General features: G+C 40.0%; 1 protein-coding gene across 1 annotated transcript; it reads left to right on the top strand.

Moving 5' to 3' along the window:
• The first annotated feature begins 53,921 nt into the window (after positions 1 to 53,921).
• LOC149207059 (KH domain-containing protein At4g18375-like) lies at positions 53,922 to 82,876 on the top strand. The gene is made up of 3 exons (XM_089397908.1): positions 53,922 to 54,271; positions 62,945 to 62,997; positions 81,678 to 82,876. Exons 1-3 carry the CDS (start codon positions 53,922 to 53,924, stop codon positions 82,874 to 82,876), a joined length of 1,602 nt encoding a protein of 533 aa, XP_089254034.1.
• The last annotated feature ends 61,303 nt before the right edge of the window (positions 82,877 to 144,179 follow it).

Raw genomic sequence — 144,179 nt, 5'->3', positions numbered from 1 at the left:
GAGGAATCACCCAACCTTCAATGAAAATGATAATTACTAGTTTTTACGACGCTGGAACACGTCTCTAGCCTAGACCTCTAGATGTGTTGCGTTAGGTTCCAAAGCATTGTTAGATTCATTGAGATTTATTTTAGAGTTGATCTTGTTTAAAGTTTTCCTTTTAATGGTTCACTACGTGATGTAGATTTGAAAATTCCTAAAGATGCAGTCTACAATGATAAACAATCTTTGTTTATTTTGAGCAATGAAAATCCTAGCTACTAAGGAAAGAAAATTACAATTCTTTCAAACAAAGAGTGAAGAGCACACACTAAATGCACTTTCCTAAATCATTTTTCGCACACAGTCTAAATTCAAATGCAAATGCATGTATTTGTTTTTCGTTGCCCTTAATGTGAAAAATGCCAAAGAGGAATACTAAGTATAGCAAATATATGAAATATTTTACTCAAAGCAACATTTCGACAATTTCTTTTTCAAAATAGAAAGGAAGACTAATCGACACTTTTCAATTTTGAAAAGAAAATGCTTTTGACACTTCAAATATCAACAAATCAAATCAAGTACATGACAAAAAGTTCAATCGACTATCCAGGGAAGGAAGACTCAATGACACTTCTCTTTTTGACAGAAAACGATAGTTACGACACTTTTTGTACCAAAACAATAGATCAATTTAAGAAAATTTTCGACAAAGGATTGCAAATGATGGACAAATACATAAAAGAATTTACTAATCCTAATAAATGGAGGTTGATCTATGTGATGCAAGTAGGTTTCAGTAATGATGTACTGTTCATAAGCGGCAAAAACAACTAAACAGAACTGAAAACAATGACAAAACCCCCAAATTTCAAGGAGACAAATAGGCCTAGTCAGTCATCGCACCTAGGCTTCACAGAAACAGGGATGCATCACACTTTCCAGGCTCGGGAGCTGCGATGCATACTGGTCGACAGTGATAGACAGTGTGAATGGCCAGGGAGCACAATTGAGATGGGTTTTGGCTCAAATTTGCATCTTCTTTTAGTGATCTAAGCTGAGCTATTATGGACAGTAAAGAGAAAAGTACGGAGGCAAGATCTTGAGAGGTTACTGAGCTACCAAAAGGGCATCTAGAATGCTGGTAATTCAATTGTTCAATTCATAAACTAAACTGTAAATTGACTGAAGCAGCATTCATCTACTATGCAATTGCAGAGCAAGAGTAGTTTGAAGGCTATCTAGCTAACTTCAGGCTCGATCTATAGTTTATAAAACAAACAACAACAACAAACAACAACAACAAACAAAACAACTATTTGGTCCCCAGCGGATTCGCCGTTTTGTTACAGGGAAAATTAGTGTCTTTTCGATCGACTAGCCCTCTAGGATTAGCAACTATCCTATAAACAAACAATTCAAAGCAATTTGTGATTTCCCCTATGTATGATAGATAAGAGAGAGGCAAAGGAACCAACCTGGATCTTCGGCTTAACTCCTTGCTTGATCTCTCTCCCCTTTGACAGATCTTGCAACTCCTTTCCTACTTATCCCACTTAGAGAATACATGTAGAAACACAGTAACAAAACACTGTCAAAGCACGTTGATCTATTATATCATAAGCATTGCAGAATCAGAAGTACAATGAACATACAATGGCATTCACAAATAATAACATTCACAATTGCACAGTTGTATGGAATAAAACTCAAACAACTTTATTAAATATAAGGGAGAATTATAACCCAGCTATCTGATCCAACATCATCCTCCCAGCATCAAAGCCCTCTTCACCTCATGAAAAGAAAGATCACACCAACAATACAATGCTCTTTCTCAAATACAATCTATGAGCACTTCCTTGCAATTACAATATTCTAGCCTCCAGATCTCTCAGATGACGTATCCATTTATAGATGTGTGCAAGGGTGTGAGTCATCTATGGGTTTTTTATTAGTGCCATTCCACTTGTTTCATTTGGTTCCACTTGGAGATTTCTTGGATCTCTTACTCATCCTTGGGCGAATTTAGAGAGGTAAGTGTCATAGGAGAAGTTTCTAGAAGATTCCATGGGCATCCACTTAGTAAATTGTCTCAGAGATTTGTCCATCCTTGGTCATCGCACCCTATAGAATGCCTCATCAGTATGTGTCGCACGTGGCTAGTGTAGCAGTCAGTATGGTCCAGATTTGGCTAGTTCTGGATGGTTTTTCAGGTGGAACTTTTGGGGAATGATGTAATCAGTTGACCATGATCCTTTACGGTATGAAACAACACTTTTAGGGGTTAAAGAGCCCTAGTTTATTGATATATAAGATTGGGGTTGCAGTGCCCAAATATGTCTATAACATTGAGACACCCAGTGCAAGTAGATAGGATGAAAACCTCTTGGAGGCAGACTAGTTGTTTTCAATAAAAATAGATAAAAATAAAAAAGGGAAAAGAGAAATTACGAAAATATTGGTTGCTGGTCAATAGGAGGATTATCAAAGCAACAAAAGAGAATCAAAAGGGACCTATTCAGCTCATATTTTTATTTCTCCATTAATTATCCTTCATCATTCCATCATTCCTTCCATTTTTCCACTCATTTGCCTCAGTTTGGAAGGGCTCTGTGTTTTCTACAGGATTCCCTGTAAACCTACCAGATTCCCTGAAAACCTACAGGATGATCCTGTAGGAATTACAGTGGCTTGGGAAACGTAAAGGAAGTAACCCTAGAGTAAGGGGATGAGTTTCCCATGTCAAAGAAATAAATTCCTACTTCACCATCTTATCACCATACCTCTCTCCACCATGATCACCCCTGTATTCATAAAAAAAAAACCAGTTTCAAAAAAATTACAGTTTTCAAAGAAAAAACACAGAGATAAGAGGATGAAGACAGAGAGCAAGGGGACAACACCTGAAGGCTATTTTTCCTCATGCACAAATACCTAGACCCATTCTCTTCCAATGCTAATCATCCTCAAGTTCCAACAGTGGAAAATGATTAAAAATTTTGAGGGAGAAGCAGCTACTGGAAATCCTGTAGTAGCCTATCCCATGAAACAAAAATCATAGGTTGTAGTCAGCTTCAAGCATGGAGATCCAAAGGTAGAAGAACCTCCCCCAGAGCCTAGCAGCAACATCAATATCATCATCATCAACACTAGGTACCTGCACATCAAATAAAATCATCAAAGGATAATAAAAAAGAAGAAGAGAAAATCACATGCATCCAACACACAACAAAGACTTCAATTCTTCAACAAACTACATCAAGGTATCATTACCACAGTTAAGTATCTCACTTCCACTCTCTCATTCACATAATGTGATCAAAATATGTAAAATTTGTGAAAGAGTTGGTTTATAAGCGAAAGGTGGCTAGTTAACTTGGCCACCTTCGTTCAAACAATGAGGACAAAGCAGTTAGTCCTTCCAAACATGGCAGCAGTCAAGTGAAGGAAAAGAAGGATGAAGTTGAAATTATTTAAGCTACGGATGCGCAAAGTGGGAGTTGATTATGAGGTGAGGAGAATGATGATGTGGTAGTGGGACCAACGGTCCAAAAAACAATATTCGTACCTCGACTGCCAGCACACCACCTCACACAAATCACCCATAAGAGGAAATAAACATTGATCCCCATTCATAGAATCATTCACATTCTCGAGGCTCACACTAGAAAAATCACTCTCAGCTCTCAAGTATTCTACAAGAAAGGAAAATTTCATTTTCTTCTTGTGCAGGACCACCTATAGGATCCTACAAGAAATCCTATAGGATCCTACAAGATATAATCAAGTGGTCTATAGGGTTGGCAGTGAACAGTTTTAGAAGGGAAAAATAGAGGGTGGCTTCATCAAGCAGTGTTAAGGAGGTAGGCTCTACATTTCCCCACATTTTTCCAAGTGAAAGGAACATAAAATAATCTTCTAGTTGGTTGAAATTGATCGCAATATAGGGTAATTGTATACAAAGAAATTTCAGTTAAATTTACTCATTTAAATTTTACATCAGAAACCTACCCTCCTCCATCCATCAGAGAAAATAACAGAGGGTTTAATTCAAGGGAGCCCATCAACACCGTGAGGATTCATCATCACCCTCATGTGCTAGAGATACAAGGCATAATTAGGTGGGTTTCTTTGAGAAATTGAGGGGGTATGATGATGAAGTAGCCAAAGATTTTGCTCTCTCCCTCATTCCATTGACTAGGACCCATGCTACTATTGTGGTGAGAACCCTCTCCATAGAAATCACCACTGAACTCATAGGCAGAATCACCACACTTCCCTTAGGAGTGCCTTGCAGAAAGGAGGATAAGGGAAATAGTCAAACTACAAAGAAGAAATTCTTTTTAGAAGGAGAGGAGGCCATTGAAGAAAAAAAAGGAGTTAGGAGAGCAAGCCTACTCTATCCTTGGAATGAAATTAGCTACCACCTTATAAAGTATATCTCATGTGAAGGTAGGTACAGTGTGGTATATGGATACCACTTTAGGCTTCTTGAAGAATTGAGGTTTGGGGCAGACACACCTCCTCAACACAGACTCAGCATACCCTACTTCCTTCTTCAATCAATGATAGATATGAGCATGAAGGTGCAGGAAGGAAACCATCAACAGCTAGCCCATCATGGGTTAATTAGACTCATCATAGAAGATTCCCTCCAAAACCTCAGAATTCCTATCACATGGGAAACTTTCAGAGACATGCAAATAGAGGGAGATATAAAAGCCCTTGAATATGACAAGAGCCCCACTACCAGTGAAAAAGATGAAGAAGAAATAGAGGAGGATGAAGGAGAAACTGGAAAATAGGAAGAAGAAACAGAGAGGGATGAAGAGGAAATAGATGAGGAAGAAGAGGAAGAAAAAGAGAAGGAAAGTGGTGAAGAGATAGAAGAAGATGCCAAGGAGGAAACTGATGAACAAAGTGAGGAACTAGAGGGAGAAGAAGAGGAGAAAGACAAAGATGAAAAGGGGAATGGAAAAGAGGAGGCAGAAGATAAGGAGGAGTCTCCCAGGGTGTCTCTAGAACCCACTGAGAAAGAGGTAGTAGCTACCCTCACTTCCCTTAGCACACCTATCAAATAAAAAGGAAAAAGGTAGCTACAAACTCCATTGTACTTTAGGACAAGAAAAAGTACAAGAATAAGGTAGGGAAAACCTCAAACTCCCACCAAGGTTCCTATTGTTATTGAAGATTGACATAAAGAATAGGAGAATATGGATCCTATTATGAAAACCCAAGGAGAAGGATCCTTAGTACAAGCCTCCCCTAAGTCTCTTATCACTTATGTCAGAAGTCCTATGACTAGATCTGCCTCATCTAAAGAAAAGGGCATCCTACAGGATACACAGCATGACCTACCTCAAGTAGAGGAAATCCTACTAGAATCTCAGAAATTGGATAAATAAGGGAGTATGCAGCAAGAAACAAAGAAGGAGGATCCAGAGCTAAGGGAACCTAGTCCTCAACCTAACCTTGACTCCTACTACAGGTTTATTGAAGGGGTTAGGGCCATTCCACAAAAAAATTCCATCCCATTATTCTTTGAGCTTGAGAAATAAAGAGCAAGAACACATAGATAGATGCATATTTCCATGTCCAAGGGAGTGGAGGACATAGGTCACATGGAGGAAAAGCTCAAAGAGATGGATAGAGAACTGAGTAGCCTGAGGGATAGAGAGGCCATAATGAAAGCTCAGTTGGAGGTAGAAAATGCATGGTTGAAAGGACAACTACAAGAAAGAGAGAATCAATTGGCATCCATGGCTAGTCTATCCTTAGAGGCAATCCAGTGCAGGATGCTAGCTAAGTCCTATGCATCATACCTTAAGGAGAAGTGGTTGCAGTTCCAAATCAATACCATAGCATAGAGAGGAACTATGCCATTCCAGGATTATAGACATTTCATTGATCTTTGTGATCAAAGCACATTGGAGGATAGGGCTAGGATGTCTGAGTTATACCTACATAACTTAGCCTTGACAGATCTAAATGTATGGAAACCTAATGGAAAACTAGGTGATTTACTGTTGATGCCTTTGACATCATGGATGAACCATGAGGAAGCAAGGGCTACATAAATGAAGAAGATAATGGCAAGGGAACAAACAGAGCCTCTCATGATAAGAGCTGAGCAGTCAAATCTAATGGTTGTCATCGGCACTCATAACTTAATTGCAAATGACCCTAAACTTGGACTAGATGGGCGGAATATGGTTTTCATGCATGCTTGTAGGTTTTATACTCACTTGATGTGTGTGCATGGTGATGGTCATTGTTGCAGTTGTGTTTCCATGAAGAAGTTGAAGGTGTTGTTGTTGGGATGTGTTGTCGTGAATGCATGTTGGTCGAATATGCATTTGTTGTGTATGATTGTAATCTATGTGGATGTATGCATGCATTTTCATGGTTATAGTTTTCATGCATAAGGTCGTGGTATGCAGTTGGTATATTCATGCATCGTATCTAGATCATGATTGAGATGATGTTTATATGTTGCTATGGTTATGTTTATACATATATTGAGCTAATCTGGTTGATCTTGCAGAAAAGCAATCCTCCCTTGAACTATACTATGGTATGTTGATTATGTTTATATTTTGGTTTAGATGACATGGTATACTTGTAGGAAGAAGATCAAATATGACTAGCAAGATGGTAGAATAAATTTCCCGAGAATCTCCCGATAGATCAAGTGAGAAACATGGTGATGGGAACTCTTCCAACATAATAGACATATTGAGAATTTTGAAGGAAAAAGTAAGAAGTTGCAAAGTAGATAATGACATAATCATTTAGGCACAGGAGAAACAAGTGAGGTTAATGTAGTTATCATTAAGAGTTTCTCAGATCTGTAGAGACATGGACCGCTTATGGTCAACCATTGGCAGGAGGATAGGAGTAATGGGCCATATGATAGTAGGTCTCATGGTGGAAACAGGTCAGATAGAGATGACACTTTAAGATATGTCAGGTTCTTGGATACACAATATAGGAGAGGTGATGGACACATACTCTATTCTATTTTTGGTTCAGACAGGTATAATCGTCATCATCGTTATCATCCTTATAGGAAGAGTGATAGGGGATACTTTCCAGATGAGTTCAAAAAAGCCAAGCCACCTACCTTTGATGGAGATTTGAAGAAACTAGAATATGGTTCTTTGAGCTGGATGATTACACAAAGAACATCAAGGAAATAATATCCATATTCAGCCTCAAAGTGAAAGCAGACATCTGATGGGAAGATGTAAATCCGGTTAGAGACATCAAGACAGAAGAGTTGATTTCGCATGAATTCAAGAGACTTTTCAGGAAGAATTACTTGTTAGAGAGGCACTATGACAATAAACCTGAGTTCTATGAGCTAAATATGGGATCAATGATGGATGACGAGCATACGACCAAGTTCCTAGAATTATTGAGGTATGTCAAGTACCTTAAGAATGAGAAAGCCAAAGTTCATATATTTGTCAGTGGATTACCATTAAAATTTAGAGATCAGATTGAGTATGATGAGCCTTATTCACTTGAAGAAGTCATTAGTAAGTTGAAGCATTGTTATGAGCAATCAAACCTGAAGACAAAGTCTCAACAATGTTATAAAGGGAAAGACAAGGCTAAAGTTAAATGGTAGCCAAAGCGAAAAATACCTTAGGATGCAGGTGAGAAAGAAAGTGTTGCACCTTACAAGAAGTTAAACGGAACTTAGCCTAGAGAATAGTAGGATAAAGTTGATGGTAAAGGGTAGTTTCAGTATTGGACATGTGGTAAGGAGCATCTCAAGAGAGATTTTCCATAGAATTAGGGTGGTAGACATCATATCTACGGTGCATAGAATGCAAAAAATGTTAGGGATGTTGGGAAGAGAATTCCTTGTATCTATGTAGCATTGGATAATAGGTATACAAATCAACAAGCATCTATTATTGAGACACATGGTAAGATTTTTAATCAATTTTTTTCTATTTTGATTGACCCTGGATCTAATTATAGCTATGTTAATCTTGACTTTGTGTATAAGTGTGGTTTGAAAAAAGTAGTGCATGTAGAATCTTGGTTAGTGTAGTTGGATATAGGTACATAGAAAAGAGGTCATCATTGGGTAAGATCTTGTGAATGTGATTTGAATAGTATTCCTACATAAGCACATTTGAATGTGCTTTGATTGGGATCGTATAGTATGATTTTGGGTATGGATTGGTTATATCTTCATAGGACCAAGGTGGATTGTTATGACAAGGCCATTGAATTCTTGGATGAAAATGGAGAACAAAGAATATTGTGAGGTAAAAAGAAGGCAGCATCAGTTATAATGGTCACAACTATGCAGGCAAAGCATAGTCGTAGGAAATGGTGTGTGTTATTTGTAGTACATATTTCTAGTGATAAAGGTAAGGATGTTGAGGATGTAGAGGTATTGAACAGGTACCTAGTTTTACAATAGTTTCATGATGTGTTCCCCGCAAAGCTGTTAGAGTTGTCACCTCATTGAGAAGTGGAATTTTCTTTTAAGTTGGTACCATGGGCAGCACCAGCATCAAAGGCACTATACATGATGAGCACACCAGAGTTAGTAGATCTGAAGTTGGAGTTGAAGGAAATGCTTGAAAAGGGATACATTAGGCCCAAGTGTATCACCTTGGGGCGTACCAGTGTTGTTTTTGGAGAAGAAGGATGGTACTCTCAGGTTGTGCATTGATTACAGGTAGTTGAAAAAGGTAACCATCAAGAACATGCATCCATTGCCGAGGATTAATGACTTGTTTGATCAGTTGAAGACAGCAACAATATTCTCAAAGATTTATCTGAGATCAAGATATCATCAGGTACACATGAAAGAAGAGGACATATATAAGACTTCTTTCAGGACCAGGTATGGACATTATGAGTTTCTTTTAGTTCCTTTTGGTTTGAATAATGCTCCAACTAATTTTATGTGCTTGATGAATAGTGTGTTGCATCCTTATTTGGACAATTTTGATATTGTGTGCATTGATGATATATTGATATATTCTAAGAATGAGGAAGAGAAATATGTTGAACAATTAGTAGCAGTGTTCAGATTGCTAAGAGAGCATTAGTTGTATGCCAATTTTAGCTAATGCAACTTCTTTTAGATAGAGGTGCATTACTTGGGGCATGTTGTTTCCAAGGAAGGCATGGTAGTAGATCTAGAAAAGATAAGAGTTATCATGGAATGGGAAGCTCCTACAAATGTGGACGAGGTAAGATAATTTATGGGGTTAGTAGGTTATTACAGGAGGTTCATCAAGAATTTCTCATAGATTACTTTTCCTATTACATAATTACAAATAAAATATAAGAAATTTGAATGGGAAGAGGAATGTGAAGCTAGTTTTATACAGTTGAAGTAGTTGTTGACAAATATTCCAGTTCTTAAGACTTCATATCTGGATAAAGAGTTAGTGGTGTGCACTAATGCTTATAAGACAAGGCTTGGTGGAGTCCTTATGGAGGAGGGATAGGTGGTATGTTACGAATCAAGGAAACTGAATGAGCACAAGCAGAATTATGTGACACGTGATCTTTAGTTGGTAACAATCATCCATGCTTTGAAGATGTGGAGGTACTATATTTTTGGCAGGAGGTTTGTAGTGATGAGTGATCATAGTGGATTGAGATACTCGTCTGACCAACCAAATTTGAATTTCACGCAAGCTAGATGGTCGGCCATGATCAGTGATTTTGACTTGAGATCATTTACATTAAGGGAGGAAAATAGGGTTGCAGATGATCTTAGCAGAAGAGTGTAGGTGACTCATATAGAAGCTATGATCTCTTATGGGATAGATATACAGGATCAGATCTTGCAGGTAAGACAACAGGATGACAAATATAGGGAAATTATGCATAGGTTACAACAGGGTATAGGTGATCAGGATGTGGACTATCATCTCAGAGCAGATGGTTTGGTCAAATTTAGGGATAGGATATATGTACGAGACAAAAATGAGTTCAAGAAGCTTATCCTGAGGTAATTTCATGCTAATCCTTATTTAGGTCACCTAGTATATCAGAAGACATTGATAGTACTGAAGAAGTTTTATTATTGGACGAATCTAAATAAGGAAGTGGTAGAGTTTGTGGGTATATTCTTGGATTATCAACATGTAAAGTAGAGTGTAAACATCGATATGGTCTACTAAAACCCATTTTGATTCCAGAGAGGAAATGGGAAGTCATTTCCATCAATTTCATTACAGGTTTGCAGAGGACATCTAGACAACATGATTCCATCATGGTTGTGGTGGACAGGTTGACAAATATAACACACTTCATTCAAGTGAATTCCACTTATTCAGCTAGTGATGTATCATAAGTATTAATCAGAGATATAGTGAAGTTGCATGGTGTTATGAAGAACATTGTATCATACAAGGATGCTAAGTTCACTTCCAAGTTTTGGAAGGAGTTGTTTGCAGATTTTGGGATAAAGTTGGCCTTCAGCACAACTTAGCATTCACAAATAGATGGATAGACAGAGAGGGTTAAGAGGGTCTTGGAAGACGTGTTGAGGATGTATATGATGCATTAGAAGAGGAGATGAGAGGAGTACCTTCCATTATTTAGTTTAATTACAATAATGGGTATATGGAGTCACTCAGGATGAGTACATTTGAGGCACTTTATGAGTGGAGTTGTAATACTCCCATCAGTTGGAGTGACATAGCGAACGAGGTGTTGATAGTGCCAAACATGTTGGCAGAGATGGAACAAGAAATGTAGGTAATAAAGAAGAATCTAAAGGAAGCATAGAACAAGAAGAAAAGATATGCAGATCAGCACAAGTTGTTTAATGAGTTTTAGGTTGGGAAGATGTGCACTTGCGCATCAAGCCCAAGAAGCGTTCCTTGAGGATCAGGTAAGGTGCAAAGTTATCACCTCTATATTGCGGGCCTTTCCAGATCCTTGAGAGGATTGGACTAGTGGCCTACAAACTTGCACTACCTCCGACAGTGAAATTCCATGATTTTTGCCATCTTTCATTGCTTAAAAGATATGTAAAGGATGTTGATCATGTTATTGATTGATCTATATTGTACGTGGAACCAGAAAGAGAATTCAATCTGAACCTTAATGTATTTTGAAGAGAAATATTCTCATGCTATGGAATGGAGCAATTGAGCAGGTTAAAGTTCAGTGGAAACACTTTGGGCCCGATGAAGCTAAATGGGAGATGGTTGATTAGATGCAGGCTACGTATCCGTCCTTGTTTTCCAGTTGAGGCAAAGAAATGTTGGTATATTTTTATATGCATATGGATGTAAATACCACCATGAGATGTGTTATAAAGCTCCAATAAGAGGTATGGTTGTCCTATTGTTATGTTGTCATGTTGCTTTGATTTTGAACAGGTTAATCATTGTAAATACTACATCGAGCTAAGTTATAAAGCCCCATGGGAAGTATGTTTTTATTTTCAACGGTCTTGTTTGTTGTAGGTGTCATTTAACATCGAGGATGGTGTTCCCCTAAGGGGGAGGGGTCTGTAACAACCCTGGGTTAAAAATCCATGTAATAAAGTTAATAAAGGCAAAACAAAAACTAAGCTCATGAGACACTTATTCCAAGATGAATGTTGGAGAAAACATCATAATGGGTGTTCATTTGGTTTAATATGGCTAAGGGAAATTGGCAAAGGAAACAACAAAGGCTTTGAAAAGGAAAGAAGAATTAATTGGAATTTTATTTATGAAAATAAAGGAAATTAGGAGAAAAGGAAGGTGAGAGGTCACAGGTTGCATGTAAGGACGAAAAATGAAGGAAAATAATGTAAAATGAAGAGAACAGAGGTGTCATTAATAAAAAGGATTTTGAGGATCAGTTCATAACCTTTTTTCAGTTTTAGCTTGAAGCTCTCTCTCTACTCTCTCTCTCTCACATGCTCTTGGACACTTAGAGCATTCTTGGAGCGCTCTAGCATTGGAGAAAGAAAAGCCAAGGAAGGATAAATAAAGCAAAGGGAAGAAAAGATCAAGCAAGGAAGAGTAATATCTAGTGGCTACAATGGGATTACTTATAGATATCGAGTTTCATGTATGATTTCCTTGTTAGTTTTTGGCATGCATGTGTGTATTTGGTTCTCTTTCTATCATTGGCATGGGATTTTCTAGATGTGACAATGGTTCTCAGCCTTTCCTTGCCATTTTTAGATAGCCATGGTGTGATGGCGTTTCTCTTACTTGGTTTAGCTTGATTACTAGATGGTTTTTAAACTGAGTGGGGTGGTGTCAGGAGGAAACACAATGCCTAGGAATCCCTGGACCGATGAAGGTGGGATTACGGTAAACCCTGATTATGTATACCCTCATTGGGCCTAGAAATCCTCGACAGATGAATGGAGGGATATACAATAAATCATAGAGGGTGGAGCCTCATTGGGCCTAGGAATCCTTGAATGGTTGACGGAGGGATATATGGTAAAGCCTAGAGGTGGAGACAAACAAATTCCTTATAATTTAGGTGGAGACATCTAGAGGCATCCATGCTTGTATAGGCCTAGTGATCCCTGTACCGGTATATGGTGGGATTGGAGTAAATGCTGGTAGTGTATGTTTCTTGTTTGGGCCTAGGAATCGCTTATTGGATTGCGGTAAAGCCTGAGGAAGCCCTAGTTGTTTGGTTGCAAGTCCCACATTCATGCTTTGAATAGGGCATGGGGGTGATTGGCTGAAAGAAATATTTGTTTCAGCCAAATCTATGGTCGGATGGTACATGGAAGTCCCTAGCTTGGTTGGATTTTTCATATGTTAATAAGAGCTATTTTCCTCGTGTGTTCTATGTGTAAATGTACTTGTTATTATGTGGCTTTAATGGTTATTCTATCATTGTTATTCTGGTGGTTATAAACATGTTTTATGACAGATCTTATTCATGTCTCTCATCATGTTTTGATTAGTAAATGAATGAATAATTAATGTATGACCTAATAGTTGATAATGCAACTATTGTAGTATGATATTAGAACTTCTTGACTATTCTCAGATAAGTATAAAGTGCCTATACTCTGATGTGTTTATATGAACTATAGATTACATGTTCATGATGTGTTTGACAGAATGTCTATCATGGTTAGGCCTTGTCGGGTCAGGTCCTTATGCAAGGTTTTATTTAGAGGCCTTTTCATCATGTTATTTATGATTTCTGGAATTTTCATGAAGTTTTCGGTAGAGGCCTGAATCCTAACCCTAAAAAGTGGCTTAGAATCTGGGGTCACTAGCATAGAACTGCTTGAAAAAGGCCACAATCGCATGGAGGCTTTGCTGTGGGAGTGAATAGATAGTCTCAGTTGCATGAAAGGCTTGTCATGGGAGTGACTGGTGACCTAGTTCAGCTAAAACATCAAGTTATCTCAGGGGCTGAACACTTGGAGGGGTTGGTTGGCTCCTGAAGGTTCTGTGGCTCTTGAGGAAGATCAGTTTGGTTTTTGTGTACTTGATTCCACTTCCTTAACTGTACTTGGGGAGTTGAACCATATCTAGTAACTCTTCATCCCATGTTTACCCTGGTTGAACAGTTAGCTTGCACAAATGTGGGAGAAGGGTGTTAAAAGAGCCTACTAGGCTCCTTTCATGCACACATCATCTCGACAACAACTCCATCCAACAAATCATAAGTTAAATAATCTTGTAGGTTCCCCTCCATGCATAAGTCATCCCAACCATTGGTCCTTTCAACTATACTCCACTTCAATTCTACTTGGGGAATTTGGGGCCATAGGCTCCCAAAACATATGAAGCTACAATTTACCAGCAATAGAGTACAAAGGGGTTACCACTTTGAAATACTATTCTTTGATTTTCTGGTATTAGGGACCTAGGTCAAAATCCCATTGATGGTGAGAAATTAATAATAACAATAACTAATGCCTCTAAACACTAGAAAACAATAATTTTCGAGATGAGAAACAGGTCAAGTTTCCAACACCAATTCATACAACATGCATGACTTAGCAAGAAAAATATACTAATCTACTCAAACCATAATGGTTTATTGTTACATTCATTCATAGAACCGCGATCAACAATTAACTAAGATAATATAGAGCTATAAGTCATTCGTGACAAAATACTGAACAGCACATTCCAAAACAACTAATCAGAATCACATAGATTCATGTCCCAATCATGAGCAACGTAGACTAGACATATATTACTTCCATAGACATACAAAACATCTCATTATCCATGAACATAACTTTGAACAATAATGAGATCTAATTATCTGTGTATTTTAGGATGGTTGGAAACTGAAGGAGGGACTTCAACTCTCCTCCCAACCATAAGCTAACTACATTGCTGGCATTCTTATTGTTTGTGACCATGAGCCAAATTCAAAGTCCGGGGAGTTAGTTTCTTAAGGGAATTTCACACCAATATCAAGTCAACTAGACTAGAGAGGGAGTGCACTTTCTAGGTGGTTTATCAATTGCCTCATGTAGTAAGCACCATAGTGGCTATTTTCCTCTCTAAAGTCAATCACAAGGATTCATTTAAGGATCAATGAATTTATGGTGGGTCCATGAGAGTGATCTCACTCTAAGGGTGGTTTATCAGCTGGATTTTCAAGGAAAACACTATAGGAGTCTAGAACCCATTATCTAGGTTGTTTATCGGCTTATTTGGAAAGAACTTAAGTGGTTTATCAACCTCCTAGTCAATCACACGGTGGTTTATTAGCACATTTCAGCAATCACCTAAGCGTCTCAACATTCCAACAAGTACCCTACTGGTTTTTTAGCCCATTAACCAATATATAAGTGGTTTATCATCTCTCTAGCAAGGACACAGAGGTTTATCAACTTACTCAATAAGAAGTGAGTCATTGTCTCCATGGAATCATCACTGGCCAATCCAACACATTCATACAACAATTAAACACACAAAATTTTACAAGGAACAATGTCCCAACACAGAGTTTTGGCTCAAAGCTGCTTATTCTCCAATGCAACACTCCAAATTATCCTTCTCCTTAGTTGTATCCTCTCATGTTCTATGTGCCTTGCTTGCTCCTCTGCATTTCATTTTTCTCATTCTACCTCTTTTCCTCTCGACTACCTAGTCCACTGTCTTTGTTTTTGCATGATTTCTTTTCTACCAACATGTCCTATAAGAAGGGAAGCCACATGGGTTGTTCCCTTCACTTTCGAAGGTGTTATAGACATATTTAGGCATTGCAATGCAATCACATATGTGGATAAAATAAGGGCTCTTAAACCCCTAAAAGTGTTTTTTCACACCCTAAAGAATTATGGTCAACTGATTACATCATTTCCCAGAGGTTCCACCTGAAAAAACCACTCAGAACCTGCCAAAACTGGACCATAATGACTACTCCTTGGTCAATGTGCAATGCATCTCACCTGCTACACACAGGAGGCATGATGCATACTAAAAAGGCCTTCTGTAGGGTGCGATGAGCGAGAGTAGACAAATGGCAGAGACAGTTTGCTAAGTGGATGCCTAAGGAATCTTCTAGAAACTTCTCATATGACACTTGTATCTCAAAATTCGCATAGGATGAGTAAGAGATCATGAAATCTCCAAGCGGCACCAAGAACTATCAGTGAAATGACACTAATAAAAAACCCAAAAGCTGACTCACCCCTTTGTAAATATCTATAAATGGATCCCTCATTTGAGAGATCTAAAGGCTGGAATTTTGTAATTTGTAAGGAAGTGTTGTTGGCTTCTCTGTGAGAATAAACATTGTATTATTGGGTGATCTTGTTTTTCATGAGGTGAAGATGGCTTTCATGCTAGGAGGATGATGCTGGATTAGACAGCTGGGTTGTAATCCTCTCTTCTATTTATACTATTAATAAAGTTCTTTGAGTTTTCCTCCATATAATCATGTATCTGTGAATATTGTTATTTGTAGATGCAATTGTATGGTTAATGTATTTCTGATTCTGCATTGTTTATGATATCATAGATTGAGATGCTTTGATAGTGTTTTGTTGCTTTGCCTCTACAGATATTCTCTAAAGCGGGACAAGTAGGAGAAGAGTGGCAAGCTCTATCAGGGGAGACAGGAAACAAGCAAGGAGCCAAACGGAAGATACAAGTTGGTCCTCTTTGCTTCTCTCTTATATATCATACATAAAGGAAATATTGAAGCACTTTGAATTGTTTGTTTCTAAGATAGCTACCCATCTTAGTGGGACTAGTAGATCGAAAAGACACTAGTTTTCCGAAAAACAAAATGGTGACTCCACTGGGGAGCGAATAGTTTGTTTGTTTGTTGATGTTGTTTTGTTTACAAACTACAGATGGAGCCTGAAGTTAAGCCAGCTAGCCTTCGAACTTCTCTTGCTATGCAAGTGCAAAGTAGATCAACGCTGCTTCAGTCAATCTCTGGGTTGGTTTATGAACTGAACATCTGACTTGCAAACATCCTAACTACCCTTATGGTAGCTCATCAACCACATAAGATCATACCCCTATACTTTGTTTTTACTGTGTATCAGAGCTCAGCCTAAATCACTAAACTTAGCTACAAATTTTGAGCAAAAACCAAGCCCAGTTTCATTCCCTGGTCCATTGCACTATTTTTAACTGGCAACCTAGATGCATCGCACCTCCCGTGTGTTGCAGGTGAGATGCATCCATGTTTCCCTTAAGGATAGGTGCGATGACTGAATGATACTATTTCACTCTCGAGAATTTGGTTTTTTCTTCCTTGTTTTCAGCTCTATTCAGTAGTTTTGTTGCTTATGATGAGTATATCCTTGTTGAAGCCATCTTCCTTCACATTATTCAGCCTCCATTGATCAGGATTTGTGAATGTTTTTTATGTATTTTTCATCATTTACAGTCCTCCTTTGTCAAAGCTAGTCTAATCGAATTGTCGTTTTTGATGAAAAGAAGTGTCATAATTGTCATTTTGAGTCGAAAAGAAGAGTGTCGTAAAGTCTTCCTCTTTTAGATAGTTGATTGAACTTTTTCCATTGTATTCGATTTGAACTGTCAATATTTGAAGTGTCGAAAGCAGTTTTCCATTCGAAATTGAAAGTTTCATCTTAGTCTTCCTTTCGTTTTGAAGAGAAATCGTTGAAGTGTCGCTTTGAATAAAATAGTTCAGATCTGTACTTAGTTTTCTTTTTGGAATTCTCACATTAAGGAAATGGAAAAACAAATACATGCATGTGCATTTGTATTTAGACTGCATGCAGAAAATGATTTAGGAAAAGTGCATTTAGTGTGTGCTCTCTGCTCTCTATTGAAAGAATTGTACTCTTCTTTCCTTAGTAGCTAGGATTTTCATTGCTAAAAGAAAACAAATGACTGCTTATCATTTTAGATTGCATATTTAGGAATTGTACATCTACATCATGTGGTGAACCTTGAAAGACAAACTTCTAAAAAATATCAACTCTGAAATAAACCTCAATGAACATAAAAACGCTTTGGAACCTAACGCACAACATCTAGAAGTCTAGGCTAGAGACGTATTCCGGCGTCGTAAAACTTGGCAACTATCGTTTTCATCAAAGGTTGGGTGATTCCTCCTCTTTGATACGACAAACGCTAGTACAAACTTGTGTGTTGGGTTGTGTTATATTCTTTCCACGTAGTTAACAGGGGGTTTGAAGGGCACCTGTAACCCCACTTTATGGGGTCCGGGGCAGCGCCCCAGAATTTTTTTGTTTTGGAACCTATGTTAGGTTGGGCGGATCCACCTATGGTTTTGTACATGATTTTTGCACATGTTTTTTGGACGTGATGGTTTTCAGTCCATGGTATTGGACGCGATGGTTTTTCGGTCCATGGTATTGGACGTGTGGTTTTTGGTCCATGGTATTGGATGCTTCGACATGTATAAATATGTATTGTAATATTGAAAGGAACATAATGAAAAAAATCAAGCTGGTAGTCCCGGTTTTGGGATCCAATGGAAAATCTCTGTGTATATGTGTTTTATGTGTTATGATATCGCATTGTTTATTTTCTGTGTTTTAGAATTCATATGCAGGTAATTTCTGTACAAGGTTAAAACCTACATTTGGTATTGGAGTTGTTTTGGCTTCAAGGGGATGCCTTTGTTGCTAAGGGGTTTCGCTTGGGCCTGTGGTAGACCCTCTTTAGTAGGAGATCTGCAAGATCGAATCTGGTGGTGAAAGAAGATGGAAAGCAGTTGAAAGATAGAGCTCGAGAAATTTAATGGTCAGAGTTTTGAGCTATGGAAACTCAAGATGGAGGATCTATTGGTAGATAAAGACCAGTGGTTCGTGGTAGATCCGGGTACTAAACGAATGAGAGTGTTCGATGAAGAATGGAATAAGTTGGATCAAAAGGAAAAGAGCACAATACAATTGTGTGTCTCAGATTCAGTATTGTTGAATGTATCAGGGGAAGCTATAGCGAAGGCTTTATGGGACAAGTTAGGGACTTTGTAGCAATCTAAGTCTCTAGTGAATAAATTGTTCTTGCGGAAAAAGCTGTATAACCTGAGGGTGAAAGATGGAGACTTGGTGACAGAGCATTTGAATGCATTTAATATTGTGTAAGTCAGTTAGCATCTATTGATATTAAAATTTTAGATGAATATAAGTACATCAGTTTGTTGTGTTCTCTAAAAGATTCGTGGGATAGTATGGTGATTACAACAGGTAGCAATGCAACTACCTTTCATTTTGATGAAATAGTCTCATCCTTGCTGACGGAGGAGATGAGACGGAAAAATATGGAGAGCCAAAATGATGATGCCTTGTCTGTACGAGGGCAGACCTAGAAAAGAGACAAAAATAAGTCATCGAGTGGGAGAACTAAATCTAAAGGGAGATCTAAATCTTCAGGAAAACCTGTAAAGGTGGTGTGCTGGAAATGTGGAAAGGAAGGGCACTACAAAAGGGACTGTAAATCTAAAGCTCCTGAGAAAGGAAAGGAATCTGATGAGGCTCCTTCTGCAGAGGCGAAAACCACCTCAGATGAAGGTGGGGATATGTACTTGGCTTCTTCAAGTACACATGTAGATCATGAGGTATGGTTGATTGACTCATGTGCATCATTTTACTTCACTCCCCATAGAGAGTGGTTCAGCGAGTATGAGAAATATGATGGTGGTGATGTCTTCCTGGGGGATGACAGGAAGGCTAGAATTGTTGGTCACGGAAAAGTAATGTTGAAGTTGCAAGGTGGAAGGGTTAGAACGCTTCCAGGTGTTCTACATATTCCTGCATTACCCAGAAATCAGATTTCTTCTAGCAAGCTGGATGATGCAGGTGTAAAAACAGTGTTCGAGAAGGATGCCTGCAAGATGGTTTAGGGAGCACTGGTATTGATGCAGGGAGTTTGGATTGGAACTCTGTACAAGCTATAAGGTAGCACTGTTATTGATGGGTACAATAGTTATGTGGTTCCTGAAAGTGGAGCAGAAAATCTAGTGGTCTTTGGAGAGAAGACCATGATGTGGCATCAAAGGCTTGGACATATTGGAGAAAAGGGCCTTCGGATACTTCATGGTAAAGGTATGGTAGAAGGTATGAGTAATAGCTCTCTGGATTTTGATTTCTATGAAAATTGTGTATATGGGAAGTAGAATTGGGTGAGTTTCCCATCTGGTAGTAAGAGGGCGAAACATATATTAGAACTTGTGCATAGTGATGTGTTTGGACCTATGAAGGTTCCATCACTGGGTAAGTCTGTGTATTATGTATCATTTATAGATGACTTCTCAAGGAATACATGGATATATTTCCTTAAGAAGAAATCTAAAGTCTTTGATAGGTTTAAAGAATTTAAGGCTCTGGTGGAAAACCAGACAAAGAAGAAGATAAAGGTGCTGAAGACAGATAACGATGGACAGTTTTGCAGTAAGGAATTTGAAGAATTCTATCAGAAGTGTGGTATAGCACAACAGAAGACTACTCCATATACACCTCAGAAAAATGGAGTTGCAGAAAGAATGAATAAGACGTTGATGGAAAGGGCAAGAAGCATGCTCAGTGGTGCTGAGTTAGGAGAGGAATTCTGGGCAGAGGCAGTGGATACTACATGTTACCTGGTCAACAGGTCACCTTCATCAGTGTTGGAGGATAAGAATCCACAAGAGGTATGGACTGGTAAGAAACCCTCTCTTTCACATCTGAGGTATTTGGATGTGATGCATATATACATGTTCCGAAGGAGAAACGAACCAAGTTGGATAGTAAATCTGAAAAGTGCATCTTTATTTGGTATAAGGATGGTTTAAAGGGTTATAAGCTTTGGAACCCAGTCACACATAAGGTTGTGTACAACCGAGATGTGGTGTTCAGAGAGGTGAAAGATGTTATTAAACATGAAGTCCAATGAAAGGAACCTAAGAAGATAGAGTTTGAACTAAAGGAGGAAGAATCAGACTCTATAGTAGAGGAGGAATCAGAAGATGAAGAGCCACAAACTCCGGCTGTGAGAAGATCAGTTCAAGAAAGAAGGCAACCTGAAAGGTATAGTCCATCTGCTTTCTATTCAAATTTTGCTTTATCTATTACTAACAATGATTCCAGAACTGTGAAGGAAGTAGTAGATTCAGAGGATGAAAATCTCTGGAAAGAGGCCATGGTTGACGAAATGGCATCTTTGTACAAAAATGAGGCTTGGGATCTGGTGGAGTTGTTATCTAGAAGGAAACCCATTGGCAACAAATGGGTGTTCAAAAAGAAGAAAAATGCAGAAGGAAAGGTGGAGAAATACAAAGCTCGGTTGGTAGCAAAAGGTTATTCCTAGGTGTCGGGAATTGATTTGGTGATATTTTTTCTCCTGTTTCCAAGATAACTTCTATTAGATTACTTTTATCTGTTACTGCTACTTTTGATTTTGAGGTGGAATAGATGGATGTGAAGACAAAATTTCTTCATGGGGATCTGGAAGAGGAAATCTACATGAAGCAACCTGAAGGCTTTGTAGTGAAAGTTAAGAAAGAACTGGTATGCAAGTTAAAGAAGTCTCTGTATGGGTTAAAAAGGTCACCAAGGATGTGGTATCATAAATTTGATACATTTATATGGGGACTTGGCTTCACCAGAAGCAAAGAAGATCACTGTGCGTATTTTAAATTAATTGGTGACCGTGTTATTTATCTAGTCTTGTATGTGGATGATATGTTGCTGGTTGGAAATGATAAAGAAATTATCCAGGATCTGAAGACCCAATTGTCCTCCAAATTCGACATGAAAGATCTTGGTGCTGAAAACTATATTTTGTGCATGGAAATTAAAAGAGATCTAGCAAAGAGGAAGCTCTGGTTAAACCAGAGGAAGTATGTCGAGACAATACTGCAGAGGTTTAATATGCAGGATAGTAAACTGGTGAAGGTTCCTATTCTCGTAGGTGTGAGGTTATTTGTTGAACAATGTCCCAAGACACAAGAAGAGGAAGAGGACATGTCCCATGTTCCATATGCAAGTGCAGTCAGTAGCATGATGTATGCAATGGTCTATACTAGACTAGAAATTGCACATGCAGTGGGAGTATTGAGCAGGTTTATGTCAAAACCAGTAAAGGAGCATTGGACAACAATGAAGCGGGTTTTTAGGTATTTGCGTGGCACTAGTGATTATGGCTTGTGTTACCAAGGAAGACTAGGATTGTATAGAGTGTTGGATATTCATGGCTTTGTTGATGTAGACTGGGCTGTAGATCTGGATCAGAGAAGATCTACAAGTGGGTATGTGTTTAACCTATTTGGAGGTGCAGTCAGTTGGATGAGTAAGAAACAATCTGTAGTGGCACTATCAACTACAGAGGTAGAATACATGGCAGCCACTCATGCAAGCAAGGAAGTAGTTTGGTTACAGAGATTGTGTTCAAGTATGGGGTTAGTACAGGAAGCTATAAGGATAGACTGTGATAGCCATAGTGCAATTTTCTTGGCAAAGAACCTTGCATATCATTCAAAGACAAAGCACATTGATGTTCAGTATCACTTTGTGAGGGATATGATAGCAGACAAAAAGGTGTTGCTAGTAAAGGTGGACACTTTGAAGAATATTGCAGATGCATTGACAAAATCTGTGAGCTCTGAGAAGTTCTCTAGGTGTAGAGAGACAGTGGGCATTTCATGGCTGGGAAAATGACTAAGCTCTCTTGTGGCCACCTGTGGAAAGAAAACAACAAGTGGGATAATTTTGGGTTGTGTTATATTATTTCCACGTAATTAATAGGGGGTTTTAAGGGCACCCGTAACCCCACTTTATTGGGTCCGGGGTAGCGTCTTGGAAAATTTTGGTTTTGGACCCTATGTTAAGTTGGGCAGACCCACCTATGGTTTTGTGGATGATTTTTGCACATGTTTTTTGGACGCAATGGTTTTTCGGTCCATGGTATTGGACACAATGGTTTTTCGGTCCATAGTATTGGACACGATGGTGTTCAGTCCATGGTATTGGATGCTTCGGCATGTATAAATATGTATTTTAATATTGAAAGGAACATAATGAAAAAAATCAAGTTGGTAGTCCCGGTTTTGGGATCCAGGGGAAATCTCTGTGTCTATGTGTTTTATGTGTTTTATTTTTTGTGTTTTAAAATTCGTATGCAGGTAATTTCTGTATGGGGTTAAAACCTACATTGTGCTCCCCGTACCGTCGAGTATATATTAGGAGTCCATAATAGGCTGATATCCTTTATCTTTAGGAAGTCATGTCTACCGCCCTATCGACCGCAATGCACTGAACACAACATTTCGGAAGACTGATTTCCATACGTAAAGTCCATGGTAATTTCTCTTTAATTTACCACCAAGGTGTATATTGCAGTTTTTCGATTGGTTTGGTAATCTCTCTATCTAGATTTCCAGAGCAGTCACTTTCGTTCCTTTTTGACTCCTTAAAATAAAAGGTCCATCTGAGCACTTGTCACTTCAGGCTCATTAAAAATCGAAGGCGACTAGAGTCATCTTTAGCTTTTTCTCAACTCTTAAAAATTGAAAAAGCAAAGTTGTGTCAAAGCGTCATAAAACTTATTTAATTCGGAATAACATCCCTGTTCCTTCGTTGATCTTAGGTTGAGGTAATGGAGTCCACCAAACAAGGATTTACCCTTGGGGGGAATCCTAGTCCTTTCTCTTCTTAGGGAGATATTGGTGCTCCATATATGGCTACATTATCCCTTCCAGGAATCATAATTGGCCTGCCAGTATGGCTATTCTCAACCTCTGTCATTCAAAACACCGTAATTCCTCAGCGATCGAATCAACAACTTGATGATACTAGAGTTGCTCCCTCACCTTCTACTTCATTTGTTTCTCCCTCTCCTTCTTCTTCCTCACTTGGTGAAACTAGTGACACTAAAAACCAAGTAACTGAGAAGAAGAAGTCAGTCAAGCAAGGGGGCAACCATGCATCATCCGGCGAGAATCTGCACACTGAACCTTCTAAACCCAAATCTCCATGCATAATTTGCAAAGGAAACCACTTTCATCGAGATTGTCCTTGAATTCCGCAGATCTTGAGAGACTGGTCTCCCCACTTGCACCATCCGATGTCATCAACCTCTATCGATCATGTTGAGAACTCACCATCAACTAGCGAAAATGAAGTCAATGGACAAAAAGGAAGATTCAGATTTCCTTGTAGGTTGTGTGAAGGCAATCATGCCCTCCACTATTTTCCTTTTCTAGATGAATCTAAAAGTGTCTTGGATAACTGTCTTGCTTCACCGCAGTGACTTCTACCTAGATACAAGAAACTCTTGCCAAGTCCATCACTAGTTGAAAATTTGACTTACATACCTCAGTTGTCAGTCGAAATGCCTATCATTGAAGATAAACCCTCTGAGTCCATACTGGACCAAAGTCAATAGGTCGAGACGGTAGCCGACCTAGTCTTGCCTTCACAAGGTCCACCTTCAGATGATACAATTTCCAAAGAGAATGAGAACGACACCATTCAGATTCATTTTGTTAACACAGAGTCTGATGAACATGGGGGCAATCTACCCATTCCTTTTCGACAAGAGGGAAGTTCCCCATTTCAAGAGATTCACCCAGCCATTTATTCAGTCCCCCCCAAGCATTCTAGTCATTTCCTTCGATTGGAATCTACTAGCGGGTCCCCACCTTCCATCTAACATACCATTCTGAATCATAGTAAAAGTTTACAAAATGATCATGTCTAGCACTATCATAGATGAAAGGGCTTCCGTGAATATCCTTTCCTCAACTGCTTGGAAAGCGCTTGGTTCACCATCGCTTCTGCCTGAGAATCGAAATTTGTCAGGCTTCAATAAAGGAACCAGTCAACTGTTAAGGATCCTTCCAAATTTTCCTGTAACTCTGAGAAGGAAAAATGTACACTTGAACATGATGGTAGTCCAAGGGCCACTAGATTACAATCTACTCCTTGGGCATGACTACGTTTACAGCATGGGAGCTATTGTTTCCACACTCTTTCGAGTGATGTGTTTCTTGCATGAAGGCAAAATGGTGCAGCTTGTCCACCATCTTTCATTTCCAGGTTTGAACAAAGCTACGAGTCAAACGCCATCCCTAAATGGCCTCTTTGCGTCAAGAATGTCTCTTCAACCTCCAGTTCATCCACCTAATTACCGCGAGTAATTTGGTGAATGCAACAAAGCTCAGGGGGCATGCACCCTGGTCTGCTTCGGCAGGTGAACCCAGCTGAAAAAACAAATTTCCTTGTAGGTTATATGACCGATCTAAAACGCCATCTCTGTGTAGGATATGGGATCAGTGTGAAACATTTATCACCTCACACGTTATGTGACTGGAAGCTCACACCATTAACCTTTGTCTATTTCGATGGACAGAGCCACGGAAGTGTTTTGTCTACTGCGCAGATGGTACAATCCTATTTAAATGCAGGAACTTCCATAAGGTAACATGGAAATTCTCGTTTTCTCAACACCTGGGGGCATGCAAACCTTTTTTATGCAAGTGAAAAGCTACCAGTTTAACTCTAACCTCATAGTTTTTTAACCTAACTTTTAGTTCAGCTGCTTAGGTTAGGTGAACGGTCTGATCCATCATTCACCTTTGTTGGTGGTGTTAGACTCCGTCTTATGTCTGTGTGAGATTGATTCTTCTTCAAAACCCTGTTTTGAAGAAGAAATCATTCAATGTGGTGTTTTAGAATATGAAATTTATTCTCCAGCTCTTCAAATGGCGGCGACTTCAAGCTCCTATCCCTGCAAAAGCACAAACAAAACATCATCAACAATCATATCCATTTGTTTAATTTGGTCTAGAAGCTGTCTTGTTACAGTTGTCATTTGGTTATACAACTCTCCATACATTTGGGTGCTCAGATTTGGTTACTTAGCCAAGGAATCGCTGGAATGAAAGACATACTTTAATCTCTTGACAAGCATATGCCTGCGGCCTTGTTGCTTAAACCTTTGATAGTAGTTGAGCTGCAGGATTGTTGATATAAATGCATGTTCATTGCTAGTGTAATTTGGTATGCTAATGAGCAAGTATAATGCAGAGGATGCGGTTAATGAACAAATTGATCTGAATCGTCGACAGGCTGCACTTGCCCTGAGAGAACAGTGTTATGAGGTTGTGATGAATGCTCTTCGATCATTAAAAGGTGAACCTGGTCAGAAAAGACTTCATAGAGAGTTTGGATCTCCTGTCCGACATACTGCAAGCCGGCCTTTGCTTGACCAAGCATCTCAAGAGCGATATATACGTCAAATTATTCAGCTTAGTGTTCGATGGCCTGATCAAGCTTTTCATGAATATTTGTATCGAACAATGATTGAACTTGGGCTTGAGAATGAACTGCTGGAGCTTGCGGGACCAGATCTGGTACCTTTCTTGCAGAGTGCAAGTCGGGAGCAATCAAAGTCTGGCAATTTAATAATCAAATCACCAATGCCTTCCGCTCCTTCATCCATTACTCGTACACGACAAGCTTTGAATCTTGAGCAAGCCAAATACCTGGAACTTCTTGCTCGTTACTATGTATACAAAAGGCAACATGTGCTTGCAGCACATGTACTCTTAAGGCTGTCAGAAAGGAGGCAAGTGGAAGGTGGTGAAATGTTGACACTAGAGCAAAGATATCAGTATCTCAGTAATGCTGTATTGCAAGCGAGGAGTGCGTGCAGTACCCATGCCACAGTGAACTCTATGGTGACCATTGTAACAATGGATTGCTGGAGCTTTTGGAAGGAAAACTTGCTGTACTCCGTTTCCAGATGAAAATTAAGGAAGAATTAGAACGAATATCATCAAGGGTTGAAACTGCGGGACTAGGTGACACCTCACCTTCAAATGACCCATTTCCCGCAAGGAACATTGTAGCTGAAGATGCTCTTGCACAAAATGCAAAGAAAAAGGCATACATTGAATATGTTACAAGGAGATAGCAGTAATATATTGTTCTTTAGCTTATGTGGATGTCATAAATGGCGCTAGTGAGCATCTTGAGACTGATCATTCCAGAATCAGAAAATTGATGTCAAAATTGGCCCTTATTGCCGAGTACGATACTATGGTGGGATTTGTGTCAAACTGCAGCTTCCTTGGTTCAGAAAAAGGAAAAGATTTCCACATGGTTTTCTATGGTGTATGCTCAAGAAGATAAAGCTCTATGGCTGTAGTATTTAGTAGATGCATTCTGTGATGGATTGAGGTTTCTTAAAGTTAGCTTCCTTTTCGGATTCATATGAGATGGAGATGGAGAGAGTTTGTAACAAATGAAATCATAGAACCTCTCTGCAGGGACATTGAAACTGATCTTCGTCCGCATGTGCACTCTGCTCATCTGAAGGATCAGTTAATGTGAATCCTACAAAGACAGGCTTGCGTGATTTATCCTGGTATTTACAGTTGAAACTATTGAGGATATCATCCTAAGTATATCCATATAAAATCGCGTGTTGAGAACTATTTGAATGCGGCTTTCTACAATCATGCTGCCATGGCTCCTCATGACTGGAAGACATATTCTGAGATGAGACACCGTGCAGAACAGAAATACGGGCTGGAATTAACGATGATATTCATTTACCTGGTCAGAAGTTGGAGCAGGGTGTTGATCTACTTGAAATAATGCATAATATTCATATATTTGTGGCTTCACATACTTATAATCTACATACACAGGTATTCATAGAGGAAGTTTCTAATGCCCCAAACCGGAAAAACTTGATTACAGTTGGCGTAAAGCATGTCGCCAAATCAAACACATGGAATAGGCGTTATAAGTACAACTGTGAATTTTGCATACCATTTTCTTGCTCGAAAGTTTGTTGATTTCTCACAGTCTTGTTTGGTTAAAGAATACAGAATTTGGAAAGGAAATCCAAATGGATATCCTTATCAATGAGTAGAAACTGTAAAAAATGATATGAGAAAATGGCATTTCTTAGGTGGCAGTCATTGCGATATGTGCGCATTTGATTCATCTAAAAGAGCATATGTGGCAGTTTGACCCATATTTTAGCAATTGCCGTAAAGTGGCAGAGCGTATGTCCAGCAATTTGAGAGCAGTTGCAAAGTCACATTCATAGGATCGTTTGCCTATTTCTGTTTTCACGCTGGAAAAATGGAAGGCTTTCTATCTTTAAGAGCAAATGGAGGATTCTGTACTATCTTTATGCCTTTAGTTGAAACAGCGCCCCTGTTTTGGGGGTCGATCTGTTGTGTTTTTTTTTAGAATAGTTTATTTAATGTATAAAAATAATCATTTAAAAATAGAGGGTAAAGAGAGAGGGGGGAGAGTTCTTAGTGCTGGAGAATAGAGAGCTTACCATGTACAGTTTTTGGCTGAGAGTTTAATGAAAATACAGCCCTGAATTCTGAGATTCCTGTGGTATGATAATTTAGCATAAGTTTTCCTTTTGTTTCATATGTAATCTGTTATGTTTCATTTCACTTCATGATCATTTCTGATTGAACAAATGAAGTGTTAAGGTAGAATTCATCATTTGTATGCTCTGCCTTTAAGTTTGTTCAATATTTAATGTTTTCTTCTGTTTGACAAGGATTCATCTTCTATGCCCTTGTCAGCTCCTCAGCAGTCTTGCCATTCCATTTAATCTCAATTTGGTGTTAAATTTCTTGCCTACCTTGCCTCAGGAGATAATCTGTGTTTTGATTACATTTCTCTGTTCAAGCTGTTTCTTTACCCCATGCAGCGTAGAAAAACCCCATCAGTTATTAAAAATCAACCTTGTTGATCAGTTTACTAGCCTAAAATCAGTGTTACCCTATTGGTCATCTCACCCATTGAAGATCTCATCGAGATAGACCGGAGAGAGCCCTCTCCCGCCCCGTAGGGCTAGCTACGAGGCGAAGTGGTTTGATGTTGCCTTGAGGTTTACCTTTCTTAGCCTGAGGTGAAATTTCAAGCGCTAACAGGTGGTGCGCAGGCAAAGTAAAGGAAATGTTTTATCTAGGCGAAAGACGAAACTATCCTACCTAACCTGAGTAGTTCATTAACTCTTAGTGTAGTTAGTTCTGTAGTTTGGTCGTTTCTAGCCTGCATACAAAAGGCAATGAGTAAATTTTCCAATGGGACAAGCTCACTATAAAATAAACTTACTAATGAGCGACATCTTTAAAAAGACTGGCATGAGCAATGTTTCCGCAGGGTTCAAGCTTCTTAAAAAATAAACCTGCCACTGAGCATAGTTTCTTTCGATTCAAGCTCATTAAAAAATGAATCCACCCTCAGTAAATAACCTTTGTGATTGCCTTGCTATCAATCTTTTGAGCCTTGGTTGTGTTCTTACCGTCACCTCCATTCTTTTAGCCGATCATACACTTCGACTTGATTGTTTACTCTTTTGAGGAACAGCTGCAACAAGTGATTCTATTAGCCACCCTCGTTACACTGCCGTGTTTGAGAACTTCCAAACTTACCTGGAATCAGTTGCTATCCAAAAACATCGCTCATTCCTCAAAAACAAGTCTCTTTTAAGCTCTTTTTAGACTTATATAATATGGAAAGATTGCTGAGCTACTGGCCTTTGCAGCTCGTTAAAGTAAAGGGAAGCACCATCCCTCCTCTATATTTTAATCTTTTTGGACCTGAGGGATCATTCCACAAAAAGATCGAGCGCTTGAATTTTTCGGCTCGCTAAAGCTATCGAAAAGTCATCCCTTTCGTATTATTTTATGCTTTTTCAGACTTAAGGGATTATGCCACAAAAAAGGACTACTGGAGTTTCCTTTCCATCCCTTTTAAAACTCTCTAAACATGAAAAGGACCAAGTTATCTTTGTCTTTAAACTCGTTAAAACAATAGCGATAAACTTGTCCATCCGGACAAAAGCGAGTTTCACTATCACTAGGCCCGCTAAAACATAGCGACAGGTTTGCCCGAAGGGAAAATTATAGAACAAGCATATGTTATCCTCCTCAAGCTTGACAAAAATAAAGAGCTACTGGTCAGCAATGACTGGGGAAAAAGGGAAGAAAACATGAAGAACTTCATTGGTAGTTGGTTGCTCTTGAACATAACACTTTCACTCCATCACCATGATTGAGTCGGGTTGGGTTATTCTGTTCACTGGTCACATCACCATTGGTCCTCCATACCATCCATGTTTGCAGTTAACGCTACCAATCCATCTCATTGTTGCCAATATGTTCAAGAGAAGTCATTCAGAGAATTTGTCACCCAGCTAACATCCCATCCACTACAATACCTTCACCCTCCATTTTCATGACCGCCATTCCTGAACCTTGTATCATCATATCGTTTTCACCTCCAGAAAATCATTTGCTTTGTTTCGTGTCGTAGATGTGGGATTCATTAAGGCCCTCCTACGACGGGTCACTTCTTGTCGACATCAACTCATTATCCAAGAAGTTGAGTTAGGAACAACCCTTTCAATACTTTGAAGCTTGCATGCCTCAATGGCAAGTTTCTCACTTCCGGCGACAGGTGTACATCAATGGCCTTCAACCAAAAGATTTTGCATGGTGTTCGACATCAGATCCTATATTCACACCACGTGAATTGTACTGTAGTACCTTGAGGGTCATTATCATTATCAGTGATTCCTCTCATGCCTATTAACAGCTTACATCATTGGCTAGTAATTAGGCGATGTCATTCCATGTTCGACTTCAGAATATCTTTTCACACGGATCGAATTGTACATCGGGCGAAGATTGAACGATTTTGAAGACCCCGGATCTAGTTTCATCCATTCGGGCTGCGATATATTTAGGAAGATAAAGACATCAAATGTACATAATAGCTGCACAGATGATCATCCAAGCTAAAGGATGATGGCTTTACAAGAATCACCAGTCTGTAACAGCAGACGATTATCTGTCCTATGTACATGAAAATGAATTTATAAAGATAAGCATGGGAATTCCCACCTTAGCTAGATCATGAAAATAATATGAAGATGATGTATTGTATTGTATTTTATACAGGTCACCTTCCAGTTTGAATACCTCGGATCCTCATGATAAAGCATTTCACCCGACATTAGAAGATTTATGACCTCATGCTTTATGGGGCAACTGTTATAGACATATTTGGGCACTGCAACCCAAATCACATATGTTGATAAACCAAGGCTCTTAAACCCCTAAAAGTGTTGTTTCACACCATAAATAATTATGGTCAACTGATTACATCATTTCCTAGAGGTTCCACCTGAAAACTCACTCAGAACTTGCCAAAACTGGACCATACTGACTGCTCCTTGCTCAAGGTGGGATGCATCTCACCTGCTACACACGGGAGGTGTGATGCATACTGAAAATTCCTTCTGTAGGGTACAATGAGCGAGAGTAGACAAATGGGAGAGATAGTTTGCTAAGTGGATGCCTAAGGAATCTTCTAGAAACTTCTCGTATGACACTTGTATCTTAGAATTCGCCCAGGGATGAGTAGGAGATCATGAAATCTCCAAGTGGAACCAAGAACTATCAGTGAAATAACACTAATCAAAAACCCAGAAGCTGAATCACCCCTCTGCAAATATCTATAAATGGATCCCTCATATGAGAGATCTAAAGGCTGGAATTTTGTAATTTGTATGGAAGTGCTTTTGGTTTCTCTGTGAGAAGAAAAATTGTATTTTTGGGTGATTTTGCTTTTCATGAGGTGAAGAGGGCTTTCATGCTGGGAGGATGATGCTGGATTAGACAGCTGGGTTGTAATCCTCTCTTCTATTTCTACTATCAATAAAGTTCTTTGAGTTTTCCTCCATATAATCATGTATCTGTGAATCTTGTTATTTGTAGATCCAATTGTATGGTTAATGTATTTTTGATTCTGCATTGTTTATGATATCATAGATCGAGATGCTTTGATAGTGTTTTGTTGCTTTGCCTCTACATATATTCTCTAAAGTAGGACAAGTAGGAGAAGAGTGGCAAGCTCTATCAGGGGAGAGAGGAAACAAGAAAGGAGCCAAACGGAAGATACAGGTTGGTCCTCTTTGCTTCTCTCTTATCTATCATACATAAAGGAAATCTTGAAGCGCTTTGAATTGTTTGTTTCTAAGATACCTACCCATCTTAGTGGGACTAGCAGATCGGAAAGACACTAGTTTTCCCAGAAACAGAAGGCCCATACACAACTTAAATGCTTTCTATGTAGAACATTACCTCGTCAGAGATATAGATGGGGAAAAATAAATGAAGTGGTTTTGTTTTGGGTAATCACTTGCACAAGAAACGCCTCCTCCTCAAACCTCTTAATATATGTCCACTACTCCAACTCGGCCATATTTGTAATTTTACATTTATCAACAAATTCAAAAATTGATGTTTACATGAGTTGTAGCATAAATGGTTGTTACATTATTTCTAGTGTTTGGTAAGAATGGTACCCTCTCTACCCAGGTTCAATTCCCACAAGTGATATGATAAACTTTCTTATAATGGCTTCAAGCCTCATTGTGGAGTCTAAGGAGCCTCTTGAGGATAGAAACATGCATATTCCTCATATGGGATACAAATATACCTCATATAAAATAATAATGATAATAATAAATAATTTATAAAATGGGCAAACAAATATTAAAAATGAAAATATAATTCAATTGTTTTTTGTAGTTGTAAAATGTTTATTCTAGATATTAAACCCTAATAATACTAAGCTATTATTCAATATATTCAACTCTGATAATATTAATGTGTGTGTGTACCAGGAAATAAATTGGCCACAATGACTCTTTTGCATCTTTAAAGTCAATCACAAGGATTCATCTAAGGCTAGGTGAATTTATGCTTAGTCTAAGAGAGTGATCTCACAGAAAGGGTGGTTTATCAACTAGATTTTCAAGGAAAGAACTAAAGGAGTCTAGAGCTCATTATTCAAATCTAAACTTTAGCTATTTCATCCTTTTTCCTATTCCCACGAGTGCCTTATATATCATAGAGATGATGAGTTAGTGAGTCAAATGAACTGTCACATCATGTGTATATATATAATACGGATGAGTACAATTACCCCAAGAGACATACCTTTTCATGATGGGGCCAACTTGTCCCTTTTGAGCCTACATGAAACCCAAAAATAAAATAAAATTTATTTGAATTATTATCATTTTTCTAGGTTGACGTAGGAGGCCTCTTAGCATGCAAGAATATCTCTCGATGCTACATAAAATTCAATAGTTACCACTCCTCCATCTCAACCATATTTTTAGTTTTACATTTATCAATAAATCCACATAGTAATGTTTACATGTGGCGTAGAAAAAGGGTGTCTACATTATTTTTTGTTTGGGAAGAATGGTATCCTTGTTGAAAATAGAAATAAGAAATGTTAAAAATAACATCTAGAAAAATCCTAATTTAATTTGTCCTTGAATTAAATTGTAATTATATTCTCATAGAAACTTGTAACAATTAACTAAGTTAAGTTGACTTAGTTGGCTTAGTACATTCAAGTTTGGAGTCTATCTAGAGTCATGTAGAGTGATCCCTAAATTTTAGGGGCCCAACTTTAGTTCTTATTGTGTTATAATCATTTAATTCAATTTAACTGAGTTAAACTTAGTTAAACTAGTTCTAACTGTTGGAGGAACTAGTGAGTGGTCAAGTGAATTAAATTGGATTCAATTCACATGCAATGATCAATAAAATGACTAATAATTCACTAAAAAATAAATCATGCATGCCAGTTCAGAAGATGAACCAGTTGAGATTAGAGTTCAAGGACAATGTACTATCAGTTGTAAAATTTTCTGAGTTATACAGATGGTGCATGCAATTAGTAGAAGGCCTATGATGGATTACACATTTGTGGTGAGTGATTTTCCCAATTAAATATGGGATAATTCCCTTAGGGATTACACAAGGAAGTAGGGGCTTCATCGGCAACAAATTTGGCTAAGCGTTCGCTTGAGCTGGTTTGTGAAGCAGTGAGATAGTTTGTACTGGTGTAGAGATTATTCGGGTTGAACAAGCATTGTATTTTCTTCTCAGATCTTTTGGTTAACACAATATAGATAGTCGGGGTTTTGAGCAATTTCTTTCCCCAGAAAAACATTGTGTTATTTACGATTGAAATTCTTCCTTTTCTACTTTGTGATTTCATCGATCAAATTTTGTTTCCGCTAATGAGTAGAGTAGATTCATGTATTTTGTTTTAGCATATCACATAAGAAGTTTGAATCTATAGTAAAAATCTACTTGGTATTGGAGCTGAAGTCATTATAGAAGAGGAGAATACAAGTTTGCTATGCAGGTGAAATTGAATTTGCAGTTTCATACTTAAGAGTCAGTAAGATGTCATTTTATGGTTTGAGACTTGAGTATTGACTGGAGGGAAACTCAAATTACATAGTTGAATGACATGATGGAGGCAGTGTTAGACGACAACGGGCTGCAGGAATTCATAGATCGTGATATCCCAAAGCCTCCAACATCTGATGCTAAATATTTGGCAAAGGCGAGAATGATTATCGTAGAAGGAGTTTGAGATCATATTATCTCGAATCTCCATGATAAGGAAACTCCATTAGCAATGTGGAAGGCATTGATAGACCTGTTTCAAAGTAGTAGTGACCATAGGAAGTTGGCATTGAAGGAAAAGCTCAGAAAAAACAAGATGTAGAAGGGTGACTCAATTCTGAAGTACTTGACCAAGTCCACCCAATGTTGGGATGAGCTTCGAATTGTTAGGGTTACTATTACTGAATACGATCTGGTGAGCCTAGCACTTTTAGGACTTCCCAAGCGCTGACACAACTATGAGGACTCAGTTAATGGGAGGGAGAAGCTACCAAAGTGGGAGTTGATGTGGTCCAACTTGGTACAAGAAGAGATTCAACGGAACACCAGAGATGGAACCTCATCCAAAGAAGTTGAAGAGGACTTTTCATTTGTTAGAAAAGAAAATAAAGCCAAGGGAAAGAATTCCCAAGGTGAGGAGGGCAACAAGAAGAAGGACTTGTAAAAAATCAAGTGTTTTCACTATCACGAGTTCGGGCATTATGCCATGAAATGCCCATATAGGAAAGCAAGCAAGAAGGAGTCTGTAGTAGTAGTTGATGAGCCCCAAAAATGGGTAACTTATTGGGCTCATTTTGCCTATTGTTCTCCATTTATCCACCATTCTTCATAGTTTATGTATGCTTTCGAAGTATGTTTATGTTAATTGAATGAATGAGAATAGTCACTTGACCATGAAGGCTAATACGTGTTTGTTGCAAATTTTTGGACAACTTTTGGACTAAGGTCAAGAATTTATGGACCATTTGACAGCCAAATACGTGGGGACAAGGCTGAGGATTCATAGGAAGGGTGTCTCCTGCACTAATTGACCCCTTCCTCGAGTTCTCCACCATCAGCTCGGAGTTCAGCAGCCAACCAAAGTTGATTTCCAAAGGCAGCCGAGCAGCTTTTACGAAGTGGCCGAGTACTGTAGTTTTGAGCAGCCAAGCCCCTTGAATTAAGGAGGACTGTTAGAGGTCTTTGTAGTGTATAAGTAGAAAGGCTTCCAGCCTTCATAGGTTACCTGTTGAACATTTGTATTTCACACTATAGTGCTGCTTTGTTTCTCAAGCCCATTTTGGAGCTTCTGTTGTAACACATTTTGGACATCGCTATTCTTTGATTAATGGAAACCAGTTTTATGTTGCATCAGTTTTGAGCTTCTTTTGGGAGCCAGTAACTCTTGGGGTTGGGCCCAACTGAAGTGCCAAGTCTTCCTCTGTGTACTGTTATGTTTTTGCTATTTTCATTAAATAATTTCTGTTGGTAGATTAAAATCTTGCTTGGTTATCTAGGTCACTTTTGATGATTGAAAAAGATTTCATGTTTCAAAGTGATTTGATAGGTTGACAACAGAAAATATCTTTGAAAAAGGCCATCAAGCAACCTTGGATCTCACCTCTCCCTCCTTGGGACCATGAGCTGAGATCACGGTGTCCTTGCTGCCACAAAAACATTGTTCTTGCTTCTTCATGCAATTGATAGTGTTAGTTTTTCAGTTGAAAAAGTTGATACCAGATGTGATTACATGATTAGGTTCATTCTTGCTTGGTTTTCATGAGTTATTTCACATGATTTTCTACCAAAGGATTTTTGTTCATCACGGTTGCTAGTTCATAGGTCAAATTAGGTTAGAATAGCTTGATACTTGGTTTGCATGATCTTTGTTTGGTCAGTTTCAAGAAGTAGTGTGCAGAACACCTGAGAAACCTCCCTGCCTACCCTTCCTCCATTAGCTCAACCTGCTCCGTCTCCTAGCTCTGATTCTTGCCCTTTGTTTGCCACATTTCCTCACTTTGACCTAATTTTCATATTTTTGTGCAACATTGCTCTATTAACCCTTGAACAAATCCAGCCATCCTCATCACTTCTCAGCTCCAATTTCTAGGTCTTAGACCTCTTCATGCCCTCATCCAACCTCCATCTCCACGTCTCCACCTTTATTCCTCCAATCCTCCAAAGTCTCCTTTCGGAACATCCCGTACAACATCTTGTAGAACCCCTGCAGACTTCCTGTAGAAGATCACAACAACATTTTTCCGAGATCCGATCACTGTGAAACTCTCTGGAAGGGTGTTAGGGACCCCTTAGACCCTCTTCTCAACTTCCCAACCTCCTGCAAGCTCCCTCACCATTTCCTTCCATCAATCAACCTCTGCACAGTCAAAATAGTGAAGCACATGCATAATAATTTTACAAGATTACTCAAAAATACAAAAAGACATTCCTTTTCAGATTTCACTGCAAGATTAGCTTAGTCACATGCATTCTACATTTATAGAAGTCAATGGCATCCTTTTCCATTGCTTTCATCTCTTTCCTTACAATGGTAGGGTTAGTTTGTAAAACTAGGGTTTGCTAGGGTTTGCATTCCTTTTCCACTTCCAGCTTCTTTCTGCAAGTAGACTAGCTGCCTTTGAGTTAGCTTTCATCCATCACCATTAGAAGCTTCTTCTAAGAGCTCATAGTAGTTGGCTTAAGCTCCTAGCAGACTTGTGCCAGCTGATCCAGTGACAGCTGTGGCAAGAGCTAGTACTTGTGCATATAGCACCGTCGCTTCCAAGTTTGTTACGAACTACCGGGTTGATAAAAGTAAAGAAGGGAGTCCCAGGAGTTGTAGCATTATTGCTGCAATACTGGATCCCACCATCTTTTTGGCGTTGTTGTCGAGGAAGCGTCAGAGTATTTGTGATTGCTTCTTTTCTTCTACTTTCTACTTCAATCTTCTGCTAAGTATTTTATTTCAGCAAGAGTAGAGTAGTTGTTTCATTTACATTCTGCAATTTCATTTCCGCAAAAGTAGATCAAACATTTCCTGCTTTCATTTCATTTCAGCAAGCGTAGATTAGATATTTCCCGCTTTCATAGATTAGCATTTTAATTCTGCAAGCAGAGCTTAGCATTTCATTTCTGCAATTTTTTTCAGCAAGATAGATTTCAGTTAGTTGCAGTTCAATCACTTTCAGTTTTGCGGGTACAAGTAGAAAAATGCCAAAACTCCACCAAAAATATTCCATTTCATGCCTCGTAGGAACAAAGACAATACAGGGAAATTCTTACCCAACACCCCCACCACATCACTGAGTCACCCTTCTCTCTTCTTCGGTGGCAGTGATCCAGAAGAACCTATAGGTGAACCTCTAGAGATATACGAACATCCTATAATAGAAGAAGAGAAAGAAAACATTCCTCTTGAGACCATGGCTGAACACAGAAACAGTAGAGAAGATGAGGAGAGAATAGAAGGTGCCTTTCCCATCCAAGAGACCAACGAGGACATGAAAATGAAAAACATAAGTCCCTCATCCTTACCTCATTTCCATGGATTGACCACTGAAGATCCTGATACCTTCCTATCTGAGTTTGTTGTCCTTTGTCGAACTTACGACTATGTAAAAGATGAGAAAAAGTTGAAAATCTTTCCCTCTACTCTCAAGGATGCAGCACTACGCTGGTTCATGGGGTTACCTGGAAACAATATCACAACGTGGGCTTAGATGTAGCAAGCCTTTAACAACAAATACCAGGACTATTGTAGGTCAAAGGAAACGAAGGGAGAGATCTTTCGAATGACCATGGGAAGTGATGAGTCTTTAGAAGACTATGAAGAAAGGTTCCAACTTAGTTATAAAAGGGCCAGGTGCACACTGGACCCCGAATCTCTAAAGCTGGTCCTGCTCCGAGGATTCCCTGAAGACCTTCTGGATACCCTCCATCTGCTAGCTGGAGGAGACATCTACCAACTACCTTATGAGGACATAAAGACTGTGTTTATAAACCACTCTAGGGCAGCCCGGAAAAGAGGTAGGGGGAATCCACTTTCAGCTAGTGCCAGCTTCTCCAAGCATGAGTTTGCAAATCAAATGGAAGACCTCAAAAGTGAGATGAGACAGACCATTTCCATGCAACCGGATACCTTCCGAATCCAACAGAAGAAAGAGGAAGCTGAGAAGGCTTTGGCCATCTTTTGTCCCAGATGTACAAGGAAGCATCTTAAGAATGAGTGCCCATTGCACTCAGTGGAGGTATGTTTCGTTTGTGAGGAAGACCACCCCACAATGTAGTGCCCAACCTTACCTGGACTTAAAGCCATGTTCTAAGGGGCTGAAGGGGCCACTGAGCTACTCTACTTCCTTAACCAAAGGAGGCCGCATGGATCCAGACCTTACCAGCAGGGGATGCAAGGGACATCCCAAAATTATTACAACCCCAACCAATCCACTCACATGCCTTCTTAGGGCCCCCCTGCTCATCCTTCTTGGTCCGCACCTCCTCCTTGGTCTTATCCATCTTAATACCATACTCAACCTGCTGCTCATTCGTCTCACTCTCATGTTCAGCCACAACCTCAGTGGAATGCACCTCAACCGGGGTGGAGGCCCCAATACAACTCTCCTCCTGCTATTTTGCCTCCACCTCCTGCTCAACCACACCCATTACCTCCTGCTCCTCCAAGACAAACCCAGATGCCTGCTCAACCGAACCCAAACCCCAACAATAGATAGGCCCAACAGGTATACACTGGAGAGCCAACATGCCCTAACTATACTTTGGAGATTCAGGAGATCAACCTACGATCTGGAAAGGTCCTTCCAGATCGCCAAAATCCTACCCTAGAGGATGAGGAAGAGAAAGAGGAAAGTGAACCCAAAGCCATTCTACCCTTTCTTGAGAGACTAACAGTAGCCACACAACCAAACCCAGAGTAGACTGAACTTCTGGGAGAACTTAAACAGTTGTGTCTGAAAATCCCACTTCTCCAAGCCATAAAAGATGTACCAATTTACAATAAATTGATCAAGGAGAAGTGTTTCAGGCACCCACGCAGGCGCAAGAGAGATGCCCCGACTATCAATGTCATAGTACAACTATCTGATCTGATGTTGGGGAAAATAATATGTCCAAAATATTTGGATCCTGGGAGTCTTGTAGTTGATGTCCACATCAATGGAACCATAATCCCCCACACTCTAATCGATCTAGGGGCTGCCATCAATGTGATGACTAGGGACAGCATGCTCAAAATCAACCTTCAGAGTTCCTTAAGAAAGACCTCGATAGTACTACAGTTAGCAGACCGCTCCACTGTGACTCTTGAAGGGATTCTGGGGGATGTCCTGGTCTCTATTGATTCTTGGGAGTACCCTGCAGACTTTTTGGTCATTCAACCAAATGAAAAACTCACTGGATACCCCCTCATTTTGGGAAGGCCTTGGTTAGCTATTGTGGATGCTTACATCATTTATCGAGCTAGGAGCATGACCATCAAGAATGGGTCTATGTCCAAATAGCTAGTCCTATACCCTCCTGCCCAACCTTTGCTAGAACATGACTTACCCCTTTGGTTGGAGGAGGAAGATGAGGATGAAGTCTATTCTGCACCAGTGTGCACAATGGAAGCCACCAGGGGAGGTCCTCAAACTGAGGACGACCTAATTGAGAATTTGATTCAAAATCCACCTCCCGGTGTGTTTCCATTAGAGAAGTTGGTGGAAAGTACCCAAGCCCGCGCTTTAGTGGACCTCTGTGTGGCTAATCCGACCTCTCCCAGAGTTAAGAATGTGGAATTTAGCCCTAAAAGAACCTTGAAGATCAGCTCGTCCTTATCTCCCTCTTAGGAGGAGGAACTATGCAGCTTATTGAACCGCCATTTGGAGGCTTTCGCTTGGAGCTATAAGGAAATGAAAGGAGTCCATCTATCGGTCTGTACCCATCACATTTACATTAAAGAGGATTGTAAACTAGTCAGGCAACCTCAGAGGAGAATGAATCCAACCCTTAAGGACATTGTTAAAGAAGAATTGCAAAAGTTGTTGGATGTAGTATTCATCTACCCCATATCGGACAGTGAATGGGTTTCTCCTCTTGTGCTTGTGCCCAAGAAAAATGGGAAGTGGAGAATCTGTGTAGATTATCGAGAACTTAACAAAGCCACCAAGAAGGACCATTTCCCTTTGCCTTTCATAGATCAAGTGCTAGATGGGCTGGCAGGGAAGAAGTTATTTTCTTTCCTAGATGGGTTCAGCGGGTACAATCAGATCCAAATCAGCCCAGAAGACCAAGATAAGACCACCTTCCCTTGTCCATGGGGTACCTTTTCCTACCGGGTCCTTCCCTTTGAGCTTTGCAATGCTCCTGCCACTTTCCAGAGAGCAGTACTGAGCATATTTGCTGCGCTGGTTCATGATTCGGTAGAAATCTATATGGATGACTTTATCCCTTATGGGTCCAACTTCTAAGAAGCATTGACTAACGTGGGAAAAGTCTTAACCAAGTGTATTGAGATGAACCTGTCCCTCAGTCCTGAAAAATGTGAATTCTTGATGACTAAAGGGACCGTGCTAGGCCATACAATCTCTCAGCAAGGATTACAGGTGGATCCTAAAAAAATTGCTATCATCCAAAAGGTTCCACCTCCTCAGAAGGTAAGAGATGTTCGGAGTTTTCTAGGCTTAGCAGGATACTATAGAAGATTCATCAAAGATTTTAGTAAGCTAGCCTCACCATTGTTTGGTCTTTTGGCAAAAGATGTTGAGTTTAAATGGACTAACAACTGCTAAGAGGCTCTGGATGAGTTAAAAGATAAACTGGTAACTACCCCAATCCTAAGAGGTCCAAACTAGGCCCTACCTTTCCACATCCACACTGATGCCTCGAACAAAGCCATAGGGGCAGCTTTAGGACAAATTGAAGAGAAGCTACCATATGCCATATACTTGGTCAGAAAAAACCTGTCCAAGGTAGAATTAAACCATACTATGACCGAGAAAGAACTCCTAACTCCTAGCTGTAGTCCATTCCCTAAATAAGTTCAGACACTACATCATTGGTTATCAAACATTTGTACACACTGATCATGTTGCGATAAGGTATTTGATGAATAAACCTGATGTGAATGCTCGTATCATTAGATGGTTACTTTTATTGCAACAATTTGACTTAACCATTGTTGACAAGCCAGGAAAGGAGAATGTCATTGTTGATTTTCTATCTAGATTAGATTTGCCAGTAGATGAAGAAGCGACGATGGATGACTAGATGCCAGATGAACACATGTTTGCTATTTCAGTACTCTCTCCATGGTTTACTGATATAGCGAACTACTTGGTCTCAGCACAGTTCCCTCCACACCTATCCTCGAAAGAAAAGAGAAAAATTGTGAGGAAAAGCGCCCCCTTTACTTGGATTGGGGGCAACTTTTTCAAACTCGGCCCAAATCAGATCCTGAGGCGCTGTGTTAGGGAGGAGGAAGTTTTTGACATTCTCCTAGCTTGTCATGATGGACCATGTGGAGGCCACTTTGCAACAAAAATGACTGCCTTCAAAATTCTATAGGCAGTCTACTATTGGCCCACTCTTCATCAAGATGTCAGAAGATACATCAATCAATGTGACCGATGTCAAAAGATGGGGAAACCAACTCCGAGGGATGAAATGCCCCTCCAACCTCAAGTGACTTTCGAGCCATTTGAGAAGTGGGGCATGGATTTTGTGGGTCCTATCAACCCTCCTTCAAAGAAAAAGTCTTACATCATTGTGTGCACAGACTACCTAACAAAGTGGGCAGAAACAAAGGCAATCAAGGCAGTGACATAAGAAAAAGTGGCTAAGTTTTTAAGGGAAAATATCTTCTACAAATTTGGCTACCTAAGAGAATTAGTCACAGATCAAGGAAGTCAGTTCACCTCTAGCCTGATTGAAGACCTGCTCGCTCATCATAAGATCAAGCATAGAACTTTCACCCCTTATCATCCGCAAGTAAATGGGCAGGTGAAAGTCACTAATAGGGCTCTAGAAGAAATTTTGACTAAGGTGATGAACAATAGCAGAAAGGATTGGGCAGATTGCTTGGTTGAGGCCACTTGGGCCTACAATACCACTTGGAAAACAACCTTATGAGCTGGTCTATGGGAAGAAGGCTCTACTATCCATAGAGTTTGAGTTCTACACATTAAGGTTGGTAGCTCAGCTGCACCTGGATCTCATCCATGCGCAATAGGAAAGGTTACTACAGCTGAATGGATTGGATGAACAAAGAATGCAGGCCCTTCTCCACTTAGAAGTAGTTCAACTCCAGAGAAAGATATGGCATGATTGGCACCTTAACGAAAAGCAATTTCAGTCAGGAGACTGGGCGCTATTATATGACTCAAGATACAAGGATTTCAAAGGGAAGCTGAGGACAAGGTGGCTGGGACCATATGCAGTGGAGAAATGCAACGACAATGGTTCAGTCCTTATCAGGACCATTGATGAAGAAGCCATCCCCATGCTCATCAACGGGCACCGATTGAAAATCTACAAGAAGCCCCTTTCCAAGCAGGAGTTCATTGAAACTCTGGATAAGTCAGTGCTGGTAGTGGAGTAGGACCTTGTCTCTACTCCACCCACACCTTGATCATAAAAAAAAAAAAAAACAGAAAAGAATAAAAATATCCTTGGTTGAAAACCTCTTAGAGGCACCCGAGGCAGACAGTGAGGGTGAAAACCTCCTAGAGGCGCCCTAGCTATCTCACCAAAAAAAAAAGAGAGAAAAAAGGAAATAGGCCTAATTTCTGTTCAATAATTACAGGTTACAGGGAAGACATTGCAGGTTCCGGGGGGGGGGCGGGGCATGCAAAACAAGGACAAAGGTCAACACTAGACTGCAAACATCCCTCACACACACCTCCTCCATGACCACTCCCTTTTCCTAGGATTTGATCACATTCAGGCTAAGGTTTCACCTTCTACAGGAAGTTCTATATCTTTTACAGGAAGATACTGTAGAACCTTCAGACAGGCAAAAATTGATCGTAGAAGCAAATCTGAGGGTTGGAATCTGCCTGCTAAGCCTACAAACACCCCTGTTTCCATCCATCGCCATTCATCACCCTGTTTCATCTCTTTATACCTCCATTGCCCCCACTCTGTTATTTATTCTTGCACAATCAACCAAAAAATATAATAAAAAACCCTTGTTTTCCTCATACTGCTAGCAAGAACTTTGAGTGACAAATATAGCAGTGGTGTTTCCCTCTCCCTACCTATCAATCCCCATCTGGACTCCTCATAAACCGAATCCCTCATCAGCAGTATAGCCTTGCTCGTTTAGCTTGCATCCCAGGAGGAGAAGCAGCTACAAGACATCCTACAGGAATCCTGTAGCAGCTGATCCCTTTGGAAGACACACTATGGAGACGACGACAGCTGAAAAATAGCCAAGGAGACATGTAGAGAGCTCGTCTTGAACGCAAAGACATCATCAATAGCCGAAACCAAGCAAGACCTAAGCATGCAGCGACAACAACCAATGGAATGGATTCTGAAACACATGCATGCAGCATCAATGACTAAAGGAATGGGCTCCAAAACCCATGCAAGAAGCAGCAGCAAATGAAGGAATGGTTCTAGGACCCGAAGTCTGCACAACGCGGCCATAACCACGCAAGTAAGTGTCTAAAGTCATTCATCAATTACATAAACTATATTTTAAAGAGCTGCATGCCTATGGAAATGGTTGGATAGAATGGGATCGGTGGCCAGTCAACTGGCCACCCTCGGCGAGTTACATAGCCTCGTGGGATCTGAACAAGCTCAGTTACATTCAAATTTCTGACGAGACGCGCAGCCAACACGTGTGGAGTGTCCACTTAGGGAGAAATCGTCTGGACTGGTAGTGGTGGTGGCGGTTAATGGCAGAGGGGAGGTGATGGCGGCTAGAGACATGTAGAGAAATTATGGCTGTGACGTTGGATCAACGGTTCAGTCTAGCCACCTCATCCCCTCACAATGAATTACACCACAGTTAAAAGATGCTCGGTTGAAACTCACACCATCCTCTGTTCATTTGCACTTGCAACGTCCTCCACTGAAGTACGCGTCCTCCGCTCCAGAAACTGTTAACCAGTCGTCCACCACTGGTTTTTCTACCTGTTTTCGAGAATCTCCCGTGTATTGGGCTCGCTCAGAGGCACAGAGATATTCTACAGGAACCAGGGAGTCTTCTACAAGAAGGGTTCTACAGGAAACCCTGCACAACCTTCCAGAGCAGGGAAGCCTGGGATTTTTCTTCATCGAATTTGGAGCTCCAAGGGAGGTAGGCTCAAAAAACTCTTTATGCATGGTGTGATTCGAAAAGGTGGTGAATTGAATGATATCAGAGTGAGGAACCAGAGAAAAATCTTCCTGGGGATTGGCAGTAAAATATTTGCCTGTGTGTTGCACTAGGTTTCTCAGTTGTTTTTGCATCCAAACTCTCCTCCACATTCCTAATTTTTTTAAATTTCTCCTGTAGGAAGATATGCAACTGTGGAGGTCAGCCTGTGTATGAAATTTTCAATTTGTATATCTGTATATGTGCTGGGAAGAAAAATTGAGCTCTGTACTCTATCTGTAAAAGCGAAACTCTTCCTTTCATAAATAGGTAGCCAAGTTCTAGGCAACAACAGTCTTGAAAACCAGGGAATAGCTGTTAATTAATATTGATACCCAAGAAATCCCTTCTTGAGTTAAGGGAGAAAAACATAAACAACATTCCTTTTTCTGATCAAATAAAAAAGAAAAAAACTCTCACCATGCCAGGGGGATTCATAAGGAAAGAACCCTTGGACACCAGCAAATTGTACAAGCATCCTAAGGTGGTGGACCTTTTCACCCGGGCCAATTGGATGTCATTTTTTGAAAAATTCGGGGTCATGACGAGGAGATAATAGAGGAAATTTTGATGTCCCTGAGACTCAATCAAAGACACAGGCCATAGTAAGTTTTAGGGGTTTGACCCTAGAACTTACCCCTAAGCTCATCAGTCATGTTGCTGGTCTACCATTAGGGCTCCCTTGGAGCAAAGAAGAGAGGTCATTGGGCCAGGTTGCCAAGAAAACATTCTTCCTACCAGAGGAACATCCTGTAGAAGACAAAAACGGGGTTAGGAGAACCAGCTTGCCTCCTCTCTGGAGTGAGGTCAGTTTCCAAATTATGAAGTACATTACATGTGAGGGGAGGTTTAGCATTGTCTATGGTTATCATTTCAAATTGCTGTGTGAACTAAGGCATGGGATTGATTCACCTCCAACCCAGAAGCTGAGCATTCCCTATTTTCTTCTTCAGTCACTAATTGAAGGTGGTACAAAATTGAATGAAGGGACCCCAGATCATCTGGCCCATCATGGGCTCATTAAGCTATTAGTGGAAGATTCCCTGCATACCTACACTGTCCTCATATCTTGGGAAATCTTCCGAAACATGTCTCGGGATGACGATATTGGAATCTTGGCCGAAGACATCACCTCAACCAGCAGTGAGGAGGGAGAACACACTGAAGAAGGTAAGAAAACCAATGGTGAAGGAACACAAGACATTCAAGCGCAACAAGGATAGAAAGAAAAAGGGCGAGAGGGCCAGATTGCTGAGTCTAAAATAGAGCAAGAAACAACAGCACAAACCCCAAGGGAAAAGAGAATGTAGAGGAGAGTAGAGAAGTCAGAAAAACCCCAAGTGAAGGTTGTCACAACCAAAGCAATCACACCAAAACAAAAGGGAAAGACAGATCCTGAAGTGGCTACAATACCGACAGAAACAGTTGACACAGGGACTTCTACAGGAAGCATGGAAAAAGAATAGCAAAGGGGGAAATCACCTGAAATATTGGCAAGAGAGGCAGCACCTATGCTTGTCGCCTTAAAAACACCTCCAAAACAAAAAGGGAAGCGAAAGAGGCAAGACTCCATGTACTTTAAAGCAAGAAGGAGCATACGGATCAAAGTAGGTAGACCCTAGCCGCAGTCAAAGGAGTCAATTATCATCGAGGACACAACACCTAAACCAAAAGAAGGGTCTCCTTCAAAGATATCCGTCACCTATGAACGAGGAAGCCCAAAAATTTCCACCTGGAGAGAGAGACTGAAGACAATGGACTCAAAGACAGCTCTACAGGAAGCTGAGAAATCTCTACAGGAAACTCAGGCTAAGCTAAAAGAGATCGAGAAATTGGAGGAAAAAGTAGCCAAACAATCATAGGAAGAAGAAAAGACAGAGGAAATATTGGAACCAAGCCCTCAGCCCAGCTTGGGCTCATACTATAACTTGTTAGAAGCCAGGAAAATAATTCCCCAGAAATTTGCAGTGCCACTATTCTTTGCGCTGGAAGAAGAAAGAATTAGGACTCACACTTGGATGAGGATTGCCAAGTCCAACGGTGTGGCAGACATAGGCCCCCCAGAAGAACAATTCAGGGAGTCAAGGAAAGAATTGGCCATGGTGAAGCATGCGGAAAGCAGGCAGAGGGCCAAACTACAGGAAGAGAACGAGCTAATGAAACAACAGCTACGGCTACAGGGAATTCATAAGGAAGACAAGCCCTCCATTCTAGGAGAACAACAGCAACAGGAAAAGCCTCCAGCAGACAAAGAAACCTCTGATGAACAACAAAAAGTGGACGGGCTGCAGGCCGAGGTTGAGGTGCTAACAAAACAGCTACAGGAGAAGGAGTCACAGGCAGCTGAGGAAATACAGTCTCTAAAGCAATAGGTACAAGAAAAGGAAGCCCAAATGGCCTGCATGGTCAGTTGGGTAGTAGAGGCCTTACAGTGTAGGCACCCTGCCAAGTCATATGCCATATATCTTAAAGATCAATGGTTGCAGCTCCAGATTAACACCTGGCCCAAAGGGGCACCCTTCCATTTGAAAACTACCATCAATTCATGACCTTGTCTGATAGCAGCACAGCAGAAGATAAGGCTAAGTTATCCAAATTCTATTTACACAACTTGGCCCTCCCAAACATGACTCTTTGGGACCCCAATACTACATTGGGAGATGTGCAACTTATGGCCATGGCCTCTTGGCTAAATCATGAGGAAAAGAGGGCAGCAGAGATTTGAAATATTATGAATAGGGAGCTGAGTGAACCACTCATGATTAGGGGAGAACCAAAGGATACATCAGCTCTAATATATGCCCATCAGCACCTGGCCAAAAACCCTCAGGTTTTACCAGATTACATTGAACAACAAGCTCAAGCCATTGCCCACTTTGAGGACATGGAAAGACTATTGGGGGATTTAGCTACATGCATGCTTGCACAAGGAGGTGGAACAAACTGCCCCACAGTTTGAAAATAAGAGAATACCACTCCCCAACCAAGATGAGGGAGGCCTTGGCAAGGGTACGCCTCTATAAACAGTTAATGCAAAATCTGCAGGCCAATTGGATCAGCCTAAAGTTCAGTCCTCCCTTGCTTTTGGGATTGCTGGAAGGAGTCAAGGAAGAAGAAGAAAACAGGCAGTGGGAGGAAGTGGAAAGAAAAGTAGGACTTCATGACTGAGAAGAAGACATCACCTCGGAGGCCTAGGATGTGAGGGAGGCAGTCAAAGCTATCAAGGATGATGGGCTAGATTAGTTGCTCAGAGGATGAGCAACCCATTTAGTAGGGGGGTGATGATGAGCCCCAAAAATGGGTAACTTATTGGGCTCATTTTGCCTATTTTTCTCCATTTATCCACCATTCTTCATAGTTTATGTATGCTTTTGAAGTATGTTTATGTTAATTGAATGAATGAGAATAGTCACTTGACCATGAAGGCTAATACGTGTTTGTTGCAGATTTTTGGACAACTTTTGGACCAAGGTCAAGCATTTATGGACCATTTGACAGCCAAATATGAGGGGACAAGGCTAAGGATTCATAGGAAGGGTGTCTCCTGCACTAAATGACCCCTTCCTCGAGTTCTCCACCATCAGCTCGGAGTTCAGCAGCCCACCAAAGTTGATTTCCAAAGGCAGCCGAGCAGCTTTTATGAAGTGGCTGAGTACTGCAGTTTTGAGCAGCCAAGCCCCTTGAATTAAGGAGGACTGCTGGAGGTCCTCGTAGTGTATAAGTAGGAAGGCTTCTAGCCTTCGTAGGTTACTTGTTGAACATTTGTATTTCGCACTATAGTGCTCCTTTGTTTCTCAATCCCATTTTGGAGCTTCTGTTGTAACACATTTTGGACATGGCTGTTCTTTGAGTAATGGAAACAAGTTTTATGTTGCATCAATTCTGAGCTTCTTTTAGGAGCTTGTAGCTCTTGGGGTTGGGCCCAACCCAAGTGGCAGGTCTTCCTCTGTGTATTGTTATGTTTTTGCTATTTTCATTAAATAATTTCTGTTGGTAGATTAAAATCTTGCTTGGTTATCTAGGTCAGTTTTGATGATTGAAAAAGATTTCATGTTTTAGAGTGATTTGATAGGTTGATAGCAGAAAAGATCTTCGAAAAAGGCCATCAAGCAACCTTGGATCTCACCTCTCCCTCTTCGGGACCATGAGCTGAGACCATGGTGTCCTTGCTACCACAAACACATTGTTCTTGCTTCTTCATGTAATTGCTAGTGTTAGTTTCTCGGTTGCAAAAGTTGATACCAGATGTGATTACATGCTTACATTCATTCTTGCTTGGTTTTCATAAGTTATTTCACATGATTTTCTACCAAGGGATTTCAGTTCATCACGGTTGCTAGTTCCTAGGTAAAACTAGGTTAGAATAGCTAGATACTTGGTTTGCATGATCTTTGTTTGGTTAGTTTCAAGAAGTAGTGTGCAGAAAACCTGAGAAACCTCCCTACCTACCCTTCCTCCATCAGCGCAACCTGCTCCATCTCCTAGCTCTGATTCTTGCCCTTCATTTGCCACATTTCCTCACTTTGACCTAATTTCCAATTTTTGTGCAACATTGCTCTATTCACCCTTGAACAAATCCAGCCTTCCTCATCACTTCTCAGCTCCAATTTCTAGGTCTTAGACCTCTTCACACCCTCATCCAACCTCCATCTCCACTTCTCCACCTTTCTTCCTCCTTCAATCCTCCAAACTCTCCTTTTGGAACGTCCTATAGAACCCTTTGCAGACTTCCTGTAGAAGATCACGAGAGCGGTTTTCTGAGATCCGATCACTGTGAAACTCTATGGAAGGGTGTTAGGGACCCCTTAGGACCTCTTCTCACCTTCCCAACCTCCTGAAAGCACCCTCACCATTTCCTTCCATCAATCAACCTCTGCACAGTCAAAACAGTTAAGCACATGCATAATAATTTTACAAGATTACTCAAAAATACAAAAAGACATTCCTTTTCAGATTTCACTGCAAGAGTAGCTTAGTCACATGCATTCTACATTTCTAGAAGTTAGTCTGTAGCTTAGTCACCGGTAGGGTTAGTCTGTAAAACTAGGGTTTGCTAGGGTTTACATTCCTTTTCCACTTCTAGCTTCTTTCTACAAGTAGACTAGCTTCCTTTGAGTTAGCTTTCATCCATTACCATTAAAAGCTTCTTCTAAGAGCTCATAGAAGTTGGCTTAAGCTCCTAGCGGACTTGTGCCAACTGATCCAGTGACAGCTGCGGCAAGAGCTAGTACTTGTGCATATAGCACCATCGCTTCCAAGTTTGTTACGAACTACCAGGTTGATAAAAGTAAAGAAGGGAGTCCCAGGAGTTGCAACATTATTGCTGCAATATTGGAGCCCACCAGCAGTAGAAGGTGAGATTCACAATTTGAACTTGATTTTACTCTCATTGCATGCATGGAAATAATTGTAATGGGAAGCATGTGGTATCTCGATAGTGGTGCCTTGTTCCATATGACATGAAATAGAGATATCTTTAGTGACTTGGAGGAGAAATACCTCAAGTAGAACATAGAGTCTGGAGATGATGGAAGTATAGCACGACGAACATTGGTACTATTACTTTTAAGATGGAGTCTAGCTCCCATCTCAGACTCATAGATGTGATGTGATGTGATGTGTGAGGTGGGATGATATGAAACCTTAGTTCCAAGAGTTCAGAAATTGGGCAAGATCCATTGAGGTGTTTTTTGTCTCATGGAGCATTACCTTACTACGGGGGCCCATAGTATTTAGTAGCAGGACAATGAGTGGCAGTCAGATAATGAGGAGTGAAGAGTAGTGTTGAAAGTAGAGTAAGAGGCTCAATAGTAGAGTCAGCAACAACACAATTTCCCCACTAGACAGTTGCAGACACAGTGTATTCAATTTATTTTGTTTGGATACTTTTTGGTTGCAGATGTTGCAGTAGCAACAACAACAGTGACAAGAGTTGCATATAGAACATTCTAAATGTACCGGATCAGGATAGAGTTGAATTCCTTTCTTGTTGAGAGGTAATGTTGAAAGAGAAACAATAAATGTTACAAATAACATCTAGAAAAGTCATAATTTAATTTGTCCTTGAATTAAATTAGGAATTAAATTGTAGTTCTATTCTCATAGAAACTTGTAACAGTTAACTAAGTTAAGTTGACTTAGTTGGCTTAGTAAATTCGAGTTGGGAGTCAATTTAGAGTCATGTAGAGTAATCCCTCAATTTTAGGGGTCCAAGTTGAGTTTTTATTGAGTTGTAATTATTTAATTCAGTTTAACTGAGTTAAATTTAGTTAAACTAGTTCTAACTATTGGAGGAACTAGTGAGTGGTCAAGTGAATTAAATTGGATTTAATTCACATCCAATGATCAATCTGATAACTAATAATTCACTCAAAAATAACTCATGCATGTCAGTTCAGGGGAAGGCCTGGTTGAGATTAGAGTTCAGGGACAGTGTACTATCAGTTGTACAATTTTCCAAGTTGTACAGATGGTGCATGTAATCATTAGAAGGCATATGATGGATTCTGCAGTTTTGGTGATGGATTTTCCCAATTAAATATGGGTTGATTCCCTTAGGGATTGTGCAAGGAAGTAGGGGCTTGGCAAGCAACAAATTTGGCTAAGTATTGTCTTAAGCTGGTTTGTGAAGCAGTGAAATAGTTTATACTTGTGCAGATATTGTTCAAGTTGAAGCATTATATTTTCTTCTTAGATCTTTTGTTTAATTCAATATAGATAGTCGGGGTTTTGAGCAGTTTCTTTCCCCAGGAAAATATTGTGTTATGTGCGATTGAAATTCTTCCTTTTCTACTTCATGATTTCATCGATCGGTTTATGTTTCTTCTAATGAGTAGAGTAGATTCATGTCTTTTATATTAGCATATCACATAAGAAGTTTGAATCTACAGTAAAATTCTACAATCCTCTCTACCTAGGTTAAATTCCCACAAGTAATATGATAAGCTTTGTTTTAATGGCTTTAAGCCTTGTTGTTAAGCCTGAGGAGTCCCTTGAGGACCGAAACATGTATATTCCTCATATGGCATATAAATATTTCTCCTAGAAAGTAATAGTAATAATAAATAATTGATAAAATATACAAATAAATATTAAAAATGAAAATATAATTCCAAGTTTTTATTGTAACTGTAAAATGTTTATTCAAGATATTAAACCCTAATAATGCTAAGTTTTTATTAAATATATTCAACTCTAACAATATTAAGTTGTTTATATATATATATATATATATATATATATATATATATATATATATATATATAAGGCCACAGGATGTAGGCCAATTGGCGATTCAAGGTTCAAATCCCATGTGGTTTAAGCCAACGAAGAAAAAAATAGAATCGGAGAGCCCCCTAGGGGAAGCTCAATTGGCGATGACCATGAAAATGAAGTGTTCTGTACAAGGAGTTTTGAGGTTCAAATCCCCTCGATTGAACTATGATTGTGGAAGGGGCATATGTAGGCACCTACGGGTTATAGTGGTAGTGGTTGGAATCAACCCCATGTCATGTGAGTATAATACCAACCCAATTGTAGATAGTCTACTTCAATGAATTTTACCCTTGAATTAATAAGCTCTTTAGTTTTATAATAGACAATTTATTGAAGACTACAAAATTTTATTCCATGTTGTCACATTCACAAAACATATTAGAATATTTATTTGTTAACAAAGCATTTTTAAAATCAACAAATTCAACTAAAACCATGAAAATTATTGACCTCTCCTTGTCCGTATTTTGATTAGGTGAAGTGTTGTTGTTTTATATCCATTGGTTATTTGAGTTGGTGAACTATGTCATCTTCTTTCGACTTTTCTTGGAAGATATTTCTAATACCTCCTTTCATATCACTAAAAGAGAGTCTTCTCCAATGCTTATAATTAAATTCCATAGCATGCTACATATGACTTCCAAAATGTTCATTCTTTTCTTTTGTTGCACCAACAAGTTCATTACGTTTATGTAGTGGTTGACACAATTGTGATCATTCTCTTGCACCTAAAAGTTAACAAATGTAGTGAAGCCCTATTCAACTTGATCTACTCCTCATGACATCTTAGGACTCTCCTAAACTCCATGTTGTCCTTGTGCTCCAGAAAACCCTTAAACCTAAAAAGTGAAATTAGATTTTAGAAGCACTATCTACTAAAGATTTACTACCCAAAGTGGAAGAAGAGATGGTCATTGGCTCTTTTAGTAGGGAATTTAGCATTTCATAAATGATAATGTATGGCAATCCTAAAGAACACATTTGACCAAAAAACAAGATCACAATCCAAAACTCATTCCGTAATGGGGTTTTTGCTAGAAGCTTATGTTTCTAGGCTCTTTAGCTAACATGAGAAAATTTTAGTGGCAATGGGAGAAAATAGACCAATGAAAAGCAAAGAGAGGTAAACTATAAATCAATAAACTAAGAACAAGTAACCAGTAAGCCAAAGGTCCATAAAAACAAAATACTAGACTTACGAGCCAGGTCCCAAGAATTTTTCTTCTTTAGTTATCTTTGCAAATGACCTTCGTATCTTCACCTATATTTAAAACTCCCATTCTCTTACCTAAATCCCTTATCCTAAAGACTTGAAAATAGATTAGAATGATTACAATTACTCCCAATAGGTCTTATGGTTATAAGATTAATCTCCCAATGCTAACATTTTATTACACTACAACATTCAATATGAATCATTAGGATGAGATTACACATGTAGGAAGGAATGAGTTATGTCTTGTGAGTTATCGCCCCCAAGCTTTGCCATTAAGAAATGTGATTAATAAATGTTGAAATGATTGATTAAAAACCAATGATTGTGGATAATATGGTTGAATCCCTCCCCATTTTGAAGGTATTGGCCTAATGTTAACTATGTATGCCCTTTTAGCCTAAGGATTAGCTTTTTTATTCAAACTCTTGTCACATGAAATAAATAAACATTGTTTAAGATTTTAGTTTCTTCTCTTGCTCTAATTGAGATTAAGGAAAACTTAGATTTCACCTATATTGAGTTATTGTTTATAGTTTTAATAGCTATCAAAGAATTTCCCAACAAAATCAATTACTTGCACCTTTTTTTTTTTCTAATTAAATAAACTAAAAAATGTATAAGTTTCAATTAAATTGTTTACTTGTACCAAAAAAATTTGATCATTCTTCTTCCTTCACCATAATACAGCCTACGACCCCTTAATAGCACTATATTTTTTAACATTTAACAACCATATTAAATGACTAATGGAAATTAAAAGTAAATATTAACCATATTAATATAAATATATAATCGAGTGTTGTCATGAAGTGATTCTAGAAGAGGGTGTTTGTTTTTTCTTCGGATAATATTAATAATGTAACCTTTCGATTATAATGAAATTAGTACATAAAACTACCTTGTTTATTACTTAGTAAAATAAGTACTAAAATTTATAGAATTATTCTTCCTTTCCATTCCAGGTGATTTTGACCTCCAAAGTTTTAAAAAGAAACACTCCTTTGAATTTAAACCTAGAGATTTTTGCAGAAAAAAACCACATATCCTTAATTCGAACCACTCAAAGTATAACGTCTCACACATAAGAACCCCAACTCACTAACCGACCCGTCTCTCCTCATTGCCTTATTAAATACCAAACCTTGACCAACAGACGTCGGTATTAACTTGATGGTACAGGGTGAACAAGTCGTCCTCCTTAGTAAACCCTAACACATGCCATATAAAAGTGGCAAATTAAGACCCTCGAGTCTTTCTAAATTGTTTAGATTTTATATTAGGAGGCTGTGATAATCTCGATTCATTTGACGAGAGAAAAGGAGGCGGATAGGATATAAGAAGACGGGCACTCACGAACTTCTCCTGCCTTACCATTTTTTCTTAGAATACGGAGAGATCTAATCTGTGAAAGGATTTCCTGCCATGGACGGCCTGTACTCTGCTACTGGAAAGCGAACACACACGGAAAATGAGGTTCCACAGAACAATGATCGAAATAAGAGGTGGAACTCTGGCACTGATAGAGAGCGAGCTTTGCCTAGTGTTGACAGTACTATGTATCGCATACTGTGTCCTGTTAATGTGGTGGGAAGTGTTATAGGAAAGGCCGGTAAAGCCATAAAATCTCTGAGTCAGCAGACGCGTTCGAAGATCAAAGTTACAGATACTGTTCCAGGCGTTGATGAACGCGTCATAGTAATCTTCAGCTCGCGGTCAACCAACCACAAGGAGAAGGATGACGAGGATTGCAATGAGAATGAATTTGAACCTGTGTGTCCTGTTATCACTTAGGTTGTCCTTAAGCTTCGGAAAAGGATACGACCGAGGTAACACAGACCAACTTTGGACTCCAGGTTCTAGCCAACCTGCAATCAGAGAGGGATCTCTCTTTTAGATTTAGCTTTGTTTTTTTTAAAAAGGATTTTAGGCTAGGTCTCGAGTTCAGAGGGTTTTTTGGTGGGAAAATTGATGTTTTCAGACAGAGAGGGAAGGCATAGTCTGGAAGTTTCAAACCATTGGGTGTGGAGTCAAGGAGTCGGACTGCTGGTGCGTTTTCTTGGTCACAAGAGAAATAAGGAGCAAGGTAGCTGCTCATGAAACAACAATTAAAGCTTAAAAGGATGGAATGAGGAATAAGGAATGAGAGGCAACAAAGAATCTCTCGCTATGCTTAAAGGGGGAAAGTGAATGAGCTCTATCTAGGAGCAGTTAAGAATTCCTAGAAAACTGTCAAAGATGGATGGATTAGGGGAAATATGAGCCGAAGGGAATTCATATTCATGACTGATCCAGAGGAAAACATAAAGAAACAACAGAAATTAAGCATAGAGAGTATTTAAACTAATTCTAAGCTATTCTTTCTTCCTGCTATTTAGACGGTATATCAATGGAAAAAAAAAGAGATAGGAAAACTTATTGAGTCATGTTGCAGCACATGAATTCCAAATTCACTTCTTGAAACCATTAGACACAGAGCAGACAGTCTTTCCTCCAAGCTTTTCAGCAGTCTTTGATTACAGAAAACATATCAGGTATACAGTGCGAGTCTCCACTGAAAAACTATCAACCAACCGACCCTTTAAACAATACAGAGGACGGTATATATAGGGAAGATTTATCCAAAATTATCTATTACAGCCGACCTAACAGGTCTGACAGAAAATTGATTACTTTAACCTAATCCTATCTAGAAATAAATGCCAGAAAATATCTTTGAGCTTTGCTGGGGGCAGTTGTATCAAAATGAATTAATATCTGTCCTGGTGGCTCTGTGCTCTTCATCTGTCGTATCTGTGCATTGGTCTTTGCACCCTTGCTGTTCGGTGGTTTTAAATGCCTCTGACTGTGATTTGAGAGCTAGGATGGGCTTACTCCTCTTGATTTGACTTTCTGGGGGGCTCATCAATGTTTAAGTACTTCGAGCCCTTTAAAAATCTTCGACTGATACTCTTTGGCTCTCCTTCTTCCTCTGATACCCTTTGGCAATAAATTGATGTTGTTCTGAGGTGCTGTGGGTCTTATTCACAAATAAATGGCCGCTGTTCGGCCTCTGTTTCTTTCGAAACTGCTTTCTGCCCCTTCCGGCAAGCTTCGCGAGGAAAAATGGGTCATTCGGCGTCTTTCAGGCTTGCTGGGGGCCGCAGAATGAAAAGATTCCCTGAAGATTCCCCATTCAGGCCCAAAAAATCTAGCGATGAGCGATTTGCACAAATCTCTCATGAAAAGCTGCCTTAGAATCGGATTTCGGGGCTTCGAAGTAAGATTTTCGTGCCTTTGCGCCCAAAAAGTGCTGATGACGTCAGCATGATGTGACATTGTACGGCAGGTGTCGTCAGCATGACGTCAGCTGGATGACGTGGCGGGATGATGTCAGCATGATGTCATCATGTACGGATGGTGACGTGGCAGGTACGGTGGCAGGGATATGTGGTAGTGACGTGGCAGGAGGCCATGCAGGCAGGTGACTCAACATAGTGACTAGGCAGGGGGTGACGTCACTGGGCAGGTGGGTGACGCACGTAGGGGCGGTTTCCGGTTTGGGCGCACCGCTTATGGACAAAGGCAGTTTCAGGGGAGAGGGCTCTGCCACAGCCCAACGCTTGACACGTGGCGGGAGGTACGGCGACAATACCGCCCATCTCCCGGATGCTAAAGCTCGGGCGTTTTGGACATGGGACGGCCCGCCCACCATTGATCTGCGGGGCGAAAGATCCAACCGTTGGCAGTAGATGCGAGGCGGCGGTGGGTTAGCGGGCGGGGATATTCGCGGGAATATTCCCATTTAAATATAGCGCGTGGTGGGTTTAGACTTAGGAAATGGTAGGTTTATGGGTTTTTTGAGCACGGGTTAGCAATTTATGCCCAAAACTTGGGGTAAAGGGATAAAAAGTGGGTTTTTGATGGTTTTTAGAGTTAGGGAAGAGGTTATTAGTCTAACCAGGTGTCTGATTAATCCCTGCTATGACTCGGATGGGCTAAAAACAGCCCCAAATGGACCATTTTTTCCCGGGGTTATAAAAATATGGCTATATTGCCAGGGAGGGAATATTTACGTAGGGGAGTTTTATAAGCATAATTTAATAGGGGAATGGGAAAAACTGATAGGGAGTTATATAATAAATTTAGTAGTTAATATGGAGATGAACAGAGGGCGCTAAGGTATAAGACCTTGGGCTTTGTTGGGAAAAGAAGGCTCACAGAAGATGAGTGAGCAATCCTTGGGTGAAGCAGATCCTCACCAAGGCAAATGTCATGGAAATGATGAAACTGAGAGGCTTAAGCAGATCTTGACCTCTTGGGGATGTTAGTAAGTGGCTTTGGGGAGTTTAGAAGAAAGGGGAGTTAGTGATGTTCACCTTTGAGCCCTTTTTGCATAAAATTGCCAGTACTGTGATTTGAAAAGATAAAATACTTTGTACCACAAAACTGATCACAAATTATCATTCTGCAACCACACAGCTACCTACCCGGCCTACCTTTCTAACATTTTTCTTCTCTTTTTTTTTTTTATGGGTGGGTGCATTTAGACTTGCAGACCCAGCTTTACAATTTTTATTTTTTCAATTTTTCCTATCTAAATCTACACTTATTTCTGCCAGGGCCCAGATTAAATAGTTGGGTCCCTTTGATTCTCTACTTATCTACAAATCTGCCAAGATTTAGCTGTTTGGACAGATACATTCTCTATATTCTACAACAGGAAATTGAAATCTAGGGAGACCAAGATTTAGCTATTTGGCCTTCCCTTAACTAAAAAAACTCATCACAAATGGAATACAACAGTGGCATTTGGACCAGCACACTTTCATTGCTTCTTGTGGAAATATGGAACACTGTAGCTTGCAGAGTATGACATATTTGGCATGTAAAAATGTCAATCATGAAAGATGAATACCTGCTGCAGCAGGAGGCTTACAGTGGCTCCACTTGGGGATGGATTTTCCTTGTGAAAAGCCAAGAACAGTAGGTAAGACTGCCTTGTTTTCAATTGCTGCTGTATTCTGCAAAATTTGCTTGGCCGGTTGCCTTATTAATCCTACCTACCTACCCTAACCAGTACTTACTTTTTCGTTAGGTGAAATGAAAAAGCCAATGCAGCCACTTAAGCATTATAAATATGAATGGCCCCTGCTGCTTGTGCTTGCTGTTACCTGAAATGGGGATCTTGCAATCTGATATGGCTTTATTAATCTTTGAGAAGATTAGGAAGCTGCTGACCTTCTTTACTGAAACAAGAAGCTGTACAAAAGGGTCCTATAGCATATATACATTATTGCTGGACTGAACTAAAGAACTGAACAAAAGTTTGGGAGAGCTATCATGCTTTAGAATTGAGGGATCATCAACCACTTGATACCGTGGTTCGCAGCCTACTAGCGGAGAAGAGCAGTGTTTTACCTCATCACGCAGTTTACCATCAGATGAATTCTGAAAAGCAAGGGATGGTAGCTGTAATTCTTTGAAAGTTGGCTCAGATGGCACTTGACAAATTTGTGCTGACTGCTCCTTTTCTTCTTCAAATATCTGAGATGATTGAAAACCGATAGGCAGGAAATCCAGTTGGATTTTTTGGTCACATGTTGCCGCTTCTGAGTCTTCCTCACTCTGACCTTCACTGACACTTTGGGGCTGCAAATCCAATGTTAATGCTTTAGGAGTAGGGCCTGGACTTTCCTCTAGCTGACCAACAATAGAACATGGTGACACTTGATTATTATTAGCATGATAATTTTCCCTAATAAACTGAAAAGACTTGAAACAAAATGGTAAAGTTCCTTCGCTGAAATCAACACATTCTGCGCTTTCTTCCTTTTCTTCATGGCTGAGATGGGCATTCTGATCATTGGGTTCAGGCAGCTGAACCTGAACTGAGCTTTCTGCCAGAATAATGTCTGACTCCTCTGTAAGGCTGATTTGGTCGTTAGGCTCACAGTCATCATCATACTGATCATATTTGGGCAGACAGTTGAAAGAAGAGAAGCTATTATATTCATACATTATATCAACAGACTGCTCCATTAAGTATGGAGGTATGAATATGTCATCTGTTTTGTGGCAGGTTTGTGCATGTATATCATTACTTTCCTTTCGCAAAACAAATCTGTTCTGGTGCTCTAAATGTTCAACTTCTGTTGTGCACATCTGCTTTAATTCCTCTGCTTTCTTTACAAAGATATCAAGTTCATCCCCTTTTTCTGCTTTCAACTTCTCCTCCCTAACTTTCAGATTAACCTCTACATCTACTGCCATGTTCTGCATCTGTCGCATAGTAGAGGGGCTCCTTTCTCTCAGATGGAATTCTATTTCTGGATCAAATGCTGCTGGATAATGTAATAGGGCCAAATCAGGGGGAGGTCTTATATTCAATGGTATAGAATGATAAACTTGATTGAATCGATCAGAAAATTGCTGAATAGAGTCATTTGGAATCCTTTTCAACTGATTATATTCTTCTATGAGCGCGAGAAAATTTACTTTGATCATCCATCTATCAAGGAAGAGTTTGAATAACTGCTGGAGATTTGAGATGCTTGCCTCAGGCAATGCTTTAAACCAAGTCCTAACTTCACTTTGCAAAGAAAGGGCAAACAGCCTAAGACTAACATCCTCATCTTCTACTTCAAAAATGTTTAAATAATCATCAAAAGCCTGGATATGCTTTTGGGCAGTAACTCCATTCTCTCCATCAAATCTTGGGAGATACATGGGATGATTTTTGGGCAAAGGATTAAGCACAGGAGGCAAAATGAGTGGCTTATATCTATCAGGAACCTTACGAGGCAGGGGATTGTGTACAGGGGCTAAATGATTAGGTACAGGGGCTACATGATTGGGTTCGGTGTGCATAGGGATAGGATGATTTGACTTGACAGTAGTGTCCCCCCTGACTATAAGGTGAGCATTAGCAGCATCTAGAGGCTGTTGTTCTAATGTGCAAGGAGGGCTTTCTTCAACATTTTCTATGGGAAAAACATAAAAGTCAAGTTCAAAAAATATGTACAGCAAAATTTTATGGAGGAGAAAGAACATGACCTCTTGGATAATAATCCAGGTCAAAAGCCTGATCTGCTCAAAAATTTCTTTTGGGCTCATTTCTCCAGTGGAGTCTTTATTATGAGGATGATGTGGAGTCGCCAGGTGGATATATTAACTTTGAGTGCCTGATCTCTGTCCACCATCAAAGATCAGAACTAGACTTGAAAAATGGTTGTGAAGGTTTGGTTCCTCCCAGTGGAGCTTTCCAACTTTCTTTGTGACACTTTGTGAAATTATCTGAGGAAGTTCCCCAGCGGAGTCGCCATTATGTTATCACTCAGGTTGTCCTTAAGGTCCGGAAAAGGATACGGCCGAGGTAACCACATACCAACTTTGGACTGCAGGTTCTAGCCAACCTGCAATCAGAGAGGGCTCTCTCTTTTAGATTTAGCTTTGTTTTTTTAAAAGGATTTTAGGCTAGGTCTCGAGTTCAGAGGGTTTTTTGTTTTGTTTTTTGGTGGGAAAATTGATGTTTTCAGACAGAGAGGCAAGGCATAGTCTGGAAGTTTCAAACCATTGGGCGTGGAGTCAAGGAGTCGGACTGCTGGTGCGTTTTCTTGGTCACAAGAGAAATAAGGAGCAAGGTAGTTGCTCATGAAACAACACTTAAGGCTTAAAAGGATGGAATGAGGAATAAGAAATGAGAGGCAACAAAGAATCTCTCACTATGCTTAAAGGGGGAAAGTGAATGAGCTCTATCTAGGAGCAGTTAAGAATTCCTAGACAACTGTCAAAGATGGATGGATTAGGGGAAATATGAGCCGAAGGGAATTCATATTCATGACTGATCCAGAGGAAAACATAAATAAACAGCAGAAATTAAGCATATAGAGTATTTAAACTAATTCTAAGCTATTATTTCTTCCTGCTATTTAGACAGTATATCAATGGAAAAAACAGAGATAGGAAAACTTATTGAGTCATGTTGCAGCACATGAATTCCAAATTCACTTCTTGAAACCATTAGACACAGAGCAGACAGTCTTTCCTCCAAGCTTTTCAGCAGTCTTTGATTACAGAAAACATATCAGGTATACAGTGCAAGTCTCCACTGAAAAACTATCAACCAACCGACCCTTTAAACAATACAGAGGGTGGTATATATAGGGAAGATTTATCCAAAATTATCTATTACAGCCGACCTAATAGGTCTGATAGAAAATTGATTACTTTAACCTAATCCTATCTAGAAATAAATGCCAGAAAATATCTTTGAGCTTTGCTGGGGGCAGCTGTATCAAAATGAGTTAATATCTATCCTGGTGGCTCTGTGCTCTTCATCTGTCATAACTGTGCATTGGTCTTTGCACCCTTGCTATTCGGCGGTTTTAAATGCCTCTGACTGTGATTTGAGAGCTAGGATGGGCTTACTCCTCTTGATTTGACTTTCTGGGGGGTTCATTAATGTTTAAGTACTTCGAGCCCTTTAAAAATCTTCGACTGATACTCATTGGCTCTCCTTCTTCCTCTGATACCCTTTGGCAATAAATTGATGCTGTTTTGAGGTGTTGTGGGTCTTATTCACAAATAAATGGCCATTGTTCGGCCTCTGTTTCTTTCGAAACTGCTTTCTACCCCTTCCGGCAAGCTTCGCGAGGAAAAATGGGTCATTCGGCGTCTTTCGGGCTTGCTGGGGGCCGCAGAATGAAAAGATTCCCTGAAGATTCCCCATTCAGGCCCAAAAAATCTAGCGATGACGCAAATCGCTCATCAAAAACTGCCTCAGAATCGGATTCTGGGGCTCCGAAGTGCGATTTTCACGCCTTTGCGCCCAAAAAGTGTTGATGACGTCAGCATGATGTGACATTGTACGGCAGGTGACGTCAGCATGATGTCAGCAGGACGACGTGGCAGGATGATGTCAGCATGATGTCATCATGTACAGATGGTGACGTGGCAGGTATGGTGGCAAGGATACGTGGCAGTGACGTGGCAGGAGGCCACGCAGGCAGGTGACTCAACATAGTGACTGGGCAGGGGGTGACGTCACTGGGCAGGCGGGTGACGCAGGCAGGGGCGGTTTCCGGTTTGGGCGCACCGCTTATGGACAAAGGCGGTTTCGGGGGAGAGGGCTCCGCCACGGCCCAACGCTTGACGCGTGGCGGGAGGTACGGCGGCAATACCGCCCATCTCCCGGACGCTAAAGCTCGGGCGTTTTGGAGATGGGACGGCCCGCCCACCGTTGATCTGCGGGGCGGAAGATCCAACGGTTGGCGGTAGATGCGAGGCGGCGGCGGGTTAGCGGGCGGGGATATTCGCGGGAATATTCCCATTTAAATATAGCGCGCGGTGGGTTTAGACTTAGGAAATGGCGGGTTTATGGGTTTTTTGAGCGCGGGTTAGCAATTTATGCCCAAAACTTGGGGTAAAGGGATAAAAAGTGGGTTTTTGAGGGTTTTTAGAGTTAGGGAAGAGGTTATTAGTCTGACCAGGTGTCAGATTAATCCCTGCTATGACTCGGATGGGCTAAAAACAGCCCCAGATGGACCATTTTTTCCCGGACTTATAAAAATATGGCTATATTGCCAGGGAGGGAATATTTACATAGGGGAGTTTTATAAGCATAATTTAATAGGGGAATGGGAAAAACTGATAGGGAGTTATATAATAAAGTTAGTAGTTAATATGGAGATGAACAGAGGGCGCTAAGGTATAAGACCTTAGGCTTTGTTGGGAAAAGAAGGCTCACAGAAGATGAGTGAGCAATCCTTGGGTGAAGCAGATCCTCACCAAGGCGAATGTCATGGAAATGATGAAACTGAGAGGCTCAAGCAGATCTTGACCTCTTGGGGAAGTTAGTAAGTGGCTTTGGGGAGTTTAGAAGAAAGGGGAGTTAGTGATGTTCACCTTTGAGCCCTTTTTGCATAAAATTGCGTATATTGTGATCTGAAAAGATAAAATACTTTGTACCACAAAACTAATCACAAATTATCATTCTGCAACCACACAGCTACCTACCCAGCCTACCTTTCTAAAAAAAAATTTATCCTTTTTATTTTTATTTTTTATGGGTAAGTGCATTTAGACTTGCAGACCCAGCTTTACAATTTTTCTTTTTTCAAATTTTCCTATCTAAATCTACACTTATTTCTGCGAGGGCCTAGATTAAACAGTTGGGTCCCTTTGATTCTCTACTTATCTACAAATCTGCCAAGATTTAGGTATTTGGACAGATACATTCTCTATATTCTACAACAGGAAATTGAAATCTAGGGAGACCAAGATTTAGTTGTTTGGCCTTCCCTTAACTAAAAAAAAACTCATCACAAATGGAACACAGCAGTGGCATTTGGACCAGCACACTTTCATTGCTTCTTGTGGAAATATGGAACACTACATCTTGTAGAGTATGACATATTTGGCATGTAAAAATGTCAATCATGAAAGATGAATACCTGCTGCAGCAGGAGGCTAACATGTCCTGCTCAGGATGCTCTTCTGAGAGTGCATTCTGTTATTGTCCAACAATGATCCGGATTTAAACAGGAACATAACAAAATACAGAGATAACCATAAACAAAAAGATGCAGTGGAAATAATACTTTATTTCATTAATGGAAAATACTGAAATATGCTTACAACCATAAATGGAAAGAAACCAGCTAGGGCGATGGTAGCTTATCTCTGAGAAGAGATGTGCGGTTACATGCCTCTGAACTATTCTAAAACTGTGTTACAATGAGGCTCGAAGGCCTATTTATTGTTGAGAAACAATGGAAAACCCTTCACATCCCAAAACCTAACCCTAGAAGATGGAACGCCAAATTGTGGGCCCCGTTTGGGTAAATTGGTACATCAATTTCCCGGGGTCGTAACTTTGGCATACGATCTCCGTTTGACGCGTACAATAGCTCGTTAGAAAGATCTATCCGATTACTACCACTTTGGGAGGCAACATCGATTTATGGGCCCATGTTGCCCCAGATTCCCAAAAAAACATCGTTTAGGGCCTCAAAACGGCTCCAGAAGTTCAGGACCCGAAAAACGGCTAAAAATAGTAAACTGTGCTGCAATTTAGGAAACTGAAAAGACTGAAAGAGACAGTTGTGGGGGTCCAAATGGGATAGGTGGGTGGCCACCAAAATCCACCTGGATCATTCCTCCCCCCTTAGGAAGCAATGGTCCCCATTGCGTTGAGTTCCTCCATCTGCTGAACTTGTCCTGCAATCTCTGATGTGTCCAGTGATGGTGGGAAGCATGGTTGACGATGGTCCACATTGAACATTTGGTGCCGACGAAGGAATGGAGGAATGATGTACTCCAAAGCACTATTCCCCATAGCCTTGGTACTGCTGTAAGGACCATGTCGGAGTGATCTGAGCTTCTGATGGGTTCTCGTAAGGCATTATTTCTATCGATGCAACCAGACTTTATTGCCCACCTGAAACTTGTGTGGTACCCATGTGGGTGAAGAGAAGTTGTTCCTGTGTTTTATCATGACTGTATCCCTTTGCTGCTGCTGCTACATGGAGGAACCCTTTGCAGGGGTCATGGATGTAGCAATGATCTTCCCCTTACTTTGGGAGTGAACCAGACAGATAAATTTCCTGGTCTGTGGGATGAGCTTGCTGCCTTTCTTAGCAGTGATCAAAGATGTGGCAGTAGGTGGGGCTACCTCTGGTATTCTGTATAATGAATTACTCAAATAAATATTGATAGCACGAGGCCTTGACTCATACACGGCATGTCGCCTCCACAAGTATGGTTGGCCTAATAATACATCACAAACATCCAAAGGTGTAACATCACACAATACCTCATCTCTGAAGGGCTTGATGCTGTATGGAAGGCGGCACTACTGGCGAACTTTTAGATCTCGTCCTTCGTGAAGCCACCCGATATTGTATGGCTGCGGGTGCGGTGTAGTCGGTAGGCCCAACCGCTTCACAACCTCTGCTGAAATGAGGTTCTTTTGGCTACCACTGTCGACAATGAATTGCAGCGGCGAACCCTTCACCCACATCTGTGAGTGGAAAAGATGCTCCCCCTCTTCTGGATCTGCAGGTTCATTCTTCTAGATCTTGGCAGTGGCAATAGTGGCGCTGGGATCCGCATCAATGATCTGCTTCCCTTTGCCATTCCCCTTGTCAGATTCTGGCTCAGGGTCAGAACATGCATCTGATTCGGAAGCCTTCAACTCAGCCACCAACGACTGCTTGGTCCGACACTCACTTGTGTTATGAGTGGGACTCTTGTGGAACTCACACCACTTTCCTGTGTCCTTCTTCGGCTTCGTGGTGTTGTTCTTTTCTTGCAGCTTCGACGGGTTATCTTCGGTCACCCCGCCTTGGCTTTGTCCTTTGGGCTTCTGATTTGCAAATCCAAAGTCTCGCTTCTTCTGTTTGAAATTTTTCTTGATTTTGACAGCGTATCGGTATGCTATGCCGAGTGAGGGGATGTTCAAGAACCCCATCTCTTCCTGGATGTATTTGTGTAGGCAGCCACGGTATTTGAGTACCAGATGCAGCTCAGAATCTTTGATACCCAACTGTGTGCGAAGGGTATGAAAAATGTTTGTGAACTCCGGCACATCTTGGTCTCGTCTCTGCCGCAGTGTGGTCCATTTGATGTATTTGTCCTCATAGCTTCCGACAGGGTAGTACTGCTCCTTGATGGCATCCCGGAAGTCATTCCAAGTGGGTGCGGCTGAAAATAGTGAACCTGTACTTTCATCCTTCTGCTCGCAGTAGGTTTCCCACCAGTCCTTGACGTGGGGGGCTGCTTTGAGAAGAGCAAAAACAATCTTTTTCCCGACTTGAAAATTCGTGAACAGAAAAATACCCATCTAGCAGATTTAACCATTTATCTACAGCATCTGCGTCTATTTGACCCTCGAAGATGGGGATTTCAAAATTAACTTGTACCTTGAAGGGTGTGGCATTTCCAGAGTCGTTGCTGGAAGCCGATGCGTCGCCTCTGGGGAGCCGTTGAAGGATCTGCGCAAAGCTATCCATCATCACATTCCTTTGCCACTCGAGTGCTTCTTCGAGCAAGATTTTGATAGGATCTCCTGCCCCCTCGTCTTTCTTCTCATCCGCCATGGGAGGCCGTCGGGATTTGCGAGGCTGGTCTTGCAAAGATTCGACCATTTCAAGCCTGTTACACTAAAAAATGTCACCATGACTATTTACAGTTAGTATGGCTCCATCCACTGTCATACTATCCTCCTTGGCAAGTCTCATGCCTCTGCTCTTCATGTCAAACTTCAAGAAGAATAGAAAAGTCATTAAAAGTCAATTATCTCTGGTACTCAGTTTCTCTTAGCCTTACCTGCGTGTATGCAACCCAAGTTCACAATACCTGCGTACTTGTACGCTCTGTATGTAAAGGGGTGGGTACGTACTCCTGTAAAGGTGAAAAGACGCAAGTTTCACTCCAAAAAAGTTACTTGTGGTCATTTCTAGAGTCTTCTAGAAGCTTGTTTGACGTGTATGAAGCGCCTCCAGATGGTTCATGTATCCCTACCAAAGAGGAACTTATCCCATCAATAGGGGAGCTATCCCATCCAAAGAGGGGCTTATCCCATTGATGGTGGACCTGAATAACTTCCTCTAGAGCACTATAAATACAGGCATTGGGCCAAAGGGGGAGGAGGTTGAAAGCTGAACATTCCCAAGGGTAGATGTTGCTGGAATTAGGACTTCCTTGTAGAAGCTTGTGAGGAGAGATTACCATCTTTACTTGTTTCCATTGGGAGGTGGGTGAGCTGATCAGAGTAAGGGAGAACTCTTGTGGACCCTGGGAGGAGCTTGCACAACACCAAGGCTCAGGTTGTAATGGTTCCTTTTGTTACCTTTTAATACAAATTAGTCCATTCTTCTCAACAATTTGTTATTTATGAGTTGTTTCATATACTCCTTGGTCTATATGTTAAATATGTTTTATTTTATGTGATATTCAGGTGCTATTTAATCGTTTGATTGTTAGTGAATGCAGGTTTCGAAGGGAAGGAGGAGCTCATCTGGATCAATGAAGCTGGACTACTGCAACAGCGTTGGATTACAGGTAGGATCTAAACACTTGATTTCTCATATTGTAAAAGCATATTTAGGGAAGGATTGCTCTTATTTGTCTTGTTTGTCATTAGAAAGTCTTAGGCTTTCTAGGAAGGTCGGTTGTGTCCGCACTAACGACTCTTTCCGCGTGAAAAAATGGCGACTCCACTGGGGACTCCATGAATGTGTTTGAGTTCTTTTTGATTTGATATTTTGGTCTGAGAAAAATTGCTTGTTTTTTGATTTTTGGTTGTCTAGCTGTGTATTTGGGTGGGTTAGCTTAGAGTCAATTTAGTTTTTTATTTTTCTTAGCTTTGCCAGCAGTACGCAGTCTCTGAGTTTGACACAGTGCGTACTTGTACGCACTGCGTCTTTGTGCACAGTGCGTACCCGCGCCTGTGTGAATAGATGACCTGCGTACCCCTGTCAATTTTGAGAAAATTTCAATTTTTGCTTTTTTGCTCTTTAGATTTTGTTTTCAATTTTTTTTTACTACCCAGATCCATCAGTTTACTGTCAAAGATCTTCACCTGAACTTGTCCCATTAGTGTCGAGGGTTTTGGTGGAATTCATAGGGATTTTGCCTTAGGGTTTGATTTTTTAACTGGTCCTGTAGTGACTTTGGCGTTAGAGGTTGTCAAACTTTGGATCTCCCTGGTTTTGATCAGTCCTCTTAGGAGTCGGGCCTGTCATAGAAATCACCCTAGTGAGAGACCTACCTTTGTGTCTTCTCTTTGCGAATCTCGAAAATTTTGTTTGTTAAAGCCTTGAATTCCATTCTTGAGAAAAAAGAACAAAAAAATTTCGATTTTGTTTTTTGGTTAGTTTATGATTCTGCATGAACTGATCCTTAGTTGCATTTTGACTAAGTAAAACATCCGGGAATCATCCTTGTAGGCTTTTGTCCTCATTATTTTTTGCTTTTAGGTAAATTTCCTTTTAATTTGCTTTTGAGTGAATTTGATTTGATTGTATTAGATTTGTTAAATTTGATTTGATAAAATAGTTTTACATGCTTTATTAATATAGAAAAAACACAAAAATTCTTTTGGAAAAAGTTCGCTTTGGAAGCATTTGTAGACTTTTGGGAGAAAAAGGAAATTTCGTAGAGTAATTAGTGGTCATGAGTTGTGTGCTTTGAAAAGATAAAGAGAATTGTTTCTTTGATTGTCTTTACTAAGAAAGTTGTTTTCTATAAAATTTGCATTTTCCAACTCTCTTAGTTAGGAGATTCATTGAAAAGAAAAGTAGTGTAAATCATCTTAGGTGCATCTTTGTAGTGGTTGCGAGTCGAGTCTACACACCACCAGTTTCATCTCCACTACCTTTTGTCTTTAAGAAAAACCATAAAATTAGCGCTTAAAGTAAAATCAACTTAGTAACTTTTATTTACTAGGGCTCTGAAACACCAATTTAGATCAGGCTAGTGTCTTGGAGTAGGAGAGTAATTAACTCTCCAAGACAACAAAACCAAACAAGTAGCTTATCTTGTGATAGAATAAATCCAATTGTCTCATTTGTACTCTGGGAAAGCTCCTCTTAAAGGAGAAGCACGAGCTCGTGTACGAACCAGTGAGGGGATCAATCCTCCCTCGTTGGGAACGACGCCAGACACGCACGTATTACAAACGGTAAACCTCGGATTAACCATTGTCGAGGAGCCAGGGGTCACTTGTCGGTAAACCTTGGATTATTGTCAAGGAGCCGACAAGGGGATTGAGCTTGATACTCTGCCCTTGCGTGCTGTTGGAGTGTAGACTATTCCCCCAGGTGCATTTGTTGCGGTTGGTAACCTTAGTGACCATTATCTTTAGGATTCTACGGAGGTGACGGTGGAGGGAAGATCCCATTGTACTTGGAGCAGACGTTGGCTAGACTCACTTGGATTTTCCGGGGGGTTCACTTCACTCGAGATGGTTAAAGTGGAGGAACTTGTGCCGGTCTATTCATGAAGCAGGTTGCCGGGGTAACTGTTCCACCCGCCACTTCTGTACTGAATCCAGCGATGTTGGGTTTCATCTCCAACTAGCGTTTTCAGTCTGGAAGGCTACTGTTTGTGCTTGGTTTGACGCCCTAGATTCTTTAGGCGTGTGATTCAAATTTGTTTGGTTCTTTAGAGACTTTAGGTGGTTTGCTTTGAGATTTTACTTTGTTTGCGTGTGCAGTAGTTAAAAGTTTTTAACTGTGGCGGAATTACCGAGACAGTCCCGTAGACTTCAGGGTAAGTCTCCTGAGGTTGTGTCTGTGGCCGAATTGTTGAGGAAATCCTGTAGACTTCGGGGTGAACCTCCTCAAGACGTCCCAAGTCATTATGAAGGTTTAAAGGTCCTTGTAACTCCTCTTAGCGGCAGTAGAGTAGGTTCACCAGAAGAAGGAGAGTCTTCGTTGGTAGTCCATCAAGATTACCAAAGTCTAGAAACATGTTATAATCCTGAAGCAGTTGAAGTTTCTGAGCTTGCTGGTAGTTTTTCATCTACTAGTTATATAGGCAAAGAACCTGAAATATCTGAACCTGTTACTCCAACTTCTAGTGTACAAGATTCACCTAGGGTAGAAAGAGTTATCACCGAAAATCTTCCTACTGGTTTGATAGCTATTGAAGAACTTGCTTCAGAGGAAGAATTAGGCGTATCTATCCTTGAAGATCAACCTACTATTGATCTAAGAGAGCGTGAATCTATCTTTTACAGTCCTCCTAGAAGTACTACTCGGTACCTTTCGTTAACCAATTATTTAGACAACTCAGGGGTATGTTTTTCTCCACCTCGTACTCCTTTTCCACCTGGAGGTATTTATACTCCTGTAAATATGTCTGGTCAGTCGTCCGTGTTCACTCAATCTCTTGAATCTTTCTTACACGGCGGTCCTTCTGTTCCCACCGGGTATCAGTCACTTTCTGGTACCTTTGCGGGGGCATCTCCTCAACCCATTGATCATGGGTTATTAGCTGGAAACAATGGTAATAAACCATTGGGTGTAGGGGACATTTACATGATGTTAGGTTCAGTTCCCGTTTCTCAACCTCAAGGTGGCCAATTACTGCCTGGGGGGCAGCCTCAATTAACGCCTGGGGGACAACCTCAAGGTACACAAATTGTGTCTGGGGGGCAGCCTCAAGATCATTATGTACCTATGGTACAATACATGCCTCAAGGTCAACCCCAGCCTCAATATGTACCCCAGGGTCAACCTCAGTATCAATATTTACCTCAAGGTCAAGGCCAACCCCAGTATCAGTATTTACCCCAAGGTTATCAACCTCAAGGTCAATACTCGGGTCAAGGTTATCAACCACCTCAAGGTCAGTCATATGTTCAAGGTATGGGAACTGTACCTTTCAGTTATCAATCCTATCCTCAATCCAGTTACGGGTCAATACCCCGGAATGATAGTGTGGGATCCATCACAAGGTCAACAGGTGTTGCAGCCAAGTATACAGTTGTTACCTCAAACTGGACAACTCGTAGTTTCTGGTTCACCCCAGTAACCGCAACCTGTCCAGTCAAACGTTCAAACTTTTGTAACTTCGGTAGTTACTCAGCCGCCAATTGCACCTAGTACTCCATCTCAAACGGCTGCTGCAACTACCGCAACATCTACCGCACTTACTTCTGGAGTATCGACAGCTCCGGTTTCTACTATCTCTGCAACCACTCCTCAGACATCTTTACCGTTGTCCGGATCTACGATTCAAACTACGGTCCAGATGCCTGTAGGGCAGCCTGGTTTAAGTACTGTTGTAACAAGTCAACCTCAATTTACCTACCAACAGTACCAGGGACAGTACCAATTTGGTCCTGCTGTCCAACAACCGGTTTACCAGTATCAACCGTATCCTGGGTACACTTATCAACAACCTCAACAACCCCAGTACGGTCCGGTTAATCCTAGTTTTCCAGGAGGATATAATATCCCGAATGCGATTCCTGTTCCAAGTTATCCTGGATATCCTCCTCCTGGGACTGGTCTTGTGACCCAGAGTTTTAGAGATCCTAACCGGCAGTTACCGTTTATCGCAACTTTGGATTTACCAGACTTGACATGCCTAACGAATGATCCAATTCAATATCTTCCGTTCTGGCCACCAATGACAAATAAGTTGCCCAGTGATATACCCAAGTTCGAAGGTAAGTCTGGAGAGGATCCGTCCAATCACGTGATGACTTACCACCTCTGGTGTGCTTCAAATTCTATCTCGGATGATTCGATCCGCTTATGTCTTTTCCAACGTACGCTCATTGGTCTCACGGCCAAGTGGTACATTGAATTACCACGGGCCTCTTTTTACAATTTTAGCCAGTTAGCTACCTCGTTCCTAACTCATTTTCAGTTGCCGGTCAAATACGATAACGGCACGGAGCTATTAACTTCATTAAAACAGTCGACCTCCACCTATATTTCCGATCATATTCATGAATGGAGACGTCGAAGACGTTTAGTGAAAGTTTTTATCCCGCACCAAATCTTAGCTGAATGGTTTGTAAAATCATTATTACCGAAGATTACTGAAGATGTAGCTAAGGCCGGAGTAGTTACTGAGGAGCAAGTCATTGCTCAAGCCTAGTACCTTGACTTAGTTTACACTCAGTCGGGTACGTTGCACGAGAAGATCCCAGATCTTCCTAAGTCGAATCAAATCGCTGCTGCTCCTTCGGGGTCTCATGCTACTGATGGCATGATTAGTACGGTGAATACGAAAAGTAAGAAGAAGTCCTCAAAGAATTCCTCTCCAATAATAACCTTACCGGACTCCCCGACAGGAGAGTCTTCTCCTGAAATTACCGCTGACATTCATGCTGTAGAGACATCTACGGCTAAATCAAAAAACGGTGGTAAGAAGAAAGGCAAGAAGGAGGATAAAGCAGACAAGGCTCCAAAGGAGAAAAAAGAGAAGTCGGAATCTAACGACGAAAAGCGCAAACCTCGCTATCCTTGTTTAATTTGTGAAGAAGATCATTTCACAAGAGATTTCCCTCATCGGGCAGAGGTTGTGAAAATCGTTAAAGGTTCCCCAACTCCTGCTGTTTTGAAAGATCCATTTCCGAAGCAGGAGAGTAAAATGATAGGTTCTTCCTCGAGTGCCAGTGAAGAACCCATATTGATGATGTCTCATGTATGGATTGCGACTCGATCGCAAGATTATGGTAGTAAGAATCTTGTTGATGGTAAAGAAGCAGAATCTTCTCATTCTAATCCATCAACCTCAGCTCCCGGTTCCGATCCACTACAGATCGAGAAACCTAACCCGGACTTGGTAATTAAACCGCCTACCAAGGGTATACTTCGAAAGTCTACTTTCAATCCACATGCGAGAGCAGCTCAGAATTATAACATTGTTGAGGATTTAGTTGTTTCACCCTCAGCAATGTCGACTTTAGAAGTGCTGCAATCATGCCCAGCACAACGAAAATTACTCTTGTCGGCTATAGGAGCTGTTGATATTCAGGACCCGAACCTGATAATCTTTGATCTAGAAAATAGTACACCGCGTCTCCCTCATCAAATGGCTTTCCAGATTCCAATGATAGTAAAAAATAGGCCTATTCATCAGACTGTAATTGATGAAGGAGCTTCTACGTGTATTATGTCGATTCAGTGTTGGAGGTCGCTTGGTTCTCCTTCACTTAACCAATCCCCGACGATTCTTAAGGCCTTTGATGGCCGTGGGTTCCATCCGTTTGGCATTCTACAGGATTTGCCTATAGGGGTTGAAGGAAAAACCATTAGCCTGGATGTGGAGGTGGTTGATGCCCCTCTAGACTACAACCTTCTTTTGGGTCGCAGTTGGTCTTACGCTATGACAACGGTCGTGTCATCGGTCTTCAGAGTTATAAAGTTTCCACATAATGGTAAGATCGTGACGATAGACCAGCTGGCATACTTTTCATCCGACCCAGCCTCTTCAGAGAGTATCTAGCATGTCGGTAAAATGACTATCCCTTACAAGGATGTTGGTGTAGGATTAGTTAAAGATTTCGGTTTACTGGGAACTTTTCCTTTTCCTTCGATCAACGCAGACCCTTCATTCGCATCCATTCATATGATTACTTCAGACACTGTTATTTACGATGATCCTTGGATTGTCCCATCTGAATCTGAGATAGACTCATTCGGTAATGCAATGCCTTTGAGTCCATATGAAATTGCTTATGAGGCCGTGCAGTCTTTTTCCGACTCCAGTTCAACCCAATTCGACCAAATGAATGTGGTCCATGAGGAATCACTTTTCACATCAACCTCAGAACGGATAACATTTCCTGAAGTCGTGTCATCTAATGAACAACTTCGCGAAATCCTAAGTGTAGACGATCTACCATGGGAAGATCTTCATCATAGATCTTCATTTTTACTTGAGAGTGATGACTTTGAAAATGATTTTTCATCAATTTTTACCGCTGAATATGTCAAGGACGCTCAGAATCCCACAAAACATCTTGATTCAGAGTTGAATTTGGGAAATATTTCCCAAACTATTGCCATCGACATTTCAGTCAAAACCGGAGTTATTGAAAACATTCATATAGGCGCCTCGTGTACAGATAACGAAATTCAAACATACAAGGTCCTATTTCAAGAATTCCGCGACGTGTTTGTCTGGTCCTATGAGGAAATGCCAGGAATTGATCCCTCCATTGTTGTTCATGAAATCAAGACCTACCCGGACAGTAAACCCGTTCGGCAACGTCTGCGTCAGATACACCCTAGGAAAGTGGCTACGATTAAAGCAGAAGTCGAGAAGCTGTTGAAAGCAGGTTTCATTTATCCGATCCCGTTAACGGATTGGGTATCGAATATTGTTCCGGTTAACAAGAAACAAGGAACAATAAGAATATGTATCGATTATAGGGATATAAATCGTGATTGTCCAAAAGACAACTATCCCACGCCCTATATCGATCAAATAATTGATGATTGTGCTGACAGTGAAATATTTTCCTTTATGGACGGTTTTTCTAGTTACAACCAAATTAATATTCTACCTACCGATCAACCAAAAACGGCTTTCATTTTTCCTTGGGGGACATTTGCTTACTGCAAATTACCTTTCGGACTTAAGAATGCCGGAGCCACTTTCCAACGGGCAATGTCTTACGCGTTTCACGACATCAAGCACATTGTGCAACCGTATCTCGATGATTTGCCTGCTCATTCTTTACATCGAGCTGATCACCTTGTCCACTTACATGCTATTTTTATGAGGTGTCAGCATTATCGAATTCGGTTGAACCCACACAAATGTGTCTTCTGCATAGAAGTGGGACGATTTCTAGGATTTGTCGTTTCAAAATCCGGTATCCGCGTCGATCCCTCAAAGGTCGAAGCTATCATCAAATTGCCTCCTCCTTCGAGTTTGCGCCAACTCCAAAGTTTGCAAGGGAAGTAAAACTTTTTACGTCGATTCATTCCTAACTACGCCGAGGTTACAAAGGGTTTCACCCAGTTGTTGAAACAAAATGCTCAATTTTCTTGGGATGAGATAGCTCAGAAATCTTTTGATGCACTTAAGCACGCGTTGACCCATGCACCGTTGCTGCATCCTCCCAACTACAACCAGGACTACTTTTTGTATCTCGCCGCCTCCCACTCCACCATTGGAATGGTCTTAGTTCAGGAAGATGAATTCGGAACGGAACATGTGATATATTATCTTAGTAGGACGTTAAATCCCACTGAGCTAAAATATTCGCATGTGGAGAAATTGGCCCTGGCAGCTGTTCAGGCGGTCGAGCGTTTTCGTCATTACATTCTTCTCCGTAAAACTACAGCGATTTCGGATTGCAACCCTATGATCTATATTTTAACAAAACAATTGCTAGGGGGCAAGTACTCCAAATGGGTTGTTATCCTGCAGGAGTTCGATTTGGAGTTCGAGAAGTCCAAGTCTAAGAAATCCTTAGTTTTTGCGGAATTGATGTGTGACTTCCCGCGTGCTGACACGGAAACTGTGGCAGAGGAATCGATTGCGGATGAATCTCTGTTTCTTATCAGCACTTTAGATCCGTGGTATGGGGATATAATCGTCTATCTCCAAACCCAATCCTTTCGGCCCGAAGCTTCAAAGTCGGAACGCTGGAAAATTCGATTCCAGTCCCAACAATACAGAATTATTGGAGATACTCTTTATCGTCGTGGGACGGACTTGGTTTTTCGTCGTTGCTTAACTCATGAAGAGGCAGAAAGGGTTTTGAATGACTATCATTCTGGAGCGTGCGGCGGTCATATGTCTGGGTATGCCACAGCTTAGAAGGTGTTGCGTGCTGGCTATTTCTGGCCGTCCATGTTTAAAGATTGTATCATTGCGGTCCGAAAATGCCACAAATGTCAAGTGTTTGATCGCAAGATGCGCGCACCACCTGCTCCTCTCCACCCTATAATTGTCGTTGGTCCTTTTGCTAAATGGGGTATCGACTTTATTACATGTAACCCTCACTCGGCCGGGGGCATGCGTATATCATCCTTGCGGTTGGTTATTTTACTAAGTGGGCCGAGGCGATGCCTACATTCGAGGCAAGCGGCAAGACAGCAGCGATTTTCGTATTCAATCATATTATTGCTAGGTTTGGTGTCCCACAAGCGATAATCACTGACCATGGGCGCCATTTTCGAAATATTATGATGACAGAACTTACAAGCCAGCTTGGCTTACGACATGATAGTTCTAGGCCTTATTATCCTCAAGCAAATGGTCTGGTTGAATCCATCAACAAAGTTCTAGTTATCATGATTCGACGAATCATTGGTATTCATTGGTCGAATTGGCACAACATGTTATTTTCAGTGCTTTGGGCGTATCGAACCTCAGTAAAAACATCAACAGGGTTCACTCCTTTCCAACTAGTTTATGGTTTGGAAGCAGTGTTGCCCATTGAATGCGAAATCCCATCACTTCAAATGGCTATCAAATTACTCCCAGCTACTTCCGAAGAGGAGAAGCGTCTGTTATACTTAGCTAAATTAGATGAGACTCGACGAGATGCTGCTTTAGCAATCGAGACTCACGCAAAAAGGATGAAAGCTCAGTATGATCGTAACATGACACCTCGTAATTTTTCGGAAGGAGACCTAGTGCTATTATATGATCAAGCTAACGATAAATTAGGTGCTGGAAAATTCGTTCCCATGTGGCATGGGCCCTACATTGTCAAGCGAAAGCTAGCAAAAGGGGCCTATGAGCTGGTAGATTTTGATGGGGACTCTTTGGGTAAGCCCAGAAATGGACTTTACCTAAAGAGGTATTATGCTTAAATGATGAGTATGGAGATTTAGTTAGTTCTAGTTAGGTTAATTTTCTTTCTAGCTGGTATGTTTGCTTAGTTTAAGACTGTGTGCTTAGTTTAAAGAGTGTGTTCTTCGTCGTTATTCTGGCTTATCTTGGTTTTACACTTGATATTGTAGATGTCGACGCCTCTCCAAACGTACATTGGATTTGCTGATGGTGCTTGTCGTAGTACACAGAATATCTCTTCCGCAGCTTGGGTTATCTATTCGCCCTCTGACGAGTTAGTTTCTATGCATGGGGTGAGCCTCGATCAAACAACAAACAACATTGTAGAATACAGTGCAGTGATTGAACTATTATCTGAATCTATTTCATTTGGGATTCGGAGTTTGATAGTGAGGTTAGATTCTGAACTCGTTGTATTACAACTTAATAGAGTCTATGCCATTAGAAATCCAGTGTTATTAAGATTGTTTTTGAGGGTGCGTCTCTTGGAACGTGAATTTGATTACATTGAATATCAGCATATTCCAAGGTCTTTAAATACATTAGCAGATGCAATGGCGTCTCGAATGTTAAATAGACATTTGTAACGATCATAAATGTAAATTTATAAACATTTCATCACACATGTTTAACAAAATAAGCCGGTAATAATGATATATATATAGATAGGAGTGTGTCAAAAATATACATCGTCTTCGATCATAGGTTGAAAAACACCTTATGATCGGCAAAAAATGATAAGTACAAAAAACCAAAAATGTCGCATGTGTCTACAAAAGTGACTAGCCAATCACTGGTGGTGCTCTCTATACGAGACCACTGCCCGCGCTACCCTACACAGGAACCTCCTGAAAGGTCCTGGGACTGCGACCACGTAGCGCTGAAGTCGGATAGGAATGTCATCTATAGTGGTCTCTGGTATACCCACCGTCAGACGCTCTACATCCTATTCCAGCTCGGCTAAGGTCTCTGCAGCCGCATCCTGTGGGGCCGGTGCTGGTACAGCTGGTACTCTTCTCTCAAAAGCCCGGAGATTGGCCGGATGCCATGGACCAACATCTGCATTTTGAAAATTTGTGTTGTCAGTTTTAAGACGATATATAAAAAACAAAAAAATAGATAATTTAAAAAAAAAACTTGTGAAAAATGAAATACCTCTGTCGTCCCATTGTTCTCCCTGTGGAAGAACCATGTCCGGATCATTGCGAAAATCCATTCCGGCATAAGGAAAATCCTGAATCGCAAAGACCTGGCCCTCCAGCCAGTGAAAGTAACCATCAAGAAATCGAACAACTGCTGCTCCCTCATCAGGATGCTGGGCCATTACCGCAACCCATCTCGTCAACTTAGGCTCCCGAGGAGCCCCAACTGGAACTGTAAGATGTTGGGGGATCAGCATTGGAACTCTCTCTAGGGCAAAGCTCGCAACTAAAGGCCCATATCCAAAGGTCTTCAGTTTTCCGTTCTTTGCCCTGGTTAGTTGGCCCTTCATATTGGCCAACACAGCATTGCACCAGTTGAAAATGCTGCCTCAGAAGCAATCTATAGCCATCCGCATTTGGGAACCAGTGGCTATGTGCAAAGCGGCAACGCCGCAAAGTCTGGTAACTGTAAAGGCAATTACCATAAGTTCAGGTTGGGATATGTACTTGATTTCTATCCCCTTCTCCTGGTTTTGATTGTTGCACCACTCTAGCCGGAGACTAGCAAGGGATTGGCCACCCGGCCTAGTCCCGAATAGAGAGAGTTGCTCGCCCCTGTTAGGCAAGCCAGTGAGAAAGTATATGTCGGAGGACTCTATCTCGAGCTAGTTTTCTCCGATGTAAAAACATTGATCCTGAATATTCCACCTTTCAACCAGCCACTCTAAGAATGGCACCTGGGCCCTCATGCCAGGTATGGCCCAATACTTGTAGAGACCGCATGCCTTTAACGCATCAATAGAAGGCTGATGAATTATTGCGGCCAAATCAACGTCTTCGTGTTCTCTTTCATGCCAATCTAGCATGGTGAGTGACCTACACACCAAAAAACAATGATTAGAATTAATTAAACAAAATTTGGTTGGTTAAATTTGGGGTTTGGGGTTTGAAAATCCGCGTTTCGCGGGGTACGCACCCCGCGTTCAGGAAACAGAGCGGCGGTACGCAGCTGTCCTGAAGGTGGGCTGCGTACTCCGACCTTTTTCCCATATACGAAAAAGTCGGGGTACGCAGGTCGCCCATGGGGCACCTGCGTCCCCCGAAAGGCGGACTTTAAAACCTAAAACCCTCTAAAAAATCAAACTAGAACTTGAAATGAAATTCTAAATGGATGAAATTGAAGAGGAGGATGTTGTGAAATACCTGAAAGAGACGGCGCTCGATTCTGACGGTCGAATTCTCCGCAAAGTCCACGGGAAGTTTTCTTGTCAAAAGACCTTTTTCTCAACCTCAACAATAAAATGGTAAAAATGACATGGTAAAAAGTCTTTTTATAGGTTTTTTGGATGAATGAATGCTAAGTTTGTTTATTTTTCACCATGAAAGGATATTTTTCAATGTATTTTTGCCCATCTTAAACAGGTATGAGTAATGTGTTGTTTTTGTGCAGAACAAAAGGACTTTAGGGTAAAATCATCATTTTTTATGAACCAAGACATCAAAGTCATCTTTTAAGCCCTTTTCTGACTCCTAAAAAATGAAAAGATTTCCGAGCGTTTCTTTTACACTCGTTAAAATGGAATTAAAAGACGGTCCCCTTATAGCTCTTTTCTGAACGTAAAAACAGGAAAAGATTGTCGGGTTTTTGTCATTTCAAACTCGATACGGAAATAAAACGACGTGTCCTTGATCGCTTTTTACTTTTCAGGTCAAAGACACTAATCATGAAAGTACTCCTTGGTCGCAAGATCAAGCGGTTCTCTCAAGTATTATTTTATACTTTTTCGGGCTTGGGAGACACAAATTTACGAAAAAGTTCACCTTGGAGTCTTCTTTAGTTTTTTCAGACTCTCTAAAATTGAAAAACATCGAGTTTCTCCTATACTGGACTCGTTAAAATTTCACAATAAAGGGCCTGTTCGATTACAAACAGGAACGGACCACTCCTTCTTAGGGTCCGAATCTAAACTAAGTTGGACTCATCCGAAGGATGAGCTTATAATCAAGCATATGTTATCCTCCTCAAGCTTGTAAAAAATAAAGAGGTACTTGCCAGAAATGGTGGGGGAAAAAGAGAAGAATGAACCGATTTTTTATCCTTTGTTACAGAAGAACCTTAACACCGCTCTTGAACACGACACTTTCCGTTCACCTGGGTTGGGAAATCCTTTGCCTTAAAGTTGATCAAACCATTTTGAAAGTCTTCAACCGTTTTTGGGTATTAACTTTGGGTCAATCGTCATCAAGCCATCTATCGTGTCGTTATGTGTTCAAGAGGTCTCTGCAAATAAACCATTCATATGCAAAGTACTTGTCATCCATTTGACCATCCCTGAGTCAGTCCTTACAGCAACATTTCTTCAACTTGAACAATGATTTCGTGTTGTGGGCTTCCCTGCAACGGCTCGCTTTCTATCGACATCAACACATTATCTAGAAAGATGACTTAGAAATCGCCAGTACCTTGAAGTCTGCATGCATCAATGGCAGGTTTCTCGCCTTTGACGACAATTTACATCATTGACTTTCGATCAAAGGATTCCATGACGTGTTCGACATCAACTCATTCATTCACATTTCATGGATTGTACTGGGTACTTTGAGAACCATTGACATTAATGGTGGTCTCTCTCACACTTGTTAACGGTTTACATCATTGACTGGTAATCAAGTGGTTTCTACCATGCTCGACATCAACTCATTTATTCGCATGGATAGAATCGTACCAATTCGGGAAGTAGAAATGAAGACCCTGGATCTAGTTTCCACCATCCAGGCTGCGAGGAGTTTTGTATTCATTATACAGTAGACTAATCATAAACAGATGGTTGCGTCCATACTGTGTCTACGAAAGCCTATGATTGTGATGTACTGCAAAATCATTCTTGTATCAGAGCAGTAGTTAGATTGTTAGTTAAAGTTTTCAATCTGAGTATGGGAATGCTTACCTCAGCGATGATATCATCTTATATATGTATTTTGTGTTGAATATTTGCAGGTTCTGACTGGGTCCTCTGCAAGATACTCCTTGAAATGATAAAGTACTTCACCCTTCCTAGATCATAAAAACCCTAATCTACTACAGGCTTCGCACTTTAGGGGGCAATCTGTTACACTAAAAAATGTCACCATGACTATTTACAGTTAGTATGGCTCCATCCACTGTCATACTATCCTCCTTAGCAAGTCTCATGCCTCTGCTCTTCATGTCAAACTTCAAGAAGAAGAGAAAAGTCATTAAAAGTCAATTATCTCTGGTACGCAGTTTCTCTTAGCCTTACCTGCGTGTACGCAACCCAAGTTCACAATACCTGCGTACTTGTACGCTTTGTATGTAAAGGGGTGGGTGCGTACTCCTGTAAAGGTCAAAAGGCGCAAGTTTCACTCCAAAAAAGTTACTTGTGGTCATTTCTAGAGTCTTCTAGAAGCTTGTTTGACGTGTATGAAGCGCCTCCAGATGGTTCATGTATCCCTACCAAAGAGGAACTTATCCCATCAATAGGGGAGCTATCCCATCCAAAGAGGGGCTTATCCCATTGATGGTGGACCTGAATAACTTCCTCTAGAGCACTATAAATATAGGCATTGGGCCAAAGGGGGAGGAGGTTGAAAGCTAAACATTCCTAAGGGTAGATGCTGCTGGAATTAGGACTTCCTTGTAGAAGCTTGTGAGGAGAGATTACCATCTTTACTTGTTTCCATTGGGAGGTGGGTGAGCTGATCAGAGTAAGGGAGAACTCTTGTGGACCCTGGGAGGAGCTTGCACAACACCAAGGCTCAGGTTGTAATGGTTCCTTTTGTTACCTTTTAATACAAATTAGTCCATTCTTCTCAACAATTTGTTATTTATGAGTTGTTTCATATACTCCTTGGTCTATATGTTAAATATGTTTTATTTTATGTGATATTCAGGTGCTATTTAATCATTTGATTGTTAGTGAATGCAGGTTTCGAAGGGAAGGAGGAGCTCATCCGGATCAACGAAGCTGGACTACTGCAACAACGTTGGATTACAGGTAGGATCTAAACACTTGATTTCTCATATTGTAAAAGCATATTTAGGGAAGGATTGCTCTTATTTGTCTTGTTTGTCATTAGAAAGTCTTAGGCTTTCTAGGAAGTTCGGTTGTGTGCGCACTAACGACTCTTTCCGCGTGACAAAGCCCTAACTCCTTATATCCCGACCTCGTTGGGGACATGCAAAGAAAAACAGAGAAAATGTAGACCACTCTGATACCACTGATCTGGATTTAAACAGGAACGCAACAAAATACAGAGATAACCAGCTAGGGCGATGGTAGCTTATCTCTGAGAAGAGACGTGCGGCTACATGCCTCTGAACTGTTCTAAAACTGTTTTACAATGAGGCTCGAAGGCCTATTTATTGTTGGGAAACAATGGAAAACCCTTCACATCCCAAAACCTAACCCTAGAAGATGAAACACCAAATTGTGGGCCCCGTTTGGGTAAATTGGTACATCAATTTCCCGGGGTCGTAACTTTGGCATACGATCTCCGTTTGGCGCGTACAATAACTTGTTAGAAAGATCTATCCGAGTACTACCACTTTGGGAGGCAACATGGCTCCATGAGCCATGTTGCCCTAGATTCCCAAAAAAACGTCGTTTAGGGCCTCAAAACGGCTCCGGAAGTTCAGGACCTGAAAAACTTCTAAAAATAGTAAACTGTGCTGCAATTTTGGAAACTGAAAAGACTGAAAGAGATAGTTGTGGGGGTCCAAATGGGATAGGTGGGTGGCCACCAACATCCACCTGGATCAAAGAATCTTCTGGCACAGATAATGACGTCGACAGAAAGAGACAACACATTGTTCGGTTGCTGGCTGCTAATAGCCAGATTGGAGGTTTGATTGGAAAAGGTGGAAATAACATTCAGAAGTTGAGAAGTGAATCGGGGGCGCAAATTCAGATACGGCCAAAAGATGAGTTGCCAGGCTGTGCTTTTAGTTTTGGTGAAGTCGTTGTCATATCTGGAGATGCAACCGCTGTCAAGAAAGCACTGTATGCAGTTTCAGCTTTTCTGTATAAACACCCACCTAAGGAGCAAATTCCTTGGACTGATATTTTATCTGCAACGAACCCAACTTCACTCGTTCCTTCTGGTGTGCCTGCATTATTTACTCCGCCAAATTATGTTCCACAACGAGATTCACTGTTTGCTCATCACAGTTCAGGTGCTCCAAGAGTAAATGGTACTTATGCCTCCGGCCATTTACCAGCACTGGGAGGATATGGAAGTGAAGCTCGAAGTTCAATATGGCCTCTTACTTATAACCCTGCTCTTCCCATTGCTCCAAAATCTGGGAATTCTGCTGTTGAGAAAAGTCGGGAGGAGTTTTGTATTCGAATAGTATGCCCAAATGATAAAATTGGAGGTGTGATTGGTAAGGGCGGCAATATCATCAAAAGCATGAGGAAAGATACAGGAGCAAGTATTAAGGTTGAAGACGCACAATCAGATTCAGATGAACGTGTAATTGTAGTTTCTTCAACAGAGTTGGCTAATGATGGTGTTTCACCTACGCTTGAGGCAGTCCTCCAATTGCAAGGAAAGACTAGTAGTGACAATGACAATGATGGTGGTGGCATTTGTACAAGGCTTCTTGTTCCGTCAAAGCACATTGGTTGCCTTCTTGGTAAAGGTGGCAACATCATCAGTGAGATGCGGAAGCACAGTGGAGCAAATATTCGCATATTTCGCAAAGAGGAGCGACCAAAATGTGCCTCCCAAAATGAGGAGCTCGTTCAGGTTACTGGAGACCCCAGTGTTGCTAGAGATGCACTCATCCAAATTACAAAAAGGCTGAGGGAAAATATTTTCAAAGAGATGCTGGATGGTGCTAGCAACATTGACACTTTGCTTCCTTTATATAGTCTATCTGTGCCTAGTGCCATTCCTTTTTCATCGAACTATGGGACAAGGCAATATGATACAGGATTTCCAAGGGGAACCAGGTAGACCAGCTGTAAGATATTTCTTAAATTTGAAAAAGATATACCAAATTTAATATTTTTATACTATAATAAATTTTATTTTTAATAAAATTAATGCAGTCATAAATTAAATATTTAATATGGATAGATATCAAAATATTAATTTCACAATATATTTTACATTCATTATATTAATATTGATTATAAATGAATTTATATATGAGTTAAATATATATACGTTTAAAAAATTATAATTTCATTTAGCTCTTATCTTATTATGGAAATTCAAAGTCTTTAAATAGATTTTGTTATAGTATTATAAGCTAATACTATAACTTATTAATACTAATTTTTAGATAAATCTCAATAGTGAATTTGTGACAGCTATTAAAAATATTTTAGAATATTCAATGTAGATTTAATCCATACCATCTACATTTTTATTAGCATTTTTAAGTCATCATTTTTTTATGATTTGGTTTAATATTAACAATTTTCTAAGTATATCCATAGGTTTATTAATTTAAAAATTATTAGTAATTCTGCCAATATACATTAACGTTATGCTAATTTAGTACACTTCCACGGTAGCCACTAGTTTCATAAATAGTTAAATAATGCACATGATACCAAAAATATTTTTTTACATTTGTGAAATCATACACATCATTAAAAACTATGAACAATGTTAATATCAACCACTCTTTTAAGGTGAAAGCCACTAGAGGGAGAGGCAATCCTTCTTATAGGGAAATAGTTTTGAATGGAAGTGCAATGGGCAAGAAAAATACCTCAAACCTTAATTCTTTTAGAGGCATTTTTAAGAGTTGGATCGATAACAACAAGAAAATGAAGGTTGGGTAGTTGTTTGCTAAAAGCAGTTGTAGATCACAAATATGAAGTTTGATCTACTCAGATTGGGGAGATTATAGAATACATGCATAATCATGCACTCAGGAAAATTCTTTGGTATCTAGCCCATGAAAAAATCCTTATCCCATTGGATCTAGATCAAATGGAAACCAAAAGGTTAGATCAAGTTCGAGCTTAGTGTTAGAGGATCTTTTTTCTTTCATATTTGCAAATTTGGAAGATTGAGATTGTGTTTTTGAAAACGACCCATACTTCTTTAACATTGTTAGATTGTACCTTTGGTGGTGGATGAAGGGATTTAACTTAAAATGAGATTTCACCACACGACCAGTACAAATCCACATGTACTCATCACCATGAGAATTTCGAGAGGAAGAAAGACTGGTGGGAATTGGAAATACTCGTGGGAAATATGTTAAATCATTTGGGGCCACAATGCAATGGCAATGAATGTCATATGCTTGGATATTCATATATATGAATATATTGGAGCCTTTGCTAGAACCTATTGATATGTATTTCCAAGAATATCTATGGAAACAAATAAATGATTATGAACACATTTCTTTTAGATGTAGAATATGTCATGACCACGGGCATTTATATCGATATTGTCCAATGGTAAGAAACCTGAAACCTTAGAAAAGGCATTGAGTCGGGCAGGAAATGGGTTCACGGTGGTGGAACGAATAAGAAGAACTCAAAAGCAACCACCTCAGCACCAAACTATAGTGGAAAGAAGAGAAGTTGTAAGGAACAAGTTGGATCCACTTGTGGCATTGAATAACATTAATAACCCTAGCCCAAACCAATTGATAGATGTGGTAATGTGTGAGATGACAGATCCTTCCATAATACTTGCCAACAAAAGCCATGGAGAGACTATGTTAGAAATATTGAGAGGGGGGTGAATCCATATTTCACTCAGAATTGGTTAATCAATAATTTTCAGAGCATTAGTAGTAAATCAAAAATAAGAATTGAGATCACACACCACAACAGAAGTACGCGATAAATTTTTAGGTGGAAACCCTTATGAGAGAAAAACCACCGAATTCTTTTATATTGTAATTTATAAGTAAAAAAATTCTCATTTCTAATCTCCAACTTCTTAGTACTCTAAAAAAAATTTATCAGGAAGATCCAACTCCCAAAAGGATGTTGCAACACCCTAATTTACCAACTCGAACTAGAAGGACGATCTAACTCCCTTATTTTATTGGCTCCAACTTTCCCTGGCATTACCATGCTACTATGAAGTATTTTCAAGCTCCAACCTGAAGGAGACTTCACTCTCCTACCTTGCACCACCTAACCACCATGAAATTATAAAATAGTGAATTGAATTATGGGATTTCGTAGCAGGGATAATGACCCACTTACAAGGATATTCAACAAAACTTCTTTTACTGTTGATGAATGATATAGATGATGCAATGGCGTGTCACACTTAAAAAAAAATATCTCTTACTTTAATGAAACTCAACCACAACCAAACTCAAGAATGTAGATATAGCTTAGATGTAAAACATCCTCTTATCAAGAAAACACTTTGCAATCAAATCAAACCTAAAGTATGCTGAAGCAAAGAATCCCACTAATGTACCTAAACATGTCCTTGAGCTGGTATCAAATGTGTCACTAATTCTTGGAGATGTCTACCACTGATCTAAGCTTTGATAGTCCTTCTCTATCTTGTTGTCAACACTATGACCTTGATTCCAAACAACTAATGTTGATCCTTTTATATAGGATTTCTACAGTAGGTGAAGCATTTTAATGACTAATAATTTAGGTATTTTATACATCCAATGAGGCCTTTAGGGAGCCTTACTTCATTTGGTCAAAAAGAGAATGACCCTAACAAATCCTTACCTTCAATGTTAAAAAATGTGACACATGGAAATAAGTCACAAGTAGCTAACTTGATGAATAATTTCAAGCTATTCCCATGCAAAAATATTTAGTTTATACCTCAAATTTCAGTCCTTGAAGTATGCCTTTGTATTCAGTGAAAGACTTCTTCAAATAGACTCAGATTAGGTCTATTGTTTTTATCACAATGAATCTTTAATAATATTGCTTCACTTAGCCTTTCGAATAAGCTCAGATCAAATGTGTTTATCATGTAGTGTGATTTAGGAATATAATCCTTTGATCTTACTATGGTCAATATGCAAGGAAACTCAGGAGACAGGCCTCAAGCGAGCTCTTAGATGGGAAACTAGTCCTTTGTTTTTAACCTCAAGTTGAAACAAACCTTTGCAAATGATCAAAGAATGCTTCGGGGTTGTCTCATGTTAGGACGAGAATATTTGACACATAATTCTGAACTAAATGACAAACCTTGCCGCATATATTCAATAAGAGATTCCATATGAATATTTGAGATTAGGCCTCAATTTATATTTCCAAAAGCAGTTTGAATAAACAAGGAGAAGAGGTTATGATTGCAAACACATATAGCTACAAAGGGAGAACTTATCATAGTCTGAAATTTCTCACAGAAAGGTGCATCAAATAATCCCAAGAGTTCCCTTCCATAGGGGTTGAATATCCTCAACAACCAGCCCTAGATTCATCCATAAAAACTTCAGGAAAGGGCTCAGTATCCCACACAAAATCCTCAGAAGAGAACATATATTTACCCTAGAATTGTTATACTTGTTTGTCAAAAGAGGGAAAAGTAAGATTGAAATGATTAAAAAATAAAAAAAATAACATTTGTAAAAAATACAAACAATTAACCTACCTTCTTCAGGTTTTCAAGACTACACAAGGCCGCAGAACTTCATAAAAAATAAGAGATTGAGTTATGTCCTTTGGAGAGAAAATTAGGCATTAATTTATACATGTCATGGAGGCTTCTAGGAGGGGCAAGCTAAATTGCATTAGACATTTTATGTTTTGGAGCCCAAAACCCCAAAATCGTTTAGAACAAATTTAATTCAATTATTCAATCCTTAATAAAATCCCTTTTTAACTTTTACAAGGATAGACCCATTTAGTGTTAATTTTCTTGAATAAAAGAAATAGCTTGTAGCGTCTCCTTTGGGGTTTGTTAACTAGTGAATGGGACTCCAATATTTAAGGAAGCATATATCCTCAACTGTAAGGAGTTATAGGACATACCACCTGTCATTATAATCAACATGATGAGGACCCTCAAATGAAGGTGATCCTGACCTTAAATACCATGATATTCCTTGTAAGTTATGTCATCAAAAGTGGGGCTTATTTTTGCTTTTGCTTGGGTAAATAAATGACAACCAAATTTCAACAATCTCCCCCTTTTTCATTGATGATAACACATGTACTCTTGTTGCGATCACTTCTCCCCCTAATTTTGTAACAACCCTAGGTTAAAAATCCATGTAATAAAGTTACTAAAGGAAAAATAATAACCAAGGTCATGGGACACATATTCTAAGTTGAATGTTAGGCACAAAACATATTGAAAGAGATCACTTGTGACTAATTAATGACTATGGAAATTGGCAAAGGCAATGGAAAAAGATTTGGAAATGCACAAGGCATTTATTGGCATTTTATTTATGAAATTAATGGAAAATATGAAAAGGAAGCAGAAAGGTCACATGTTGCACGGGAGGAGGAAATTGAAGGAAAATAATCGAAAATGAAGAAAATAGAGACCTCATTAATAGAAAGGCTTATGAGGATCGATACATAGTTTTTTGTCAGTGTTAGCTTTTCTCAGTTCAGTCTTTGACACTCTCATTATATTCTCTCTCTCATACTCTTATACACTTAGTGTTTCCTTGGAGCACTCTTGGAAGAGTGTGGCATACGAAGGATTTGAAGCAAGAAGTAAAGGAAAAGTAGGAAAGTGCAAGAGGACAGGGGGATCAACAACTACAACAGGTTTTTCTTACATGTATCGAGTTGCATGTATGATTTCCTTGCTAGTTTTGGCATGCATGGCACATGCATGTGGTTTTTTGGTTTTGGTCTATCATTGGCATGGAGGATTTCCTGGATTGACAGTGGTTTTTCTTAACCTTGCCATTTCCTGGATAGTCATGGTCTTGTGGGTTTGATATTTGTTTTCTAGTTCGTACTCATGATCCTTTAGCTGTGGGTTGAGTTATTAGTTCCTGGAGCCTTGATTGGACAAACACTCTAGAAGCCCTGTAATTGCTTGGGTTGAGTTACTAGTCCTGGAAGCGTTGGTTGGAAAAATGCTCTCGAGCCCTTGGTGGGTTGAGTTACTAGTCCTGGAAGCCTTGGTTTGAAAAATACTCTAGAGCTTGATGGTAGTTGTGGTTTGAGTTACTAGTCCTGGAAGATAGGTTGAAACAAACTCTCTAGAGGCTTGGATAGCTTGGATAGAGACCTGTCTCGTGATGGTTAGTGATGTCCGACCGTGAGGTGGAATCACTGGTTGAGGGTTGAGGTGGTTTGGCCTCAGGAACTCATGGGTTTGATTTTGATTGGTTATTCCATGAGATCCCACATTCATGCTTGGAATATGCCACAGGGGTGATTGGCTCAAAGAGAGATTTGGTTTAGCCTAATCTATGGTCGGGTGGTACATGGAAGTCCCTGACTTGGTTGGATTTGCATATGTTAATAAGATCCATTTTCCTTTTATGATTTGTGTGTAAATGTATTTGTTATTATATGTCTTTGATGGTTTTTCTATTGTTGTTATTTATATGGTTATATGCTAGTTATAAGTATGGTTTTATGACAGTATTGAGTTACAAATCTCATCATGTTTTGGTTAGTAGATGAAATGTTAATGAATGAATGACCTAAAATATGATAATGCAACTAATTTGAGAGGGCGTCAGACTTTTTTAATGATTCTCATATAAGTATGAGGTCCATATGTTCAAATGTGTTTTTATGGCCTGTATGTTACATGTTCATGATGTGTTTGATGAAATTCCTGTCATGGTTCGGATGAGTTAAGTCATATCCTTATTTAAGTTTTTCATTAGTGGAATTTGCTTCTTATTATTTACCATTTATGATAATTTCATCAAGTTCTGGGTAGAGGCCTAAGTCATAGCCCTGGAAAGGTGGCTCATAATTCGGGGTTGTTGGCATAGAATTGCTTGAAAAATATTGCAGTCGTGTGGAGGGCTTGTTGTGGGAGTGACTGAAGGGTTTCAGTGACATGGAGGGATTTTCATGGGAGAGACTCGGGGTCTAGTTCATCCAAAAGGAAAGTTAATTGAATTTTTGGGAACCAGGAGTGGTTGGTTATCCTCTAGAGTTCATGTAGCTCCTGCAGAAGGTTAGTTTGGTTTTGGTTTGTTGATTCCACTTCCTTAACTGTACTTGGGGAGTTGAATCATGTCATAGTAACTCTTCGTCACATGTTTACTCTAGTGGACTGGTTAGCTTGGGTAAAGTTTGGAGGAGGGTGCTATAGAGTGGTATGAGAGCACGGTTCAACCCTTGGACTAGATGGGTGGGATGTGCTTGTCGTGCATACATGTCGGTTACATATGTGTTTATTATGACTCTGATTTATGTGAACGTTATGTATGAATGGTGGTGTTCATTATTACAGTTGCGTTGTCATGTGGAAGTGGATGATTTTCTTGTTTTTGTGTGTTTGTTGTGAATGCATGTCAGTGTCTATATGTTATTATGCATGCATTATCATGGTTATGGTTTTTGAGCACGAGGTCATGGTATGTAGTCGGTATTCTCATGCATGGTAATTCGATGATGATTGTGATGATGTTTATATACTGGCATGATTATGTTTATACATGTATTGTGTTAATCTCGTTGACCTTGCAAATGAGATATCCTCCCCCAAACTATACTGAGGTATGTTGGTTATGTTTATGTTTTGGTTTAGCTGACATGATATACTTGCAGGAAGAAGAATATCAAATATTATTAGAAAAATGGTAGACTATAGTTCACTATACTCTCCCTATATATCATATGAGAAGCATGGTGATGGGTACTCCCCTGACATAGCAAACACTTTGAGAATTTTGAAGGAAAAAATAAGGAGTTGCAAAGAAGATAATGACATAATCATTTAGTCATGAGAGAGACTTTCCAGGGTATAGGAGAAATAAGCAAAGGTTATGCAGTCATCCTTCAGAGCTTGTCATACTTGTAGATACAGGGACCACTTAGGATCAGTCATGGATAGGAGGATAAGACTAATGGAGCATATGGTAGTAGGTCTTATGGGGGGGCATAGGTTGGATAGAGATTACATAGTTAGAGATGACAGGTTATTAGATCTACTTGTTAGATGAGGTAGTGGACATGTGATTTACTATAGTTATGGTTCAGACAGGTACCATGGTCATCATTGCTATCATCCTTACAAGAGGAGTGACAGGGGATATTTCGAGATGAGTTCAAGAAATCCAAGCCACCTATATTTGATGGATAAATGAAGAAGTCACAAGATGTAGAAGCATGGTTACTTTGGATGAATAAGTTCTTCAGATTGCATGATTACTTAGAGAACATGAAGGCCAGAATAGATGCATTCAATATTAAAGGTAAAGCATATATTTGGTGGGAAGATGTAAAGAATGTCAGAGGATTTAACATGGAGTGAGTTTGAGAGAATTTTTAGGAAGAATTATTTATCAGAGAGATACTATGAGTTGAAGATCGGATCCATGACTGATGAGGAGTACATTAGCAGATTCTTGGAGTTGTTGAGGTATGTTCCCTATCTGAAGGAGGAGAAAGCAAAGATTCAAAGATTCATCAATAGGTCTCCTGTATCATTCAAAGACATGATTAAGTTTGATGAGCCTAGATTATTAGAGGAAGCCATCGGAAAGCTAAACCATTGCTATGAAGAATCATAACATAGATGTGAAACTAAGCAAGATTGGAAAGGTAATAAGAGGAATGTAGGAAAATGGGATAAGAAGCATACACAAGTGAACAAGACCTTAGGACAAAGGTAACAAAGATAATAAAACACCTCCTAATAAGATCAATGCATTTGAAAAAGGGCAGGGATTTCAGTTTGAGATGGACGGTAAGCTTTGTGATTAGTTTATTTTTATTGGCCCCACATCTAATTATAGTTATGTTAATACTGAATTGGTGGATAAGTGTGGTTTGAATAAAAAGGTCCATGCAGAGTCTTGTTTAGTGCAATTGGCTACATGCACTAACAAGAGAGTTTATCACTGGGAAAGACCTTGTGCATTTGAGTTGAATGGTATGCATACATTAGCACATTTCAATTTTCTTCCATTGGGATCATACATTATGTTGTGTTGATTTTTGTAGCTTAGGAGGTAATCCAAGCCTTGAGGATCTAGGGCTTGGAGGAAGGAGCTCCACAAGTGGCCTTGTGGGATTGAAACCCAAGCTTGGGGTGTTTCACCAATCAATGTTTGGGTCAAAACCATGAGAGATTAGACATGTGATGGATGGAGATGATAAGGACATTGAGATGAATCCAACACAATGAAAATCATTGAACGACGACATGTGTGTAGAGAAGGGCTTCTACAACAGATGATGGGCAATCCTCCTAGCCCATGTTCATTATGGGAGATGGACATCTTGCAGTGATAGGTGGAAGCCCTCCATGCCATATGTTGGTTTTCGTCGGAGTAACGTAGGAAGACCGTAGTGGGCTGAAGTCCTTGAGTAGCTGAGGAGCAGTAGAGGCTAGTTGAGATTTTCTCACAAGTGGAGCTATGAACAAATCGATAAGAGTATCGATGTGTTGATGCATTGATGGATGAACAATAAACGAGTGAGCATATTAAAGAGTTGAGATTCAGTGGCTAGATGGACTTGGAGCATTGATAGAGGTAGGAGCTGCATATTGGGAGCTAAAGGACCAGGAAGTTATAGTGTATGACCAAGAGGAGTTGAGAGAGCGTGGTTCAGCAACCAGATGATCAGTGTATCTTGTATGGGCAGATTGGTTTTCTATGGATTGCCACCATGCCCTAGTTTTGTGTCTTGTATCAGTGGATGTATGACGATGCTTCTCCTTAGTATAGGAGCCCTAGCTTGTTGTATTATATGTTTATTACTATAATGATGTTGGGTTGAAAATTATAAAAAATTGTCCATATTTTGTGCACTTGTAGATTTACTTATGTTATTTTCCACTGTGCAAATTAATATTGTCATGACTCTTGGTTTGGTAGCGTCAGAGATTTAATATTATATCCCAGAAACCAAGGTCATGGAAAAAAAACATGGTATCAAAGTGTGTCTGAGCTACTTTCAGGGACAATGAATTAGAGTATGCATGAAGAAGTAACTTAGAGGGAGTTGTGGGTGTCTAGATCATGGAGGAGAGGGTTCAACTGAAGACATGGAGATGTGTTCTTGAGAGGTTACATGGAGAGATGGTCTAGGAGTTATGGTCGATCAGTGGTGAACCTGGTACACTTTAGTATGTTTTGTGGTGGTTTACAGATGGTGGGATTCCTTGTCTTGTCATGGAAGGTTAGGATAGCTCGAGGGTTTCCTTGGCATGCACAAGATCAGGTTGATCGAGATGGATTCGTGTGACGAACTATAGATTAGCAGGCTAGAGTCTTCACCGGAGCGTGATGTTGCATATCTGAGATTGGAGGGATTTGTACGATTGGTATTTGATCCAGGAGGATAATTTCTTATAGGACTGAGCCAATGGAGATTGTGTAGGCTTAGAGGGAGTCTAGCCTTAGAGGGAGAAACCCTATGGAGGTTTGGGATCTTCAAGTTCGGATGTGATGAGGTAGAGGAACTACCTAGGTTGTTGGGTTCATTCTATAGAGTATGTTGAAGTGATGGACACTAGATGGACTAGTGTCGTTGGATGATGATGGTTACTTCATAGTCTTGGAATTGCCTCCCTCACTAAGAGGGAGTGTTTATTTTTGTAGCTTTGGAGGTAATCCAAGCCTTGATGATTGAGGCTTTGGAGGAAGGAGCTCCACAAGTGCCATTGTGGGCTTCAAACCCAAGCCTAGGGTTTTGCACCCATTGATGTTAGGGTCAAAACCATGATGAGATTGGACATGTAATGGATGAATATGATAGATGATTTTGAGATGAATCTAATGCAATGAAAATCATCAAAACCTGACATGTGTGTGGAGAAAGACTTATACAACATATGATGGGTAGTCCTCCTAGCTCGTGTTCATTGTGGGAGATGAACATCTTGTAGTCATAGGTGGTGGCCCTTAGTTCCCTATGTTTTTCTTCATCAAAGAACTGAAGGAAGACCATAGTGGGTTGAAGTCTCTGAGTAGCTGAGGAACAACAGTGGGTAGTTGAGAGTTATTCACAAGTGGTGTTGTGAAAAACTCGACAGGAGTCTCGATGTGTTGATGCATTGTTGGACAAACAATCAACTAGCGAGTAGACTCGAGAATCAATATTAATTGTCTAGAATGACTTGAAGCATTGACAAAGGTAGGAGTTGTAGATTGGGAGTCGAAGGACCAGGCAGGTACAGGGTACGACTGAGAGGAGCTGAGACAGTGCGCTACATCAGCCAGATGGTCAGTGTATCTTGTATGGGTAGATTGGTTTTTGATGGACTTACACCAAGCCCTATTTTTGTGTCTTGTATCAGTGGATGTACGAGGGCTATTATCCCTGATACGAGAGCCCTAGACTGTTGTATTATATGTTTATTAATATAATGAAGTTGGGTTGAAAATTGTAAAAAGTTTTCCATATTTTGTGCACTAGCATATTTACTATTGTTTATATTCCATTGTGCAAAGTGGTATCATTATGAATCTTCGTTGGGTAGTTTTAGATATTTAAGGTTCTATCCCAAACACCAAGGTCATGGAAAGACAACATGGTATCACAACATGTCTGATCTACTTTGCAGTATAGTGAATCAGAGTGTGCATAGTGAAGCAACTTAGAGGGAGTTGTGGGTGTCTAAATCATGGAGAAGGGGGTTTAGTTGAATACATGGAGATGTGGTATTGTTAAGTTACATGGAGAGATGGGTTGGGAGTTGGATTGGTGGTGAACATAGTACACTTCAATATGTTGTGTGGTGGTTTATAGATTTTGGGCTTCCTTTATCTTGTCATGGATGGTTGGGATAACTCAAGGGTTTCCTTGGCATGGATGAGATCAGGTTGATGAAGATGGCTTCATGTGATGGACTACATATTGGCAGGTTAGAGTCTTCATCAGATCATGATGTTACATGTCTGAGATTAGAGGGATTTTCATGACTGGTAGATCTAGGAGGATGAGTGGTTGCAGGATTGAGCCAGTGGAGATTATGTAGGCTCAAAGAGAATATAGCCTTAGAGGTAGAAACCCTGTGGAGGTTTGCGATCTTCAGGTTCAGATGTGATGAGGTAGAGGCACTATTGAGGTTTTCAGGTTCATTCTACAAAGTATGCTACAGTGATGGACACCAAATGGGCTAATGTCGTCGTATGACGATGGTTTCCTAGTATTCTAAGTACCACCCTTACTAAGAGGGAGTGTTGATTTTGTAGCTTAGTGGTTCTGGGAAAACTAGTGTTCATAAAAAATGCCAGCCCTCTAGGTTTGGCAGCTACCCTAGAAACAACAGTTTAAAGAAATTCAACATTTTCCTCTATGTGCAACAGATAAGAGAAAGATAATGGAACCAACCTGGAACTTAAACTTAATCCCTTGCTTGATCTCTCTCCCCTTTGACAGATCCTACAACTCCTCCCTGTACTAAACACACTTGGAGAGAACCTGCACAAGTACAAAAATAAATAACCGTCAAAGCATCATGATCGATTACAACATAAACATTACAGAATCAGATATATAATGAACAAATGATAACATTAACAAATGATAACATTCACAATTGCACAATCATATGGAAGAAAACTTGAAGAACTTTATTAATAGAAAGGAGAATTACAACCCAGTTTTCTAATCCAGCATCATCCTCCCAGCTTCATTCCTTCTTCACCTCATGAAATAGCAAGATAACACCAACAATACAATGCTCTTTCCTTAATAACAAACTATCAGCACTTACTTGCAATTCACAACATTCCAACCTCTAGATCTCTTGGATAAGGGATCCATTTATAAATGTGTGCAAGGATGTGAGTCATCCATGGGGTTTGATTAGTGTCATTCCACTTGTTACAATTGGTTCCAAAAGAGAAGGGATTGGAGATTTCTTAGATCCCTTATTCATCCTCGGGCGAATTCAGAGAGGTAAGTGGCAGAGGAGAAGTTTTTAGAAGATTCCATGAGCAACCACCTAGCAAACTGTCTCATACATTTGTCCATCCTTTCCCATCGCACCCTATAGAAGGCATAAAGAATATGAATCACACCCTGGTAGTGTACCACTTAGTATACATCGCACTTTGCCAGTGGAGTAGTCAGGATGGTTCAATTTAGGCAATTTCTGGATGGTTTCTCAGATGGAACTTTTGGGGAATGATGTATTTAGATTATTATGTTCCTTTAGGGTATGAAACAATTATTTTAGTGGTTGATGAGCCCTAATACATAGACATATAAGTTTGGGGTTGATGTGCCCAAATATGTCTATACCCGTTTCCCCCTAAAGCATGAGGTTGTAAATATTCATGTCGGGTAAAATGCTTTATCATGAGGATCCAAAGTTTTGAACTGGAAGGTGACCTGCATAAGTTACAATACAATACATCATCATAAAATAATTTCATGATTTAGCTGAGGGAGGCATTCCCATGCTCAACTTTATAAATTTCATTTCATGTACATAGATCAAATAGTCGTTTGCAGATACAGACTGGTGATTCTTCAGATATAGAGTAATCATCCATGGGTAGGATGACCATCTGTGCAGAGCCTTTGTACATTTGATGTTTTTATATCCATAAATATATCATAGCCTGGATGGATGAAACTAGATCCAGGGTCTTCAAACTTGTTCAATCTTCGCTCGATGTACAAGTCAATCCATGTGAAGAGATATTCTGAAGTTGAACATGGAAAGACATCGCCTGATTACTAGCCAATGATGTGAGATATTAACAGACGCGAGAGAAATCATTGATAATGATAATGACCCTCAAGTTACTACAATAAAATTCACGTGGTGTGAAGATATGATCCGATGTCGAACACTACGTAAAATCTTTTGGTCGAAGGCCATTGATGCCAACCTGTCGGTGGAAGTGAGAAACTTGTCATTGATGTATGCAAGCTTCAAAGCATTGAAAGGGTTGCTTCTAAGTCAACTTCTTGGATAATGAGCTGATGTCGACAAGAAGCAACTCGTCGTAGGAGGGCCTTGATGTATCCCACATCTACGACACGAAACGAAGCAAATGATTTCTAGAGGTGAAAATGAACTGACGACAAAAGGTTCAAGAATGGTGGTCATGAAAAAATGAAGGTTGGAGGTATTGCATTATATGAGACATTAACTAGATGGTGATTTCTCAACTGAATGACTTCTCTTGAACATGTCGGCAACACTGAGATGAATTGGTAGTGTTAACCCCAAAATATGGATGGTATGAAAGACCAATGGTGAGATAACCGGTGAACGGAATAACCCAACTCAATAATGGAGATGAAGTGAAAGTGTCATGTTCAAGAGTGACTTTCTACCATAAATTCTTCAAGTTTTTTTCCCTTTTACCCCAGTCATTGCTGACCAATACCTCTTTATTTTTGTCAATCTTGAGGAGGATAACATATGCTTGTTCTATAATTCACCCTTCGGGCAAACCTATCGCTATTTATTATTTTAACGAGTATAGCGACAATGAAACTCGATCTCGTCTAGATGGACAAGTTTGTCGCTATTGTTTTAACGAGTTTAACGACAAGGATAACTCAGTACTTTTCATGTTTAGAGAGTTTGAAAAGGGATGAAAAGAAAACTCCATAAGTTCTTTTCCATAAAATAATCCCTCAGGTCCGAAAAAGGATAAAATAATACAAGAGGGATGACATTTCCAATACTTTAACGAGCTGGAAAAGGCAAGGGCTTGACAATCTTTTCATATTTAACAAGTTTGAAAAGGGTTTAAAGAGGACTCTATTTTGAGGAATGAGTGGTGTCTAGTGTAGCAAGTAGTTCCGGTGATGTTGGAACTTCTCAAAACATGTTGATTTATGTGAAGAGGTTGGATAATAAGACCACTCATTGCAACTGTTCCTCAAAATGGGTGAAATAACCAAGTGAAAGCGTATGGTCAGCCAAAGAGATGGTGGTGATGAGATGAAAACAACCAAGGCTCAAAAGGTTGATAGAATGGCAATCACAAGGGTTAAAAAATTGAAAATGGGTTCATTTTTAGAAAAGCTTGAACCATAGGGAACTATGGTTGGATTTAGTTTCATGTTTACACAAGCTTGAAATGAAAAAAACTATGCTTGGATTTAGTTTCATTTTTACACAATCTCGAAATGACAAAACTATGCTTGAAAATAAAATTAAAAATGGGTTCATTTTTAGACAAGCTTGAACCATGGGAAACTATGCTTGGATTCAGTTTCATTTTTACACAAGCTTGAAACGAAAAAACAATGCTTGAATTCAATTTCATTTTTACACAAGCTCGAAATGACAAAACTATGCTTGAAAATAAAATTGAAAATGGGTTCATTTTTAGAGAAGCTTGAACCATGGGAAACTATGCTTGGATTCAGTTTCATTTTTACACAAGCTTGAAACGAAAAACTATGCTTGAAAAATGGTTTGCATGCCCCCAGCAGGATGAAAAGGACAGTTTCTTGTAACTAGATGGAAGTCACTGTGGTGAGGCAGGACGGTTATCCAACACCTCTTTGGTTTTGTCCAGATAGATAAAGGTGAATGATGTGATAGACCAATCACATAACCTACAGTGAGACTTATCTTTATCATTAGGTGCATGCCCCCTAAGCTTCATTACATTCACCAGACTACTCATAGCTATCAGGTGGATGGAATGAAGGTTCGAGTGATACCGTTGATGTAAATGGACCATTTAGGGATGATCATTAAGTTGGAGCTATGTTTGGACCGGGAAATGAAAGCTGGTCATTGGTGACAATCTTGCCTTCATGTGGGAAACATATCACTCAGAATAGTGTTGAAACAATAGCTTCCATGTTATAAACATAGTCACGCCGAAGAAGTAACTTGTAATCTAACAGCCTTGGGACTTTCATCACGTTCAGACGAATGGTTTTCCCTCCCAAAGTAATAGCTAACTTGGGGAGGATTCCTAACGGTCGACAGGTTCCTTTATTAAAGCCTAACAGATTCTGTGTAACAGGAAGAAGCGATGGCGAACAAAGCGCTTTCCAAGAATTTGAGGAAAGGATACTCACTGATGCACCTTCATCTATAATAGTGCCAGACACAATCATTTTACAAACTTGTACTATGATTTGGAAAGGTACATAAGAAGGAAGGCAAGATCTTGCCAATCAATTCCAATCAAAGGAAGTGACTAGCCTACTTGGAGGGGGTACCGAAGAAAGGGGAGAATTGACCCCTTAAGTTACGAGAACTGGAGGGTTTTCCTCTTTTCTTAATGGAATAGGTAGATTTCCCCCAAGGTTGTTAGAATCTGAAGTAATGAAAAGAACTTGAACGACATCATTTTCACTCTCTTCGGGAAAGATATGATTAGTTGAAGGTGAAACCGGGTCAACTGTTACCTCGACCTATTGATTTTGGTCAGGTATAGACTCATAGGATTCACTTTCAAAGAGTGGTTTTGACCGACGGTTGATTTAAGTCAGTCGGTTCTTCAACTAGTGAAGGATTTAGGGAGAGTTTCCTGTAACCAAATGGAAGTCACTATGGTGAAGCAGGATGGTTATCCAACACTCTTTTGGCTTCATCCAAAAAGGGACAAAGGTGAAGGGAATGATTAACTTCACATAACCTACATGGAATCCTGACGTTTCCCTTTTGTCCATGAACTTTACTATCACTAGTTGATGGTGTGTTACCAACATGATCTCCAGAGGTTGATGACATGGGATGGTGTGAACGGGAAGATCATTCTTTCAATATCTGAGAAAAGTAAGGACACTTTCGATGAAAATGGTTTCTCGCACAAATTATGCATGGATATTTGGGTTTGGAAAGCTTAATGGGTGATTTTTCATCAGATGATGCATTTAAAGCAATGACTGTTTGGTTGCCCCCTTGCTGAATTGGCTTCTTCTTCTTCTCCTACCCTTTCTTCTTCTTGTTAGCCACCTGGTTACTAGTATCAATACTTTCATCAAGCGGAGAGGAAGAAGGGGAGGAAGAAACAAATGAGGAATAAGGTGAAGGGTCAACTTCATGTTGATTTTGTTCAGTTGAAGGTGTACTCGATTGCAGAGAAATCACGACATTTTGAACCAAAGAGGTTGAAAATAGCCATACTGGCAGGCCAATGGTAAGTCCCGAAAGGGATAATGTAGCCATATAAGGAGCACCAATATTTCTGAAAGAAGGAAAAGGACTAGGATTCCCATCAAAAGGGATTCCTTGATCAATGGACTCTGGATTTGTCGCCATATGTCTCAACCTAAGATCAACTAAAAATTAAGGGGAAAATGATGTTATTCCGAATTCAATTAATTTTAATGACGCTTGGACACAACTTTGCTTTTTTAGTTTTTAAGAGTCGAGAAAAAGCTAAATATGACTCTAGTTTCCTTTGATTTTTAATGAGCCTGAAAGGACAAGTGCTCAAATGGACCTTTTCTTTTAAAGAGTCGAAAAGGAACGGAAGTGACTACTCTAGAAAAACTAGACAGAGGGATTACCAAACCAATCACAAAACTGTAATATACACCTTAGTGATAAATTAAAAAAAAAATTGTCAAGGACTTATGTATGGTAGTCAATCTTCCCGAACGTTGTGTTCAGTGCATTGCGATCAATAAGGCGGTAGACTCAGTTTCATATGGATAAAGGATTTAAGCCTATTGTGGTCTCCCAATATATATGTGACGATACGGGGAGCACAAGTCCATGCTATCACTTGTCATATCAAGGAGGAGGAATCACCCAACCTTCAATGAAAACAATACCCACTAGTTTTAATGATGCCAGAACACGTCTCTAGCCTAGACCTCTAGATATGTTGCATTAAGTTCCAAAGCATTGTTAGGTTCATTGAAATTTATTTTAAATTTGATCTTGTTTATAGTTTTCCTTTCAATGGGTCACCGTGTGATGATGATCTGAGATTCCTAAGATGTAATCTACAATGATAAACAATCTTTGTTTATTTGAGCAATGAAAATCCTATCTACTAGGGAAAGAAGATAAGGGTGCTTTTAAGCAAAGAGCAAAGATCGCACACTAGTGCATTTCCCTAAATAATATTTTTGCACACAAATAAAAAAATGCTAAATGCAAATGCATGTATTTTTTTCGTTCTCCTTAATGTGAAAAATGTCAGAAAGGAAAACTAAATGCAGCAAAGATCTGAAATATTTCACTCAAAATGACATTTTCGACAATTTCTTCTTCAAAAGAGAAAGGAAGACTCAACGAAACTTTTCAATTTTGAATAAAAATGCTTTCAAAACTTTGAATATAAACAAATCAAACCAAATACATGAAGAAAAGTTTAATCGATTATCAAGGGAAGGAAGAATTTACGACACTTCTCTTTTCGACACAAAACGACAATTACGACACTTTTTGTACCAAAGCGACAGATTGGTTTAAACAACGTTTCGATAAAGGATTGTAAATGAGGAATAAATACACAAAAACATTCACTAATCCTAATGTAATTGAGGCTGATCTAATTTATGCAAGTAAGATTCAGCAAAGAGGCATTGTTCATATGTAGCAAAACAACCAAACAAAACTGAAAACAAGGTCAAAAACCCTCAATTTGTAGATGGAAAAAAAAAAGTTCAGTCAGTCATTCCACCTGGGCTTCACAGAAACTGAGATGCATCACACTTACTGCACTCGGGAGGTGTGATGCATGCTAAGTGACAGTGGAAGACAATTGTTGTGTGTGGAGCATGATTGTTCTGAGGTCTTTGTTTCAGCCGGATGTATACCCCAAGAAGTTTGTACACCCCTCCACGCGGGGGGGGGGGGGGGTGTGGGGAGGACTTGTCCCCCCTGCAGGGGTCCGGGGGCCAGTAGTCCCCCAACGGGGGCTCGGGGGTAGCGCCCCCGAAGCTAAAAACAAATGTAAAATTGCCTTGTAAAAGTATAACAATTTCTAGTCAATCTGGGCCGTTCATTAGGCAGATGATCTGACGGTAGAACTTATGTCTAGTTTATGGTTTTTTGCCCTAGAAGGCAACCCCTCTCTTTGTATGAGGGTATTGTATTGGAAGCTAAGATATAGATGTGTATTCTGTGAGCGAGAAACTGAGTGGTGAGACTGTAAGAGAAAATAGAGGATATTACAGCGGATTTACTGTAGGTTGTGTCTCTTCATTTTGCTGGATAATACAAAGGAAGGACTGGCTGTTCGGGGTGGAAATAGCCCAAATTGGGTGAACCATGTATATCTGTGTCTCTCTTGTTTTATGCGTTCTCTGTGTTTATATTTCTGCAATATTTTATGTGTTCCATTGCTCAATAATATATAATTTTCTAACAACTGGTATCAGAGCCGAAGGTCTATTTGGCTGATAAACTCGCAGGAAAGAAGGGTTCTTGGTTCGAGTGGGAGCAATGGCGAAAGATGGTAAGTTTAGGGTCGAGAAATTTAACGACCAAAACTTCTCGCTATAGAAGATGCAGATGGAAGATTATCTGTATCAGAAAGATCTATACCTACCATTGGGCGGAAAACCAAAGATGCCGACGGGTATGACAGACGAAGAATGGAACCTTCTCGATAGAAAGGCACTCGGAATAATACGGTTGTGCCTTGCTGCATCAGTCACCTTCAACATTTCGAAGGAAACCATGACAGAGGGTTTGATTCAGATGTTGTCGAAACTATATGAAAAACCCTCGGCCTCAAACAAGGTATTTCTTATGAAACGGTTATTTAATATGAAGATGTTGGAAGGTGGATCTGTTGCAGACCATTTAAATGATTTTAATACAGTTACAAGTCAGTTAAGTTTTGTAGGGGTAAACTTTGATGATGAAGTTAGAGCTTTGTTATTCTTGTGCTCATTACCAGAAAGTTGGAATGGTTTAGTAATGGCCATTAGTAACTCTATGTCTGGATCTAGTACTTTAAAGTTTGATGATGTTGCCAGTGCTATCCTTAGCGAGGAAATGCGATGGAAAAGCTCCGGTGAGACATCGGGTAATGCTTTGAGTGCAGAGTCTAGGGGAAGAAAAATGGAAAGAGGAAAGAGCTCAGGATATCGCAGTAAATCAAGGAAAGGCAGATCCAAGTCCAGATCGGGGATAGTGTGCTAGAAATGTGGAAGGAAAGGACACCTAAAGAAAGACTGTAGATCTCAGAAGGGAAAAGAAGGAGATACACAGCAAGAAAATAATCACGAAGCAAATGAGACAGGTGAGGTGTTACAAGATGCTTTGATTCTTTCTTTCGAAAATATTGTTGATTCCTGGGTGGTAGATTCAGGGGCCTCATTCCATGCCACATCTGATAAGAAATACTTTCATGACTATTGTTGAGCCTCAACCTTGCACTTACTTAGCCACCTTCCCAACAGCCTTTTTCCATTCACTTCTTCCTTTTGCCATCTTTTCCTCCATTAACTTGTTCAAATTATTGCATTACATGTCTTTTTATCATGGTTTGTTAACTATGCTAATGTTTGACTGTTTGATTAGAATTTTGGAACATATACAGCAATTCCGCAGTTGTTCAGCCATTCCGCAGCTGTTCAGCAATTCCGCAGCTACTCAGAGATTCCGCAGCCTTTTTGTTGTCTGATATACTCCACGTGTCTTCTCAAGGAACGGTCCACATGGGCATGTTGGGATGAATGTAAACATGGATCATATGCTATTGGTTGAGCCAAACCAATCACGTATGCCCTTGGTCAACGCAGGTGTTCCCTCGGTCAAACGGTCAAGTTCTAAACGGTGGCATGGGAGCCGTGAGCAGCTGGGACACAGAACTATAGCTGGCACCTCCTCCACGCCATGAAGACAGCTAAAGATAGGATCCAAACATAGATTTATCTCCCATGATGATCGTTTCCCTCAAAAGTGCATGGAGTTGCCTGCGTGTTGCTGCATAAGTGAATTAGTTAAGACTGCGTGTTGCTGCGTAGTTAATAAGTTAGACTGTAGTTGCTTAGTTCACGCAGAGGGTAGTTTATCTATGTGCTTATAAATAAGCGTGTGCCAACGCTTGTAGATTAGCTTTTTGAATATTGTAATTGTTGCGCTGATATTTTGTTATAAAAACTCTGTTTTCGAAGGCTGTTTCTACAACACTTTTTAACTGTACTTTGACATGCTGGTTTTATAAAAGAAGACTGTTTCTGTTCACCTTTTCGTAGCTGATCTTTTAGCTGGTTGCATGGATGGAGGGCCCCCATCTATGACAGCCCGTGTACATAGTGTTTGATTTCATTTTCCTGCCTTCAGCAATTTTTATTTCTTTCATCATGTATAATAGTTTACCATTTGATTTCATGTCATTTCATTTCCAACTTTTATTTTAAACTGATCAGTATTGTTTTCTGCAGGTTTTTAGCCCGAGATTGTGTGTTTTGTGTATTTTCTTTATATTTGATGGTATTTTCAGTTGACATATTCATAGTTGCTGCCTTTACTTTGATTTTCTAGCTTACTTCTAGCTTAGTTCCTCAAGCTGTATGCTAACACATTGATGGTCTCCTTATCATAAATTGTTCATCTTTAAGAGATCAGATTACTAATAAATTACAGCTTGCTTTGAGTAGCTTTTGGCTTATATCACTAACTCTTTCTTCACTTGTTACACATAACAATGTATGTTGGAAGCAGAATGCTGGAGAAAGGCACAGTGGTGTTATAATTTGTCATTTAGAGCTTTATCACTTTTTAGACTTATCTCTAACTACTTCCTAATCGTGTTTTACATAGTACCATATGTTGGAAGCAGAGAGTTAGGAAGAGATGAACATTATCATTGGTTTTTAAAGTAGTTTTCTTACCTTTTTATTTGCAGCAGCATGAATAGTGTCTAGTGCCATTAGAAAGTGGTTCTTTGCTTTCAGTTCATTTCAAGTTATTTATTTCAAGCTCTTTCTTTGCAAAGTTTAGAAGGTAGTTAGAAATCACGAGGAACACACACTCACTCATTTAGAAATCACCTTACACACACTATCACTCATCTGTTTATAAAATCATCACTCCATCTTAGGAAGTTAAATTGACCACAAACAGCACCCCCAAACGACAAAAAGATCTAAGAGGTTGCTTAAGTACATATAGTACACCTTCACTTCATCAGCTTACGAGCTCCTGGTTGACAATTTATGATAGCAATTTAGACAACACTAAATTGACTAAACATTCTGGCGCCGTTGCCGGGGAAGTGAATTTAAGTAGCCATATTCTTAGAAAAAAAAACATAAAAATTTCAAGGAAAGAAGTTGATAACCTATCAAAGTATGCTCTCCTCTTGCACTTCAAAGTGATCTGGAGGATCAGAAAAGAGAAAGTTATTGATTTAGTAGTTTCTTGAGTATGCTCTCTTCTTGCACCTAGAGTGACCTGGAAGATCAGAAAAAGAACTATTAACTTGACTTGAAGAAAAATAAAAAAAATGACATGCATAGAGCTAGAGATTCTAGGGGAAGGTTTTTAGCTAGAGCTCGAAGTTCAATTTTTACAAGTCCATCTGCTTCAAGGGATAGACAAGAGACACCTCCCTTATCTCCAACCGACACTCCTAGTCCTAGAATTCCTGGAATTCAAGAGCCAAGAGTTGACTCTCCTACACCTTCTATTGAATTTGAACCAGGAAGAGACTCTTCTCTTTCTCCTACAGAAAGACCAATTGTAATTGAGGAAGTAGAGTCATCTGAAGAAGAAGGAGAAATCTCTTCTCATTCACCTTTTGTAGAGGAACCAGAAGATTTTGAAATCCCTAGGAGAACCATCATGGCAGAGGAAGAAGGAGGTGGTAGAGGTAGAGGTAGAGGAGGAGGAGGAAACAACAACAATAATGGAGGAGGTAGAGGTCCCCTTGGAGGAGGAAATAGAGATGGGGATAATTCATTTGGGTTTCCCATTGTTAATGAGGATTCCCGAGCCACTATGAAAAACATATCGCCATCTGTCCTCCCAAATTTCCATGGGTTAAGAACTGAGGACCCTGAAACATTTTTATTTGAGTTTGAAGTTGTGTGTCGAACTTATGACTATCTGGATGATTCCCAGAAACTCAAATTGTTCCCTTCAACACTGAAATATCAAGCTTTGAAATGGTTCATGGGGTTACTCACTCAATCCATTAGGTCTTGGGATGAAATGAAACAAACATTTTTGGATAGGTATTTGGACTATTGTATGCCTGCTAATCACAAGGACGAGGTATTTAAAATGATACAAAGAGAAGATGAGAGCTTAGAAGATTTACTTGAAAGATTTCAATATAACTTAAAAAGAGCAAAAATGAGTAGCTTGGATGAAGAGACCTTAAAAGCCCTCTTATTAAAAGCCATTAGGGATGAATGGATAGATATCTTAAACATGATGGGGAAAGGGGATATTTCTCAACTTTCACTCAATGATATAGCAGAACTCTGTATCCATCTCTCAAGGGGCAAATCAAAAACTCAAAAAGGGCCTAGAGATCCTTCTCTCCTTAGGGAAAATAAATCTGCAACAGGATCAGTAAGTAGGGCTGAAATTGGCAATATGCTTGATGAATTTAAAACTGACATCTTAGGGAGTCTTAGTGAACAACTAGATACCCTTAAGATTCACAATAAACAAAAAGCAGAAGCTGAGGCTTTGGCCATTTTTTTCCCGAAATGTAGAAAGAAACATGTTTTAAGGGAATGTCCCTTGGATGCACATGTTGTAGAAACATGTGTAATTTGCTCAGAAACTCATGAGACTAAGGATTGTCCTTCAATACCTGGCCTCAAAGCAGTCTTTCAAGAGGATCCAAATACACTTGAATCTCTCTGTTTTATTGCAAGGAGACCTTGGCAAGGGCAACAGAATCAAGGGTTTAACAACTCTATGAATTCTCAATCCCAACCAAATTGGAATCCTTGGCAACAACCTTGGCCTCAACCTCAAAATGCTTTTCAAGCATGGATGCAAAGCATGCAAAATCCTTATGGGAGATTTGCTCAATTCTATCAATATCCTCCATCATTTCAGAATCAGCAAGCTCCACAACTTCCAAATCAAGGTCAACAACTATCATTGCCATACCCTCAACAACAACAACCTCCTCCACAAAATCAAAATTCTCAACTCCCGCTTCAATCCCAGCAGAAATCAAATCAACTTCCCTCTCAGCCATTACCCAATCCAAATAATAGGAACCCTCAAAATGCTTACATGATGGAAGGTCAACCATTCCCTACCTATATGGTTGTTCCTTTCAATGAAGTACAACTCAGATCAGGTAGAATCCTAGATCAACCTTCTACAAGTGTTCAACAACCAAGCATTTCTGAGGAAGAATCTCTCAAAGTCAATAAGGGTTCTGAAGTATCACTTCAAAACCAAAATATCCAAAAAGAAAAAGAAAAAGAATCAACCTCTACAACTCCCATAGTTGAGCAACCTACATCTTCAGCTATACCTCCTTTTCCTGAAAGATTACAAATTGACAAAGGAGTGGAAAAGCAAATTTGGTTGCCTGACTATAGTTTTCTAGATGAATTGAAGAATGTCTATATCAAGATCCCCTTGTTACAAGCCATTAAGGAAATTCCCATTCTAGCAAAGACAATAAAGGAGTTGAGTTTGAAGAAAACAAGAAAGAGAACCAGAGATACCAAAATGATACATCTAGTTGGAAAAATTGCAGACATTATGATGGGTAAAATTACCATGCAGAAGTATGTGGATCCCGGTAGCCCTATTGTTAAAACTCATATTAATGGGGTTGAAATCCCAAACACTTTGATTGACTTAGGAGCCACTATCAACATCATGAGTAGACAGACCATGGATCAGTTAAAGCTTCCTAACCTTCTCTTTACACCTACTTTACTGCAACTTGCAGATAGATCAATCATTAAACCTGATGGTGTATTGGAATACATTCCAGTCTCCCTATACTCTTGGGAATATCCAGTTGATTTTATGATTTTAACTCCCAAGAAAAATCTAGGAGGACATCCTCTTATCTTAGGAAGACCTTGGCTAGCAACAGCTGACGCTTTTATCAGTTGTAGGTCTGGGGACATGTATATATCAGATGGTAATTCCACCAAGAAATTCAACTTGTACCCTCCAGCAAAGGCAATAACAGAAATAGGAGAAGATGAGTGGGTTGATGATGAGGATACTATTCAACCTGTTCTAACTATCTCTGAGATCAGTGAAGATAGTCAAATTCTAAATACATTAGAAAATTTTGAAATACCTTTAGAATATGACTCTACACAGTTTCAGTTAGATGCAGACATTGAATATCTCTCCTCTAGACAGATGTCTCTCTTCTCAATGGAAGAGTTTGGTAGTTCTACAGTTGAAATCCTTCCATGAAAAACATTGAACATTAACAGAAACTTGGAAAGACCACAACAAGAAAGATTAACCAAACTTTTGCAAAAACATTCCACTGCATTTGCATGGGAATACACTGACATGAAAGGAATCGATCCTAAGACTTGTATTCATCACATCTATATTGAAGAAAACAGCAGACCTATTAGGCAACCACAAAGAAGGATGAATCCAAACCTTAGGGAAATCGTGAAAGAAGAACTCCAGAAATTGCTCAAGGTAAACTTCATTTACCCCATTTCAGATAGCCAATGGGTTTCTCCCTTGGTTATAGTGCCCAAAAAGAATGGTAAATGGAGAGTTTGCATTGATTATCGAGAATTGAACAAGGCAACCTTAAAGGATCATTTCCCTCTACCTTTTATTGATCAGGTACTAGACACTTTAGCAGGTAAAACGTATTTCTCATTCCTGGATGGTTTTAGTGGGTATAATCAAATTCAGGTAGCACCTGAAGATCAAGACAAAACCACATTTACTTGTCCTTGGGGAACTTTTTCCTACCGAGTACTCCCTTTTGGATTGTGCAATGCACCCGCTACATTTCAAAGGGCTGTACTAGGAATCTTTTCAGATCTGATTCATGATTGTGTAGAGGTATACATGGATGATTTCACAGTTTATGGTAATACATTTGAAGAAGCTTTGGAAAATTTGGAAAAAGTACTGATAAGATGTAAGGAAACAAATCTTTCTTTAAGTCATGAAAAGTGTTTTATGATGTTTACTGAAGGGATTGTTTTAGGACATCATATTTCAGGAGATGGGATTAAGGTTGATAGATCCAAAGTTGAAGTCATCTCTAAGTTACCTGTTCCAAATTGCCAGAAAGATGTTAGAAGTTTTCTTGTGTTTACTGGATATTACAAAAGATTTATTGAAAACTTCACTAAGATAGCATCTCCTCTTTTCAAATTGCTTACCAAAGACTGTGAGTTCAAGTGGGATCCTGAGTGTCAATCTGCCTTTGAAGCTTTAAAGACTAGAATATCTGAAGCACCCATCTTAAGGGGGCCAAATTGGAAACTCCCTTTCCACATTTCTACTGATGCTTCAGATACAACTCTAGGAGCTGTTTTGGGACAAAAGGATTTGATCCCTTATGCCATTTATTACACCAGTAAAAATTTGACTCCCACTGAGTTAAATTATACTGTTACAGAAAAAGAGTTCTTAGCTGTGGTACATGCGATCAATAAGTTTAGACACTACATAACCGGCTATGAAACCTTTGTCCATACTGATCACTCTGCCATAAGATATTTAATGAACAAACCTGTTACTAATGGTAGAGTTACAAGATGGCTTTTACTCTTACAAGAATTCAACATTACTGTGTTAGATAGACCTGGAAAACAAAACACAGTAGCTGATTTCTTGTCTAGAATCCAAAACACTAATGAAGATTCTCCAGTAGAAGATAAGTTTCCAAATGAATACTTGTTTGTAGTAACTACCAAGACTCCTTGGTATGCAGATATGGCTAATTATCTAGTTACAGGGAAGCTACCTCTACACTTATTTCCTAATGAGAAAAGGAAAATCATTCAGGAGAGTTCACATTATTCTTGGATTTCTAATGAATTGTTCAAAACAGGGCCAGATTGTATAATCAGAAGGTGTGTTCGGGAAGATGAAATGCCTGACATCCTTAAGGCATGCCATGATGAACCATGCGGCAGGCACTTTGCTGACAAGAAGACAGCCTATAAAATCCTTTCTCTAGGATATTATTGGCCTTCTCTCTTTAAAGATGCAAAGCAGTATGTTAGAAGGTGTGACAGCTGCCAAAGAGTTGGGAGACCAACTCCTTCAAATGAAATGCCACTACAACCTCAGGTATGCATCGAACCCTTTGAGAAATGGGCTCTAGATTTCGTTGGACCAATTAATCCACCATCAAAGCAAAAGAAGTATATACTGGTTTGTCCTGATTATGTTACTAAGTGGGTAGAAGCCAAGGCATTGCCTTCTGCCACTGAAAATTTAGTTGTTCAATTTCTTTTTGAGGATATTTTCACTCGTTTTGGTGTCCCAAGGGAAATTGTGACAGATCAGGGCAGCCAATTTACATCTAAATTAATGGAGAAGCTGATGGAGGAATATAAGATCAAGCACATAACATCTACACCATACCATCCGCAATCAAATGGCCAAGTGGAATCTACCAATAAAGTTCTTGAAGGCATTATCACCAAGACTGTTCATCTTCATAGAAGAGATTGGGCGGAAAGGCTTCCTGAAGCCTTATGGGCCTATCGAACCACATGGAGGAACACAACAGGACATTCTCCCTATGAACTTGTTTATGGGAAGGAAGTCCTGCTCCCCATTGAGTTCCAAATCAAGACCTTCAAGATGGCAGTCCAATTGGGAATGAGCCTCTCAGAAGCCCAAAAGCACAGAATGGACCAGCTAAATGAGCTAGATGAAATAAGACAAGATGCAATTCTAAGGACCGATCTAGTTCAGCACCAAAGATCTAAATGGCATGATCGTCATATCAAAGAAAGAAAGTTTCAGAAAGGAGATTGGGCTCTATTGTTTGATTCAAAGTTTAAAGACTTCAAAGGAAAATTTCAAACTCATTGGCTTGGGCCATATGAGATTGATGAAGTCTTTAGTAATGGAGCAGTTCGAGTGAAAACTATTGATGAATTTCATACTCCTCTTATTGTGAATGGCCATCGCCTGAAAATCTACCAAAAGCCACTCTCAAAAGAGAAATTTGTCAAGTTGTTCAAAGAAGATTCTGCAATGAGGCTGGTGGAGAAGAATTCTTCTCCTCCATCAGCCTAATCTCTGTTTCTTTCAGTTAAAAAAAAAAAAGAAGAAAAAATAAAAAATAAAAAAAAAATTCTTGTATAAGCCTGAAAACCAATCTTGGATTGGCAGTCTTATGCAGAAAATGTAAGGTGAAAATCAGGGTCACCTGACACTTTATATTTTCCAAAAAAAAGAATCCCTCTTCTTCCATCTCATCCATCTCATTCATTTCATCCATCTCATCATCTTAATTCCATTCCATTTTTTTCAGTCCATTCACTCCATCCCATTCTCATCAATAAAGTCCCTATCAGGACTATTTCATTTAGTCAAGTTGTTTTAATTCTCTTGGTGCAGGAAAAAATGTTGCTGCAAATTCTACAGCTAGGAGCCAATTCCGCAGCTGATATCTGAATTCCGCAGCCAATACACTCTGTCCCTGCAACAAAAATAAACTCTGTTTCAAAAAGAAAAATCTGCAGTCAGAAGTACCAGCATCATTGAAGGGTGAAGACACACAGCATATACAAAGGCAGCAATAAATCAAAGGTTAGCATCATGATTAGAAAAGGAATCAAAATACACAAAGGTATGTTCGAAACCTCTAACTAACAGTTACATCATTACGTGTGGTTTTCGGATTATGGTATTAGGCACCTAGTGTAATGATTGAACAAGATCTCCGCTCACTCCCTGTCCATTATGCTGCGTAGTCCACCTCACCTCCGTTTTAACGGTCCATAATCACTATGATTCAAACCTGATACGGCCTGCTCCCTTGCATTAATTCTCCGTACCAGAATGACGTGTCCTGTTACACCACGGCTCTTCAACTGATCATTCCGCAGCCAGGTGTATACCGTTACCTGACGTCGATGGGATTCGGCCGTTCTACCCTTTAATACCTTTCTACGCATGCATAACTTCATTCCTATCGCTGTTCACTCCCTCGATTTCATCGATTTCACTCTCGGTTCATTTCACCACTCTGTCTCATCGTAAATTTACGCTGCTCCATTCTCCTCATCTCTCCGCTTAAAAACCCTGACCAACAGGCTCGTAATTCCATTACGGCCATTCTACTGTAGCCGTAACACCCACTACTGAACACTGTTTTCCTAATTCCATTACGGCCATTCTTCTGTAGCCGTGTAGTTCTCTGTTCCAGCCGTAATTTACGCTGAGGAGCACTGTTTTCCCGTGAAGTCTCTTTCCTTTAGCATCCAAACAGTATTGTCAGAGCAGCAAGAGAAGTTGGTAACCGAAATGGGCAAGCTATTAAGAGCAGAGCCGGAAGGTTCTAAATTTCTAGCCGGTTACCCACAAACAAGGAATGCCCTGCAGAAGGCCAAATGGTTAAAATTTATTCAGAAATTCAAAGGATACCACAAAGAGGTTACTAAGGCCTTTGCTCGGTCGTTTGATGGGAAAACAAACGCTGTGGAGATTGGGGACTTGCAATTCACTGTCACAGAAAGCAGCTTGGCTGAAGCAACTGCTTTGCCTCGTACTGGAGAACGATGGTTCAAGAATCGAACTGTTGAAAGCCAAGAGTGGAAGAACATATTGAAAAATCCAGGTATGGATACTACTATCTTCACCAAAGGAATACCTGTAAGTAACATTAAAAAGGAATGGACTGCCTTACTTTTGCTAGTGCAGAAATTTTTGACATGTGAAGGCAGATTTGGTACAATGTATGTTTATCACACAAAGATAATGATGCATTTTATGGGTGAACATACCATCAATCTCCCTTATTTCCTGCTGTCTAGTTTAAAGAAAATGAGTGCTGCTGTGCAAAAACATGTGGGTAACATTGAGCCACACCTATACCACCATGGCCTCATCAAAATACTAATTGAAGAGCAGTTAAAAATCAGGAAAGACACATGGGAGAAATTCCTTATCAGGAACCATTTTCAGGAGGTGGCTGAAGCCTCCATTAGCTCTCCTAAAGTACCAGCCTCTATTAGCTCTCCTAAAGTGCCCCGGAGAAGTAGAAGAAAAGAAAAAGAAACTGCTGCCCAAGATACTGATGTAGAAGAAACTGCTGCCCAAGATATTGATGTAGAAGAAACTGTCCAAGAAATCATTGCCGAAACTCTTCAAGAAATTGCCCAAGAAACCGTCTTGGAAACTGGTCAAAAAGAGAGGGAAAAGGGTAGCAAAACAAAAAGACAGAAAAGGGATAAGGGAAAAGCTATTTTGCAAACACCATCCCCTTCACCTGAGCCTTCAACCGAAGAAGATACCCAAACATTGGCTCATAGGCTTGCTCAGCTTCAGGAAACTGCCATCTCCAAGAAGAAAAGCACTAGCATACAGGTAAGAAGAAGTAGAAGGCTCATAGAAAGAAAAAGTGTAATAAAAGGAAAACAGTCCCATTTTGTTGACTTGAGCACACCTGAGAAGAGGCAAATTCAGCTAGACATTGACTCAAGTCCTCCTAGAGAGGAAAGCCCTTTTCAACAAGAAAGAGAGAGCAATTTTCAAGGATTTGAATTCAGACCAAGGCAAACTCCAGATATTGACCCTGTTCAGCAAGAAGCATATGACTATTTAGAAACATTGGAGCAATCTGTTGCTGGTCCTAGCACAGTCTTGCCCCTTGAACAACAGGTTCAATCTCTGAAGCAAGAAATATTTTAACTAGAAGTTTTAAATCGCCACATCAAAAATGAAAATGAAAAATTGAAAGAGAAAGGTAACTTGGACAAGATGATCCACGACAACACCATGCTCCATTTGGGCCTTTGGCAAAGAAAGAACAGAAAGTTAAAGAGAAAATGCAAGAAGTTGAGCCGGGCATTGATCAACTTAAAATTCAGGTGCTTGGTAAAGAAACCAAGAACAAGTTTGGCAACAAAGAGGAAGAGAAGAAGGTTGGATGTCTTGGCAGAGGCATCTGAACATATGAATTAAAGGATTATGCAAAGTTTTGGTTGCATGAGGACATGCAACACCCTCAGAGTGGGGGTATGTTGAGCCTCAACCTTGCACTTACTTAGCCACCTTCCCAACAGCCTTTTTCCATTCACTTCTTCCTTTTTCCATCTTTTCCTCCATTAACATGTTCAAATTATTGAATTACATGTCTTTTTATCATGGTTTGTTAACTATGCTAATGTTTGACTATTTGATTAGAATTTTGGAACATATACAGCAATTCCGCAGCTGTTCAGCCATTCCGCAGCTGTTCAGCAATTCCGCAGCTACTCAGAGATTCCGCAGCCTTTTTTTTGTTTGATATACTCCACGTGTCTTCTCAAGGAACGGTCCACATGGGCATGTTGGGATGAATGTAAACATGGATCGTATGCTATTGGTTGAGCCAAACCAGTCACGTATGCCCTTGGTCAACGCAGGTGTTCCCTCGGTCAAACGGTCAAGTTCTAAACGGTGGCATGGGAGCCGTGAGCAGCTGGGACACAGAACTATAGCTAGCACCTCCTCCACGCCACGAAGACAGCTAAAGACAGGATCCAAACATAGATTTATCTCCCATGATGACCGTTTCCCTCAAAAGTGCATGGAGTTGCCTGCGTGTTGCTGCATAAGTGAATTAGTTAAGACTGCGTGTTGCTGCGTAGTTAATAAGTTAGACTATAGTTGCTCAGTTCACGCAGAGGGTAGTTTATCTCTGTGCTTATAAATAAGCGTGTGCCAATGCTTGTAGATTAGCTTTTTGAATATTGTAATTGCTGCGCTGATATTTTGTTATAAAAACTCTGTTTTAGAAGGTTGTTTCTACAACACTTTTTAACTGTATTTTGACATGCTGGTTTTATAAAAGAAGACTGTTTTTGTTCACCTTTTCGTAGCTGATCTTTTAGCTGGTTGCGTGGATGGAGGGCCCCCATCTATGATAGCCCGTGTACATAGTGTTTGATTTCATTTTCCTGCCTTTAGCAATTTTTATTTCTTTCATCATGTATAATAGTTTACCATTTGATTTCATGTCATTTCATTTCCAGCTTTTATTTTAAACTGATCAGTATTGTTTTCTGCAGGTTTTTAGCCCGGGATTGTGTGTTTTGTGTATTTGCTTTATATCTGATGGTATTTTCAGTTGACATATTCATAGTTGCTGCCTTTACTTTGATTTTCTAGCTTACTTCTAGCTTAGTTCCTCAAGCTGTATGCTAACACATTGATGGTCTCCTTATCATAAATTGTTCATCTTTAAGAGATCCGATTACTAATAAATTACAGCTTGCTTTGAGTAGCTTTTGGCTTATATCACTAACTCTTTCTTCACTTGTTACACATAACAATGTATGTTGGAAGCAGAATGCTGGAGAAAGGCACAGTGGTGTTATAATTTGTCATTTAGAGCTTTATCACTTTTTAGACTTATCTCTAACTACTTCCTAATCGTGTTTTACATAGTACCATATGTTGGAAGCAGAGAGTTAGGAAGAGATGAACATTATCATTGGTTTTTAAAGTGGTTTTCTTACCTTTTTATTTGCAGCAGCATGAATAGTGTCTAGTGCCATTAGAAAGTGGTTCTTTGCTTTCAGTTCATTTCAAGTTATTTATTTCAAGCTCTTTCTTTGCAAAGTTTAGAAGGTAGTTAGAAATCACCAGCAACACACACTCACTCATTTAGAAATCACCTTACACACACTATCACTCATCTGTTTATAAAATCATCACTCCATCTTAGGAAGTTAAATTGACCACAAACAACACCCCCAAACGACAAAAAGATCTAAGAGGTTGCTTAAGTACATATAGTACACCTTCACTTCATCAACTTACGAGCTCCTGGTTGACAATTTATGATAGCAATTTAGACAACACTAAATTGACTAAACAACTATGTTCAAGGAGATTTTTGACAAGTTCATTTGGGTAATGATAAACCATGTAAAAATGTTGGAATGGGTAAGGTTCTTGTAAAACAACAGAATGGAAACCAATGGCTACTGAAGGAGGTAAGGCATGTTCCAGATCTAAAGAAAAATCTGATTTCAACAGGGAAGCTAGGCGGTGAAGGTTGTGTGAAAACTTTCACAGATAAAGCTTGGAAGGTCACCAAAGGAGCCCTGGTAATAGCAAAAGGCGAAAAGGTTGGTACATTGTATTTATGCAATGGTATTTCTAACTATGTTAATGCTTTAACTTCCAAAGGAGCAGATGCAGCATTATGGCATCATAGGCTTGGACACATGAGTGAAAAGGGGATGAAGATTCTTCACTCAAGGAATTTGTTGCCGGCTTTGAAGAATGTTGATTTGGATTTCTGTGAGAATTGCATTTATGGAAAACAGAAGAGAGTCAGATTTCTCAGAGTTGGGAAAGAAAAGAAGAATGAAAAATTAGAGCTTGTGCATACAGATGTATGGGGACCTACTCAGGTATCATCTCTCGGTGGCTCTCGTTATTATGTTACTTTTATTGATGATGCAACTAGAAAAACTTGGATTTATTGTATTAAGAATAAATCTGATGTATTTGATATTTTCAAGAAATGGAAAGCTTTGGTTGAGATTGAGACAGGAAAGAAATTGAAGTGTCTTAGATCAGACAATGGAGGTGAATATTGCAACAAAGAATTTGATAGGTGCTATTCAGAACATGGAATTCGCAGAGAGAAGACAGTTCCAAGAACACCACAAGAAAATGGTGTGTCAGAAAGGATGAATAGAACAATCATGGAGCGTGCAAGGTGCATGAGATTGCATGCAGGATTGCCTTTACAGTTTTGGGCAAATGCTGTAGATACTGTTGTTTATCTAATAAACAGACAGCTTTCAAGTTCCTTGGATGGTGGTGTTCCGAAGGAAGCATGGACAGGTAAAAAGGTAAATTACTCTTTTTTAAAGCCTTTTGGTTGTGAGGCCTTTGTCCATATTGATAAAGAATATAGAACAAAGCTTGAGGCAAAGTCAAAGAAATGTACCTTTATTGGATATGGTGTGAATGATTTTGGTTATCACTTATATGATTACGAAAATCACAAAATCATTAGGAGCAGAGATGTAATATTCAATGAAAAGGTCTTGTATAAGAATCAGCTGCAGGAAAAGGAACAGGAAAAAGAAAAAAAGGAATACGCAGTTCTTGATGAAATCACTGAAAAGGTAAAGGTGCCTGAAAATAATAATAATCAACAACAGCAACCACCACAACAGCAACAGGCACCCAAACACCTGAAAGTGATGTTAGAAGATCTACCAGGATAAGTAGACCCCCTGAACGATACTCTCCTTCATTATATTATTTATTGTTGATTGATTCTGGTGAACCCAAATGTTATGAAGAAGCAATGCAAGTTGAAAGTAGGAAGAAGTGGGAGGTAGCCATGGAAGAAGAGATGGACTCCTTAATGCATAACCAGACTTGGGATTTAGTCAAGCTGCCTGCACGAAAAACTACATTGAAGAATAAATGGGTTTACAGGCTGAAGGAAGAAGATGGAGGAAAACAGAGGTACAAAGCTAGACTTATGGTGAAGGGGTTTGCACAGAAGAAAGGTATTGATTTTCATGAAATATTTTCTCCTGTTGTTAAAATGACTTCAATAAGAACTATTTTAAGTCTTGTAGCAGCTGAAGATTTGCATCTTGAGCAGTTAGATGTAAAGACAACCTTTCTCCATAGGGATTTGGAGGAAGAGATATATATGCAGTAGCCACAAGGATATGAGGTGTGTTACACTAAAAAATGTCACCATGACTACTTACAGTTAGTATGGCTCAATCAATAGTCATGCTACCCTCTTAGGCAAGTCTTATGCCTCTGCTATCCATCTCAAACTCAAAGTAGAGAGAAAGTCTTGTAAAAAATGTGTTTATCTCTGGGGTCGCAGGTTCTCTCTAGCCTTACCTGCGGGGACGCTCACAATGTTCACAAAAGCTGCGTCCTTGGACGCTCTGTATGTTAAGGGACAGGTGCGTCCTTCTGTAAAAGGCAAAATGCGCAAGTTTCATCTTAAAAAAGTTACTTGTGGTTACTTCTAGAACTTTCTAGAGGTCGGTTTGATGAAATGGATGCGCCTCCAGTTGGTTCATGTATCCCTATTAAGGAGGAACTTATCCCATCAATAAGGGAGCTATCCCACCTAAAGAGGGGGATTATCCCATTGATGGTGGACCTGAATAACCTCTTTACAGCACTATAAATAAAGGCATTGAGCCAGAGGGAGGAGAGGTTGAAGCTATACATTTTCTTTGGGTAAATGCTGCAGGAATTAGGACTCCCATTTAGAACCTTGTGAGGAGAGATTGTCTTTGCTTGATTCTACTTGGAAGTGGGTGAGCTTTGTCAAAGTAGAGGAAAACCCTTGATGGACCCTCGGAGGAACTTGCACAACACCAAGGCCAGGTTGTAAGAGTTTCTTTGTTTCGTTATTAATACAAACTGGTTTATTTTTCTCAATAGCTTGTGTTAATGAGTTATTTCATGTGTTCCTTGGTCTGCATGTTGAATATATGTTTTATTATATGAAATGCAAGTGCTTGGTAATTGTTTGATTGTTTGTGGTTGCAGGAATTGATGTGAAGGAGGAGCTCATCCGGATCGGCAAGGACGGACTACAACAACAGCGTTTTGGAATAAGGTAAGCCTAAACACTTGTAGTTTTCATGTTTTAAAAGGTATATTTAGAGAAAGATCACTCCATTTTGTCTTGTTTGTCGCTAGAGAGTTTAGACTCCTAGGGAGGTCAGTTGTGTCCGCACAAACGACTTTTTCCGCCACGACAAATTGGCGACTCCGCTGGGGAATCCATTAATGAGAAAGTCTTTTCCTTTGTGTGAACTTTGCTCTGAGAAAATCATTTTTATTTTCTGGTTTTTGACTGTGAGAATTAGTATTTGGGTGGCTTAGCTTTAGATTTAGTTAGATTTGGTTTTTCTTAACTTTTCCAGAAGGACGCACCCTCTGAGTACTGCACAGTGCGTCTTTGGACGCGCTGTTGCCGTTTGCACAGAGCGGGCCCGCGCCTGTTATAACGGGTTGCCTGCGTCTTCCTGTAAAATTTAGGAAAATTCCATTTTTTGCTTTAATTGCTTTTAGATTTTGATTTTTCTTAGTATTTTCTGCCCAGATCCTTTAGTACCCTGTCAAAAATTTTCACCTGAACTTGTTTTGTGAGCTTTGAGTGTTTTAGTGGATTTCAACGAAGTTTAGGCCTAGGGTTTGATTTTTGGATAGGTCCTGTAGTGACTTTGACGGTAGAAAGTTGTCCAGCCTTAGATCTCTCTGGTTAGTCAGCCTTCTTAGAAGTCGGGCCTGTCGTAAAGTCTCCTTGTGTGAGCAGCTTGCCATTTAAGTTGTTTTGGGTCAAATTTCGAATTACTTGTTTATAAAGTGTTGATTTCCATTTTACAAAAGAACAAAAAGATTAGAGTTTTGTTTTGGCTAGTTTTTGGTTCTGCAATAAGCTAGTCCTTGATTTGATTGTGATCAAGTAAAACACCTTAGAATAATCATTGTTGGTTTTGGCCTCGTTAAGATTGCTTAGAGTAAATTTACCTTTTAGTTTGCTTATGAGTGAATTTTCGTAGATTTTAATAGTTGTTAAGATTGATTTTTGTTACCTTAGATTTATTTGCTTTATTAAAAGAAAAATACAAAAACATCTTCTTTAAAAGTCTTGTTTCAAGTAGCTTTTTGTTTTTGAAAGAGAAAAAGAGTTTTTTCGTGCATGTAAAGAGCGGTCATGTTTTTATGCTTGGAAAAGACAAACGAATTGTTTCTTTGATTGTCTTCAATTAAGAAGTTGCTTTTATAAAGATTGCATTCTCTCAACTTTTTAGTTAAGCAATTCATCGAAAAAGTAAAGTAGTGGGTAAATCATCCTAGGTGCATTTTGTAGTGGTTTCGAGTCGAGTCAACACACCACTGGTTTCACTTCCATCACCTTTTGACTTAAGAAACAACCTTAAAAGTAACGCTTAAATTAAAATCAATCTAGTAATTTTTATTTTTCTAGGGCTCTGAAACACCAACATAGCTTAGGCTAGGGTCTTGGAGTAGGTGAGTACTTAACTCTCCAAGACTACAAAACCAAACAGATAGTTTATCTTGAGTAGATTAAATCCAATTGTTTCAGTTGCACTCTGGGAAAGCTCCTCTTAAAGGAGAAGCACGAGCTCGTGTCCGAACCAGTGAGGGGATCATTCCCCCCTCGTTGGGAACGACGCCAGACAGTACGTATTACAAACGGTAAACCTCGGATTAACCATTGTCGAGGAGCCAGGGGTCACTTATCGGTAAACCTTGGATTATTGTCAAGGAGCCGGTAAGGGGATTGAGCTTGTTACTCTGCCCTTGCGTGCTGTCGGAGTTTAGACTGTTCCCCCAGGTGTAATTGTTGTGATTGGTAACTTTAGTGACCATAATCTTTAGGGTTCTACCGAGGTGACGGTGGAGGGAAGGTCCCACTGTACCTGGAGCAGACGTCGGTTATACTCACTTGGATTTTCCGGGGGGTTCACTTCACTTCGAGACGGTTAAAGTGGAGGAACTTGTGCCGGTCTATTCATTAAGCAGGTTGCCGGGGTAACTGTTCCACCCGCCATTTCTGTACTGAATCCTGCGAGGTTGGGCCTAATCACCAACTAGCGCTTTTGGTCCGGAAGACTACTGTTTGTGTTTGGTTTGACGCTCTAGATTATTTAGGCGTGTGCTTCAAATTTGTTTGCTTCTTTAGAAGACTTTAGGTGGTTTGATTTGAAATTTTTACTTTGTTTTCGTGTGTTGTAGTTAAAAATCTTTAATTGTGGCGGAATTACCGAGACAGTCCCGTCGACTTCGGGGCAAGTCTCCTGAGATTGTTACCAGAATAGATTTGTTAAGAAAACTCCGTAAATCGCGGGGTGAATCTCCTGAAGACATTCCGGGTCAGTACGAAGGGTTAAAGGTCCTTGTAACTCCTCCTAGTGACAGTAGAGTAGGTTCACCTGAAGAAGGAGAATCTTCCTTGGTAGTCCATCCAGATTACCAAAGTTTAGAAACAGGTTACAATCCCGAAACTGTTACAGTTTCCGAGCTTGCTGGTAGTTTTTCATCTGCCAGTGAAACAGGCGAAGAACCTGAAATTTCCGAACCTGTTACTCCAACTTCTAGTGTCCCTGATTCACCGAGAATAGAAAGAATTATCACCGAAAATCTACCTTCTGGTTTGATTGCTATAGAAGAACTTGCTCCAGAAGAAGATATAGGTGTCTCTCACCTTGAAGGTCAACTTACTATTGATCTAAGGGAGCGTGAATCCATCTTTTACAGTCCTCCTAGAAGTACTTCTTGGTACCTTGCGTTAACCAATTTTTTAGACAACTCAGTAGGTTTTTCTACACCTCGTACTCCTTTTCCACCTGGAGGTATTATACTCCTGTAAATATGTCTGGTCAGTCGTCCGTGTTTACTCAAAGTCCTGAATCTTTTTTACACGGCGGTCCTTCTGTTCCCACTGGGTATCAGTCACTTTCTGGTACCTTTGCGGGGGCATCTCCTCAACCCGTTGATCATGGGTTATTTGCTGGAAACAGTGGTAATATACCATTGGGTGTAGGAGACATTTACATGATGTCAGGTTCAGTTCCCATTTCCCAACCTCAAGGTGGCCAATTACCGCCTGGGGGGCAACCGTAGTTAACGCCTGGGGGGCAACCTCAAGGTACACAAATCGTGTCTGGGGGGCAACCTCAAAGTCAGTATGTACCTATGGTGCAATACTTGCCTCAAGGTCAACCTCAGCCTCAATATGTACCCCAAGGTCAACCTCAGTATCAATATCAACCTCAAGGATGGCAACCCCAAGGATGGCAACCTCAAGGGTATCAACCCCAAGGTTATCAACCTCAAGGGTACCAACCTCAAGGTCAAGGTCAACCCCAGTATCAGTATTTACCTCAAGGTTATCAACCTCAAGGTCAATACTCAAGTCAAGGTTATCAACCGCCTCAAGGTCAGTCATATGTTCCAAGTATGGGAACTGCACCTTACAATTATCAATCCTACCCTCAATCTGGTTATGGATCTCAGTATCCTCAACCTGTTACGGGTCAATACCCTGGAATGTTAGTGTGGGATCCATCACAGGGTCAACAGGTGTTGCAGCCAAGTGTACAGATGGTTCCTCAAGCTGGACAACCCGTAGTTTCTGGTCCAACCCAGCAACCGCAACCTGTCCAGCCAAATGTTCAAACTTCTGTAGCTTCGGTAGTTACTCAGCCGTCAATTGCACCTAGTACTCCATCTCAAACGGCTGCTGCAACTACCGCTACATCTACCATACTTACTTCTGGAGTATCGACGGCTCCAGTTTCTACTGTCCCTGTTACCACACCTCAGACATCTTTACCGTTGTCTGGATCTACGATTCAAACCACAGTCCAGATGCCTGTAGGTCAGCCTGGTATAAGTACGGTTGTCACTACTCAACCTCAATTTGTTCAACCTCCGTACCAGGGACAGTACCAACATGGGCAAGCTGTCCAACAACCGGTTTACCAGTATCAACCGTATCCTGGGTACACTTATCAACAACCTCAACAACCCCAGTACGGTCCGGTTAATCCTGGTTTTCCAGGAGGATATAATATCCCAAATGCGACTCCTGTTCCTAGTTATCCTGGATATCCTCCTCCTGGGGCTGGTATTGTGACCCAGAGTTTTAGAGATCCTAACCGGCAGTTACCGTTTATTGCAACTTTGGATTTACCCGACTTGACGCGCCTAACGAACGATCCAATTCAATATCTTCAGTTCTGGCCGCCAATGCCAAATAAGTTGCCCAGCGATATACCCAAGTTCGAAGGTAAGTCTGGAGAGGATCCGTCCAATCATGTGATGACTTACCACCTCTGGTGTGCTTCGAATTCTATCTCAGATGATTCCATCCGCTTACGTCTTTTCCAGCGTACACTCATTGGTCTCGCGGCCAAGTGGTACATTGAGTTACCACGGGCCTCTTTTTACAACTTTAGCCAGTTAGCTACCTCGTTCTTAACTCACTTTCAGTTGCCAGTCAGATACGATAACGGCACGGAGTTATTAACTTCACTAAAACAATCGACGTCCACGTACATTTCTGATCACATCCATGAGTGGAGACGTCGAAGGAGATTAGTGAAAGTTTTTATCCCGGACCAAATCTTAGCTGAATGGTTTGTCAAATCATTATTACCGAAGATTACTGAAGATGTAGCTAAGGCCGGAGTAGTTACTGAGGAGCAAGTCATTGCTCAGGCACAATACCTTGACTTAGTTTACACTCAGTCGGGTACGTTACACGAGAAGATTCCGGATCTTCCAAAGTCGAATCAAATCGCTGCTGCTCCTTCGGGATCTCATGCCGCTGATGGTATGATTGGTATCGTGACTACGAAGAGCAAGAAGAAGTCTTCCAAGGCTTCAACTACTCCAATTATCACTTTGCCTGATTCTCCGACAGGAGAGTCTTCTCCTGAACTCACCGCCGACATTCACGCTGTAGAGTCATCTACGGCCAAATCAAAAAACGGTGGAAAGAAGAAAGGAAAGAAGAAGGCTAAAGCAGACAAGGCTCCAAAGGAGAAAACTGAAAAAGTCGGAAACCAATGACGAAAAACGCAAACCTCGATATCCTTGTCTTATTTGTGAAGAGGATCATTTTACGAGAGATTGCCCTCATCGGGCCGAGGTTGTGAAAATAGTCAAAGGTTCTCCCACTCCTGCTGTGTTAAAGAATCCATTTCCGGAGCAGGAGAATAAGATGATAGGTTCTTCTTCGAATGCCAGTGAAGAACCCATTTTGATGATGTCTCATGTGAGGATTGCGACTCGATCGCAAGATTATGGTAGTAAGGCTCCTGTTGATGGTAAGGAAGCAGAATCTTCTCACTCTAACCCATCAACCTCAGCTCCTGGTTCCGATCCACTACAGATCGAAAAACCTAACCCAGACTTAGTGATTAAGCCGCCCGCCAAGGGTGTACTTCGAAGGTCTGCTTTCAATCCACATGCGAGAGCAGCCCAGAATTACAACATTGTTGAGGACTTAGCTGTTTCACCTTCAGCAATGTCGGCACTCGAAGTGCTGCAATCATGCCCAGCACAACGGAAATTGCTTTTGTCGGCTATCGGAGCTGTCGATGTTCAGGACCCGAACCTAATGATCTTTGATCTAGAAAATAGTACACCACGTCTCCCCCATCAAATGGCTTTCCAAATTCCAGTGATAGTCAAAAACAGGCCTATTCATCGGACTGTGATTGATGAGGGAGCTTCTACGTGTATTATGTCGATTCAATGTTGGAGATCGCTTGGTTCTCCTTCGTTGAACCAATCCCCCACCATCCTTAAGGCCTTTGATGGCCGTGGGTTCCGTCCGTTTGGTATTCTACAAGAATTGCCTATAGGGGTTGAAGGTAAAACCGTTAGTCTGGATGTGGAAGTGGTTGATGCCCCTCTAGACTACAACCTTCTTTTGGGTCGAAGTTGGTCATATGCTATGACAGCGGTCGTTTCATCGGTCTTCAGAGTAATTAAGTTTCCACATAACGGTAAGATCGTGACTATTGATCAGCTGACATACTTTTCATCCGACCCAGCCTCTTCAGAGAGTATCCAGCATGTTGGTAAGACGACAATCCCTTATAGGGACGTTGGTGTAGGTTTAGTTAAGGATTCCGGTTTACTGGGAACTTTTCCTCTCCCTCCACTCAGCGCAGATCCTTCATTTGCAACAATTCATATGATTACATCAGAAAACATTATTTATGATGATCCTTGGTTCGTCCCATCTGACTCTGAGATAGACTCACTCGGTAATGCTATGCCTTTGAGTCCGTATGAAATTGCTTATGAAGCTCTCATGTCTTTTACCGACTTTCATTCAACCGAAGTCGACCAAATGAATGTGGTCAGTGAAGAGTCACTTTTCACCTCACCCTTAGAACGGATAACGTTTCCCGAAGTCGTGTCATCTGACGAACAACTTCGCGAAATCCTAAGTGTAGACGATCTACCATGGGAGGATCTCCATCACAGATCTTCGTTTTTACCTAAGGATGATGCATTTGAAAATGATTTTTCATCTATCTTTACCGCTGAATATGTCAAAGACGCTCAGGATCCAACGAAACATTCTGATTCAGAGTTGAATTTAGGGAATATTTCTCGTACTATTCCCATTGATATTTCAGTGAAGCCCGGAATCGAGGAAAACATTCATATAGGTGCCGCATGTACTGAAGAAGAAATCCAAACTTACAAGGCCCTATTCCAAGAATTCCGCGACGTGTTTGCCTGGTCTTACGAGGAAATGCCGGGAATTGATCCTGCCATTGTTGTTCATGAAATAAAGACCTACCCGGATGCTAAACCCGTCCGGCAACGGTTGCGTCAAATTCACCCTCGAAAAGCGGCTGCGATTAAAGCAGAAGTCGAAAAGCTGTTGAAAGCAGGTTTCATTTATCCGATCCCGTTAACGGATTGGGTATCGAATATTGTTCCGGTCAATAAGAAACAAGGAACAATAAGAATCTGTATCGACTATAGGGATATAAATCGAGCTTGTCCAAAAGACAACTATCCTACGCCTTATATCGATCAAATTATTGATGATTGTGCCGGAAGTGAAATGTTTTCCTTCATGGATGGTTTCTCGGGCTATAATCAAATCAATATTCTACCTGCCGACCAACCAAAAACGGCATTCATTTGTCCATGGGGGACATTTGCTTATTGCAAATTACCTTTTGGGCTTAAGAATGCCGGGGCTACTTTTCAACGGGCGATGTCTTATGCATTTCATGACATCAAGCACATTGTGCAACCCTATCTCGATGATTTGCCTGCTCATTCTTTACATCGAGCTGATCACCTTGTCCACCTACGAGCAATCTTTATGAGGTGTAGGCATTATCGAATTCGGTTGAATCCCCACAAGTGTGTTTTCTGTATAGAAACAGGTCGATTGCTGGGATTTGTTGTTTCAAAAGCCGGCATTCGCGTCGATCCCTCGAAAGTCGAGGCTATCATCAAATTGCCTCCTCCTTCGAGTTTGCGCCAACTCCAAAGTTTGCAAGGGAAAGCGAACTTTTTACGCCGATTCATCCCAAACTACGCCGAGGTCACTAAAGGTTTTACACGGTTGTTGAAACAGAACGCACAATTCTTTTGGGACGAGATTGCCCAACAATCTTTTGATGCACTTAAACACGCGTTGACCCATGCACCGTTATTGCATCCTCCCAACTACAACCAGGACTACTTCTTATACCTCGCAGCTTCGCATTCCACCATTGGAATGGTGTTAGTTCAAGAAGATGAATTCGGAGCGGAACATGTGATATATTATCTTAGTAGGACCTTGAATCCCACTGAGCTAAAATATTCGCATGTGGAGAAATTGGCCCTGGCAGCCGTTCAAGCTGTCCAGCGTTTTCGTCACTACATTCTTCTCCGCAAAACTACAGTTATTTCGGATTGCAACCCTATGATTTATATTTTGACAAAACAACTGCTAGGGGCAAGTACTCTAAATGGATTGTCATCCTGCAAGAGTTCGACTTGGAGTTCGAGAAGTCCAAGTCTAAGAAATCCTTAGTTTTTGCGGAATTGATGTGTGATTTCCCGAGTGCTGACACAGAGACTGTGGCAGAGGAGTCCATTGCGGACGAATCTTTGTTTCTTATCAGTACTGTAGATCCGTGGTACGGGGATATAATCATCTATCTCCAAACCCAAACCTTTCGGCCTGAAGCTTCCAAAGCGGACCGTCGAAAAATTCGGTTTCAATCCCAGCCATACAAAATTATTGGAGATACACTTTATCGCCGGGGGGCAGACTTAGTTTTTCGACGTTGTTTAACTCACGAAGAGGCTGAGAGGGTTTTGAATGATTGTCACTCTGGAGCATGTGGCGGTCATATGTCTGGGTATGCCACAGCTCAGAAGGTGTTGCGCGCTGGCTATTTCTGGCCGTCTATGTTTAAGGATTGTATCATTGCAGTCAGGAAGTGCCACAACTGTCAAGTGTTTGATCGCAAGATGCGCGCTCCACCTGCTCCTCTCCACCCTATAATTGCCGTTGGTCCATTCGCCAAATGGGGTATCGACTTTATTACTTGTAACCCTCACTCGGCCGGGGGGCATGCGTATATCATCCTTGCGGTTGATTATTTTACTAAGTGGGCCGAGGCGATGCCTACATTCGACGCAAGCGGCAAAACAGCTGCAGTTTTCGTATTCAATCATATCATAACTAGGTTTGGTGTCCCACAAGCAATCATTACTGACCATGGGAGCCATTTTCGAAACGTCATGATGACTGAGCTTACAAGCCAGCTTGGTTTGCGCCACGATAGCTCTACTCCTTATTATCCGCAAGCCAACGGTTTGGTTGAGTCTATCAACAAAGTTCTAGTTATCATGATCCGACGAACCATTGGTGTTCATCGGTCGAATTGGCACAACATGTTATTTTCAGCGCTATGGGCATACCGAACTTCAGTGAAAAATTCAACAGGTTCACTCCTTTCCAGCTAGTTTATGGCTTAGAAGCTGTGTTACCCATTGAATGCGAAATCCCATCACTTCAAATGGCTGTCGAATTACTTCCAGCTACTTCCGAAGAGGAGAAACGTTTATTGTACTTGGCTAAATTAGATGAGACTCGACGTGACGCTACATTGGCAATCGAGACTCACGCGAAACGAATGAAAGCTCAGTATGATAGAAATGTAACCCCTCGAAGTTTTTCGGAAGGAGACCTAGTACTATTATATGATCAAGCTAACGATAAGCTAGGTGCTGGAAAATTCGTTCCCATGTGGCATGGGCCCTACATTGTAAAGCGAAAGCTAGCAAAAGGGGCTTATGAGCTAGTTGACTTTGATGGGGACTCTTTGGGTAAACCCAGAAATGGACTTTACCTAAAGAGGTATTATGCTTAAATGATGGGTATGGAGAAATTTTTAGATAGGTTAGATTTTCTTTCTAGCTAGCAAGTGTGTTAGTTTAGTCAGTGTGCTTAGCTTAGAGAGTGTGGTTTTTCGTCGTTATTCTGGCTTATCTTGGTTTTACTCTTGATATTGCAGATGTCGACGCCTCTCCAAACATACATTGGATTTGCTGATGGTGCTTGTCGTAGTACACGGAATATCTCTTCCGCAGCTTGGGTTATCTATTCGCCCTCTGACGAGTTAGTTTCTATGCATGGGGTAAGCCTCGGTCAAACAACGAACAACATTGCAGAATACAGTGCAGTGATTGAATTATTATCCGAATCTATTTCATTTGGAATTCGACGTTTGATAGTGAGGTTAGATTCTGAACTTGTTGTATTACAGCTTAATAGAGTTTATGCCATTAGGAATCCTGTGTTATTAAGGTTGTTTTTGAGAGTGCGTCTCTTGGAACGTGAATTTGATTACATTGAATATCAACATATTCCAAGGTCTTTGAATACATTAGCAGATGCAATTGCTTCTCGAATGTTGGACAGACATTTACGATAATCATGCAAGTAAATTTAAAAAACATTTCATCACATATGTTAAACAAGATAAGCCGGTAATAGTGATATATATAGATAGAAGTGTGTCAAAAATATATACATCGTCTTCGATCATAGGTTGAAAACACCTTATGATCGGCAAAATGATAGTACAAAAAGTCAAAATGTCACATGTGACTACAAAAGTGACTAGTCAATCACTGGTGGTGCTCTCTGTATGACACCACTGCGCGGGCTACCTTACGCAAAAATCTCCTAAACGGTCCAGGGACCGCGACTACGAAGCGCTGAAGCCGGGTAGGAATGTCATCCATAGTAGTCTCAGGTATATCTGCCGTGAGACGCTCTAGATCATGCTCCAACTCAGCTAGTACTTCTGCAGCCGCATCCTGTGGGGCCGGTACCGGTGCAGCTGGATGTAGTCTATCAAAAGGCCGGAGGTTGGCTGGACGCTGTGGACCAACATCTGCATTTTGAAAGTTTTACTGTTAGTTTTGAGACGATATATATGAAAAATAAAAAAATACATAATTAGAAAACTTGTGAAAATAAAAGTACCTCTGTCATCCCATTGTTCTCCCGGTGGAAGAACCATGTCCGGATCACCTCTAAAATCCACTCCGGCATACGGAAAGTCCTGTATCGAAAAAACCTGGTCCTCTAACCAGTGAAAGTAACTATCTGAGAATCGAACCACTGTCGCACCCTCGTCAGGATGCCGGGCCATCACCGCAACCCATCGTATCAGCTTTGGCTCCCGAGGACCCAAGATATCAACAGTGAGTTGCTGAGGGATCAGCATTGGAACTCTCTCCAAGGCAAAGCTCACGACTAGAGGCCCATATCCAAAAGTCTTTAGTCGTCCGTTCTTTGCCTTGGTCAGTTGGCTCTTCATATGAGCCGACACAGCTTCACACCAGTTGAAAATGGTGCCTTGGTAACAGTCAATTGCCATCCGCATTTGGGATCCGGAAGCAATGTGTAAAGCGGCCGCGCCGCAAATTCTGGTAACCGTGAACGCTATGACTTTGAGTTCAGGCAGAGTGATGTGTTTTATCTCTATGCCTTTCGAATGGCGAGCCCCAGGTGTGCACCACTCATCGCGGAGACTATCAAGGGATTGGCCACCCGGCCTAGTCCCCGCAAGACTGAGTTGCTCACCTCTGTTCGGCAAGCCAGTGAGAAAGTATACATCCGAGGGCTCTATCTCGAGCTGGTGCCCTCCTATGTAAAAGCATTGTTCTTGAACGTTCCATCGCTCAACCAGCCATTCCAAGAATCTTACCTGGCCCCTCATGCCCGGTATGGTCCAATATTTGTATAATCCGCATGCTCTTAGGGCATCCAGGGAAGGTTGATGATTTATTGCAGCTTCATCATCCTCTACATGCTCTCTTTCTCTCCAATCTAACATGGTTAATACCCTGCACATCAGAAATAGTCATTAGAAATTGATTTGGGAATTTTTAGATAGTTTTTTGAGGGGGTTGGGGTTTTGAAATGCGCGTTTCACGGAAGACGCACCCCGACTTTACAGCACAGGGCACCCGCGTCCGCCGAGAGGCGCATTCCAAAACCAAAACCCCCCCAAAAAATGAAACTAAGACCTAAAAATTAATTCTAAACGGATAGAAATGCAGAGTAGGATGTGTAAAATACCTGGATAAGACGGCGTTCGATTCCGACGGTCGGATTTTCCGCAGCGACCACGGGAAGTTTCTTGTCAAAAGCTCCTTTTTCAACCTCAACAGTCAAACGGTAAAAATGACATGGTAAAAGGTCTTTTTATAGGTTTTTTGGATGAATTAGTTCATTTTTTACCATGAAAAGATATTTTTCGATGTATTTTTGCCTATTTTAAACAGGTATGAGTAATGTGTTGCTTTTGTGCAGGACAAAGGGATTTCGAGGGAAATTGTCATTTTTCACAAACAAAAATATCAGAGTCATCTTTTAAGCCCTTTTCTGACTCCTAAAACATGAAAAGATCGCCGAGCGTTTCTTTTACACTCGTTAAAATGGAATTAAAAGACGGTCCCCTTTTAGCTCTTTTCTGACCGCAAAATCAGGAAAAGATTGCCGGGTTTTTGTCGTTTCAAACTCGATAAGGAAATAAAACGACGTGTCCTTGATCGCTTTTTACTTTTCAGGTCAACGACACTATTATGAAAGTACTCCTTGGTCGCAAGATCAAGCGGTTCCCCCAGGTATTATTTTATACTTTTTCGGGCTTGAGGGACACAAATATACGAAAAAGTTCAACGTGGAGTCTCCTTTTGTTTTTTCAGACTCTCTAAAATTGAAAAACGCCGAGTTTCTCCTATACTGGGCTCGTTAAACTTTTACAGTAGAGGACCTGTTCAATTACAAACAGGAACGAACCACTCCTTCCTAGGGTTCGAATTTAAACTAGGTTGGACTCGTCCGAAGGATGAGCTTATAATCAAGCATATGTTATCCTCCTCAAGCTTGTTAAAAATAAAGAGGTACTTGCCAGAAATGGTGGGGGAAAAGAGAGAAGAATGAACCTGTTTGTTACCTTTTGTCTCAAAAGAAACTTTATTACCACTCTTGAACACGACACTTTTCATTCACCTGGGTTGGGAAATCTTTTACCTCACAGTTGACCAAACCACTTTGAAAGTCTTTAACCGGGTTCCGGGGATTAACTTTGAGTTATTCGTCACCAAGCCATCTGTCGTGTCGTTATGTGTTCAAGAGGTCTGCAAGCAAAACTTTCATCTGCAAAATACTTGTCATCCATTTGACCATCCCTGAGTCAGTCCTTACAGCAACATTTCTTCAACTTGAACAATGATTTCGTGTTGCGGGCTTGCCTGCAACGGGTCGCTTTCTATCGACATCGACACATTATCTAGAAAGATGACTTAGGAATCGACAGTACCTTGAAGTCTGCATGCATCAATGGCAGGTTTCTCGCCTTTGACGTCAGTTTACATCATTGACTTTCGATCAAAGGATTCCGTGAAGTGTTCGACATCAAAACATCTATTCACATTTCACGGGTTGTGCTTGGTACTTTGAGAACCATTGACATTACTGGTGGTCTCTCTCACGCTTGTTAACAGTTTACATCATCGACTGGTAATCAAGTGGTTTCTAACATGTTCGACATCAAATCATTTAATCACATGGCTAGAATCGTACCAATTCGGGAAGTAGAAGTGAAGACCCTGGATCTAGTTTCTACCATCCAGGCTGCGAGGAGTTTTGTATTCATTATCTATGTAGACTAATCATAAACAGATGGCTGCGTCCATACTGTGTCTACAAAAGTCTATAAAAATGATGTACTGCAAGATCATTCCTGTATCAGAGTAGTTAGTCCATTAGTTAAAGTTTTGAATCTGAGTATGGGAATGCCTACCTCAGTGATGATATAATCTTATACATGTATTTTGTGTTGAAAATTGCAGGTTCCAACCGGGTCATCCACAAGACAATCCTTGAAATGATAAAGCGCTTCACCCTTCCTAGAATTACAAACCCTAATCTATTCCAGGCTTCGCACTTTAGGGGGCAATCTGTTACACTAAAAAATGTCACCATGACTACTTACAGTTAGTATGGCTCAATCAACAGTCATGCTACCCTCTTAGGCAAGTCTTATGCCTCTGCTATCCATCTCAAACTCAAAGTAGAGAGAAAGTCTTGTAAAAAATGTGTTTATCTCTGGGGTCGCAGGTTCTCTCTAGCCTTACCTGCGGGGACGCTCACAATGTTCACAAAAGCTGCGTCCTTGGACGCTCTGTATGTTAAGGGACAGGTGCGTCCTTCTGTAAAAGGCAAAATGTGCAAGTTTCATCTTAAAAAAGTTACTTGTGGTTACTTCTAGAACTTTCTAGAGGTCGGTTTGATGAAATGGATGCGCCTCCAGTTGGTTCATGTATCCCTATTAAGGAGGAACTTATCCCATCAATAAGGGAGTTATCCCACCCAAAGAGGGGGATTATCCCATTGATGGTGGACCTGAATAACCTCTTTACAGCACTATAAATAAAGGCATTGAGCCAGAGGGAGGAGAGGTTGAAGCTATACATTTTCTTTGGGTAAATGCTGCAAGAATTAGGACTCCCATTTAGAACCTTGTGAGGAGAGATTGTCTTTGCTTGATTCTACTTGGAAGTGGGTGAGCTTTGTCAAAGTAGAGGAAAACCCTTGATGGACCCTGGGAGGAACTTGCACAACACCAAGGCCAGGTTGTAAGAGTTTCTTTGTTTCGTTATTAATACGAACTGGTTTATTTTTCTCAATAGCTTGTGTTAATGAGTTATTTCATGTGTTCCTTGGTCTGCATGTTGAAGATATGTTTTATTATATGAAATGCAAGTTCTTGGTAATTGTTTGATTGTTTGTGGTTGCAGGAATTGATGTGAAGGAGGAGCTCATCCGGATCGGCAAGGACGGACTACAACAACAGCGTTTTGGAATAAGGTAAGCCTAAACACTTGTAGTTTTCATGTTTTAAAAGGTATATTTAGAGAAAGATCACTCCATTTTGTCTTGTTTGTCGCTAGAGAGTTTAGACTCCTAGGGAGGTTAGTTGTGTCCCCACAAACGAGTTTTTCCGCCACGACAAGGTGAAAGGGAAGGAGAAACTAGTGTGCAGGTTGAAGAAGAGCTTGTATGGCTTAAAACAGGCTCCAAGGCAGTGGTATCTAAAATTTGACAAGTTTATGTCTGAACAAGGTTATACTAGATGTCACTCTGATCATTGTGTTTATCTGAAAAAGCAAAATGATGGAAGCTATATTATATTGTTATTGTATGTGGATGACATGCTTGTTGTAGGATCTAACATGCAGGAAATAAATGTACTCAAAAGAAAATTGGCAAATTCATTTGCAATGAAGGATTTGGGAGGTGTAAAACAAATCCTTGGTATGAGAATCACTAGAGACAGGAAAAATCGCAAATTAACATTGTCTCAGAATGAGTACATACATAAGGTGTTGAAAAGATTTAATATGCACAATGCAAAACCAGTTAGTACACCCTTTGCTAGCCATTTCAAACTTAGTAAGGAAATGTGCCCAAAGACCCAAGAAGACATGGATTATATGTCTAAAGTTCCATATGCATCAGCAGTTGGAAGCTTAATGTATGCATGGTCTGCACAAGGCCTGATATTGCACATGTAGTGGGAGTTGTAAGCATGTACATGAACAATCCAGGAAAGGAACATTGGATGGCAGTGAACTGGATTCTTAGATATTTGAAAGGTACCACAAATAAATCATTATGCTTTGGTGGTGCAAACATTTCTCTACAAGGATATGTTGATGCAGATATGGAAGGTGACAGGGATAACAGGAGGAGCACTACAGGATATGTATTTACTGTTGGTGGAACAGCTGTCAGTTGGATTTCAAAAATCAAAAGTGTTGTTGTACTTTCAACAACAGAAGCAGAGTATGTTGCTGCTACAGAGGCTAGTAAAGAAATGATTTGGTTACAAAGGTTTATGGGTGAATTGGGTAAGGAGCATGATATGGGAACGTTATACAGTGATAGCCAAAGTGCCATTCATCTTGCAAAGAACTCAGCATTTCATTCTAGGACTAAACACATATAGCTCAAGTACCATTCCATACGATCAGTGTTGGAAGATGGAGAGTTGAAGCTGGAAAAGATACACACTAGCCAGAATCCTGCAGATATGCTAAAAAAAGTTGTAACTAACTAGGGAGAAACTGAGAATATGCTCAGTTTCAATTGGTCTTCAAGGATGACGATGAATATGAGAAACAACCAAGTCCAAAGAGGAGTCATTGTCCAGTAAATGAAGCAGCGGTGGAGTTTCTACAATCATTCTCCAACTGGGAGATTGTTGTGTGTGGAGCATGATTGTTCAGAGGTCTTTGTTTCAGCCGGATGTATACCCCAGGAAGTTTGTACACCCCTCCACGCGGGGGGGTGCGGGGGGGACTTGTCCCCCCCACGGGGGTCTGGGGGGGCCGATCCCCCCCAGCTGGGGGGTCCGGGGGCCAGCGGTCCCTCGGCGGGGGCTCGGGGGTAGCGCCCCCGAAGCTAAAAACAAATGTAAAATTTCCTTGTAAAAGTATAGTAATTTCTAGTCAATCCGGGCCGTTCATTACGCAGATGATCTGACGGTAGAACTTATGTTTAGTTTAGGGTTTTTTGCCCTAGAAGGCAACCCCTCTCTTTGTATGAGGGTATTGTATTGGAAGATGAGATATAGATGTGTATTCTCTGAGCGAGAAACTGAGAGGTGAGACTGTGAGAGAAAACAGAGGATATTATAGCGGATTTGTTGTAGGTTGTGTCTCTTCATTTTGCTGGATAATAGAAAGGAAGGACTAGCTTTTCAGGGTGGACGTAACCCAAACTGGGTGAACCACGTATATCTGTGTCTCTCTTGTTTTATGCGTTCTCTGTGTTTATATTTCTGCAATATTTTATGTGTTCCATTGCTGCGTAATATATAATTTTCTAACAACAATGCGATGGTCCAAGGAGTGCAACTGAAATGGGTTTTGCCTCAAATGTGGAGTTGTCTTCAATGAGTTAAGGTGGATTTTGATGAACAATAAAGAGAAAAGTACGATGGAATGTCTTGAGAGGTTACTGAGCTACGAAAAGGGCAGCTAGATGTGCTTGCAAGTCAAATTTTTAATTCATAAACTAAACTAGAGATTGACCGATGCAGCATTCATCTACTATGCAATTACAGAGAAAGAGCAGTTCGAAGGCTACCTGGCTGACTTCAGACTTTGTCTATAGTTTATCAAATTGAACATAAAATAAACAATAACAACAAACAAACATCTGTTCAATCCCCAGTGGAGTTGCCAATTTTTTCTGGCAAAACTAGTATTCCTAAAGAATGCTAGCCCTGTAGGTTTAGCAGCTACCCTAGAAACAATAGTTTAAAGCAATTCAATGATTTCTTCTATGTGAAACAGATAAGAGAAAGATAATGGAACCAACCTGGAACTTCCGCTTAATCCCTTGCTTCATCTCTCTCCCCTTTGACAGATCCTGCAACTCCTCCCTGTACTTAACACGCTTGGAGAGTACCTACACAAGTACAGCAACAAAGAACCATCAAAGCATCATGATCTATTACAACATAAACATTATAGAATCAAATATATAATGAACAAATGATAACATTGACAATTGCACAATCATATGGAAGAAAACTTGAAGAGCTTTATTAATAGAAAGGAGAATTACAACCCAGTTGTTTGATCCAGCATCATCCTCCCAGCTTCAATCCTTCTTCACCTCATGAAATAGCAAGATCACACCAATAACACAATGCTCTTTCCTCAATTACAAACTATCAACACTTACTTACAATTCACAACATTCCAGCCTCTACATCTCTTGGATGAGGGATCCGTTTATAGATGTGTGCAAGGGTGTGAGTCATCCACGGGGTTTGATTAGTGTCATTCCACTTGTTACAATTGGTTCCACAAGAGAAGGGATTGGATATTTCTTAGATCCCTTATTCATCCTCGGGCGAATTCAGAGAGGCAAGTGGCACATGAGAAGTTTCTAGAAGATTCCATGAGCAACCACCTAGTAAACTGTCTCGGACATTTGTCCATCCTTGCCCATCGCACCCTATAGAAGGCCGAAATAGTATGCATCGCACCTTGGCACTATACCACTCAGTATGCATCGCACTTTTCCAGTGGAGCAGTCAGTATGGTTCAATTTAGGCAATTTCTGGATGGTTTCTCAGATGGAACTTCTGGGGAATGATGTATTCAGATGATTATGTTCCTTTAGGGTATGAAACAACTCATTTAGGGGTTGATGAGCCCTAATACATCGACATATAAGTTTTGGATTGATGTGCCCAAATATGTCTATAATACTTAGGAAGTAATCCTAGCCTTGAGGATTGAGGGTTTGGAGGAAGGACCTCCAAAAGTGGCCTTGTGGGCTTGAAACACAAGCCAAGGATTTTTAACCCATCAATCTTTCTGCCAAAACCATGATGATATTGGACATGTGATGGATGAAGATGATAAAGGATGTTGAGATGAATCCATCGCAATGAAAATCATCTAACATGTGTGTGGAGAAGGAATTCTACAACAGATGATGGGAAATATTCCTAGCCCATGTTCATTATGGGAGATGGACATCATGCAGTGATAGGTGGTAGCCCTCCACGCCCTATGTTTTTCTTCATCGGAACAACGTGGGAAGACCATATTGGATCAAAGTCTGTGAGTAGCTGAGGAGCAGCATTGGGAAGTTAAGAGTTGTTCACAAGTGGAGATGTGAACAACTTGACAACAATCTTGATGTGTTGATGCGCTGATGGACGAACAATCAACTAGTGAGCAGATTGGAGAGTAGAGATTCAATGGATAGATGGACTTGGAGAATTGATAGAGGTAGGAGGCACGGATCAGGAGTTAAAGTATCAGGAAGGTACAAGGTATGATCGAGAGGAGTTGAGAGAGTGTGCTACATCAGCTATATGGTTAGCGTATCTTATATGCGTAGATTAGTTTTTGATGGACTAACACCAAGCCCTAGTTTTGTGTCTTGTATCAGTGGATGTATGAGGGCCATTATCCTTGGTATGGGAGCCCTAGACAATTGTATTAAATGTTGATTAATATAATGAAGTTGGTTTGAAAATTTTAAAAGGTTTTCCATATTTTGTGCACTAGTAGATTTACTATTTTTTATATTCCATTGTGCAAAGTAGTATTGTTGTGACTCTTGATTTGGTAGCATTAGAGATTAAAGATTCTATATGAGACACCAAGGTTGTGGAAAAACAACATGGTGTTGTGTATGGACTAGTTGTATCTTCATAGGACCATGGTGGATTGTTATGACAAGGCTATTGAGTTCTTGGATGACAATGGAGAATAGAGGATCTTGTAGGGTAAGAAGAAGGTAACATCAGTTAGAATCATGATAACTATGCAGGCAAAACGTAGCTACAAGAAATGGTGTGTGTTATTTGTAGTTCATATTTCCAGTAATAAAGGTAAGGATGTTTAGGATGTAGAAGTTTTGAGGAGGTATCCAATTCTACAATAGTTTCATGATGTATTTCCTGCAAATATTGCAAGTTACTACCTCATAGGTAAGTGGATTTTTCTATTGAGTTAGTACTAGGGGCAGCACCAGCATCAAAGGCACCATACAGGATGAGCACACCAAAGTAAATAGAGTTGAAGTTGCAATTGAACGAAATGCTTGACAGGGGATACATCGGGCCAAGTGTATCACCTTGGGGTGCACCAGTGTTGTTTGTGAAGAAGAAGGATGGTACTCTTAGGTTATGCATTGACTAGAGGAAGTTGAATAAGGTGACAATCAAGAACAGGTATCCATTGCCGAGGATTGATGAATTTTTTGACCAGTTGAAGGGAGAAACAATGTTATCTAAGATTGATTTTAGAATAGGATACCATCAAGTACACATTAAATAATAGGACATCTATGAGACTGCTTTCTAGACTAGGTATGGGTATTATCAGTTTGTTGTAGTTCCTTTTGGTTTGACTAATTCTTCAACTACTTTTATGTGCTTGATTAATAGTGTGTTGCGTCCTTATCTAGAAAAGTTTTTTATTGTGTTCATTGATGATATATTGATATATTTCAATAATGAAGAAGACCATGTCGAACACTTAGTAGAAGTGTTGAGATTGCTCAGGGAACATTAGTTGTATGACAAGATTAGTAAATTAATTTTCTTTCAGATAAAGGTACATTACTTGGGGCATGTAGTTTCCAAGGAAGGCATAACATTGGATATGGAAAAGATAAAAGCTATCATGGAATGGGAAACTCCTAGGAATGTGGATGAGGTAAGATCATTTATGGGGTTAGAATTTTATTACAAGTTCATCATGAACTTCTCACAAATTTCTTATCCTATTACATCATTTCAAAGGAAAGGTAAGAAATTTGAATGGACAAAAGAATGTGCAGATAGTTTCAAGCATTTGAAACAATTGTTGACAAATGTTGCAATTCTAAATATTGCAGATGTAGATAAAGAGTCAGTGGTGTGTACAAATGCCAGTAAGATAGGACTTAGTGGAGTATTGATGCAAGATGGACATGTGGTATGTTATTAGTCAAGGAAACAAAATGAGAACGAGAAAAATTATGTTCCACATGATCTTGAGTTGGTAGCAATCATCCATGCATTGAAGATATGCAGGCACTATCTTCTTGGAAGGAGGTTTGTATTGATGAGTGATCAAAATGGATTGAGATATTTGTTTTTAACAATACGAATTTGAATTTCAGGAAAGCTAGATGGTTTTCCATGATCAGTGAGTTTGACTTTGAGATCATGTACATTAAAGGGAAATAGATCAGGGCGGAATATGCTCTTAGCAGAATAGTTTAGATGAATCATATAACAATTATGAGTTCAGATGGGATGGTTTTACATGACCATATCTTATAGGAAGGTTAGCAGGATCATAGGTATAGGGAGCTTAGGCACATGTTACAATATGATACAGGTGATCAGGATGTGGACTATCATCTCACAACAGATGACTTGGTGATATTTAGGGGCAACATCTATGTGTCAGACAACAATGATTTGAGGAAGTTTATGTTGAGGGAGTTTCATGCTAAGCCATATTCAGATCACCCAAGATATCATAAGATATTGGTAGCTCACTTCATTGTAGTGATGTCTACTTATTCAAGCAATGATGTAGCACAAGTATTCATCAAATATGTAGTAATATTGCATGGTGTTTTGAAGAATATTGTGTCAAATAGGTATGTTAAGTTCACTTTCAAGTGTTGAAAGGAATTATTTGCATGTTTGGGTATAGAGTTAGCCTTCAGCACAACTTTTCATATGCAGATAGATGGACAAACAAAGAGGGTCAATAGAATTTTGCATGACATGTTGATGATGTATGTGATGCATTAGTAGTGGAAGTGAGAAGAGTATCTTCCATTGTTAGTGTTTTCTTATAACAATGGGTATCAGGAGTCATTGAGGATGGATCCATTTGAGGCATTATATGAGTGAAGTTGCAATACTCCCATTAGTTGTAGTAATCCAGTGAACTGGGTATTGATAAGACTAGACATGTTAGAAAACATGGAATAGGAAATGCAAGTAATTAAGAAGAATATAAAATCAACACAAGACATGCATAAATGTTGTGTAGATCAACATAGGTTTTTTAAGAAGTTTGAGGTTGAGGAACATGTGTACTTTCACATCAATCCCAAGAAGGGCTTATTGAGGATTGGTTCATGCGCAAAGCTGGCACCATGGTATTGTGGGGCTTTCGAGATCCTTGAGACGATTAGACTAGTGGCTTATTGACTTGCATTGCCTTCGACAGTGAAAGTCCATGATGTTTTCCATGTTTCGTTTCTTAAAAGATATGTGAAAGATGTTGATCATGTTATTAATTTGTATGTATTGAAGGTGGATGCAAAAGGATAATTTCAATGGGAACCTCAGTGTATTTTGCAGAGAAATATGCTCATGATCTAGAAGCAAGAAATCAAGCAGGTTAAAGTTCAGTGGAAGCACTTTGGGCCCGATGAAGCTACATGGGAGATGGTTGATTAGATGCGGGCAATGTATCCCTCATTTTTTTCCAGTTGAGGAAAACTAGTTTAGGTATATGTGCATATTTATATATGGTTGTCATTGTAAATACCGCAACAAGTTGTGTTATAAATCTCTAATAAGTGGTATGGATGCCATGTTGGTTTTCTTTTCAGCAGGTTGCTCATTGAAAATACTACAACAAGCTAAGTTATAAAGCTCCATGGGAATCATGTTTTACTTTTCAATGGTCATGCTAGTTGTAGGTGTCATTGAACACCAAGGATGGTGTTCCCCTAAGGGGGAGGGGTCTGTAACAGCCTAGCATTAAAAATCCATATAATAAAGTTAATAAAGGAAAAATAATAACCAAGTTCATGGGACATGTATTCCAAGCTGAATTTTGGGAAAAAACATAGTGACGAAGATCACTTGTGATTAATTAATTGCTATGGAAATTGGCAAAGGAAATCACAAAGGCTTTGGAAAGGCATGAGGCATTTATTGGCATTTTATTTATGAAAATAATGGAAAATAGGAGAAAAGGAAGGGAAAAGGTCACAGGTTGCATGTTAGGGGAAAATTAAAGGAAAATAATGGTAAATGAAGAAAATAGAGGCCTCATTAACAAAATGGATTCTAAGGATTGGTACAAAGTTTTTTGTCAGCGTTTTCTTTTGTCAGTTCAGTCTTCGGAACTCTCATTCTATTTTCTCTCTCTTCTATTCTTGGACACTTAGATTTTTCTTGGAGCACTCTTGTGGGAGTGTGGCATACTTGGGATTTGGAGTAAGAGGGCAAGGAAAAGCAGGAAAGTGCAAGAGGACAACAAGATCAGTAGCTACAATGGGTTTTTCTTGCAAGCACCGAGTTTCATGTATGATGTCCTTTCTAGTTTTGGAATGCATGGCACATGCATGTGGTTTCTTTTTTTTGTTCTGTCATTGGCATGGAGGATTGCCTAGATTGACAGTGGTTTTTCCTAGCTTTTCCACTTCCTGGATAGGCATGGTGTTGTGGGTTTTATCTTCTTTTTTTGGTTTGTTCTCATGTTCCTTTGGTTGCGGGTTGAGTTATTAGTTCCTAGAGCCTTGGTTAGACAAACACTCTAGAAGCCCTGTAACAACTTGGGTTGAGTTACTAGTCCTAGAAGCTTTGGTTGGAACAATTATATGGAGGCCTTGGTGGGGTGAGTTACTATTCTTCGAATCCTTGGTTGGACAAATGCTTTGAAGGTCGAAGACAACTATGGGTTGAGTTACTAGTCCTGAAAGCTAGGTTGGAACAAATGCTCTGGAGCCTTAGACAAACTTGGACAGAGACTGATCTGATGATGGTTAGTGATGTTTGACCATGAAATGGAATCACTGGTTGAGGGTTGAGGTGGTTTGGCCTATGGAAGCCTTATGTTTAGCTTTTATTTGTTATTCCATGAGATCCCACATTCATTCTTGGAATATGGCATGGGGGTGATTGGCTGACAGAGAGATTTTGTTTAGCCCAATGTATGGTTAGGTGGTACATGGAAATCCATAACTTGGTTGGATTTTCATATGTTAATAAGAGTTATTTTCCTCTTATTTTTTATGTGTAGATGTACTTGTTATTATAAGGCTTTGATGGTTGTTCTATTGTTGTTATTTATCTAGTTATATGTTAGTTATAAATATGGTTTTATAATTTTCTTCAGTTATGAATCTCATCATGTTTTGGTGAGTAGATGAAATCTTAATGAATGAATGCCCTAATAGATGATAATGCAACTAATGTGAGTGGGAATCATAGCTTCTTGGAAATTATTACATAAGTATGAGGTCCCTATGTTCAAATGTGTTTTTATAACCTCTATGTTACATGATCATGATGTGTTTGATGAAATGCTTGTATTGGTTAGGATGAGTCAGGTCAAGTTCATGTTCAAGTATTGCATTAGAGGCATTGTCTTCTTGTTATTTACCATTTCTAAGAATTTCATCATGTTTTGGGTAGAGGCCTGAGTCCTAGCTTGAAAAAGTGGCTCAGAATTCATGGTTGCTGGCACAAAACTTCCTAAAAAAGACTGCATTTGCATGCCAGCCTTGTTGTGGGAGCGACAAGAGGGTTTCAGTCACATGTAGGGCTTGTCATGGGAGAAATTGGGAGTTTAGTTTAGCCAAAATGAAATTTAACTTAAGGGTTGGGCACCTGGAGTGGTTGGTTAGCCTCTGGGGTTCTTGTAGCTCTTGGAGAAGGTTAGTTTGGTTTTGGTTTGTCAATTCCACTTCCTTAACTATACTTGGGGATTTGAATCATATCATAGTAACTCTTCATCACATGTTTACCCTAGTGGACTGGTTAGCTTGGGTAAATGTGGGAGGAGGGTGTTACAAATTCCATGCCCTTGATCTTGTTTACTTGACCTAACTTCCCCTTTGAAATCAATGGAAAGGGGTAAACCCCCTAAAAAGATATATGCCTCTTCTTTCCTGCAACATGCCTTTCTCCCCCTATTTGATTAGCTATTTAAAATGCATATCAGTGAAAACCTAGTAGAATCCAAAGCTTCTCCTGAGGATACTCAAAGGTGTATCAAGGCAAATTTTTGGTGAAGATGTCCGTGATTTTCTCTTATGTCCAAATGTACTCTACTTTGATGTTCTTTTCTATGACCTAGAGATCATGAAAGGTTTGTTTTAGCCAATGAACCTGAGTACAACATGTTGTAGGTGCTATATATTCTCCTTCTACTATGGATAAGGAGACCGATGACTATTTCTTACTTAAACATAAGATAAGATAGTCACCCAAATAAAAGGTTGACCCACTTGTGCTTTTGTGATCATCAATATTACCTCCCAAATCTACGTCCATATAGGTTGTTAAGATTAATGCATTCAACTTCGAATACCATAGTTCAGAATATGTTGTTCTTTTGAGGTATCAAAAGATCCTTTTTAATAAAACACCATCATATCTTTTGATGTTGCTTGTAATCTAGCCACATGCCCATATTCCTGCATTGCATCTAGTCTCAAAGCTGTCACATACAATACAATGTCAATAATCGATCTATACAATATTTGATATGCTTCCTTGGATTTATTGTCCTTTCTTAACTTGCGACCAGTAACCATCAAAGTGCTAACTGGTTTACAATATTCCATATAAAACCTCTTCGACATTTCTTTGATGTACTTGGTTTTAGAGATGAATATCCCATCACCTTCTTGAGATACTTCAAGTCCCAAGAAGAAGGTCAACTCACCAAGTAAATACATCTCAAACATGTTTTGCATATCACTGGAAAAGTTCTTACTCATCCTATCATCATCATTTCCAAAGGTGATATCATCTACATATACTTCAATGAGAGTCAAATCATCTTGTTCAATATTTATGTATAAATTTATATCAATACTTCATTTCCTGAAACCATGTTGCTACAAGAACCTATGTAGACATGTAAACTAGGCTCTAGGAGTTTGCTTGAGACCATATAAAGCTTTATTTAATCTACAAACATAATCTTTATTTTCAGTAAGAAAAAAAACTTCAGGCTACTCTATGTAGACTTCTTCTTCCAATTCATCATTCAAAAAATATGATTTGACATCTATTTGGTACACCTTAATCTTTCTTGAGAAATCATAGGCCAAAAACATTATGATAACTTCCATTCTAAAAACAAGGGAAAACATTTCTTCAAAATTTGTTCATATCCTTTACATGCCAATCTTTCTTTTTTTCTAGTTACTTGTCCATATTTATATAGCTTGTTCCTTAAGACCCATTTTGTCCCTGTGATAGTTTTTTCTTTAGGTCTTGGAACCAATTCCCATGGTTTATTCTTTTGGATATGATCTAGTTTTTCTTGCATGGATTTGATCCAATGCTCATCATGGTTGACTTCTTCAAAGCTATTAGGCTTGACTATGGATAAGAGTGCAATTTGTCCTTTCTATGGCATGCCTATTTGTCAGCTTCTTTTGGTTCCTATTCTAGCACTCATATCACTAATGAATTGTTCTGAGGGACGATTATTTTGGTACCATAGTTTAGGCATTTTAGAAGGTGCTTGTTGAATATATTATGCTTTTCTCTAGTTGACAATTGACTCTTCATCTGATTGTTCTTCTTCTTTTATTCTTCCTTCTTGTTTTGGTTCTTATTTTTATTGTTCCCTTGAATGTGATCCTCCTTTGTTGTCCTTTTTTCAACAAAATACATCAAATGTTACATTGATTCTTTTAACTATCTTGTTGAGTTTCAAACTGTAGCATTTGTATTACTTACTTTTGTGTGGGTACCCAATAAGTCTTCCTTCATCTACTTGAGTATCAAATTTTCTTATCTTTTTGTCTTCCCTCTTTATGTAAAATTTTCTTCTGAAGATTTTGAAATGCTTAACTTTTGTTAGTCTCCACTTCCATAATTCATATGGGGTCTTGTCAGGTTGCTTTTGAGAATTTCTTTATTCTAAATGTGCACAACTATCTCCATTAATTGAAACCAGAAGGCATCACTTAATTTTGAATCATTCAACGTGGTTTAAGCCATTTCTTCCATGGTTCTATTTTTTCTTTCTATGACTCCAGTCTATTATGTTATCCTCACGGCCAAGACTTGTATTTTTATCTCTTGTTCTTCGCAGAAGTGTTGGAATTATTTGGATCTAAATTATTCTCCATTATCTAATATTAAAAATTTGATCCTCAAATCAATTATTTTTTCAACCATGTCTTTGTAAATTTTGAAACATTCAAATGCTTATGATTTTTTTTCTTCGGAAAACTTACTATTATTTGTAACCCCCCACCCCACATTTACCCTCTTATACAAGATCTCCTAGGTAAATGTGAGCTAAGTGATACCATGAAATGACCAGACCTTGAAGTTATATTTATGAAAGTGGGGCCGACACACCAACAACTTACAAATATCCCTCAGGGACTACAAGCCATTCAGGAGCCTGCAAACCACCGCAAGTGATCAAACCCTAAGCTGGAGATCCTTTCACAAGGGAAACACCCCAAATGCATGAAAAAAACAATATCAATGTAGTTATGAGGTCCCAACCAGATGTATAAGCTTTCTTCCATGCAATTATGACCCAAAAAATCCAGTTCTACACC

This window comes from Pinus tabuliformis, chromosome 1_2 (genome assembly GCF_031772625.1).
Source record: "Pinus tabuliformis cultivar Carrire ecotype Pingquan chromosome 1_2, CPIR1, whole genome shotgun sequence".
NCBI lineage: Eukaryota > Viridiplantae > Streptophyta > Pinopsida > Pinales > Pinaceae > Pinus > Pinus tabuliformis.
The sequence above is the reverse complement of the archived record's forward strand: the minus strand, read 5'-3'. Positions and strand labels throughout refer to the sequence as shown.

Bases quoted from the DNA above. Each gene is read 5' to 3' on its own strand.
- LOC149207059 (XM_089397908.1), top strand. From the start codon at position 53,922: ATGGACGGCCTGTACTCTGCTACTGGAAAGCGAACACACACGGAAAAT. The intron at 54,272-62,944 runs GTGTCCTGTTAT...CTGCAGCAGGAG, and splicing joins GAGAATGAATTTGAACCTGT to GCTAACATGTCCTGCTCAGG. The intron at 62,998-81,677 runs AACAATGATCCG...CCACCTGGATCA, and splicing joins AGTGCATTCTGTTATTGTCC to AAGAATCTTCTGGCACAGAT.